Genomic DNA, 144,179 nt, shown 5'->3' with positions numbered 1-144,179 from the left:
AATTATACATGAATCCCTTTTATTTTCCTTCTTTTAATGTGGTCCGAGGACTCATCGCCACCATGCCTCCAGGGGAGAGCCTTGAAAGGAGGATCCAGCTTGTAATTATGTTGCCGCCCGTCTGCAGGAAGACTTGGGGACCGACTGCAGAGAGACCCAGACTGGGGAGAGATGGAGAAAGAAGTGGAAACAGAGAGAGAAAGTTGTATTTCCTAGAATCATAGACTTTACTTAGGTGATCCCTCGTAGTTTGAGGATGGTCTTCCAGATGTGGTGTCTTGGTGGTGGGTCCGTAGGTGGGTGTGGAGCCCTATTCTTGATCTTTATATTCTCCTGCAGTGAGGATATTGGTTTCCAGGCGGAAGGCGGTTGTGTCATCTCACTTGGGGGCTATTAACTCTTAGTGAAAGAGGCATGGACGTGACATATTTTCCCCAGGGGATTGCTTCTTGCCCCCTTTAGGAAAACTGGAATTCCCAAAGACCAAAACACTGAAGATAACTCAAAATAGGTTTAATTGTTCACAAAGAGTTATCCCTTTAAGGCAATAAGCCTGGAAGTTTCAAAGGGATAAAGGAAAATATACATTACAGTCTCTGGTTGTCTTGGGTCCAAGGAGTTTTGCAGCTGAGAAGCTTTTCCAGGTCCCTCTTTCGCAATGGCTGTGAATATCGGAATAATCACAACCCCAATTCCAATGGCCTATATTTTGAAGGCACAAAGCCTTCCTCTGGTGCCAAAGAACTGGTTTGAAGGTGCTTGAGACTTCTCAATGTCGTCCAGGTTGATCTGAACATGAAGAAAAGTCTCAATGGTAAGAACCTCAGAATTGGTGCTGAGAGGTAACTTAATCAGGGGCTTCAGAGCCAAGTCTCTCTCTCACGTCCATCTGATAGAACGTTTGATGGTGGAATGAAAAAGGAAACACTGTCCTGCTCTCTAGGAAGAGGTGGGGTCAAACAATTGTGCAGGAGGAGCAATTCAAGTGGTGCAAACAACATTCATTGACAGCTATAAATAACCAATCAATCTAACTATACTTTTAAAGGGTAAAAGACAAAATCAGGCATGATACAACAGTTCAAATCCTGCATCTTACATTTCTACATATAGGTGGCGCCTCTCGTGCCATCACAGCGGTCCTGGTCAGGGTTGGCTTGATGTGCCTTTTTCTTAGCACATTTCCCACTTTTGCCCTCCATTCGTGCCTCTTCGAATTCTGCAGCACCGTTGGTCACAGCTGACCTCCAGTTAGAGCATTCAAGGGTCAGGGCTTCCCAGTTCTCAGTGTCTATGCCACCGTTTTTGTGGTTGGCTTTAATCCCATCTTTAAATCTCTTTTCCTGCCAACCAACATTCAGTTTTCCCTTCTTGAGTTGGGAGTAGAGCAATTGCTTTGGGAGATGGTGGTCGGGCATTAGGACAACGTGGCTGGTCCTGCGGAGTTGATAGTGGAGGACCATCGCTTCAATGCTGGTGGTCTTTGCTTCTTCCAACATGCTGACATTTATCCGCCTGTCTTCCCAAAAGATTTGCAGGATTTTTTGGAGGCAGCGCTGATGGAATTGTTCCAGGAGTTGCGTATGATGTCTGTACACAGTCCACATTTTGCAGGCATATAGCAGGGTTGGGAGGACAATAGCTTTATAAACAAGCACTCTGGTATCCCTATAGATGTCCTGGTCCTCAAACATTCTGTGCTTCATTCAAAAGAATGCTGCGCTTGCAGAGCTCAGGTGGTGTTGTATTTTGGTGTCCATGTTGACTTTTTGTGGAGAGGTGGCTGCCAAGGGAGTGGAAATGGTCAACATTTTGTAATGCTACGCCTTTAAGCTGTATTTCTGGCATTGGAGAGAGATTGGCTGGCGACTGCTGGAAGAACACTTTGGTCTGCATCTATGGCAAGCTCAGAGGATGCTTGCCATAGATGCAGGCGAAACGTCAGGAGAAAATGCCTCTAGAACATGGCCATATAGCCCGAAAAAACCCACAAGAACCTAGAAAGAAATTACATTGTTCTGTCATGCGCTGGGCCTGTAACAGCTGTACTTTTCTATAGGACATATACTTTAAGCCCAGTGGGAAGTCGGGGGCGCCTCAAAGAGAGGTTCTCAGGGATTTTTCTGAAGTGATGGTCTTTAGAGTCTTTAATGATGCAACAAAGTCTTTATTATGGAACAAACAACAAATCTTCAATGGTTCAAACAACACTTCAAGGCTTTCTTAGTCTAGTCCTCAATGGACTGGCACTTGACTTTGATTAACTAAAGTTTCTCTGTAGGAAAAACCCTTTTTAACCTCTCCCAGGCTGCTTTCTATCTATGCCTCATCGGTGTGGGACCTACTACCGACTCCAAATGCATCTGGGTATCGAGTAGACCTACCAGCCAAGGCTTGAAGATATTTCACCTGGAGTTCCGTGGACCTGTAATGCTGTTCTCCCTTTGAGAATTCTTAGAAACTTCAGGGCTGTTCCCTCTGATGCTGTGAGGCTGAGAGGCTGTGAGCTCTCAGCCAGAGCTTTTGGAACCTTTCTCCTGGAATTTCCTTTTCCCTGGAAGCTCCTTTTTCCCTGGATGGTTATTGAGAAAGGAAGCTTTTCTACGGGACGAGCTGGTCTACGTCCTATAGCTTAGCTACCTTGTGTGAGACTGCCCAAAAAATGGCTCCTTTCCCTCCCAGAGCCCAGAACAAGGGGCGGAACCAAAGCTTAATTATGATGGACAGGAGGCCTGCCCTATGACTGCAAAACAAATAACAGAAAGAAAATAAAGTTGGAGCTCCTGGTACAGCCATACCAGCACATACATATATTAGAAACGAATACTTTCTCATTGTTTTCCAGATCACAGCAATGCGTGGCAGGGGACAGCTAGTCAATAAATAAATAGTGTCCCCGCATGGGGAGCTGGAGTTGACAGATGGGAGCTCAAAATGCTCTCCCTGGATCCGAACCACTGACCTGTCAGTCAGCAGTCCTGCCAGCATAAGGGTTTAACCCATTGCACCACCGGGGGTTCCTATTCAAACCATAATCTGTAGAGTTATAGTCCAATGCTCAAACCACATCATGTTGGTTCGAACACAGGCATTACTCCAAATAAGTATGATGGCAAGAAAGATGAGGCATTAAACACCAATAGGATACTCGTGGTGCATAATAACAGGCCATTTCAAAATCCACCTTTTGTCTCTAACGCTCTGAAAAGCAGCCAAACCCTTCCATCGCTGCAGCTCTGACATATTCATAGTTCCTGACTCAGGGGATTCCGCTTGATGTCCCAGACTCCCAATGGAAGGATCATGAGACCGAGAGAACAAAATCCCCTGTTACAAGGATGGCCCCGGTTGCGGACGTTATAAATAGAAAGGTAGTATTTCAGCGCCTGGCAGCACCTGAGCCCATCTGCCAGCAGCTCTCTGTTTTTGTTTGCCATGTTATAAACAAAATCCGGTGATGCTGATAGGCATCTAATATTCACCTTCCTTTTTCACTCCTTTTTCTTTTTGAGTCTGTGGGTGGTATTGCCACATCCCGCTGACACCCTTTCCATAGAAAACATTTCAGTCCAAAGTAAGAAGTGAGGTTTGCAGTGCAACTCAAAAGGATAAAATTCTTTGAGTTGCACCCCTTGCCATGGAGGAAGACACAATCAAAGCACCTCTAACAGATGGCCATCCAGTCTCTGCTTTAAACCCCCCAGAAAAGGAGACTGCATCCAGTGGCAGTTTCTATGCCATCAGCTTCCCATAGGCTCTCTGCTGGAAAAAGGCACTTTCGTTTCCAACCTCTGGGAAGTCTGTATAATTCAGGAAGGGGAAGAAATGCCTGTGGACATTTGGGAGAGTTCAAAAGTTGATGGGACTGTTTTGCTGCTGTGTTTCTTATTAATGTTTAAGCCTCAAATGGTGATAAGAAGCTTTCAGCATTTACAAACAGAAGCGGCGTTTGTGCAAGAAGGGTGGGAAAACCTCCCAAGGGAGGAAAGCTGTCCTGCATGCTGTGATGCTTTTTTCCCTCTCCCAAATCATAAATTCTTTATGAAAGCATGTTGGATGTCACTTTCTCTACATGTGACTTGTCTCATCTTGTTTGCAAATCGTTCCAAAGCAAGGATGGGTTTGCTTGCAAAACGGAAAACAACAATAATTAACCATTTCGCTCTCTGATGCCATGACAGCATTTAGTCACTAGGTGGCACTGGTTGCATCATGTCACATTGACAGGGCTTTGCCAATATTTAGGCAGAGATTAGCCAAACTCCCAGTTTGTGTTAAAAAAGTTAATTAATACAGCACTTACTTTCTGGCTATTTTTGTTGTTGTTGTTCATTCGTTCAGTCGTCTCCGACTCTTCGTGACCTCATGGACCAGCCTACGCCAGAGCTCCCTGTCGGCCGTTACCATCCCCAGCTCCCTCAAGGTCAGTCCAGTCACTTCAAGGATGCCATCCATCCATCTTGCCCTTGGTCGGCCCCTCTTCCTTTTGCCTTCCACTTTCCCCAGCATAAGTGTCTTCTCTAGGCTTTCTTGTCTTCTCATGATGTGGCCGAAATACTTCAGCTTTGTCTCTAGTATCCTTCCCTCCAATGAGCAGCCGGGCTTTATTTCCTGGAGGATGGACTGGTTGGATCTTCTCGCAGTCCAAGGCACTCTCAGCACTTTCCTCCAACACCACAGCTCAAAAGCATCGATCTTCCTTCGCTCAGCCTTCCCTAAGGTCCAGCTCTCACATCCGTAGGTGACTACAGGAATACCATGGCTTGGACTAGGCAATGGATCTTTGTTGCCAGTCTGACGTCTCTACTCTTCACTATTTTATCGAGATTGGGCATTGCTCTCCTCCCAAGAAGGAAGCGTCTCCTGATTTCCTGGCCACAGTCTGCATCTGCAGTCATCTTTGCGCCTAGAAATACAAAGTCTGTCACGGCCTCCACATTTTCTCCCTCTATTTTCCAGTTGTCAATCATTCTTGTTGCCATAATCTTGGTTTTTTTTGACGTTTAGCTGCAACCCGGCTTTTGCGCTTTCTTCTTTCGCCTTGATTAGAAGGCTCCTCAGCTCCTCCTCGCTTTCGGCCATCAGAGTGGTGTCATCTGCATATCTGAGGTTGTTAATGTTTCTTCCAGCAATTTTCACCCCAGCTTTGCATTCATCCAGCCCCGCACATCCTCACATGATGTGTTCTGCATACAAGTTAAAAAGGTTGGGTGAGAGGATGCAGCCTTGCCGGACGCCTTTCCCAATCTTGAACCAGTCTCCTGTTCCGTGGTCAGTTCTGACTGTGGCTCCTTGGTCCTTGTACAGATTCCTCAGGAGAGAGGGAAGGGGGCTTGGGATGCCCATCCCACCAAGAACTTGCCACAATTTATTATGATCCACACAGTCAAAGGCTTTAGAATAGTCAATGAAGCAGAAGTAGATGTTTTTCTGAAACTCCCTGCCTTTCTCCATTATCCAGCGGATATTGGCAATCTGGTCTCTCGTTCCTCTGCCTTTTCTAAACCCAGCTTGAACATCTGGCAATTCTCGCTCCATGTATTGCTGGAGTCTTCCTTGTAGGATCTTGAGCATTACCTTCCTGGCATGAGAAATAAGGGCCACTGTACGGAAGTTTGAGCAGTCTTTCGCATTTCCCTTTTTTGGTATGGGGATATAAGTTTATTTTTTCCAGTCTGATGGCCATTCTTGTGTTTTCCATATTTGCTGGCAAATGGCATGCATCACCTTGATAGCATCAGCTTTTAAGATTTTAAACAGTTCAGCTGGGATCCCATCATCTCCTGCTGCCTTGTTGTTAGCAATGCTTCTTAAGGCCCATTCAACCTCACTCCTCAGGATGTCTGGTTCTAATTCATTCACCACACCGTCAAAGCTATCCTCGATATTGTTATCCTTCCTATACAGATCTTCTGTATAGTCTCACCACCTTCTCTTGATCTCTTCAGCTTCCGCTAGCCTTCCTTTCGGCTTTGAGCTAGCTGCGTCATCACATCTGGGGCTAGTTGAACTTATCCTCTGCTCCTCCCCAGTAGCATTTTGGCCATCTTCCGACCTGGGAGTCCCATCTTCCAATGGCATACCGACATATCTCTGGTTGTACTGGTCCATTTAGTTTTCTTGGCAAGGATACTGGAATGGTTTGCCATTGCCTTCCCCAGGGATCACGCTTGGTCTGACCTCTCTGCCACAACCGTCCCGTCTTGGGTGGCCCTTCACGGTTTCGCTCATGACATCATTGAGGTGCTCAAGCTCCAGCGCCCCGATAAGGCGGTGATCCTTTGCTGGAGTCTGGCTATTTTAATAGTCCAAAATATAAAACATAAATATTGCAATCAACCACAGAATATAAAACAAAAACAGCAAACACTGTTGCAGGTTCAAGATAACTCTGTAGTCAAGAGGTCCAGTCCAGTGGTCAAATGCCAAGAGTCCAATAAACGAAGTCCAGGGATCAAGTGCCTATAACGTAGTCAAAAGTCAGTCCAAAGATTCAGGGTTCCAGGATTCCAAAGGTTCAGGAGACAGGTCAGGACACCAAAAATCCACAAACCTGGGGGAAAACCAGCAGCATCTACCACCAAGATAAAACAAATACTTTTCTCCCAAAGATCAGTCCCAAGGCTAGCTCCTTATATCCAGGAACACCTAGCTGCAACACATCTCTTGTATACCTCCACCCTCAATTGCTTTCATCCATGAACTCTTACTTACAGATTACTCAACCATTTAGAACTAAGACTCACATTAATAATAATAATAATAATAATAATAATAATAATAATCTTTATTTATACCCCGCTCCATCTCCCCCAGGCGACTCGGTGCGGCTTACATGAGGCCAAGCCCATCAGTGCAGTACATACATTGTAATACAAAAACATATCATTACCAGAACATATGCAAAAAATCCTTCCATCACCAACCACCATCAACTTCAGAAAATAATACATGACACACCACTGTGGAATTAATGCAGTTCGACAGCACTTTAATTGCCAGGGCTTAATGCTATAGAATCTTGGAAGTTGTAGTTTTAGAAGGTCTTTTATCATTCTCTGCCAAAGAGTGCTGGAGCCTCACCAAACTACAATTCCCATTATTCCACAGCATTGAGCCATGGCAGTTGAAGTGGGATCAAAATGCAAAGCAGATACACCCAAATAAAATTCTATGTAATCTATAGGTTTGCCAGAAGGCAACAAGTGACTTGAAGGCATGCAGCAGACATTCCCTTAAAATCTATTACTATGCAATATTTATTTCCTTCTCTTCTTCTTGGGAGTTGTAGTTTGGCAAGGCACTGACACTCTTTGGTGGAGAAGGCTCAAGACCATGTAAAACTAGAGCTCCCATGAATCCATAGCACTGAGCCATAACAATTGAAGTGCTGTCAAACTACATCAGTTCTTCAGTGCTGATGCACCCCAGGTTGAATCATTGTTTACAATCGAATTGGCGTTTTACAGAAGTGATTTGGTTGCATCCACACTACAGGATTATAACAAATTTGCACCATATTAACTTTCATGGCTCAGTGCTGTGGAATGCTAGGATATGTAGTTTTGAGAGGCATGTGCCCTTCTTTGTCAGAGAGATCAGGGTGACACAAAGTACAAACCCCAGGGTCTCATAGGATAGAGCCATGGCAGTCAAATTGGCTTGGCATCCAGACCTTTTACCATTTGGATTGCCTTTCCCAGGTCACCTTCCACTTGTCCATATCCTTCTTGACTTGCTTTTCCCAGAAGTGGACCCAGGGTCATTTCAGGTGAGAAGGTCTGGCCAAAGCAGAAGAAAGGGGGACCATGACTTCACTTGATTTAGACACCTATCCTAAGTGCTGAACTCAATTGGGGATTTTTGGATAGCACCTTTTAGTTTTGTCCTGAAACTCAGAGTGATTCACCATCCTACAGACATGAAAGACAGAATTCAACAACAACAACAAGAGGAATGACAATGGTGATGGTGATGGTGATGGTGATGATGGTGACGATGATGATGATGATGATGATGATGATGATGGAAGCCACCATGCATTCTATGCTCCCTGGGCTCCTTTTGGAGATGGATCCTGGGACTGACAAGATTGAAGATCATTGGCTATTTCTTCCATCACATTCTCCCTTCAAAAAATAAATCCCATTTTTAGTCCAAAAAAGAGCATGCCCATTGAATAATTGAGATTTGCCTCACCAATCAAACATTGATATTTATCATATCAGGTGCGAAAAGCTGACAAGATATGAGGATTTAAAGATTGAACTGCAAAGACTCTGGCACAAACCAGTAAAGGTGGCCCCAGTGGTGATTGGCACACTGGGTGTAGTGCCTAAAGACCTTGGCCTGCACTTAAACACAATCGGAACTGACAAAATTGCCATCTGCCAGCTGCAAAAGACCACCTTACTGGGATCTGCACGCATTATTCACCGATACATCACACAAAGTTTAGAAACATGGCATTTTATTAAGTGCCCTTTGACCAGTAGCTGGACATTTGGAGTGCCTGTGGTGTTGCTATAAGGAGGTCCTCCATTGTGCATGTGGCAGGAGCCCCCGATGGCGCAGTGGGTTAAACCTCTGTGCCGGCAGGATGAAGACTGACAGGTTGCAGGTTCGAATCCGGGGAGAGGCGGATGAGGTCCCTCTATCAGCTCCAGCTCCTCATGCGGGGACATGAGAGAAGCCTCCCACAAGGATGATAAAAACATTAAATCATCCAGGCATCCCCTGGGCAATGTACTTGCACACCAGAAGAAGGAGAAAAAGAGCTGAATTGTAGTAGGTGGTCTGTGGTTTGCTGTTCTCCACGCTGGTATGTTGTGGACTCCACTTTGTGGCCCCATTTCTTAAGGTTGGCTCTGCATCTCGTGGTGCCAGAGTGCAGTCTGTTAAGTGCCTTTCAAGTTGCCCAGTCTTCTGTGTGCTCAGGAGGGAGTCTCTCATTTGGTATCAGCCATTGATTGAGGTTCTGAGTTTTAGCCTGCTACTTTTGGACTCTCGCTTGCTGAGGTGTTCCTGCAAGTATTTCTGTAGATCTTAGATAACTATTTCTTGATTTAAGGCGTTGGCGTGCTGGCTGATATGCAAACAAGGGATGGGCTGGAGATGTCACTGTTTTGGTCCTTTCACTATTGGCTGCCAGTTCCCGGCGGATGTCAGGTGGTGCAATACCGGCTAAACAGTGTAATTTTTCCAGTGGTGTAGGGCGCAGACACCCCGTGATAATGCGGCATGTTTCATTAAGAGCCACATCCACTGTTTTAGTGTGGTGAGATGTGTTCCACACCGGGCATGCATACTCAGCAGCAGAGAAGCAAAGCGCAAGGGCAGATGTCTTCACTGTATCTGGTTGTGATCCCCAGGTTGTGCCAGTCAGCTTTCCTATGATATTGTTTCTAGCACCCACTTTTGGTTTGATGTTCACACAGTGCTTCTTGTAGGTCAGAGAATGGTCCAGAGTGACTCCCAGGTACTTGGGTGCGCTGCAATGCTCCCATGGGATTCCTTCCCAGGTAATCCTCAGAGCTCGGGATGCTTCTCTGTTCTTAAGGTGAAAGGCACATGTCTGTGTTTTAGATGGATTAGGGATCAGTTGGTTTTCCCTGTAATAGGCAGCAAGGGCACCTAGAGCTTCGGAGAGCTTTTGTTCAACCATCTCAAAGCTCCCTGCTTGGGTGGTGATGGCACAATCATCAGCATAGATGAAGCTCTCTGTCCCTTCTGGCAGTGACTGGTCATTTGTGTAGATGTTGAACATGGATGGAACGAGCACGCTTCCCTGAGGCAGGCCTTCCCAGGGCGCAGACACCCTGTGATAATGCGGCATCTGTCATTAAGAGCCACATCCACTGTTTTAGCGTGGTGAGATGTGTTCCACACTGGGCATGTGTATTCAGCAGCAGAGTAGCAGATATCATGACTCCTTTTTAGTTGGAAACAACAAATTGCACCTTCTTCATGTTGCACCTTTGTGTTTACTCCAACTCCCATCTTTCTGGCAAGATGTGATGGGCATTGCATTCCCCTAGATGTGGGGAGAGCTGGGTTGGGGGAAGACCACTCTGACCTGGCCACAGCAGCACCCCTTGACTTCCAACATGCATCGTCCTTGCCTTCTTTTCAAAGACACGGCAAAGAAAGACTAACCCTCTGAAGGTTGTACTCAGAGATATTCTGGCACATCGGCAGGAAACGATAAACTTTCTGACAATCTGGCCCCGGGCTGTTGTTTTGAGCTGCGCAGGATCTGTTCCATTGCCAAGGCCATGCTGGTTCCTCCTGCTGAGAGAGAAATGTGCTTAAAGAGACAAGGGAGATGCCATTTCCCGCTAAAAAGACTCACAAAAGTAATCGTTGCAAAAGGACTCATAGAATCATAGATCACCCTCAAGGGCCATCCAGTCCGACCACCTTCTGACATGCGGAAAAACACAATCAAAACATTAGATTCTTGTGGGTTTTTTCGGGCTATAGAGCCATGTTCTAGAGGCATTTCTCCTGACGTTTCGCCTGCATCTATGGCAAGCATCCTCAGAGGTATGGCAAGCATCCTCTCACCACACTAATCAAAACATTCCCAACAGATGGCCATCCATCTTCTGCTTAATAACCTCCAAGGAAGCAAACTCCACTGGAAGCATATTCTATTGTTGAAAAGTTCAAATGATTGTTTACATTTGACGTATTTCCTTTCTTGATTTTTGCTTTGTATGTATTGTGTTGATTATGTTGTAAGCTACCCCGACTCATTATTATTATTATTATTATTATTATTATTATTATTATTATTTGAAATACAGCAAGATGAGTCCACAGCAGACAAGATCACTCTGCTGGCTGTTGTATTGGATCACACAATTATTATTATTATTATTATTATTATTATTATTATTATTATTTGAAACACAACAAGATGAGTCCACAGCAAACAAGATCACTCTGCTGATTGTTGTATTCGATCACACATCGGACACTTCCCAAGTGTCTAGGACTGTGTGATGTATTGGCAAATAACGCGTGCAGATCCCAGTAAGGTGGCCTTCTGCAGCTGGCAGATGGTAATTTTGTCAGCGCCGATTGTGTTTAAGTGCAGGCCAAGGTCTTTAGGCACTGCACCCAGTGTGCCGATCACCACTGGGACCACCTTTACTGGTTTGTGCTAGAGTCTTTGCAGTTTGATCTTTAAATCTTTGTATCGTGTCAGCTTTTCCAATTTTCTTGTCAATCCTGCTGTCACCCGGGATTGCAACATTGACAATCCATACTTTGTTTTTCCCCATGATTGTGAGGTCAGGAGTATTATGCTCCAAAGCTCTGTGTGTCTGAATTCAGAAGTCCCAGAGTAGTTTTGCGAGTTCATTTTCTGTAACTTTTTCTGGCTTGTGATCCCACCAGTTCTTTGTAGCAGGCAGATGGTATCTGTGGCACAAGTTCCAATTAATCATCTGAGTAACGGTGTTGTGCCTCTGCTTGTAGTCTGTCTGCATGCTCAACCCATTACGCAAAGTAAACCTTTACAGTATAGTTGATTTTACCCAGGGGCGCTCTTGAGGCGCTCTTGGGGGAAAATAGACCTTGACATATGCGAGTTGTAGTTACTGGGATGTATAGTTCACCTACAATCAAAGAGCATTCTGAACTCCACCAATGATGGAATTGAACCAAATATGGCACACAGAACTCCCACAACGAACAGAAAATATATATCAGTGATTGGGTGGCCGGGGGGGGGGGGGGGGGGCAAAATACTGTTTGCTTACCATTGAAAATTACCTAGGGCCACCTCTGGATCTATTGTTTCAACAGCTTCCTTGCAGAGTCTACACTTGGGATCTGTTGTCAACTTTTCAATTCTGGCTTTGCTGGCATTGGTTCTAATGGCTTGTTCTTGGGCTGCAAGAATCAGGCCCTCTGTCTCCTTTTTCCAAGTTCCATTTGTGAGCCACATCCATGTTTATTATTATTATTATTATTATTATTATTATTACACCACCACCACCAGGAAGTTCTTTCTAATATTTATGGGGAATCTCTCTTGGAGTCCTCATGGACAAGTTAAATATGAGCCAACAATGTCATGCAGCAGCAAAAAAAGTCAATGGGATAATGCATAAATAGGAACCTAGTGACTAGATCCAAGGATGTCATGCTAACCCTCTCTTCTGCCTTGGTCAGACCACACCTGGAATCACACTGTGTCTAATTCCAGGTACCGTAAATGAAGAGAGATGTTGACTCTAAGCTGGAATGTGTCCAGTGGAGGGCGACACAAATGATCAAGGGTCTGGAGAACAAGCCCTATGAGGAGCAGCTTAAGGAGGTGGGCATGTTTAGCCTGAAGAAAAGAAGGCTGAGAGGAGACATGAGGGTCATGGATCCAGAGGGGAGGGGAAGTCAAGCTTGTTTTCTTCTGCTCTGGAGACTAGGATGCAATGGAGCAATGGCTTCAAACTACAAGAAAGGAGATTCCATCTGAATATGAGGAAGAACTTCCTGAATGTGAGAGCTGTTCTGCAGTGGAACTCTCTGCCCCAGAGTGTGGTGGACACTCCTTCTTTGGAGGTTTTGAAACAGAGGATGGATGGTCATCTATCAGGGGTGGTTTGAATGTGATTTTCCTGCTTCTTGGCAGAATGGGGTTGGACTGGATGGCCCACGAGGTCTCTTCCAACTCTAGGATTCTATGCTTCGATGATTCTATGCATTACACTGATTATTTATGTTTAGCTTGTGGTCTCTTAAGTCTCCCAGATCCCTTTCACTAAGCCCAGTGTCACCTATCCTAGATCTGTGCATACCATTTTTATTGCAACATATAATATTCATTCCATATGAAATCATATAGCAGCATAGGTATGTTTGGAGGCCAGTTTTCTATTTCAGGTACCTCCTGGAAGTTGCACAGAAGGACAAAATGCTACCAAACCCTCAACCAACCCCTCCAAAATGGAATATTGTGTCCAATTCTGGGCCCCACAATTGAAGAGAGATATTGACAAGCTGGAATGTGTCCAGAGGAGAGCGACTAAAATGATAAAAGGTCTGGAGAACAAGCCCTATGAGGAACGGCTTAAGGAGCTGGGCATGTTTAGCCTGAAGAAGAGAAGGCTGAGAGGTGATATCATATCCATGCATAAATATGTGAGAGGAAGCCACAGGGAGGAGGGAGCAAGCTTGTTTTCTGCTTCCCTGGAGACTACGACGCAATGGAACAATGGCTTCAAACTACAAGAGAGGAGATTCCATCTGAACATGAGGAAGAACTTCTTGACTGTGAGAGCCGTTCAGCAGTGGAACTCTCTGCCCCAGAGTGTGGTGGAGGCTCCTTCTTTGGAAGCTTTTAAACAGAGGCTGGATGACCATCTGTCGGGGGTTATTTGAATGCGATGTTCCTGCTTCTTGGCAGAATGGGGTTGGACTGGATGGCCCATGAGGTCTCTTCCAACTCTTAGATTCTATGATTCTAAAATGTAACCATATTCAAGCAACAGATTCAAACCACAAAAGAAGAGATTCCACCTAAACATTAAGAGGAAGTTTGTGGCAGTCATAGCTGTTCAATGGGGGAATGCTTACTTAGGCGATCTCTCGTAGTCTGAGGATGATGGTCCTCCAAGTGTAGTGTCCTGGCAGTGGTCCATAGGTGACTGTGGACCCCTGTTCTTGATCTGCATCTTCTCCCGCAGTGAGGGCATCGGTTTCCAGGTAGAAGGAGGTCTTGGTCGGGGTTGGCTTGACGCACCTTCCTCTTGGCACATTTCTCTCTTTTGTGCTCCATTCGTGCCTTTTCAAATTCTGCAGCACTGCCGGTCACAGCTGACCTCCAACTGGAGCGCTCAAGGGCCAGGGCTTCCCAGTTCTCTGTGTCTATGCCAGAGTTTTTAAGGTTGGCTTTGAGCCCATCTTTCAATCTCTTTTCCTGTTCTCCAACATTCTGTTTTTCATTCTTGAGCTCGGAGTAGAGCAACTGCTTTGGGAGACGGTGGCCGGTCCAGCGGAGTTGATGGCGGAGGACCATCGCTTCAATGCTGGTGGTCTTTGCTCCTTCCAGCATGCTGACATTCGTCCACTTGTCTTCCCAAGAGATTTGTAGGATTTTTCAGAGGCAATGCTGATGGAATCGTTCCAGGAGTTGCATGTAACATCTGTAGAGTGTCCACGTTTCGCAGGCATATAGCAGGATTGGGAGGACAATAGCTTTATAAACAAGCCCCTTGGTATCCCTACGGATGTCCCGGTCCTCAAACACTCTCTGCTTCATTCGGAAAAAAGCTACACTCGCAGAGCTCAGGCGGTGTTGTATTTTGGTGCCAATGTTGACTTTTGTGGAGAGGTGGCTGCCAAGGGAGCGGAAATGGTCAACATTTTCTAATGGGGGAATATGCTGCCTTGGGGGTGATGGTGTCTCCTTCTTTGGAGGTCTTTAAATAGAGCTGGATGTCCTTGGGAGTGATTTTATTGTGTCTTCCTACATGGCAGAATGGGGTTGGACTGGATAGTCTTTAGGGTCTCGTCCTTCTCCAGGATTCTATGACTCTGCGTCAAGGAGAGAAACTTAACTTTATGCTCACGGAGCACATTGTTAGGGAATTGTTACTCCAAATGTACATCTGTGCTTGTAAATGAAACCTTGCACCAGTGTGCACTGTGCATGGATGCAATCTTGCACATCACTGCAACATTTGCTTCTGAAGACAGGTTTACTACAATGGTTCCTCCTCCTCAAAATCATCATCATCAACATCATGGATGCAATCTTGTACATCACTGTAACATTTGCTTCTGAATACAGCTTTATTACAGTGGTTCCTCCTCCTCCTTCTCAACATCATCATCATCATCATTAACATCATTTACCCTGCTTTACGTAGTGCTTCCAGGAAGAAGAACCTATGTCTCTGTAAAACAGCAGCAGGAACCTGGTGATAATCCAGTGTCTCTGGAGCAGAGCGCACCGTTTGATGTTGAATAATTTCTTTCTTTGTAGAGGCTTAGTGATGAGGGGGGAAAAAAAAACACCTCGCAATATATTCCAGGAATGTCTTCAGCTTAGGATGATTTGATCCAGGGTTTATGAGTTATCAAAGCCTTTCTGTGGGATCCAGTTGAAAAGATATGTTCATTCTGAAGGAGACTTTGAAACAGGGTTATGCCAGAAGCTTGTAAATTGAACATGGGCCTGTAAAAAATTTACCGTTTGTTATCAGCCATTCTCGGTACTTGTTTATAGGTTTCCAGGACTTTGCTAGAAACTTATAAACAAATTAATAAACATGTCTTGCATTTTGCTGCATTTTCTCATCCTTCTCCAGTAAATTGTGGATTTTTAAGGGGCACCAATTTCAGTAGTTTATTTATTTATTTATTATTTATTACTGCGCTTGTATACCGCCGTTTCTCAGCCTAAATTGGCGACTCAACGCGGTTTACAACACTACAACAATCAACAATATTCAGTTTAAAAAGCATAAAAAACAACATACACAATACACAATATTGGGCCACCAATAATAATCCAATGCATCTCTTAACTAGAACCGCAATCCAATTTCGTCGTCCATGGTTACCAATCCTTAATCATCAAATACATTGCACCGGCTTAACCGAATGCTTGTTCGAACATCCATGTCTTCAATCTTTTTCAAAACATCATCAGCGAGGGGGCTGATCTTACCTCTATGGGGAGGGCGTTCCAAAGCCGAGGGGCCACCACAGAAAAGGCCCTGTCTCTCGTCCCCGCCAACCACACCTGTGAAGCAGGCGGGATAGAGAGCAGGGCCTCCCCAGAAGATCTTAGGGTCCTGGTGGGCTGATAGGCCGAGATACGTTCAGAAAGGTAAGTTGGGCCAGAACCGTTTACGGCTTTAAAGGCCAACGCCAGCCCTTTGAATTGAGCCCGGTAGCAAATCGGCAGCCAGTGGAGCTGGTACAGCAGAGGAGTTGTATGCTCCCTGTGCTCAGCTCCTGTTAGCATCATGGCTGCCGCCCATTGGACTAACTGGAGCTTCCGAGCCATCTTCAAAGGCAACCCCACGTAGAGAGCGTTGCAGTAGTCAAGACGGGATGTAACCAGAGCGTTACCGTTTTCAGTGGCATAAACATGCCCTAGCACAGTGCTTCTCAACCTGGGGGTCAGGACCCCTGGGAGGATCGCAAGGGGGTTTCAGAGGGGTTGCCAAAGGCCATCAGAAAGCATATCTTTTTGATGGTCTTAGGAATCCCTTTGGCAAGACCTATTCAATTTAGAGAGTGGGAGCAGATGTGGAACAAAAAGTTAAAATATGTCTATGCAACAGATCTAAAGGAAAACTGGATAAAAATGTTCCACAGATGGCACACTACTCATAAGAAATTGTCTCTTATAACCCTAAAAATTCTTCTGAAAAATGTTGAAAAGGTTGCCACCAGACAGGTACCTTTTATCATATGTGGTGGGCATGTAAAGAAATAGTGAAATATTGGTCGACGGTACATGAAGAAACACAAAAAATCCCGAAGAGAGTATTCAAGAAGAAACCAGAATATTATCTATTAGGTTTCACAGACTTAGAATTGCACTTAGATGAAAATGAAGACAAACTATTTACTTATATTACGACGGCAGCGAGAATATCTTTGGCAAAACTATGGAAACAGGATAGTATCCCTACCATTGAAGAATGGTTAGGGAAAATTAGAGAAATAAGAGAGATGGATGAACTAACTTTTTTTTGAAAATAAAATACCAGGAATCCGATAAAGAGGACAAATTGGATCCTCTATTACAATTATGAGAAAGAAAGAAGAAAATAAGAGGAACATTTTCACGTGGAAGTAACGGAAATATTGTTAATTTTTGGAGACATAACACTTGATGAGGAGATGGAAGTCAACTCTTTTTTAAATTTTAATTTTTACTTTTTAATTTTTTTCTTTTTTGTCTTGTTTTTTTTAAAAAAATCTTTATTTTGGATTTTTGATTTCTGGACTCTTGAGGGGTTTTCTTTTTTTCTTTTTTGAATCTTAGGAGGGGGGATGGTGCTCTCTATCTTTTCCTACTGTTCTATCTTCTTCTAAATATTCACCCTCTTTCGTTGTAATTTTTAAATATTTCAATAAAAACTATTATAAAAAAAGGAATCCCTTTGGCAGAGAAGGCTGAAGATCTCTCTGCTTGTCCTTCTCTTCCTTTTTGGAAACAGAGGGCAAATCCTCTCCCCCAAAAGCCCTCCTCCGCTGTGATTGGCCAGCCTCTCAGCCAAGCAGAGGGCTGTTTCTGAGACTCCAAGTGGGGAGGGGAGAGCAGGTATGCTTGGCGCATGGCAGCGTGGTGTGCATGTGCGGGTGAGGGAGAGCGTGCAAGGCTGGAGGGAGGATCTCACCACCGAGTCCCTTCAAGGCATGGTTGTTCTGTGTGGGAGGTTTGGCCCAATCCTATCATTGGTGGGTTTCAGAATGGTCTTTGATTGTAGGTGAATTATAAATCCCAGCAACTACAACTCCCAAATGTCAAGCTCTATTTTCCCCAAACTCCACCAGTGTTCACATTTGGGCATACCGAGTATGAGGCCTCAAAGCCAACCTTAAAAACTCTGGCATAGACACTGAGAACTGGGAAGCCCTGGCCCTTGAGCGCTCCAGCTGGAGGTCAGCTGTGACCAGCAGTGCTGCAGAATTCAAGGAGGCACGAGTGGAGGGTGAAAGAGAGAAACGTGCCAGGAGGAAGGCGCATCAAGCCAACCCCAACTGGGACCGCCTTCCACCTGGAAACCAATGCCCACACTTTGGGAGAAGATACAGAGCAAGAATAGGGCTCCACAGCCACATAGGGACCCACAAGGAAACCCATAATGGAAGACCATCTTACTCGTCCAACGAGGGATCGCCTAAGTGAAGTAAGTGAATACTGAGTATAGTCCAGACCTATCATTGTTTTAGTCCACAGGAATCTCTGGATTGCAGGTCCAAATCCGGGGAGCAACATGAGCTTCCGCTGTCAGCCCCAGCTTCTGCCAACCTAGCAGTTCAAAAACATGCAAATGTGAGTAGATCATTAGGTACCGTTTTGGCAGGAAGGTAAGGGCACTCCATGTAGTCATGCCAGCTGCATGACCTTGGAGGTGTCTACGGACAATGCCGGCTCTTTGGTTTAGAAATGGAGATTAGCACCACACCCTAGAGTTGGACACAACTGGACTTAATGTCAGGGGAAAACCTTTAATCTCTGGATGTAGGTGAACTATAACTCCAAAACTCAAGGTCAATGCCCACCAAACCCTTCCAGTATTTCCTGCTGCTCATAGGAGTTCTGAGTGCCAAATTTGATTCAATTCCACTGTTGTTGGAGTTCAGAATGCTCTTTAACTGTAGGTTAACTATAAATCCCATCAACTACAACTCCCAAATGACAAAATCAACCCCCTCTCCAACCCCACCAGTATTCAAATGTGGGCGTATCAGGTATTTGTGCCAAATTTAATCCAGTGAAAGAAAATACAGATATTTACATTAAGATTCATAACAATAGCAAAATCACTGTTATGAAGTAGCAATGAAAATAATTTTATGATTGGAGGTCTCCACATGAGGAACTGTATTTAGGGGTTTTGGCATTAGGAAGGTTGAGAAACACTGCCCTAGAAGTAACAGAGGCAAAGCAGGGTCCTGGTTACTATTTAGATGGGAGACCACAATGATTCCGCAGCTTTTAACCATGCTGTGGAATCACTGCAGTTAACATAGTGTCAAGCTGAATTAATTCTGCATTGTAGATGCATCCACAGTCGGTCTTTTCTGCTTGCCAGTTCTCCCCTACCATACTATCTGCACGTTGTTATTTTATTTTGAATATAACCAGACGTATTAAAGACCTTGCAAAAGGAGTATTTCCATGATTCCATAGCATTTAGCTACAGCAGAAAAAGTGGTGTCGAACTGTACCGTAGAAGCAGGCAAAGAAAATTCTGTGGAATTCATGCATTTGGCATAAGTCAACAGGTGACTTGAAGGCACGCATACACACCTTTTACTATCCATTGCTAGACAATACTTATTCCCCCCCTCCTAGGTAAAGGTAAAAGTAAAGGTTTTCCTCTGACATTAAGTCCAGTTGTGTCCGACTCTGGGGTGTGGTGCTCATTTCCATTTCTAAGCCAAAGAGCCAGCATTGTCAGTAGACACCTCCAAGGTTATGTGGCCAGCATGACTGCATGGAGGGCCGTTACCTTCCCACCAGAGCGGTACCTATTGATCTATTCCTGTTTCTATGTTTTCGAACTGCTAGGTTAGCAGAAACTGGGGCTGACAGCGGAAGCTCACCCTGCTCCCCGGATTCAAACCTGTAACCTTTCAGTTAGCAAGTTCAGCAACTCAGCGGTTTAACCCACTGCGCCACTCGGCTCCCCCCCCCTCCTATCCGTGCATTTTATATAGACATTGTGTGAATGAATTTGCAACTTGGGTGCTTTGGAGCCTTTTTTTGAGTCGTGATAAGGACTTTCTCGTCCCTTTCCTGCATAGTCCAGACTCAACAGACACATGTTTGAGGATGTGTGATGGAGAGCCTGACTCACCACTTGGCACTATAACACAGATGTGCCAACACTTGTGGCCTCAGAGGGATGCTCAGACACATTGAAGAGGGTTGGAGAGTTCCGGCTTCCTTATCAGAAGTTGACAGAACACTTCTTTTCTGATAAGCTGGGCAGTTGCTGCCTCAAGCACCTCAGCGCATGTGTCATTATGTGCCTGCAATTCTTCTTTTGAGGAGAGAAAGCCCTTGGTTAGGGCTGAAAGCTTGTCCTTCCATAAAGCATAAAATTCCATAGGTGAAACAATGATATTGTGCAACCCTGCTATAGAAAGTCAGAGTCAGGCAGCCAAATGCACAGCTGCATTTATAGTGGAACTATACTGTTATATACCGACACAGTGGCCGATGCCTAGCCGCTGTGTCGAGCTGGATCAGGGTTAACAAAGTGAAGTTGAATCCAGACAAGACATGTTTGCAAAACATGAAGGTGTTTCTTTGGCCTCTGGCCTTCCTCTTGTTAGCTATTCTCTCACTCCTGTGTACAGCAAGGCTGCATCCTCTCACCCAACCTTTTTAACGTGTATGCAGAACACATCATGCGAGGATGTGCGGGGCTGGATGAATGCAAAGCTGGGGTGAAAATTGCTGGAAGAAACATTAACAACCTCAGATATGCAGATGACACCACTCTGATGGCCGAAAGCGAGGAGGAGCTGAGGAGCCTTCTAATCAAGGCGAAAGAAGAAAGCGCAAAAGCCGGGTTGCAGCTAAACATCAAAAAAACCAAGATTGTGGCAACAAGAATGATTGACAACTGGAAAATAGAGGGAGAAAATGTGGAGGCCATGACAGACTTTGTATTTCTAGGTGCAAAGATGACTGCAGATGCAGACTGTGGCCAGGAAATCAGAAGACGCTTCCTTCTTGGGAGGAGAGCAATGTCCAGTCTCGATAGAATAGTAAAGAGTAGAGACATCAGACTGGCAACAAAGATCCATTGCCTAGTCAAAGCCATGGTCTTCCCTGTAGTCACCTACGGATGTGAGAGCTGGACCTTTGGGAAGGCTGAGCGAAGGAAGAGAGATGCTTTTGAGCTGTGGTGTTGGAGGAAAGTTCTGAGAGTGCCTTGGACTGCGAGAAGATCCAACCAGTCCATCCTCCAGGAAATAATGCCCGACTGCTCATTGGAGGGAAGGAGACTAGAGACAAAGTTGAAGTCCTTTGGCCACATCATGAGGAGACAGCAAAGCCTAGAGAAGGGAATGATGCTGGGGAAAGTGGAAGGAAAAAGGAAGAGGGGCCGACCAAGGGCAAGATGGATGGATGGCATCCTTGAAGTGACTGGACTGACCTTGAAGGAGCTGGGGGTGGTGACGGCTGACAGGGAGCTCTGGTGTGGGCTGGTCCATGAGGTTACGAAGAGTCGGAGACGACTGAACGAATGAACAACAACTCTCACTCCTTCGAAATCGGAATTCCAAACGGTCAGCCCGATCTAAGGTTCCCATTTCGTCAAGGTCAGTCTGTTTGTTAGTGTCAGCCTGTTTCCCTGCTTGCTCATTATCAGGCCGAGAACTCTCCTCCTTCTCTGTGTCAACCTGCACTTGCACCTGGCTGTTTTCAGAATCAACACTCTCATTCCTTGCTGTGGGAAACTGCACTTCTTCACTGTCTATAATGGGGACATTTTGAACCAGACTGTGAACCTGAGTCCCATCATCCTCATCAGAGACACTCTGTGATTCCAGCTGAGTCGAAACAAATGGAGACCCTTTCCCCCTGGTAATAACCCTTCCAGGAGCGGATTTCCCTTTTGAGGGGTAGATTTCTCTCACTTCCTGTTGTTTCATCTCCGTTCTTAACTATGGGTCGTATGTAAGGTTGATGTTTGTAACTCAAGGACTGTCTGTATTTATACCCCACTTTTTCTCTGCCAAAATAGACTCAAAGCAGCAGACATTTGGGAAACAGCACAAGGAAAGTAAATTGATATTTCTTGTATTGTCGAAGGCTTTCATGGCTGGAATCACTAGGTTCTTGTGGGTTTTTTCGGGCTCTAGGGCCATGTTCTAGAGGCATTTCTCCTGACGTTTCACCTGCATCTATGGCAAGCATCCTCAGAGGTAGTGAGGTCTGTTGGAATTAGGACAATAGGCTTATATATCTGTGGAATGGCTGGGGTGGGGCAACAGATCTTAACACCTCTCAACAAAAGATTTTCCCAGGCTCAGCCAGGCCTTCAAATGCTAATGAAGGTGGTCAGTTGAAACATTCACACCTAGCTCCAGCAGAGAAGAGCTCTTTGCCCCACCCCAGCCATTCCACAGATATATAAACCCATTGTCCTAATTCCAACAGACCTCACTACCTCTGAGGATGCTTGCCATAGATGCAGGCGAAACGTCAGGAGAAATGCCTCTAGAACATGGCCCTAGAGCCCGAAAAAACCCACAAGAACCTAGTGATCTTTCTTGCATTGCCTCAATTCTCTTTGCAAAGCAGGGAGCTCGAGAAAAATTAGTGTTATTGCAATAGTGCTATGACATATGTTTCAGAGCACGTTGCTCCATGGTATCAGCACATCGTACCTTTTTCTTTGGCCATTCATTTAATTGCTCAGAGAATCAATCTTCCATCACTCTTGAAAAACTATTAGTTCTCTATGGATCTTAAAGTGGCGCACCTGGCCTTGAATTACCCCAAACACTAGAAGGTTTGCTTTTTCAGACTCCTCAAGGAAGAATGCCATCAGCTCAAGACGCAGGAGGAGAGCTGTTTCCCAAATGTTTGCCTTGATGAATTGGCAGGGTAATGTGCTCAGGCATAGCGGGGAAAGGCTGTGCGCGGTCCCATTTGCCTCTGCCTTTATGGCCTGCGCATCCTCAGAGGATGGAGGCCAAGGTCGGGGAGGATCCGCACGTACGGCACAGCGCTGCGAGGGAGAGTACACTTTGCTCTTTTTTGAAAATCAATGGTCCCGCTGAGATTTCAGCCGCACCGCACAGAACGCTGTCACATCTGTGGAAAGATCAAGTCGTCTCCGGGATTCAGGATATGAGCGCTCTTCTGAGTGACACTACTGTGCACTGCTTCAGACTGAAGTTTTCTAAAGTAAATACTGGAAGAGAATGAAGCCAAAAAGAGATACCACTGAATCATAGAACCACCATGAGAATTTCGGGGGGGGGGGGGGGGCTGAAGCCCCTCAAACCCCCCCCCCCCCCCCCCCCGGCTACATGCCTGCTCCTGACAAAAACCCATCAAGCCATAGATATAGATACATATATATGATTCACACACAGAGAGATATAGTATCGTAGATTTGAAAGGGGACCCTAAAGAAGGACAATTATATGTTGCATGTTCCAGAGTGGGCAAACCAGACACTCTCCACATCAACACTGACAAAGAAACAACAAGAAATATTGTTTACCCACAAGCAGAAAGACATGACATATATTAGAAACCAACACTTTCTACTTTATTTTCCAGATCACCAGACTGGGCCACAGCAACACATGGCAAGGGACAACTAGTTAAATAATTAAATAAATAGACGTGGGTCAGTTTACTTTACTTTGCATCAGGAAAAACGAAATGCAAAGATACAGAATGGGGGACGATGAGGCCTGGCTCGAGAGCAGTACGTGTGAAAAAGATCTTGGAGTCTTCGTGGACAACAAGTTAAACATGAGCCAGGAATGTGATGTGGTGACAAAAAAAGCCAATGGGATTTTGGCCTGCATCAAGAGGAGCATAGTGTCTAGATCTAGGGAAGTAATGCCACCCCTCTATTCTGCTTTGATTAGACCACACCTGGGATATTGTGTCCAATTCTGGGCACCACAATTCAAGAGAGATATTGACAAGCTGGAATGTGTCCAGAGGAGGGCGACTCAAATGATCAAGGGCCTGGAGAACAAGCCCTATGAGGAGCGGCTTAAGGAGCTGGGCATGTTTAGCCTGAAGAAGAGAAGGCTGAGAGGAGATATGATAGCCATGTATAAAGGAGGAGGGAGCAAGCTTGTTTTCTGCTTCCTTGGAGACTAGGACGCAATGGAACAATGGCTTCAAACTACAAGAGAGGAGATTCCATCTGAACATGAGGAAGAACTTCCTGACTGTGAGAGCCATTCAGCAGTGGAACTCTCTGCCCCGGAGTGTGGTGGAGGCTCCTTCTTTGGAAGCTTTTTAGCATAGGCTGGATGACCATCTGTTGGGGGTGCTTTGAATGCAATTTTCCTGCTTCTTGGCAGAATGGGGTTGGACTGGATGGCCCACGAGGTCTCTTCCAGCTCTATGATTCTATGACTGATAACCTCTCAGTGCAAAACCATTCCTAGTTGTCCAGTCTCTAGCAACACACCTAAACTTCTCTTTGTTGGGATACTTTCACAAAAACAACCTCTCAACACGCTCTTTTGATCGCAGAGTGTTTTGCCCTCCGTAATCCAGCCTTTGTAAGGCCTGCTGTGTTGACAACAGCTGGCTTTCTCTGTTGTGTTGATAGTCTAGAAATGTGTCAAACAGCTCCAGGAGCAACTCATCCTTTGAGCTTGCCAAGTGACTGGGTCAAGGCCGACAGGTCTGGACAGCGGAAGAGCGCATGAGTCACTCTGTATCATGCCCTAGCTATGGCATGAATGCCTCTTTTGGAAGCTCACCAAAGCAAGAGAGAACTTGCTCGCCAGCATAAAAGGAGAGACATGGCAAGGAAGGGCTTCTTTGTCCCTGGAGTGACCTGGGTTATCTTAGAAGGTTCTCAGCTGGAACCCATCCCACAGAGTCACGTCGTAGCTGTTGCACCTTTCAGGAAACTTTTCTATGTATTTGTGTTATGGAGATAAGGAAACACTGGAGCAATGGATTCAAAAGGCAGGAAAAGAGATTCTACGTAAACATTAGGAAGAAGTTCCTGATGGTAAGAGTTATTGGATAGTGGGATGTGCTTCCTGGGAGTGGTGAAGTTTCCTTTTCTGGGAGATTTCATGCATAAGCTGGATGGCCATCTGTTGGGAGGGCTCAGATTGTGTTCTTGCCTGGAGGAAAAGGAATTGACTATTTATTTATTTATTTATTTATTTATTTATTTCGGGTACTTCTACCCCGCCCTTCTCAACCCCCTAAGGGGGACTCAGGGCGGCTTCCAACCGGCATACGTTTGATGCCTACAATTCACACAATAAAATGTATAGTAACAATAGTTATAACAATTAAAACATTACATTAATACAATAAAAAGCCAGCCTGGTGGCCATCGTTTTGCCAAGTCCATAATTAAAAAATTCATTCTGCTTATCATAGACCGTTTCCAAAGCTTTAGTCGTCATTGTCCATTGTCAGTCTGCCAGATTACCCAAAGGCTTGGTCCCATATCCATGTTTTTAATTTCCTTCTGAAAGAGAGGAGGGATGACGATGATCTGATTTCCCCAGGGAGTTAATTCCACAGGCGGGGGCCACCACCGAGAAGGCCCTGTCCCTCGTCCCCACCAATCTCGTTTGTGACAAGGGCGGGGCCGAGAGCAGGGCCCCTCCAGAAGATCTTAAATTCCTAGGTGGTACGTAGAAGGAGATACGTTTGGACAGGTACGCTGGGCCAGTGCCGTATAGGGGTTTATAGGTCAAGACCAGCACTTTGAAATGTGCTCGGAACTGAATCGGCAGTCAGTGGAGCTGACATAACAGAGGGGTGGTATGCTCTCTGTATGATGCTCCAGTGAGAAGTCTAGCTGCTGCCCGCTGGACTAGTTGAAGTTTCCGAACAGTCTTCAAAGGCAACCCCACATAGAGCGCATTGCAGTAATCTATTCGGGATGTAACAAGAGCGTGGACCACTGTGGCCAGATCAGACTTCCCAAAGTACGGGCACAGCTGGTGCACAAGTTTTATTGTGCAAAAGCTCTCCCGGCCACCGCTGAGACTAGATTTCCCTACACAAAGTTCTTTTAAAGACTTAGAAAGTTCAACAAAGTTTTTATTGTTGCTTAAATCTTCAATAAATCAAACAAATACTTCAAGGCTTTGAATCAACGGGTGGCTTGATTCAATCTTGTCCACAAGGGACAGGGAACCTTCTTCATAAACTGTTTCTTCCTTCTACAAGGAAAATCCTTGACCCCTCCCTGGGCAATCTGGCTTAAGCTCTGCTGGCGTGGGCCCCTACACCCGGTCCAAATTGTGTTATGGCTGCCACGAGTGGTCCTTACCAAACAGTGTCCTTTAGTAGATTTCCAAGAGGAAAGAAGGCTTTCAGTTCCCAGCGAAGGCTGGCTGTAAAACCGTGGAGCTGTATTTCTCCAGCAAAGAGCTGGCTGTAGAGTTGTGGAATAAATTCCCCAACAAAGGCGATGCTGTAGTTCTCTGTAGAGCTGTGGGACTGGATCCCCCCAGCAAAGCTGTAAAAGATGAAGCTTTCTACAGGTGGAACTGATTCACGTCCTGTACGAAAGGCTTCTCTGTGTGAACTAGAGGTCCCCCTTTTCCCTCCTTAACCCAGAAAAAAGGGCGGAACTAAAGAACATAATGACAATTGATGGGTCATTGGCCCTATGACTGCAAACCAAGGGAAGCCACCTCATTGAAAAATGCATGGAACTTTTGGAATACATGCAAACACTCGATAGAAAGGAAAAGAAGTTGGAGCTCCTGGTACAGCCGTACCACCACAAATTCTACATTGGAATCTCAGTCCTAAGACCCTAAAGTTCCCTAGATTGCCATGCTTTTGAGACATGGCAGTTAAAGTGTTAATTCTACAATGTGGATGCCTTTTTGGGATTGGAATCCTCAGTGGTGTTTTTGCCTTTGAAATAGAGCTTACAGCATTCATTGATGGTATCCCATCCCTATTCATTGATGGTATCCCATCCAAGTACTAACCAGAGCTGAGCCTGTTTTGATTCTAAGATCTGGTGCTTTTAAGGCATTGAGGTCATGGGAAGCTAAATAACAAAATGGTAACTTGTAAAACATTCCCCTAGAAATTCACAGTGAACTGGAGAAGGGTGAAGAAGACACAGAAAAATGTATGACAATTTTTTATTAATCTGTTTATGGATTCTTGGCAAAGTCCTGGATACAGAGATGGCTGATAACAAATAGTTAAAAGTTTTGCAAAGCTGTATTAAATTTACAAGCTTCTGGCATAACTGTGGATCAAAGTCTCCTTCAAAACGAACCTATCCTTTTAACTGGGTTCCCGCAAAAGACTTTGATAACTCATAAGTCCTGGATCAAATAATCGTGCGCTGGTGACATTCCTGGAATGCATGCTAGGTTTATTCCCCATCGCTAAGCCTCTCCACACACACAAATTATATCAGTTTGACATCATATACTCAGTCTTAGAACCATAGAATCAAAGAGTTGGAGGGGGATTTGGTCCAACTTCATTCTGATAGGCCAGAAGACACAATATACCGTATATACTCGAGTATAAGCAGACCCAAATATAAGCCGAGGCACCTAACTTTACACAAAAAACTGGGAAAACGTATTGACTCGAGTATAAGCCGAGAGTAGGAAATGCAGCAGCTATTAGTAATTTCAAAATAAAAATAGATACCAGTAAAATTACATTAATTGAGGAGGCATCGGGAGGTTAAATGGTTTTAAATCTATATAAATAAAAATGTAATGTTCGTTTGTGGGATTAACAGAACTCGAGAACCACTGTACGAATTGACACCAAATTTGGACACAAGACACCTAACAACCCAATCTATGTCCTTCACTCAAAAAACATTGATTTTGTCATTTGGGAGTTGTAGTTGCTGGAATTTATAGTTCACCTACAATCACAGAGCATTCTGAACCCAACCAATGATGGAATTGAATCAAACTTGACACACAGGACTCCCATGACCAAAAGAAAACACTAGAAGGGTTGGGTGGGCATTGACCTTGAGTTTGGGAGTTGTAGTTCACCTACATCCAAAGAACACCGTGGACAAAAACAAATTCTACACAAATACTCAACATGCCCCAATGTGAACACTGGCGGAATTTGGGGAAAATATATTCTTGACATTTGGGAGTTGCAGTTGCTGGGATTTATAGTACACCTACAATCACAGAGCATTCTGAACCCCACCAACGATAGAATTGGGTGAAACCTCTCACACAGTACCCCCATGACCACCAAACGTGTGGCAGGGGACGGCTAGTACATATATAAAATTGTAATAGAAGATAAGATTGTTCAACTCTGATTTAACCGTTATTTTAATCTTCTTCATAGAATCATAGAATCATAGAATCAAAGAGTTGGAAGAGACCTCCTGGGCCATCCAGTCCAACCCCATTCTGCCAAGAAGCAGGAATATTGCATTCAAATCACTCCTGACAGATGGCCATCCAGCCTCTGTTTAAAAGCTTCCAAAGAAGGAGCCTCCACCACACTCCGGGGCAGAGAGTTCCACTGCTGAACGGCTCTCACAGTCAGGAAGTTCTTCCTCATGTTCAGATGGAATCTCCTCTCTTGTAGTTTGAAGCCATTGTTCCGCATCCTAGTCTCCAAGGAAGCAGAAAACAAGCTTGCTCCCTCCTCCCTGTGGCTTCCTCTCACATATTTATACATGGCTATCATATCTCCTCTCAGCCTTCTCTTCTTCAGGCTAAACATGCCCAGCTCCTTAAGCCGCTCCTCATAGGGCTTGTTCTCCAGACCCTAGATCATTTGAGTCGCCCTCCTCTGGACACATTCCAGCTTGTCAATATCTCTCTTGAATTGTGGTGCCCAGAATTGGACACAAATTCTGGGCAATGTAAATGTGCTTATGTATCCTTCCAATAATAATAAATAGAGTAAAATAATAAATGTAATCAAAATAATAATAATAGAGTAAAATAATGGAAATGAAATAATAACAGTAATAATAGAGTCCTTGAAGGAGCTGGGGGTGGTGACAGCCGACAGGGAGCTCTGGCGTGGGCTGGTCCATGAGGTCACGAAGAGTCGGAGACGACTGAACGAATGAACAACAATAATAGAGTAAAATAATAAATGTAATAAGAACAATAATAAAGTAAAATAATAAATGTAATAACAATAGTAAATAGTGTAAAATAATAAATGTAATAAAACAATAATAGAGACCTCTGAGGATGCCTGCCATAGATGCAGGCGAAACGTCAGGAGAAATGCCTCTAGAACATGGCCATATAGCCCGAAAAAACCCACAAGAACTGAGTGATTCCGGCCATGAAAGCCTTCGACAATACAATAATAGAGTAAAATAATGGAAATGAAATAATAACAGTAATAATAGAATACAATAATAAATGTAATAATAACAATAATAAAGTAAAATAATAAATGTATTAATAGTAATAATAAAGAGTAAAACAATGTAAATGTAATAATAATAATAATAATAATAATAATAATAATAATAAATAGATAAAATAATAAATGTAATAAAATAATAATAGAGTAAAATAATGGAAATGAAATACTAGAGTAAAATAATAGAGTAAAATAATAATAGAGTAAAATAATAAATGTAATAACAATGATAAAGTAAAATAATAAATATAATAATAGTAATAATAATAAAATAAAATAATAAATGTAATAATAGTAATAATAAAGAGTAAAACAATGTAAATATAATAATAATAATAGAGTAAATGTAATAAAAATAATAGAGTACAATAATGTAAATGAAATAATAACAGTAATAATAGAATAAAATAATAAATGTAATAATGACAGTAATAAAGTAAAATAATAAATGTAATAATAGTAATAATAAAGAGTAAAACAATGTAAATGTAATAATAATAATAATAATAGATTAAAATAATAAATGTAATAAAAATAATAGAGTAAAATAATGTAAATGAAATAACAACAGTAATAAGAGAATAAAATAATAAATATAATAATAACAAAAATAAAGTAAAATAATAAATGTAATAATAAAGAGTAAAACAATGTAAATATAATAGTAATAATAGAGTAAAATAATAAATGTAATAACAATAATAAAGTAAAATAATAAATGTAATAATAGTAATAATAAAGAATAAAAGAATGTAAATGTAATAATACTAATAGAGTAAAATAATGTAAATGTAATAATACTAATAAATAGAGTAAAATAATAAATAACCTTAACTCAATTATAAGCCGATGGGAGCTTTTTCAGCCTAAAAAAGGGGTGGGAAACTAGGCTTATACTCAACTATATACGGCAAGCCCTCTCGGCAGATGGTCATCCTGCTTGGAGTGCTTTGGTTGCTGTTCCACTCTGGCAGAATGGGGTTGGACTGGATGGCCTTTTGAGTCCCTTTCCAATACTATGACATAATTTGGCAAGTGTAAAATTACACTCCGTGTCTCTGATGCAAGCTCTCAGCCAAAAAGTCCTTGGACTGAATTCTGGATCAACTGTGTAATTTCCTGAATGAGGAGTTATTGCACAGAATATCTATCATTGCGTCCTCAGCAAATGACCGCCTTTTTCTAAATTGGTGTCTGGGACAAAGCTCAGGAATGGCTTTGTTTATAGATTTCCATGACAATGGGGCCATGAATAGACCCAGACCCACTTAGCCATGGTTTGGGTGTTTACTTAAGGACATGAGCGCATCGGAACGGAAGGCTTCCTCCACGTTGACATTGTCTGCTCAGCTCAGCGTAATTCTGCCCTGAATGAGCAAGTATGGCTCACGACCAAGACATGGCTTCATTATCTTGCCAATCCGTTGCTTTCAGTGCCTTGTTCTCCATTCAAAACATTTCATAGAATCATAGAATCAAAGAGTTGGAAGAGACCTCATGGGCCATCCAGTCCAACCCCATTCTGCCAAGAAGCAGGAATATTGCATTCAAATCACCCCTGACAGATGGCCATCCAGCCTCTGTTTAAAAGCTTCCAAAGAAGGAGCCTCCACCACACTCCAGGGCAGAGAGTTCCACTGCTGAACGGCTCTCACAGTCAGGAAGTTCTTCCTCATGTTCAGGTGGAATCTCTTCTCTTGTAGTTTGAAGCCATTGTTCCATTGCGTCCTAGTCTCCAAGGAAGCAGAAAACAAGCTTGCTCCCTCCTCCCTATGACTTCCTCTCACATATTTATACATGGCTATCATATCCCCTCTCAGCCTTCTCTTCTTCAGGCTAAACATGCCCAGCTCCTTAAGCCGCTCCTCATAGGGCTTGTTCACCAGAGGCACTCCAAGAGGTCAGCTACTGTTCAAAGGACATTTAATCCACTACTAAGCTTGCAAACTTTGTGTTTTGTTTGTTTGTTTGTTTGTTTGTTAAAAAATGCAATACAACTGTTTGGTGTGCTCCTGACATGATAAATAAATAATCGAGTTTTTTCGGGCTATATGGCCATGTTCTAAAGGCATTTTCTCCTGACCTTTTGCCTGCATCTATGGCAAGCATCCTCAGAGGTAGTGAGGTCTGTTGGAAGTAGAAAAATGGGTTTATATATCTGTGGAAAGACAAGTGTGGGACAAAGGACTCTTGTCTGCTGGAGCTAGGTGTGAATGTTTCAACTGACCACCTTGATTAGCATTTAATGGCTTGGAAGTGCCTGGGGGAATCTTTCTTTGAGAGGTGATTTGATGTGCCTGATTGTTTACTCTCTGCACTTACAAGCCATTAAATGCTAATCAAGGTGGTCAGTTGAAACATTCACACCTAGCTCCAGCAGACAAGAGTCCTTTGTCCCACCCTGGTCATTCCACAGATGTATAAACCCTTTTCCTTAGTTCCAACAGACTTCAGTACCTCTGAGGATGCTTGCCATAGATGCAGGCGAAACGTCAGGAGAAAATGCCTCTAGAACATGACCATATAGCCCGAAAAAACCTACAACAACCCAGTGATTCCGGCCATGAAAGCCTTCGACAATACAATGCTATTTTCCATTCATAGGAAGTGTGCTAATGCCAATATACCCTTATGAATGTATCCACATGCATGGATGCATGTCCTACTGGTCAAAGGACATTTAATCAACTACCAAGCTTGCAAACTTTGTGTTTTGTTTGTTTGTTAAAAATGCAATACAACTGTTTGGTTTGCTCCAGACGCGATAAATAAATAATCTACTCTGAAGAAATAACGTAGTTTGACACCACTTTAACTGCAGTGGCTCGATGCCATTGAATCCTGGGATATGTAGTTTGATGAGGTGCCAGCACTCTTTGGCAGAGAAGAATAAATACCTTGGGAAACTACAGCTCCCAGGGTTCCATAGGAATGAGCTAGGGTAGTTAAAGTGTTGTCAAACTGCATTAATATTGCAGTGTAGCAGCACCCTAAGAGAGGCAGAGAGGAATAGTGCATTGTGACAGCTTCCTCCTCCCTCTCTGACGGTGTTTACCATGTTTTTCTTTGTTGCGTAACAGGTCTTCTTTATTCAATGATATCGATAATTTCAATAACAAAAAGTTACGTAAAGAACAATTGGCGGCATTGCTTCTCTAAGCTGATTTACTGGCGTGAGCCTATTCCTTCCTCCCGAAATGATGCTCCTATATCAGGGGGGAAACACACACATTCCGGCAAGCTGCTTACTCTTTCATTATGGAAGGAATGTAAGATGCGCTTCTTATGTAACACATTTTTATTGAGTGATTTTTGCTGTTTTGATGAAAAAATCTCACCGAAGAGATGCAAGCAGCATCTCCTAATGCGGCATCTTCTCTTGATTCCGCATATGTTTATCAAAACCAGTTTCTTCAGTTTTCTTCTCTTTTCTATTATAACAAACCAAAGAGCCAGTAAGATGCTAAACAGTATGTCATGTTATTATCAGCACTTGGGAAAAGTATATAGTTTGGACTACAAGAGAGGAGATTCCATCTGAACACGAGGAAGAACTTCCTGACTGTGAGAGCCGTTCAGCAGTGGAACTCTCTGCCCCGGAGTGTGGTGGAAGCTCCTTCTTTGGAAGCTTTTAAACAGAGGCTGGATGGCCATCTGTCAGGGGTGATTTGAATGCAATATTCCTGCTTCTCGGCAGAATGGGGTTGGACTGGATGGCCCATGAGGTCTCTTCCAACTCTGATTCTATGATTCTACATCTTCCAAAAATCCCCCGGGGAGCAACATCATATTTGTGCTGTCGCACGCTGGGCCTGTGCATAAGACTGTAGACAGGACAAAAATTCTGTGTGCCCAACGGGACGCCGGGGCTGCCTCAGATTAAAGGCCTTTGGATTTCCTTTAAACAGAGTCTTTAGATTGCTTAAAGGTTCAACAAAGTTCTTTATTAATGAAAACAAACAGGTACTTTAAGGCTTTCTTAACAGTCTATTCGCTCTCTCTCAATCTTGTCCACAGGGAACAGGCACTATCTTCATAAACTGCAATTTATCTAATAGGGAAATCCTTAACTTCTAATCTGGGCAGTCTGTCTTTGCTTCTGTTGGCGTGGAGCCCCTGGACCCGGTACCAACTGCTTCTGGCTTCCGCAAGTGACCCTTACCAAGCAGAGCTTTGTAGACTTCCAGGGGAAAAGAATTCAGGTTTCCATGACGGCTGACTGAAGTCCCTCCGCAAAGGAGATGTAGGGCTGTATAACCCCGGCCAAGCTGTAGACTGTATATCTCCACGGCCAAGCCGTAGAAGATGAAGCTTTCTACAGGAGCTCTTGGTATTATGTCCTGCATGAAAGGCTTCTCTATGTGGACTGAACACAAAATGGCTTCTATTCCCTCCAAAACCCAAAAAGGGGGTGGGACCAGGGAACCTAACGATAATTGACAGGTGGTTTGCCCTATGATTGCAGCCAAAAGAAGCCACCTAACTGCAGAGTCCCTGAAACTTAGGACTACAACAAACATTCAATGCAAAGCAAACAAAATTGGAGCTCATGGTACAGTTGTACCTGCACAATATTCTAAGCTGCATCAACAGATGCCTTGTACCCAAATCAAGGAGAGTAACCAATCAAATTAATGTTGGGTTGCTGTGAGTTTTTTAGGCTGTATGGCCATGTTCCAGCAGCATTCCCTCCTCACGTTTTGCCTGCATCTGTGGCTAATGGCATCTTCAGATATTATGTTGGAAGGGAAGCAAGTGGAGTGTATAAATACCTGAGGAATAATGTCCAGGGAGGGAGAAAGAACCCTTGTCTGTTCAAAGCAAGTGTGAATATTGTAATTATCAGGTTTGAATTAGCATTGGGTAGTCATGAAGCTTGCAAAGTCAATCAGTGAGGGTATCTGCATAGAGCAGTGGTTCTCAACCTGGGGTCCCCAGATGTTTTTGGCTTTCAACTCCCACAAATCCTAACAGCTGGTAAACTGGCTGGGATTTCTGGGAGTTGTAGGCCAAAACACCTGGGGACTCACAGGTTGAGAACCACCGGCATAGAGGTTCAGCAATGGAACTCTCTGCCCCGGAGTGTGGTAGAGGCTCCTTCTTTGGAAGCTTTTAAACAGAGGCTGGATGGCCATCTGTTCAGGGTGCTTTGAATGCAATTTTCCTGCTTCTTGGCAGAATGGGGTTGGACTGGATGGCCCATGAGGTCTCTTCCAACTCTTATGATTCTATGATTCTAAGGAGGTAGCCTGGCCTTTGTTGCCTGGAGGCATCCTGTTTGGGAAGGTATTAACTGGCCCTTGATTGTTTGCTGTCTGGAGTTCTCCTGTATCTGAGTGCTGTTTATTATTGACTGTCTTGATTCTGGTGTTTTTATATATACACTCCACTTGCTTCATTGTCAACAGAGCCTCTGAAGTGCCTCCCACAGATGCAGGTGAAACATTAGGAGAGAATGCTACTGGAACATGGCCATACAGGCTGAAAACCTCACAGCAACCCAGTGATTCTGTCCATGAAAGCCTTTGACAACACATTAAATTAATGCAGCTTGACACAACGAATTGCCATGCTTCAAAGCTATGAAAGTTATAGTTTTACGAGATCCTTTGTCTCTGGGTTTGGGGCCAATGTATACAGGCCCCATGTAATTCACCAATGTGTTATGAGATCCCTTTGTACATCGATGGAATTCAATAGGGAGAAATGTAGAGTACTACATTTAAGAAGACGGAATGAGGTGCAAAGAAAAGGGATGGTAGATACTTGGTTGGGAAACTGTCCCTGTCAAGGCATCTAGGAGTCTTAGTGGACCACAAGCTGGACATGAGTCCAGAGTGTAATGCGGCAGCTACAACGGCCAATGTGATGCTAGGCTGCATCAATTGGAATTATAGTGTCTAGATCAAGAAAAGTCATAGTCCTAATCTATTCTGCTTTGGTTAGACCTCACCTGGAATGACACTTTGTACAGTTTGGGGCAAAGTAATACATGATATGGATCCAGACAAGCTGGAATGTGTCCAGAGAAGGGTGACCAAAATGGCCAAAGGTCTGGAAGTCATGAATTGCTGTGATGGTTTAGGGATTTTGGATGTTTAGCTTGAGAAGGCTGAGAAGGGCATGATAGCCATGTTAAAATATTTGAACAGATGGCACATTGAGGAGAGTAAAGAATGTTTTCCTCTACTCTGTAAAGCACAATGGAGCAATGCATTCAGAATGCAAACAGATTCCACCTGAACATTATGAAGAACGTCCTGTTGTTAACAGCAGTTTTGGCAGTGGAAGATGCTGCTGCCTTGGAGTCTAGTGGAATCTCCTACTTTGGAGATTTTAAAGCAAAGGTTGGATGGCTATCTGTCAGGAGTTCTTTGATTGATACATTGGAGTTCGAATGGGTGTGGGTAGCCCTTGGGGTCTCTCCTGACTCCTATGAGTCTACGATAGTCCTACGAGAATGAGAGCTCTGCTGCCATCTTCTGGTCTTTGGTTCCCACGACACACCGACAGCAACCAGACCTCACTACCTCTGAGGATGCTTGCCATAGATGCAGACGAAACGTCAGGAGAAATGCCTCTAGAACATGGCTCTATAGCCCGAAAAAACCCACAAGAACCTAGTGATTCCAGCCATGAAAGCCTTCGACAATACAAACAACCAATTTGGTGGTTTGCACTGAAAATGTGTCTCTTGAATTTCAGAGTTTAACAAAAATACAGTTTGACGTGTTGTCAAAGGCTTTCATGGCCAGAATCACTGGGTTGCTGGGAGTTTCCCAGGCTGTATGGCCATGTTAATTCAATGCTAATTCAGAGGATTGCTATCCAAGGGTATGGTGTTATTGTATGACAATGCACATCCACACACCACTGCCCACACTGTTGTAACTTTCTAAAAACTTCATTTTGAAGTGTTAAAGTTTCAGCCTTATTGTTCTGACTTGGTTTGTTGAACTAACAAGCCTGACAAGGATGTAGATTCATGCCTGATGGGTGATGACAGTGGTATTTATTTATTTTTATTTATCGTGTCATCAGCAACCAGACCATTGTGTTACATTTCTAACAGAACAAAACAAACAAACAGATAAAACAACCACACATTTTGCAAGCTTGGTAGTTGATTAGATGTCCTTTGACCAGTGTCTGGCCACTTGGAGTGCCTCTGGTGTTGCTGCAAGAAGGTCCTCCATGGTGCATGTGGCCGGGCTCAGGTTGCATTGCAGCGAGTGGTCAGTGGTTTGCTCTTCTCCACACTCGCATGTCGTGGATTCCACTTTGTAGCCCAATTTCTTAAGTTTAGCTCTGCATCTCGTGGTGCCAGAGCGCAGTCTGTTCAGCGCCTTCCAAGTTACCCAGTCTTCTGTGTGCCCAGGGGGGAGTCTCTCATCTGGTATCACCCACTGATTGAGTGCTGGGTTTGAGCCTGCCACTTTTGAACTCTCGCTTGCTGAGGTGTTCCAGCGAGTGTCTCTGTAGATCTAAGAAAACTATTTCTTGATTTAAGTCGTTGATGTGCTGGCTGATACCCAAACAGGGGATGAGCTGGGGGACGTTGCCCCAGGGGGGGCAACGTCTTCGTAGACGGCTGATTCTCTCACCTCAGAAGCAACCTCAGAAGCAACCAGAAGCGACTTGCAGCATGATAGTGGTGAATTCATGTCTCACAGCTCAGCCTAAAACATGTCTTATACGGGAATACAAAAACTTGTTGACAGATGGACAAAGTGTATTGAAAAGCAGGGAGATTGTGTAGGAAAGTGATGTTGTTTATTCATTCAGTTGCTTTCCACTCTTTGTGACCTCATGGATCAGCCTAGGCCAGAGTTCCCTGTTGGCCATTGCCACCCTCAGCTCCTTCAAAATCAAACCAGTCACTTCAAGGATACCATCCATCTGCCTTGCCCTTGGTTGGCCCCTCTTCCTTTTTCCTTCCATTCTCCCCAGCATCATTGGGAGGCTCCTTCTTTGGAAGCTTTTAAACAGAGGCTGGATGGCCATCTGTCAGGGGTGATTTGAATGCAATATTCCTGCTTCCTGGCAGGGGGTTGGACTGGATGGCCAATGAGGTCTCTTCCAACTCAAGGATTCTATGATTCTATGATTGTGTTCTCCAAGCTTTCCTTTCTTCTCATGATGTGACCAAAGTACTTCATCTTTCCCTCTGAGATCCTTCCTCCAGTGATCCGTTGGGCTTTATTTCCTGGAGGATGGATTGGTTGGATCTTCTTGTGGTCCAAGGCACTCTCAGCATTTTCCTCCAGCACCACAGTTCAAAAGCATCTCCCTTCCTTTGCTCAGCCTTCCTTGTGGTCCAGCTCTCACATCCATAGGTTTCTACGGGGAATACCATTGCTTTAACTATGCAGATCTTAATTGCCAGTGTGATGTCTTTAATCTTCACTATTTTATCGAGATGGGTCCTTGCTCTCCTCCCAAGAAGGAAACATCTTCTGATTTCCTGACTGCAGTCTGCGTCTGCAGTCACCTTCCCACCTAGGAATACAAACCCTGTCACTGCCTCCACGTTTTCTCTCTCTCTCCATTTGCCAGTTATCAGTCAGTCTGTTGTATTGTCAAAGGCTTTCATGGCCGGAATCTCTGGGTTGTTGTAGGTTTTTTCGGGCTATATGGCCATGTTCTAGAGGCATTCTCTCCTGACGTTTCACCTGCATCGATGGCAAGCATCCTCAGAGGTAGTGAGGTCTGTTGGAACTTGGAAAATGGGTTTATATATCTGTGGAATTACCTGGTTGGGACAAAGGACTCTTGTCTGCTGGAGCTAGGTGTGAATGTTTCAACTGATCACTACCAGTATTAAAAAAACTCTATGCATCTATGGCAAGACTCCTCAGAGGTAGTGAGGTCTGTTGGAACTAGGAAAATGGGTTTATATATCTGTGGAATGAGCAGGGTGGGACAAAGTACTCTTGTATTGACAAAGGCTTTCATGGCCAGAATCACTGGGTTGTTGTAGGTTTTTTTGAGCTATATGGCCATGTTCTAGAGGCATTCTCTCCTGCATAGATGCAGGCAAAACATCAGGAGAGAATGCCTCTAGAACATGGCCATATAGCCCAAAAAAACCTACAACAATCCAAAGAACCCTTGTCTGTATCAGTCAGTCTGGTTGCCATCATCTTGGGGTTTTTTTTAACTGCAACCTAGCTTTTATACTTTCTTTCTTCACCTTGGTTAGAAGGCTCCTCAGCTCCTCCTCGCTTTCAGCCATCAAAGTGGTATCATCTGCATATTTAAGGTTGTCAATGTTTCTTCCAGCAGTTTTAACCCCAGCCTTGGATTTGTCAAGCCCTGCACATTGCACATGTTCTGCATGCAAGTTGAATAGGTTGAGAGTATACAAGCCCTGCCATACTCCTTTCCCAATCTTTTTTTTTCTACACCCAGAGTGAGGATAATTTTTGACTCAAACTATCAGCTGAGACTGCAGTCACTTGGTATGCAATTATTTTGACACACCTCCTTTACAACTGAGAACCTAAAAATATAATGCTTTTTTTTAAAAAGCACACAAATGGCAATGGGATATACAACAATGGAACTGTATTGAGCTGAGTTGTCCCTAAGTGTACAGATGGCAAGACTGTTTCTGCCATTTCTTCTGCTGGTATCAAGGTTGCTTCCTCCTCTTGTCATGGCAAAGGCAAGGCTCCAAGTGGCCTAGGATCAAAGGAGAAGAAAGACCAAAAGGAAAGGCTGAGCAGAGGCCAAAGATATCACTTGGATGACTTCAGACTCCAAAGAAACAAGCTAGGACATTTGACAGCTGTCTATCAATTTACTCACCCCCCAGATAGGATTCAAGAAATATCTACTACTCACTTTACAATCATTCTATGTAGAGATATGTTCCAAGACCCCTGTGGATACTTAAAGCCATGGATAATAACAAACCCTAGATTTTGACAATAATAAGGTCAGAAGGATGCCATAAAACCATAGTGGAGGATCTAGAGATGTTCACAAACACTTTCCATGGCTCAGTTGGGATGTGAACCTTGGTCTCCGGAGTCCTAACCCATGGCACAATACTAGTTATCCTTAAACAAAGCCTAACTACACTTTCAGAATGCTATGTTCAACTAGGTCAAAAGAGGATTTCAAGCGTGGCAATGATACTTACAAGAGGTTACTTATGCAGAGCTTGGGCCAATGAACCTTCCAAAGTGGAGTCAAGTTGTGTTACCCAATAAGGGGCAAGCTCTTGGCTGTTGTCACTGTCCCTGGAACGACTTTCTTTTCTTTCGGGGAGTTCCCCCCATTTCTTGTTGATATAGGTCACCAAATCTGCAGCCACCTCCTGAAGGTCTTGGTTGGAGCTCTTCTGAAATGACTCAAGAGCTGGGACGAAAAGTACGTGGGAATGAGTCATAGAATCATAGAATCAAAGAGTTGGAAGAGACCTCCTGGGCCATCCAGTCCAACCCCATTCTGCCAAGAAGCAGGAATATTGCATTCAAATCACCCCTGGCAGATGGCCATCCAGCCTCTGTTTAAAAGCTTCCAAAGAAAGAGCCTCCACCACACTCCGGGGCAGAGAGTTCCACTGCTGAACGGCTCTCACAGTCACAGTCAGTAGATCAGCAGAAGATGGCAGCTTCACAGTCAGCAAGGTGATGAACTAAATTGTAGTCTGAGTTTACAAAGGATATATTCACAGCAGTTGACCTTAATTCCCCCCTCCCCATCCACAAAGATTTTAGCACCTTGGATAGCTCCTCGGTGCTCCTTAGTCAGTGTTTCTCAACCTTCCTAATGCCGCGACCCCTTAATCCAGTTCCTCATGTTGTAGTGACCCCCAACCATAACATTATTTTCATTGCTACTTCAAAACTGTAATTTTGCAAATGTAAGTATCTGATATTCAGGATGGATTTTCATTCACTGGACAAAACTTGGGACAAATACCCAATACGCCCAAATTTGAATACTGGTGGGGTTGGGCGGGGTATTGATTTTGTCATTTGGAAGTTGTAGTTGCTGGGATTTATAGTTCACCTACAATCAAAGAGCATTCTGAACTCCACCAACAATGGAATCAAACCAAACTTGGCCACACAGAACTCCCATGACCAATAGAAAATACTGGAAGGGTTTGGTGGGCATTGACCTTAAGTTTTGGAGTTGTAGTTCTCCTGCACCCATTGGACTCAAACAATGATGGATCTAGACCAAACTTGGCATGAATCCTCAATGCATCCAAACACTGGTGGAGTTTGGGGAAAATAGACCTTGACACTTGGGAGTTGTAATTGCTGGGATTTAAAGTTCACCAACAATCAAAGAGCATTTTTGAATACAGTAATAGAAATTCAAAAATGTTAGCTAGATCAATGCAAAAAAAATTGAAAATATGATAAACACAATAAGAAATAAAAAAGGAGACCGATGTAGATCAATGAAAGAAAAAATAGAGGTTTTTGAAGAATTTTATAAAGAATTATATGATACAAAGACCTATTCCACAGAAGAAATTAGGAAATATGTAGAGGAAATTGGGAGGGTAAATTAGGAGAAGAGGATAAAGAATTATTAGAAAAGCCCATTGAGAGACATGAAATAGAAGAAACTATCAAAAAATTAAAGATTGGAAAGGCTCCAGGTTTGGATGGAGTTGTAGTTCACCTGCATTCATTGGACTCAAACAATGATGGATCTAGACTAAACTTGGAATGAATCCTCAATACATCCAAATGTAACACTGGTGGAGTTCGGGGAAAATAGACCTTGACACTTGGGAGTTGTAGTTGCTGGGATTTATAGTTCACCAACAATCAAAAAGCATTCTGAACTCCACGAACGATAGAATTTGGCCATACATCCCACACAGAATCCCCAAGACCAAAAGAAAGTATTGTGTTTTCTAATGGTCTTCGGTGACCCCTCAACATCCCCTCACGACCCCCCCCCCAGGGGTCCTGACTCCCAGGTTGAGAAACACTGGCCTTAGTGTTCAGATTAAAAACTGGTGCACTGGCTTCAAATCAGCTTTTCAGGCACTGTAAGCAAGTAATCCCATTTTTATATGATCTGGAATATACAGATATATAGACACACACACACAGATAGGTCCTCCAGAGTAAATCTTCAGTATGCTTAAGCTTTGTGATCAAGCCAGTGGAGTTTGTATGTGTTTCCTTACTGTCTGCAGTTCTTTGGTTTATTTTTGCAAAAGTTCCAGTTCATGCTCATGCAGCCCTAAGCAACATTTGCCATTCAAGAGTAAACGCCCGTTGCAAAACACATAAAAAAGGAAAAGGCTTGTAATTGCTAAATGCATCTTTATAGGTTCTTGTAGGTTTTTTCGGGCTATAGGGCCATGTTCTAGAGCCATTTTCTCCTGACGTTTCGCCTGCATCTATGGCAAGCATCCTCAGAGGTAGTGAGGTGGTTTATTCTCTGTTTAACTTTCTGCTCTACCTCTGAGGATGCTTGCCATAGATGCAGGTGAAACGTCAGGAGAAAATGCCTCTAGACCATGGCCATATAGCCCGAAAAAACCTACAACAACCCAGTGATTCTGGCCATGAAAGCCTTCGACAATGCATCTTTATAGCTTTATTAACATTCTATATTTCTGTAAGGACAGTCCTAGTGAACTTTGAAAAAGTGGAAGTAATTAACTGCCTCAGGCGCCTTATACACTGCCCTATAAAATCCAGATTATCAGCTTTGAACTGGATTATATGGCAGTGTAGACTCATATAATCCAGTTCAAAGCAGATAATGTGGATTATCTGCTTGATACTCTGGCAGTATAGAATGGGGCCTCAAAGTGGCAATACATGGATCGGGAGGAGTTAAGTTGTTAAGATCTTCTGGAGGGGCCCTGCTCTCGGTCCCACCACCATCGCAAGTGCATTTGGTGGGGACGAGGGACAGGGCCTTTTTGGTGGTGGCCCCTCGGCTTTGGAACTCCCTCCCGATGGAGATTAGGTCTACCTCTTCCCTCCTGATGTTTAGAAAGCTGGTAAAAACATGGTTTTGGGATACTGCATTTGCAGAATGATGACTGAGTCAATTACTGCTGACCTTTCTGGCGGATGGCGATGATTTTGTGATTCTTTTTGACGAACTGATTTTTGCTGTAACTTGTATGAATTGTATGAGTTGTATTTTAATGTATTTTATATTGATGATTTATAATGTTTCTCCTATTGTATTGAATCTTATGTTGTTAGCCGGCCTGAGTCCCTCCTCGGAGGTCAAGAAGACCAGGTTATAAAAACTCTAAATAAATAAATAATCTCCTAGCAGTTGCAATAAGCTAAAGGTGCTTTCATGTCTCTAAGAGCACTTATAGAAATGTTTCCTGCTTCAACCTACTAGTCTCCGAATTGCCCAGAATTTTGTTTATAGATAACAACATGTTCCAGTTCTATGCAGAGCCATCTTTAACAATTACTTGCCTTTCAGCAGAAACTCCCACGTTGCTTGGTCTAGATCTGTGACTTGTATGCTTTCCAGCATGACTCCTTAGGAAAGAGAAGTTGAGTAAAGAAAAGGTTAGGTCATCAGTTCCTTAGGGAACTGTTTCAAGAAGACTCAGAATCATAGAATCCTAGAGTTGGAAGAGACCCCGTGGGCCATTCAGTCCAACCCCATTCTGCCAAGAAGCAGGAATATTGCATTCAGAGCCCCCCACCCCCCACCCCCAACATATGGCCATCCGGCCTCTGTTTCAAAGCTTCCAGAGATGGAGCCTCCACCACACTCTGGGGCAGAGAGTTCCACTGCTGAACAGTTCTCACAGTCTGGGGGGAAAGTCTGGGGGAAAAGGAAGAGGGGCCAACCAAGGGCAAGGTGGGTGGATGGCATCCTTGAAGTGACTGGATTGACCTTGAAGGAGCTGGGGGTGGTGACGTCCGACAGGGAGCTCTGGCGTAGGCTGTTCCATGAGGTCATGAAGAGTCAGAAATGACTGAACGAATGAACAACAACAACAAACAATAATACTTTATTTATATTCTGTCCTTCTCACCCTGAAGGGGACCCAGGGCAGGTAAAGTATACATACACGGCAAACATTCAATGCTGGTTTGTACAGACAGTACACAAACAGACATAACAGAAAGGAGGTGTGTTGTTTTGATGCCATGGAAGGTTGGGCTCGAGTCCAGCCACAGGGGGTGCTGTCACTCCATTCTCTATGATGAAGAGCTGTCAGAACTTCCTCCTTCCTTCTGGTCACCTGGCATTTTCTGATCTTCTTTCTTTATGATGTTGTAAAACACCTCCCCCTGCTCTTAGCAGTACCTAATTTCTCTAATTACAGCTAAAGCTGTTTTCAAACTGCTTAGGTAAACAGTGTGCAGGGCTCACAGTCGGCCACTCACACCAACCCAGGGCTTCAAACTTGCAACCTTTCGGTTGATAGACCTTATAGTTGCTGGTGATTTACCAGCTGTGCTAAACCTCTCTCTAGTTGATGTAAGTAAATCAACTATGTTACTTTTCACAAAGATTGCCTATTTTTTTGGTTTCTTGAGATCGTGATTTAAAAGCAATATCTTTTTGGGGAGAGTAGATGTTTTTGGGCCTCTGAAATAACACTTCTGAAGATCTGCTATATATTTTGGGCATTGGCATATCTTTGTTTCTAACAGTTCAGAGAGATAACCAGGTATATCAGTCTAACAACTGAGAAGCCTAATTTGCCTTGTATGAATACTAGATATTGAACACCAAGGAGAAGATTCACTCAAACGAGTATTTAACTATGTTGTCAAAGGCTTTCATGGCTGGAATCACTGGGTTGCTGTGTGTTTTCCGGGCTGTATGGCCATGCTCCAGAAGCATTCTCTCCTGACATTTCCCCTGCATTTATGACAGGCATCCTCAGAGGTTGTGAGGTCTGAATATTTAACTCTTCTCAGAAAGATCATACAGTACGGAAGGGTTATGATTATTCCAAGCTGTGGATGCCAATTAATCTCCAAAAGGGTCACGTTTCCAAAAGGCTTTGGAGATGTCTGGTTTCCCAAAAGGTTATGGTCTCTAAAAGGTTGTGCTTTTCCAAAAACTGTAGCTGAGCACCAATGGAAATTTAGCAATGTTCTTTGATCATTGCTATTGGGTTGTTGTAGGTTTTTTCGGGCTATATGGCCATGTTCTAGAGAGGCATTCTCTCCTGACGTTTCACCTGCATCTATGGCAAGCATCCTCAGAGGTAGTGAGACCTCACTGCCATAGATGCAGGCGAAACGTCAGGAGAGAATGCCTCTAGACCATGGCCATATAGCCCGGAAAAACCTACAACAACCCAGTGATTCCGGCCATGAAAGCCTTTGACAATACATCACTGCTATCGTTTTCATGGTACTTATTTTATTCGATGCCCTTCTTCCACTCCCATCTGTGTCTGGGTCTGGGAGGTTTCCATAAACAACCTTCTGGGATGCTTTCAGCGTGCCTTTCCTCCTTTCCTACCTGTCAGCTCCAGGGCTCTTGTTTGCAGCTCTTCCCAACTGCTTTGGAAATACCCAGCCGTCTTTCTCAGCATCTCCCCTCTCAGCTCTGGGTGGGCATTGATCTGCAAAGATAGCACTCAGCTGAGATCTGCTAGGGAGACAACATGGACATCAAAAAACATGGCACAATAATAGAATTTAATGTCTTTTTGTATGCTTTTATGGCCGGAATCACTGGGTGTTACAGTAGAGTCTCGCTTATCCAACATAAACGGGCCGACAGGACGTTGGATAAGCAAAAATGTTGGATAATCAGGAGATATTAAGGAAAAGCCTATTAAACATCAAATTTTATTATAATTTTACAAATTAAGCATCAAAACATCATGTGTTTACAACAAATCAACAGAAAAAGCAGTTCAATACATGGTGATATTATGTAGTAATTAACTGTATTTACAAATTTAGCACCAAAACATCACAATGTATTGAAACAGCTGTGGATTTGAGGCAGACTGCATTGGATAATACAGAACGTTGGATGAGCAAAGGTTGGATAAGTGAGACTCTATTGCATATGGTTTCCAGGCTGTACAACCAATGTGTTCTAGCAGCATTTTCTCCTGATGTTTCACCTGCATTTGTGGCTGGCACAGATGCCAATACATTGAAAATCTCTACAGGGAGAAATTGTTCCAAGACAAATGAAGATTGCAAAAAACTACTGATTCAATCTTCTGAAGATGTCAGCCATGGATGCAGGCGAAATGTCAGGAGACAATGCTGCTAAACATAACCATCTACCCCAGAAACCACACAACACCCCAATAATAAGAGTTGTTATTTCTTCTCCTTCAGTCACTGCTTCAAAACCTTCAGCGAAGGAGACTCCACTGGACTCCTATATATTTGGGATCATTTTATTCTAATTCAAACTTTAATTGCAAAGTCTCCATCCTAGGAGTTGCAGTTTGAGAAGAAGCTTCTCTGCCAAAGAAGGCTGGTGCCTCACCAAACTACATCTCCCAGGATTCCATAGCATTGAGCCATAGCAGTTAAAGCAGGGCTGACTGTATTTGTTCTGCAGTGTAGATGCACCCTCTCTGTCTCATTCTTTTGGTCTCACCACTTGCACACAGATATGGCCCTGGAGATTTGGGAGGTTCAAGTTGGTGACGCGGTAGAGTTCTTCAATATAGCGCCGGAGCTTCTTTTTGGCCAAAAACTGCACACACTTCAGAAAACTAGCTCTGCAGGCCTGGAAAAAAAAGGAACACAACTGTTTCAGAAGAACCTCTTGCAAAAAGGAAATGAGAAGAAGGCATACAAAATAGTAACTGATTTATCTTCTTTTACAGTATTTGGAATCTCTCTCTCACACACAAACAGACATAATAGACAGACAGACATACAGAGATATTTGCATAGATAACAGACTTTGTAGTTACAATTAGCAACGTAAGAATTGTATGCCTGATACCTGTTGTTAATTCTATCTATCTATCTTTCATCTGCTACCTACCTAGCTAGCTGAATAGCTATATATCTGTATCTATTTATCTATTTATCTATTTATTTATTTATTTCGAGGTTTTATATACTGACCCTCTCACCTTCAAAGAGGGATTCGGACCAGTTCACAACATGTGTTAACATGCAAAGAATATACAATAACAACACAATGCCACTTCATAACACGATTAAAATATCAGCACTATACACATTAAAACATTATCATCACAGTTAAAAGAGCCAACTCGTCCGACACCATCACAATCCCATTCATCATCCTCCTTTCATGTGGGCAAAGAATTAAATCAGTTTTCAAATGCCGTGTTCCACAACCAGGTCTTTGTTAGTTTCCTGAACGTCATGAGGGAGGGGGCAGTTCTGATCTCTAATGGCAGGGAGTTCCAAGGTCGAGGGGCCACCATCGAGAAGGCCCTGTCCCTCGTTCCCACCAGCCGTGCCTGTGAAGGTGGAGGGACCGAGAGCAGGGCCCCTCCAGACGATCTTAGTGGTCTTGATGGTTCGTAGGGGAGAATACGTTCGGAGAGGTAAACAGGGCCGGAGTCGTTTAGGGCTTTATAGGTAACACCAGCACTTTGAATTGTGCTCGGAAGCTAATCGGCAGCCAGTGGAGTTCGAGTAACAGCGGAGTGGTGTGTTCCCTGTACCCAGCACCCATTAGTAATCTGGCTGCCACGCGTTGTACTTGCTGCAGCTTCCGGGCAGTCTTCAGAGGCAACCCCACGTAGAGAGCGTTGCAGTAATCTAAGCGGGATGTAACCAAAGCGTGTAATACCGTGGCCAAGTCAGCCTTCCCAAGGTACGGACGCAGCTGGCGCACAAGTTTTAATTGTGCGAAAGCTCCCCTGACCACCGCTGAGACCTGGGGTTCCAGGCTCAGCGATGAATCCAGGAGAACTCTCAGACTGCGTACCTGTGCTTTTAGGGGGAGTGTGACCCCGTCCAGCACAGGCTGTAACCCCGTACCCTGTTCGGTCTTACGACTGGAGTACCTCTGTCTTGTCTGGATTTAGTTTCAATCTGTTGTCCCTCATCCAGTCCGAGACAGCGGCCAAGCACCGGTTCAGGACCTGGACAGCCTCCTTAGTGGTAGGTGGAAAAGAGTGATAGAGTTGGACATCATCCGCGTACAGATGACATCGCACCCCAAAACTCCGGATGATCTCTCCCAACGGCTTCATGTATATGTTAAACAGCATAGGGGACAAAACTGAACCCTGCGAGACTCCACGGTACAATGGCCGCGGAGTCGAGCAGGTGCCCCCTAAAGACACCTTCTGAGATCGACCCTCGAGGAACGACTGGAGCCACTGCAATGCAGTACCCCCAAGGCCCATCCCCGCGAGGCGTCCCAGAAGGATACCGTGGTCGACGGTATCGAAGGCCGAAGAGAGGTCCAGCAGAACCAGCAGGGACACACTCCCCTGTCCAGTTCCCGGCGAAGATCATCCACTAAGGCGACCAAGGCTGTCTCAGTACCATGTCCCGGCCTAAAGCCAGACTGTGACGGATCTAGATAGTCCGTGACCATCATGAAATCCTGGAGCTGCGAGGTCACCACACATTCCAGGACTTTGCCCAAGTAGGGGAGATTGGAAACTGGCCGAAAGGTAATGAATTGAGTGGGGTCTAGTGATGGTTTTTTCAACAGCGGTTTGATGACAGCTTGTTTTAAGCTGGCTGGAATCTTGCCTTCCCGAAGGGAGGCATTAACCACCACCTTTACCCACTCTGCCAAACCCCCTCTGGCTTCTTTTACCAGCCAGGAAGGGCAGGGGTCTAGGATGCATGTGGTGGGCCTCGCCTCCCCCAGAACCCTGATGACCTCGTCAAGTTGAACAGATTGAAACGAATCCAAGAAAACTGGACAAGCAGATGCTTGAGTTACATCCTCAGAGACTGCAGTTAATGTGGTGTCAAAGCCCGCGCGGATCAAAGCGACTTTGTCCGCAAAGTACTGAGCAAATGCTTCACAGCGCACTGCCGAGTCGTCAGGGGACCCACTCAAGGTGGGATTCAACAACCCTCTGACTACTCGGAACAGCTCTGCCGACGGTTCCTTGCGGATGCAATATTGGCCGAGCAGAAAGCATTTTGCGCGGCCTCTATTGCCGCGCCATACGCCCTTAGATAAAAGCGTAGATGTGTTCGGTTTGGCTCGCTGGGCTCTTTCCTCCACACGCTCTCTAGCCACCTTTTTGTTCACTTTAGCTCCACCAGCTCCTCGTTGAACCAAGAGGCCGGTTTTGCTCGGTGACTTAAGAGGAGGCGCTCCGGAGCAATCGTGTCTATTGCCCTAGTCAACTCCCTATTCCAGTGAGCGACCAGGGCATTGACAGAATCACCATCTATAATCTGTAGCCTGTCTAGCTAGCTGCTAGCTATCTTGACCTATCTATTAGGCATGGTTAGGTCCAGTCGGAATCTTTGTAATTCAGAATAAATTAAGAAAAATTACCTTCTTGAACCGATTTTGAACTTTTTTAGGAAACCAGAAGTCCTTTGCCCTTCCAAAGCCAGTTTTAAACCAGGGAAGGCTGAATTTTCTCCCTTTACTTTCCCCACTTCTGCCTCAAGACAGAGAAGTCAGTTTTAAACTGGAGAAGGAAGGAATTTCCTCCACTTGCTTTTCCCCGCTCCTGGAGTAAAACAACTACTTTCAAAGTAAAGACCTCCCAATGGAACAGGAAATAACACTTTCAAACCATTAATGAAAAGATTCAAAAGTCTCGGAAGTTTCAAAAAGTTTTGAACTTTTTTTCTGTGAAAATTGGAATTGACTTTAGAATCGAACCACCAGCGGCCCCTACATCCGAAATGAGTTTTGACCCTTTTTTAATCCAACAAGCCTACTATCTATTTATCATCTATTTGTTGTAGCACAGCAAACATCAGGGGATCTGTCAGAAGATGAGGGGATGATGGGTTTCAAAATGAGAAGTCTCTGTGTGATCAGAGAGGCCAATGAGGCTGATGTTTTGGATTCCTGTGCTTGGCCCCAAGCAACATGGGAAAGTCCTTGGGTAGATGGGGAGTTTTCCCGGGAAACTAGATTAGGCCTGAGAACTGAGGGAGTAAAAAAACAGACAAACTCGATATTCTCACAGAATCCGTGGGAAGACCTTGAAGTCCAGGTGTGTTCAGCATGATTTCATGAGTGCCTCGACGAGCTTAAATTAAGTAATTTGGCTTCAAGCCTCTCAGAGGAGACAACATTGCCATAGGAGATGGCTCTCCTCTCTCATGGCATGAAATGGTTTCAGTGAAGTACATTCCTCCTGGCCACGTATGGAGCAAGGACAAACTGCCTTTTGGTTGTCACTCTTTTTGCATTTTGCTGTATACGAGCATAGTTACTCCAGAATATGCATATCTTCCAGAAGCAACAAGGGTGTCAATTATATCTGAGGGGTGCTTTGAATGCAATATTCCTACTTCTTGGCAGGGGGTTGGACTGGATGGCCCATGAGGTCTCTTCCAACTCTAGGATTCTATGATTCTATGATTCTGCTCTCAAGTTCATGATGTCTCTGTTCTTCAGTTCATGTTCCAAGTACTCTTAGATTCCTGCTCTGATTCATGTATTTGTTTCCTTGAAGAGTTTACCTTGCAAAAGTTCCTGTTTTCATGTTTGAAGTATTGCTGTGGATTTTGGTTTGCTTAAGCGGCTGAGGGGGAAAAGGAAGGGGCCCGAGGCTGTTAGAAATTGTGGGACTTGGAGTCCAAAACACCTGGAGGGACCAAGTTTGCCCACTCCTGCTTTAGTGGAAGATGGAAACCACTTTTGTGCCTGGCAGCATGGTTGGACACTTTCTCAACTTCCAACACAACTTACCTCGGAGACCTTGGGGTTGGGGTCGCGCTGGTGGATGAGGAGCGGTACCAAATTCTTCCGGACCTGCTCAGTAAAAAATCTTTTGTACCTGAGCTTTGTCCATTCTGCCAGGACTCCAAAAAGGTGCAATGCGGCCTTGCGGAGATCAGTGTTGTCCTACACACAAGGAAACAAACAAATTCCTCCCTAATGGGCAAGACATGCATCAGAATAACAGAAAGCGAGGCCATAAAATGACTCAGTGCTTAGACTTCTTCTATGTACAGTAAACTGCCCATGTTCACTGGGCTTTGCCACTATATTTAGAAAAGGAGATGGTTCATTTTGGATAAGAATTAATACTATACCTTAATTTCCACCCCAAAGGAACCATCTACTTCTCTGAGTGGGTGGCAAAAGCCTTTTTGAATGCTAGGATGGGAAATTGCAATATTTAATCATTATTTATTATTAACAACAACAACAACAACAACAAAGGGAAGTAATGCTACCCCTCTATTCCGCTTTGGTTAGACCACACCTGGAATATTGTGTCCAATTCTGGGCACCACAATTCAAGAGAGATATTGACAAACTGGAATGTGTCCAGAGGAGGGAGACTAAAATGATCAAGGGTCTGGAGAACAAGCCCTATGAGGAGCGGCTTAAGGAGCTGGGCATGTTTAGCCTGAAGAAGAGAAGGATGAGAGGAGATATGATAGCCATGTATAAATATGTGAGAGGAAGCCACAGGAAGGAGGGAGCAAGCTTGTTTTCTGCTTCCTTGGAGACTAGGACGCAGAACAATGGCTTCAAACTACAAGAGAGGAGATTCCATCTGAACATGAGGAAGAACTTCCTGACTGTGAGAGACGTTCAGCAGTGGAACTCTCTGCCCCGGAGTGTGGTGGAGGCTCCTTCTTTGGAAGCTTTTAAACAGAGGCTGGATGGCCATCTGTCAGGGGTGATTTGAATGCAATATTCCTGCTTCTTGGCAGAATGGGGTTGGACTGGATGGCCCAGGAGGGATCTTCCAACTCTATGATTCTATGATTCTAGTCAATTTCCAACCAAAGTGCTAATTATGTCTGCTGTCCAAAAGCCTGGTCCCAAAACCACGATTTCAATTTCTTCCTGAAAGCCAGGAGGGATGAAGTCACTTATCTCATTTGGAAGAGCATCCCACAGGCTGGGGGCCACAGCCAAGAAGGCCTGTCTCTCGTCCCTGCCAGACGCATTTGCAAAGATACAGAATGGGGAAGAACTTCCTTACTGTGAGAGCCGTTCAGCAGTGGAACTCTCTGCCCGAGAGTGTGATGGAGGCTCCTTCTTTGGAAGCTTTTAAACAGAGGCTGGATGGCCATCTGTCAGGGGTGATTTGAATGCAATATTCCTGCTTCTTGGCAGAATGGGGTTGGACTGGATGGCCCATGAGGTCTCTTCCAACTCTTTGATTCTATGATTCTATGATTCTATTTGCGATGTTGGCGGGAGCGAGAGCAGGGACTATCCAGTAGCCAAGGATAGTGGTTTCCCTTCTTTTCAGATTGACCCTCAACTTATCCACAGGTTATATCAAAATCCATAGTTTTGGTTTCAAGACCTGCCCTCAATGTATGCATGAACTCAGCATATACATGAATAGGTACCATACAACTAAACAGAAAACAGCAACAAAAAGGGAGAAGATGGACGGTATGGGTAAATCTTGAGTAGAGAAATGGAACAAGAGGTCTACTCTGTAAGAAAAGACTGCTAAATAGAGCTCAGTGAATAGGAGTTCTGTTCATATCTTACATCAGACAGGTAGGTGGTGGTCTTCAGCGTGATGTCTTTGAAGAGGAAGCTCACTTCCTTCCATTTCAGCCGAGGAAGGACTAGGGCAAGCATCTCCAGACTCTCCAGGACCACCTTGGCATCATACAAAGCACCAAGGAGGATCGCCACAATGGTCTTCTTCTGTTTTTTAACCTGAGGGGAAACATTGGAAGGCACCTGAGACGCTGGGGGCGGACAACGGCCTCTTTAAGGTGAAGCAAACAAAGTGCTATTGTTGAAGGCTTTCTTGGCCGGAATCACTGGGTTGTTGTAGGTTTTTTCGGGCTATATGGCCATGGTCTAGAGGCATTCTCTCCTGACGTTTCGCCTGCATCTATGGCAAGCATCCTCAGAGGTAGTGAGGACTGTTGGAAGTAGGACAAAGGGTTTATATATCTGTGGAATGACCAGGGTGAGACAAAGGACTCTTGTCTGCTGGAGCTAGGTGTGAATGTTTCAACTGATCACCTTGATTAGCATATAATGATGATGTTGGTAATTATGTACTGTGGATTGTTTTATTGTATGTTGTATTCTGCACCTTTTTTCTATGTTGTACACCGCAATGAGTCGCCAGAAGGCTGAGAATTGCGGTATATAAGCGTAGTAAATAAATAAATAAATAAATAAATAAATAAATAAATAATGGCCTGACAGTGCCTGGAGCAAACATTTGTTGAGAGGTGATTAGATGTCTCTGTTTGTTTCTGTTGTTGTGCTGTTGCAATTTTAGAGTTTTTTTTAATACTGGTAGTGATCAGTTGAAACATTTAAACCTAGCTCCAGCAGACAAGAGTCCTTTGTCCCACCCTGGTCTTTCCACAGATATATAAACCCCTTTTTCCTAGTTCAAACAGACCTCACTACCTCTGAGGATGGTTGCCATAGATGCAGGCGAAACGTCAGGAGAGAATGCCTCTAGACCATGGCCATATAGCCCGAAAAAACCTACAACAACCCAATGTCTTTTATGCTTGAAATTTCTGAGTGATACGATGATCGTCCTGAACTAATCTGTCAACCTTTTGCTTGTGAAACTCAGTGGTTGCTGTCACAGGACGATGTACAACACTTTGTTTGTCACACAAGTCAGATGTTCCCACCTCAACATCTAGACCAGGCATGGGGAACCTTCGGCCCTCCAGGTGTGGTGGACTTCAACTCCCACAATTCCTTGAGGCCAAGGTAAGCCTTTGGGGCGAATGCCGAGCCTCAAGGAATTGTGGGAGTTGAAGTCCACCACACCTGGAGGGCCGAAGGTTCCTGACCCCTGATCTAGACCATGGCCATATAGCCCAAAAAAACCTACAACAACCGAAACAAAGAGCTGCCCACAGGTGAACCCTTGGAATGGCAAAATCCAGCTTCCGAAGCCCATCAAAGACTCCAGGAAGATTCTAGGAACTGGGCAAATCCACCCAAGATCAGTTGCAAATGTTGCAGTTTACTTAAAATAGCAAGATTTACCTTATCAGGTGCCACAAGGACAATGTTGCCAAGGCCTTTGAGGGCCATTCGTCGGATGCCTGGATGCTGGTCCCCTGCTCTCTGTAGCAGGGTGGGAAGGGTAGATCTCAGTTGCTCCTTCTCTCTTAGAATGGGGTCCTGAATCACCTGCAGGAAGGAAAGTGATCATGTTGCACATTAGAGACATGATCTAACAGCCAGGACAGGGGATATGATGTTACTTTATGTCATGTGTGCTGGTACGTCTGTACCAGGAGCTCCAACTTTATTTTCTTTCTATTAATGCATGAATCAAGGAACATGAAAGGCACTGCAGACTTCTTCAACCAGAGAAGTCGGCCATAGCAGAGCACCTGATGAACCAACCTGGACACAGCATTTTATTTGAGAAATGGTGGACCACTCTCGGTTGTCAGACTACACAGAGAAGCCATTGGAATCCACAAGCATATGGACAATTTCAACAGAAAGGAGGAAACCATGAAGATGAACCAAATCTGGCTACCAGTATTAAAAAACTCTAAAATTACCACAGCACAACAACAGAGAGGAAACAAACAGGGGCATCTAATCACCTCTCAACAAAAGATTGCCCCAGGCACCAACAAGCCACACCAAACAACTGCCAGGCCATCAAATGCTAATCAAGGTGGTCAGTTGAAACATTCACACTTAGCTCCAGCAGACAAGGGTTCTTTGTCCCACCCTGGTCATTCCACATTTTCTTAGTTCCAACAGACCTCACAACCTCTGAGGACGCTTGCCATAGATGCAGGCGAAACATCAGAAGAGAATGCCTCTAGAATATGGCCATGTAGCCCGAAAAAACCTACAACAACCTTTTTCAAGCTCCTTTGTTCATTTTGCCAAAGTTTTAGCTGATACATATTTGTGCAACCCTAAACAAGCTTTGCCAATCAAATATACACCTACCTGCTGCAGAACTCATGAAACAGGAAAAACAGCAGAGAGGAAACAAACAAGGACATCTCATCACCTCTCAACAAAAGATTGCTCCAGGCACTGCGAGGCAATCAAATGCTAATCAAGGTGGTCAGTTGAAACATTCACACCTAGCTCCAGCAGACAAGAGTCCTTTGTCCCACCCTGGTCATTCCACAGATATATAAACCCTTTTTCCTAGTTCCAACAGACCTCACTACCTCTGAGGATGCTTGCCATAGATGCAGGTGAAATGTCAGAAGAAAATGCCTCTAGAACATGGCCATATAGCCCGAAAAAAGCCTACAACAACCCAGTGATTCCGGCCATGAAAGCCTTCGAGAATACACAGGAAAAAGTTTGAGCTTGTAAGGCATATCTTTATTTGTTATTAATATTTGAAGTGTATGTAGGGAGGGTGTTTGTGAATTTGGGAAATGCTGAAGTCATGAACTGCAAAGACCCAATCGCTCAAGAATTTGAACACTTGGAATTGTGCAATTCTTCTGGAAAAAATAAATAAAAGTGGGAACATTTCTGAAGAGGGGCAATGCACAGATTGGGAGGCGTTAAGTCCCAGCAGCTGTGGTAAGCTTAAAGTGCTTTCGGGTTTCTGAAAGTCTTTCATAGAAATGATTGGCATGACAACAACAGTTGCTATTGTGGTGTTCATCTGCACAAAGGAAGATGGGTTTTTTTTTTTTTAGAGTTTAGAGTTTTAAGCCTAGAGAAGACAATTATGCTGGGGAAAGTGGAAGGCAAATTGAAGAGAGGCCGACCAAGGGCAAGATGGATGGATGGCATCCTTGAAGTGACTGGAATGACCTTGAGGGAGCTGGGGGTGGTGACGGCAGACAGGGAGCTCTGGCGTGGGCTGGTCCATGAGGTCATGAAGAGTCGGAGACGACTGAACGAATGAACAACATGCATGTGTAACATACTGGCACAATTCCCAGCCACAACTGGATTTTACACAAGGACTGCTCGACAGATAGGAAATAAAAGCTCTCCTCTAGAACATGGCCATATAGCCCAAAAAAACCCACAAGAACCCTGAGAAATGTTTTAGTGCAAAACACCAAGGCACATAGAAGTTTGAGATAAAAACACCCCAAAATTCCAAGCTCAGAGACTTGAACACAGGTATGTATGCAAGCATAAAGGGCATTGTTCTCCTTCACTTTTGGAGAACACTTCTTTCTCATCATGCTCTTGTCTTCTTACCTCTGTAAAGAAGGCAATTCCTGTCAGCCTAAGCTTTTCAGATCCGGAATTCATCCAAGGGAGGACATTTTGGATGACTTTGGGGGTCAGCAATCCATTCTGAAACAGTCGACTGGAAGAGAAAAGAACAGTAGGGTGACCATAGACAACATCAACATCTATATGATTGTGGTGAAGTATGGCCTGTAGAAACATGAAATATGGATGCCCCCAAAGAAATGGTACACTAAAACCTTGATTTTGGCCATTCCATATCATCATAGAATCATAGAGTCATTGAATCCTTGAGTTGGAAGAGACCTCATGGGCCATCCAGTCCAACCCTCTGCCAAGAAGCAGGAATATTGCATTCAAATCACCCCTGACAGATGGCCATCCAGCCCCTGTTTAAAAGCTTCCAAAGAAGGAGCCTCCACCACACTCCGGGTCATAGCAGCCATTGCAATGTTGTTTACCTGGTCAGTGCACAAACCCCTTCCTGATGGGTTTCTGGATCTCTGAGTAAGGCCCAGACATTCACCTCGCCAATTTCTGCAAGCGATGGATCACAGGTAACCTTCAAAATCAGAGCCTTCAGGCTCGCCACGGAAAGTCTGAACCAGGAAAGAGCACAGAAAGGATTTCAGAAGACGCACAAGAGAAATGACAAGCAAGAGGGAAGGCTACAGGTGATAGAAAATAAAAGTCAGCCAGTTGTTTAACAAGCATGAGTGCGTGTCTTCAAGTCGTCTTTCAACTTATGGTGACTCCATAGATGCAGGCGAAACGTCTGGAGAAAATGCCTCTAGAACATGGCCATATAGCCCGAAAAAACCCACAAGAACCCTGAGAAATGTTTTAGTGCAAAACACCAAGGCACATAGAAATCACAGCTGGAAGAAACTTCGTCCAGTCCAACCCCCTTCTATCATGCAGGAAGACACAATCCAAGCACTCCCAAAAGATGGCCATCCAGCCTCTACTAGAAAACCACCAGAGGAGAAGACTCCACTGGACTCAAAATCAGTTGCATAACTCTTACTATAAAGAAGTTCACCTAAATGTTTCAATCACCCCATATCCTACTCAAGAGCAGCAGAAAACAAGCTTGACTCACATGAAATTTGACATCACTTTAACTTCGAATGCTCAATGATATGGAATTGTGGGAGTTGTTGTTTGGTGAGGGACCAGCACACTTGGGCAGAGAAGGCTAAAGACTTTACTAAACTCTAGCTCCCATGATTCCATAGCAGTTAAAGTGGGATTGACCTGAACTAAATCTAGTTATCTATTTAAAAAAACCTCCAGAGAAGGAATGTCTTCCTAAAACGATGATTCCTGAAACTTCTTTGAATCGATCACTCTGTGTCCTATCCAGAGGCGGCCCTAGGTAATTTTCAACAGTAAGCAAACAGTATTTTGGTGCCCCCTCCCCCCAACCAATCACTGATATATATTTTCTGTTCATCGTGAGAGTTCTGTGTGCCATATTTGGTTCAATTCCATCATTGGTTCAGAATTCTCTTTGATTGTAGGTGAACTATACATCCCACAACTCACATATGTCAAGGTCTATTTTCCCCCAAGAGCGCCTCAAGAGCGCCCCTGAGCAAAATCAACTATACTGCAAATGCTTACTTTGCGTAATGGGTTGAGCTGCCCCTGGTCCTATCTCTGGAGCAGTGGAAAACAAGCTAGCTCCACTTTGAATATGACTTTGGCTTGGCAATGTGAGGCTGGAGAAATGGGCACGGAAAGGAGGGTGCCTTACCGGCAAGGGTTGCCCTCTGAGACCTGCTGTTCCCTTCGGAAGAGCCTCCGGCGGCCCTCGCAGAAAGGCATCCTCTGCCCCAGGGTTTTGCTGACTTGCCACAAGAGAGCATAAAGCAGGTCTGGGAAGAGTTCTTGGAGGACGTCTTCATCTTCCAGAACAGAGAGGACTTCGTAGATGGCACATGTGGCCTCAATGGGAAAAAGAACATAAAGATCAATGTTGAGAGCATTTTTTTCAGACCCCCCCCCCCCCTTCCCGTGAGATTCAAGAAAACCATGGCTGGATCCAGACAGGCCTTTATCCCAGGGCACCTGGCCCAGCTGCAGAAATTAATGAGCAAATACATAGACGGGATGTTATTAGCAGGGCATGTAAGACATATCTGTTTCAACAGGCCTTTGATCTTTGATATTGGTGTTTTAAATTGTTTTAAATTGTTTTTAAATTGTGTTAGATTTTAGTCTGTTCTTGTAAGCCGCTCCGAGCCTCAGGGGAGTGGCGGCATAGAAGTTTGAATAATAAATAAATAAATAAAACAGAAAAGCAGATCAGTGGCTCCGGCGTTCTGCCAGGCTCTGAGAAATAAAGATAAGGGATTCAAGGTTAAAGCAAAACCAATTTTTGGCTGCTTGGAACATAGCTTAACAAGGAGATAAAAGTTCCAATTTATTTATTTATTTATTTATTTACAGTTTTTATATTCCGCCCTTCTCACCCCGCAGGAGACTCAGGGCAGATTACAGAATACACATATATGGCAAACATTCAATGCCAGTTTGACAGACAACAAATACAGACAATACACAGAGGCTATTTAACTTTTTTTCTGGCCGCCAGGGGAGCTGCTGCTTTCATCGTCCATCAGCGACACCGATGAAGTTCTTCCGCATTCCCGGAGTTTTCTTTATGGCTTCATAAATTAGTTAATTTAGCCTCCCACACAAGATGGTACCTTATTTTCCTACTTGACAGATGCAACTGTCTTTCGGGTTGCAAAGGTTAACAACAGGCTACACAATGGCCGGACACCCACTCCAGCCCGGGCTGGCTTCGAACTCATGACCTTTTGGTCAGAGTGATCTTAATGCAGCTGACACTCAGCCAGCTGTGCCATAATCCCGGTATAGGATCTGTAGTCAGATCATAGTTCTTTTGCTGAAACAATTGTATTGGCTACCAGACTGTTTCCTAATGAAGATCTATAGGTTCACACCATATTTACCTATCCAAGCCTGCCTGAGTTTTAAGACCTTCATGAGAGGGCTTTGATAGGTATAGCAGTGATACCAATGAGGTATTCTGGGAGCCATAGTTCCAAAAAAGTAACACCTCCAAGGACAAAGCTTACTTTGAGAGGTTCTTCCTCCGCAAATTCTTCACTCTCCTCACTGCCTGAGTGTGAAGCAGCTTGGAAGTTTGAAGTCTGTGTTATGCAGACTGCTAGCTTATGCAGGATCAACAAGGCCAGGACAGGATCTTGGCCTAGGGATCTCCAGAGTTCTCCAGTCTCACTAGAATTCAAGAAGACAGGCATTACAAGCATCATCTGATGGGTTATAAGTCAGCATGATGCTGGATCCAATGCAGCTTAGAGCTGAGACTTGAAGGGAGCTATCCAAGGTGCTGAACTCACCAAATGAGGTTCAGCACCCTGGATAGCTCATTGAAAGATCGCAAAAACTAGTAGCAGATTTACCTCTTGAGTCACAGAAGACACTACAGACAGCATTGCCCAGATTTAAAAAACACCAAGCTGCAAATAAGTTGGAACCTCCAGCCCTCCATATTCACTGGGGTTAGGGACATGGAATGCCCTCCCCATGAAAAGGAAAAACTACAAATAACAAAATTGCTATTTTTTCTGACCTGAGAAAACACACCACTAGGAATCTCTAGGTCAGTGGTTTTCAACCTTCCTAATGCCGTGACCCCTTAATACTGTCCCTCATGTTGTGGTGACCCCCAACCATAACATTGTTTTTGTTGCTACTTCATAACAGACATTTTACTACTGTTATAAATCATAATGTAAATATCAAGATATGCAAGATGTATTTTCATTTACTGGACCAAACTGGGCACAAATACCCAATGCACCCACATGTAAATGCTAATAGGGTTGGGGGAGGATTGATTTTGTAATTTGGGAGTTATAGTTGATGGGATTTATAGTTCACCTATAATCAAAGAGCATTCTGAACTCCACCAGCGATGGATTTGAACCTAATTTGCCACACAACACTCCCATGGCCAATGAAAAACACTGGAAATGTTTGGTGGGTATTGACCTTGAGTTCGGGAATTGTATTTCACCCATATCTAGAGAGCACTGTGGACTCATGCAATGGTGGATCTGGACCAAACTTGGCACAAATACTCAATATGCTCAAATGTGAACACTGGTGGAGCCTGGGGAAAACAGACCTTGACTTTTGGGAGTTGTAGTTGCTGGGATTTATAGTTCATTATAATCAAAGAACGTTCTGAACTCCACTAACGATAGAATTGGCTCAAACTTCCCACATGGAATCCCCATGACCATCAGAAAATGCTGTGTTTTCTGATGGTCTTTGGCGACCCCTCTGACACCCCTTTGCGACCCACTCAGGGGTCCCGACCCCCAGGTTGAGAAACACTGCTCTAGGTTTTCTAGTATGGTTCTATAGAATTAAGGGGCCTATAGTTTGACAAGGCTTTGAGCCTCTCTGCCCAAATTTAATTTATTGTTTTGGATAGCTCATTCAAAGTCTGGACTATAGATACTTTCTGCAAGAGATTGAGCATAACGTTGGACTGAAGGATCCTGGGATCCCAAAAAAGGTATTTTCTCTATATCCTCCTGCATGACTGGAGGAAGCCAACCCTGGAGTCACACTGGAAGACTTGCAGATTGGATGGGAAGGGGAAAAAAGAGAAAAAGTCCTAAGGAAGTGTGCTGCCCAAACAATTAAAGCAGTATCTTATCTCTAGGATGCACCTGTCCATCGGAAGTCGGCGGCACAGGAGGCTGTTGAACACAGTGTCCAGATGAAAGTGAGCGACAATGGACACGGCATCCACAAGCACACCTCGCAAATCATCCTGCTTGATGGTTGGCAGGCGGCTGTAGAAGACATCGAGGATCGCTGATATCTGGGAGGGAAAACATAGGTATATATCGCTATCGGCAGAACTTTGCAAAAGCCTCCTAACAGCAGAGCAATCTCCTCCTCACTTTGAAGAAGGACATTTTGTCATTTTAAGTCTGAGTTCATAGAACTATAGAATCCTAGAGTTGGAAGAGACCTGATGGGCCATCTAGTCCAACCCCATTCTGCCAAGAAGCAGGAATATTGCATTCAAAGAACTCCCGACAGATGGCCATCCAACCTCTGCTTAAAAGCCTCCAAAGGAGGAGCCTCTACCACACTCCGGGGCAGAGAGTTCCACTGCTGAACAGCTCTCTCTCAGAGTCAGGAAGTTCTTCCTAATGTTCAGATGGAATCTCCTTTCTTGTAGTTTGAAGCTATTGTTCTGTGTGGTAGTCTCCAGGGCAGCAGAAAACAAGCTTGCTCCCTCCTCCCTATGAGTTCCTTTCACATATTTAAACCTGGCTATCACGTCTCCTCTCAGACTTCTCTTCTTCAGGCTAAACATGCCCAGCTCTTTAAGCTGCTCCTCATAGGGCTTGTCCTCCAAGTGTTTGTGTTTAAATTTGTTCAACATGGCAGACAATTAAAGTGAAAGCTGTTTGACAGTGGAATATGCTGGCTTGGATGTGTGATGGTGTCTCCTTCTCAGGAGGTTTTCAAGCAGAGGCTGAATGGCCATCTGTCGAGGGTGCTTGGATTATGCTTTTCCTGCATGGCAGGAGGTTGGGACTGGATACCCCCTGTATGATCCTTAATGTTGTAAACCAATAGAGAGTATTGTACTATGGTGTCCACACCTGGAATACTGTGTCCAATTCTGGGCACCACAATTGAAGAGAGATATTGACAAGTTGGAACGTGTCCAGAGGAGGGCGACTCAAATGATCAAGGGCCTAGAGAACAAGCCCAATGAGGAGCGGTTTATAGAGCTGGGCATGTTTAGCCTGAAGAAGAGAAGGCTGAGAGGAGACAAGATAGCCATGTATAAATATGTGAGAGGAAGCCACAGGGAGGAGGGAGCAAGCTTGTTTTCTGCTTCCCTGGAGACTAGGACGCAATGGAACAATGGCTTCAAACTACAAGAGAGGAGATTCCATCTGAACATGAGGAAGAACTTTGTGACTGTGAGAGCCGTTCAGTAGTGGAACTCTCTGCCCCGGAGTGTGGTGGAGGCTCCTTCTTTGGAGGCTTTTAAACAGAGGCTGGATGGCCATTTGTTGAGTGCTTTGAATGCAATTTTCCTGCCTCTTGGCAGAATGGAGTTGGACTGGATGGCCCACCAGCAGGCTTATAGCTGTGGGGGAGGGGGGGTTAAGGGGTTTAACCCCCCCCCCAAATTTTTCAGGTTAAAAAAAACCTGGTTTACTCATGAATTTTAACTGGTTAACCAAATCCCCGTGCTAAGTCTATGAAACACAAAACATTAAGACTCCCTCCAGAATTGCAAGCACTATCTCAAGCAAATATTGACAATTTATTCACGCTGTCATTACTTGCAGCAATAGCCGATGTAGAGAAGCAACCAAGTTGAGGAGTGTTGAATGCTCTCATTAAGGAGGCCAGACTTGGTGGAGGTGGTTGAAAGGGGCGGAGCTGCAGGCTATTGAATGCTGCGCTGCCCCCTGCTGTGCTCTTGGATTTGGCATGAGCTAGGAGGCAGGTTTCACCCCCCCCCCCCCCCGAATTTTTTTCTGGCTATGGCCCTGCTCACCAGGTTTCTTCCAACTCTAGGATTCTATGATTCTTTGATTCATAGTAAATAGCAAATACACATACAGTACAGATCCAGGGAAGGCTGAGCGAAGGAAGATAGATGCTTTCAAACTGTGGTGTTGGAGGACAGTTCTGAGAGTGCCTTGGACTGCGAAAAGATCCAACCAGTCCGTCCTCCAGGAAATAAAGCCCGACTGCTCATTGGAGGGAAGGAGACTAGAGACAAAGCTGAAGTACTTTGGCCATATCATGAGGAGACAGCAAAGCCTAGAGAAGGGAATGATGCTGAGGAAAGTGGAAGGTAAAAGGAAGAGGGGCCGACCAAGGGCAAGATGGATGGATGGCATCCTTGAAGTAACTGGACTGACCTTGAAGGAGCTGGGGGTGGTGACGGCCGACAGGGAGCTCTGGCGTGGGCTGGTCCATGAGGTCACAAAGAGTCAGAAACGACTGAACGAATGAACAACAACAACAACAGATCCAGGACAATCCAGTGTGTCCACATGTCAAAAAGACCCACCACTGTATCAGAAACCACTCCCAGTCAGAGACTTTCTGGTTATTACATGGCTGGGCATCCTATAGTAAGCTTACTAGAAGTAGTGGTACCAACAAGGCTCTGCCAGGGAGATCCTCTTGACTGGCAAGGTGGCAGTGACAGCTCTCAGAAGGAGAAGGCATTGGTGCCTATATACTGACCACCTGGCTGACCATATGGATAGCAGAAGGGCTTTGGGCAGAACTTCCTGACTGTGAGAGCCGTTCAGCAATGGAACTCTCTGTCCCAGTCAGGAAGGACGTGGAACAATGGCTTCAAACTACAAGAGAGGAGATTCCATCTGAACATGAGGAAGAACTTCCTGACTGTGAGAACCGTTCAGCAGTGGAACTCTCTGCCCCGGAGTGTGGTGGAGGCTCCTTCTTTGGAAGCTTTTAAACAGAGGCTGGATGGCCATCTGTCAGGGGTGATTTGAATGCAATATTCCTGCTTCTTGGCAGGGGGTTGGACTGAATGGCCCATGAGGTCTCTTCCAACTCTTTGATTCTATGATTCTATGGGCATATCCATGATATATCTGAGGCCCCAGCTACACTAAGCACTTAAATCAGTTCCAAACTGGTATTGAAGAAAATGTTTTCTTCATGCAGATGACTACACAGAATATCCTGGACTCAGTTTGACACAAAGCACAGAGCATTAGTGCACATTAAGGTCTTCCTTTGGCACAATATCAGCACTCAAGAAACCACCTTTTATAATCCAATATTCTTTCCATCCCTAGTCCTAAGCGCATCTTATAGACAGACAGCTTGAAAACTCCATAACTGTAGCCAATGGTCACCTGGGCTTCCATCCCATCGCCACAGTCCTGGAGGATGGTCAGTAACCAGTGGCCGGCAGCCATGGCACACATTTGGTTTCCGGATACAAGGTCTTCCAGGATGGCCTCTATGAAGTCCAGAGCTTGATCAGATGGGAAGTAGGCACTGACAACCTGCAAACACATCAGGAATTAAGGGCTGTATACCTATAGATAAGTGGCACCGTGCATTTTCTTTCCTGTAATTAAATAGTAGAGAACATAATTGCCTCTTTATGTAGGTAGGGTAGGTAGGTATAAAAATACACATAGTCGGGAAGAATTATTTTTATGACACCTCATAGAATATCCAGCCAGCATTCTGGGAGTTGTAGTCCAAACAAAAAAAACACATCCAAACTCTACTATGAGGGTTGAATGAAAAGTAATGCCTCCACCTTCGTTACTTGGGATTGGATGGGAATATTTTAATAAATCAAACGCAGAAATAATCCTTAGAATGTGCTCTTTAACTACCACTATTCACTTTTCCACATAATCACCTGACAATTGGATACATTTCTGCCAACGATCAACAAGTTTTCTGAAGCTGTCACGGAAGAAGTCGACACTCTGTTTCCGTAACTAGTATCTCACAGTTCTCTCATCCTTGGGTTCCCAGTGTGCACAGATCTTCCAATAGCCAAGCAATGCAATAATGTGACCCACACATTCTTGTGAAATACCGCTTATGCTTGAAATTTCTCTCTGAGTGATACAACAATTGTCCTGAATCAATCTGTCGACCTTTTGCTTGTGAAACTCGGTGGTTGTTGTCACAGGACGTCCAACTCTTGATTTGTCACATAAGTCAGATGTACCCACCTCAACATCTTTAAATTTACTCACTCAACGATGCACAGTACTCACATCAACACAATCTCCATAAACAGCTTAGCATTGAATGGTTGTGTTCTTAAAGTGTGACACTTTCTGCTGTCAAGAATTCTATGACTGCACGTTGCTTAATTCGCATTGACCAACCGTCTGTGCAGGATTCCATACTTCGCATTTTAACAACACAACTATTCAATGCTAAGGGTTCTTACCAAAATGGAACTGTAGAGGAGAGTCTACTGAACAAGCTAGTACCTGCCACATACCAGTACTGCCATCTATTGAGGAGTTACGAAGGTGGAGGCATTACTTTTCATTCAACCCTCGTATTATGTGCTCAAGCAAGCAGCCCTCTGTATCCACAAATTCTGCTGCCATGGATTCAACTGAGTTTAAAAATATGTAATTACTTCTGCAGATAAATTAATTCATAAGCAAGGCTTCCAATGGATAAAGGGTGCTGTACGCTCAGTTTCAAAGATGGAACTGGAATGGCCACCTCTTTACACACCTTGCCTAAGAAAACCCTGTGAAATCATGAGGTCAGCAGAATTCAATAGGCAGATAGAATATGCCCACATACATCTCTGCGTTACACATATAGGTAGACCATAAAGGCTACTGCACCTTCCACTCCATCCAAAAATGTTGGACACTCACCTTGGCCATTCTAGTGGAGGCATTGAAGAGATCGCTGGAGACGTCACCCTGTAGTTCGGCACAGGCAGAGAACATCTCTTTTTCTTCTGCATATGTGACTTTGGACTTAGCTGGGGGGGGGGGGGGGGAAGGACGAGAAGCAGAGGAGAAGAACAGATAAAAAAAACTGTGGGACCTATATTTGTGGCTTTGCTTATTTGCATCTAGGGAAATATTTTTTCTCAAGTGGTTCTATGGTCTGGTGTACCAAGCTCAAATTAGAAGCGTAATTAAACTATGCACAAAATTAGCACCAGTTCAAAACACAAAATATGGTTCAACATAAACATAAGGTCCCCATATAACACAAATAATTCAGTGTCACATTAAAATGATTTTTTGTACAATTTCAGCAGAAATGTATTATCTATATAAATAAAATGTAATGTTAGTTTGTGGGATTAGCATAACTCAAAAACCACTGGACGAATTGACACCAATTTTGGACACAAGACATCTATCAGGCCAGTGACTGACCACTCATCAAAACACACACAAAAATCCATCAGAACAGACTTTAACCCCTCCCCCCAAATAAACCATATATACATATATACATACATTCATATACAAATACACATGCACATACATACAGACACACACACACAAGCACACACAAATATACACATATACACACCTACATATACACCTACACACATATATACACACATATATGCATATACACAAGCACACACATATACACGATATACATATACACATATAAACACAGAAATATGCATATACACATACACACGTACATACAGAAACACACACATATATATGCAAGCACACACAAATATACACACACAGTATACACACACACACATATACACATACATACACACATGTATGCACACGTATATGAATATATACACACAAGCACACACATATACTCAATATAGATATACACGTATACACACAGAAATATGCATGTACACATGCACACATACATACAGAAACACACATATATATACGCAAGCACACACAAATATATACATACAGTATACACACATACATATACACCTACACACATATACATATACACATACATACACACATATATACACACGTATATGCATGTATACACACAAGCACACACATGTACTCAATATAGATATACACATCTACACACAGAAATATGCATATACACATGCACACATACATACAGAAAGACACACATATATACGCAAGCACACACAAATATACACATACAGTATACACACACATACATATACACCTACACACATATACATATACACATACATACACACATATATATATACACATATATGCATATACACAAGCACACACATATAAACAATACACATATACACAATATACATATACACATATAAACACAAATACACAAATATATACACATGTATGCACACATAAATATACACTCACACTTATAGATATACACACAAACACACATATATACACATACACACAAATATATACACAGACATAAACACACATATATATACACACACAAAACACATATACGCAAACTGGGCCACAGCAACGTATGGCTAATCTATATAAATAAAAATGTAATGTTCGTTTGTGGGATTAACTTAACTCAAACGAATTGACACCAAATTTGGACACAATACACCTATAAGGCCAGGTGTTTTGGATTTCAATTCCCACAATTCCTAACAGCCGGTCCAAAACACCTGGAGAGCCCAAGTTGGTCCATGCCTGGTTTAGATACACCTTTAGAGGGAATCTATATAAATAAAAATGTAATGTTCATTTGTGGGACTAACAGAACTCAAAAACCACTGGACGAATTGACACCAAATTTGGACACAAGACACCTAACAACCCAATGTGTGTCCTTCACTCAAAAAATGAATTTTGTCATTTGGGAGTTGTAGTTGCTGAGATTTATAGTTCACCCACAATCAAAGAGCATTCTGAACTCCACCAATGATGGAATTGAACTAAACTTGGCACACAGTTCTCCCACGACCAACAGAAAACACTAGAAGGGTTTGGAGGGCAGTGTCCTTTGGTTTTGGAGTTGTAGTTCACCTGCATCCAGAGATCACTGTGCACTCAAACAATGATGGATCTGGACCAAACTCTACACAAATACTCCATATGCCCAAATGTGAACACTGGTGGAGTTTAGGGAAAATAGAATCTTGACATTTGGGAGTTGTAGTTGCTGGGATTTATAGTTCACCTACAATAACAGAGCATTCTGAACCCTACCGATAGAATTGGGCCAAACCTCCCACACAGAACCCCCATGTGGGCCACAGCAACACGTGGCAGGGGACAGATAGTTAAATATAAATCCAAACACAACTGCCCAGCTGCCCTAGAATCTTTCTCTTATGTCGACTTCAGAGAGAAGAAACAATTCAGCCACAGTGTCTTTGCCTCCAGGTTGCCTGGTCTTGGACTTGGGGCAGGTAGGCAGAGGTTGGTGATATTCATGCTGTCTCTGTTGATACTTTCCTCACCTTGTATGTACATCAGACAGGTGATGCATTGGGCAGCCCATTGGCGGCACTGGATTGAATTGTCGCAGGTGTATGGGGCAAGGAAGGCAACCAGGGACCCAAACTGTGGGAAGTTTTCTCCCTCCTATTAAAGGAAAGGGAAAAGGTTACAATAGCAAAGGGTGTCTCATCTCTTACGACAAAGTATCCCTTCTCTTACAGTTTAAATGAGTGGGGGTGCTGTTGGCGTAAAACAAGAATTAAAGATTCAGCTGTATGTTGACGTGTTTGTTGAGTCACTCCAAACAACTCCATTTTTACTATTTCTCTAAGATCTATGTTATCTGTTGAGGTCTATTAATGCAATGTTATATGTCTAGAGCCACAACCCGATGTTATGGCTCCATACAGTACCACAACCTGGGGATCACAACCAGACACAGTGAAGACATCTGCCCTTGCGCTATGCTACTCTGCTGCTGAGTATGCATGCCCAGTGTGGAACACATCTCACCACACTAAAACAGTAGATGTGGCTCTTAATGAGACATGCCGCATTATCACAGGGTGTCTGCGCCCTACACCACTGGAGAAATTACACTGCTTAGCCGGTATTGCACCACCTGACATCCGCCGGGAAGTAGCAGCCAATAGTGAAAGGACCAAGGTAGAGACATCTCCAGCTCATCCCCTGTTTGGGTATCAGCCAGCACGCCAACGACTTAAATCTAGAAATAGTTTTCTAAGATCTACAGAGACACTCGCTGGAACACCCCAGCAAGCGAGAGTCCAAAAGTGGCAGGCTCAAACCCAGCACCTCAACCAATGGCTGATACCAAATGAGAGACTCCCTCCTGGGCACACAGAAGACTGGGCGACTTGGAAGGCATTGAACAGACTGCGCTCTGGCACCACGAGATGCAGAGCCAACCTTCAGAAATGGGGCTACAAAGTAGAATCCTCGACATGCGAGTGCGGAGAAGAGCAAACCACTGACCACCTGCTGCAATGCAACCTGAGCCCTGCCACATGCACAATGGAGGACCTTCTTGCAGCAACACCGGAAGCACTCCAAGTGGCCAGATACTGGTCAAAGGACATTTAACCAGCTACCAAACTCACAAGTTGTGTATTTTTCTGTTTGTTTGCTTTGTTCTGTTAGACTGGTTGTTCTGACACGACAAATAAATAAATAAATAAACAGAGGCTGGGTGGCCATCTGTCAGGGGTGATTTGAATGCAATATTCCTGCTTCTTGGCAGAAAGGGGATGGATTGGATGGCCCATGAGTTCTCTTCCAACCCTTTGATTCTATGATTCTATGTATGTTGACGTATTTAGTGAGTCACTCTAAACAACTCCATTTTTACCATTTCTCTGTGACCTATGTTGTCTGCTGAGGTCTATGAAAGCAATATTATATGTCTCGGGCCACAGACCTGATGTTATGGCTACATACAGTACCGAACCCTGAGAACACCTTCTTAAACAACAAACAAGCTCTAGATACATTATGTGCTGTGGTTGCGTAGTGTTGCACTCCAGGACAGGAAAAGCCTTCTGACTTTAAAACACCACACATTATTATTATTATTATAACTTTATTTGTACCCCGCTAGCATCTCCCGAAGGACTCGATGTGGCTTACAAAGACCAAGGCCTCAACAAAACAGTAGCATAACAAATACAACTCAAAGCAAATCAAAAACATTAAAGCAATAACAGTAAAAACAAAAAAAACGTTGAATAGAAAAACAATCCTTTTATTGGAGATAATTAAAAAGCAGCAAAGTAGAAAGCACTTTGAAGAAAAAGGTAAATCCAATTAGGTAAGAAGATAAGCAGGAACAAAATAGTCCAGGGTTAAGTTCAGTTAAGTCCATAAAAACAAAGTCCAGACTTTTCTAATATAATCCAGAAAACCAGAAAAATTAATCCAAGGCATGAGTTTGCAATCATAAAACCCAAGAGTCAAAACCATGAAACAAGAAATATGTAAACATGAATCTTCCAAGCAAGGCTTCCTTAAAACAAGGACGAGAACTTAACTTGATTCCAAATGATGCTTCATCTGGCTACATTTCCCGTACTTGGGACTTTTATCCCCTCGTTAAGCTATCCCAAGCACTCAGAAATTGGTTTTGCTTTAATTGAGATTCCCTTATCTTTTTCTGTTGGAGCCTGGCAGAACGCCGAAGCCACTGTTTGGCTTGTCTGTTTTGACTAATCTCCTGCCATCTATCTATTTGCTTGTTCTATCCCTTTCTTCTCAATCCCACGCGGGGGAATCAGGGTGGCTTACAACAGGCAGCCATTAGATGCCAACAACAACAAACAGCCACAATACAAAACAAATTAACATTAAATAGACAAATAATTATAAATATACATTAAAATATTAGAGCATTAAAATATTCAGTCAGTCAGTAAGTAGCCTTTATTTCGGTCAACAAACCATCGGCTAAGTCAAGTGAAAGTAGAATGATGAAATACAACAATTAACAATTAATAACATCACATTTGGCTTATAATTAATAAAAACAAGTATCACCATTCGCTATCGGATGAATGACTGTCTATATAATCTAAAACAGGAACTGATTGCAAATTAATAATAAGTCTCCCAAGTACTCTTTGTTACACTCACCCTTTACAGGCTATTCATGAAGCACTTGCGGCTTTTTGCCACTGCAAACAGAAATTTGGCCACCTGTTCCGTTACCCTTTTATCAAGATCAGACAGTAAATAAGTGCAGTACCAACTTAGGGATCTTCCTGGCCACTTGGTGAGTAGAGGGGATATTAACCTTAGTCTATCATCCTTGTAAATTGTGCAAATAAAAAGTACATGTATTACAGTTTCAATTTTACCCTCCCCGCATGGGCAAACTCTGTGTTCGTAATCAGTCCCTTTGTATCTACCCTCTAGTATGGCTGATTTGAGGGCATTGAATCTGGCCCAACTGAAAGCAAGGCGAAATTTTGGGATGTTTAAATTTTCTAAGTATTTGGCACCTCCCAAAGAATTAAATGTTAGGCCTAAACTCAATGGAGAGCATGTGGAGCACGCCAGAGTCATTGAGTCCTGTTGGTCTATGTCACTGATTCATTCCGCTAAGATCTGCATTAACTTTTTATGCTCAAAACCGCTCAATATATTCTCTGAGAGGCCCATCTGCCCGAGTTTCTGATTTAGCGCTTTGATTCGGTGGGATTTAAAGAGGTCTTTTTGAATCAAATATGTATATCTGCTACTAAGGAGGCTGTCGAGGTCCTGAACCGGTGCCTGGCCGCTGTAATGGTCTGGATGAGGGCGAACAAACTGAAATTAAATCCAGACAAGACAGAGGTACTCCTGGTCAGTCGCAAGGCCGAGCAGGGTATAGGGTTACAGCCTGTGCTGGACGGGGTCGCACTCCCCTTGAAGGCGCAGGTTCGCAGCTTGGGTGTGACCCTGGACTCATTGTTGAGCCTGGATCCCCAGGTTTCAGCGGTGACCAGGGGAGCATTTGCACAGCTTAGGCTCGTGCGCCAGCTGCGCCCGTACCTTGGGAAGTCTGACTTGGCCACGGTGGTACATGCTCTGGTCACATCCCGCCTTGACTACTGCAACGCTCTCTACGTGGGGCTGCCCTTGAAGACGGCCCAGAAGCTTCAGCTAGTCCAGCGCGCGGCAGCCATGTTACTAACTGGAGCAGGACGCAGGGAGCATACAACGCCCTTGTTGTTCCAGCTCCACTGGCTGCCGATCTGCTACCGGGCCCAATTTAAGGTGCTGGTGTTATCCTACAAAGCCCTAAACGGTTCCGGCCCAAAATACCTTTCGGACCGCATCTCGGCCTATGAGCCCACGAGGGCCTTGAGATCGTCTGGGGAGGCCCTTCTCTCGATCCCACCTGCCTCACAGGCACGTCTGGCGGGGACGAGAGAGAGGGCCTTCTCGGTGGTGGCCCCCCGGCTGTGGAACGCCCTCCCTGTTGACATCAGACAGGCGCCCTCCCTTATGTCCTTCCGTAAGAGCCTGAAGACATGGCTATTCGAGAAGGCATTCAATTAAGTGCTACAGTAACTGGAAATGACAAGTGGAACGGAATATGACTACGAGACTGATTATGATTCTACTATAAGACGAAGCGGATTATTTTAGTGTAATTAGATGTTTGTGTAGTAGTGATATATTGTTTTCTGTCATGTTGGCTCATTGTAAATTGTCTTTTATATGTTGTACACCGCCGCGAGTCGCCCCAGGGCTGAGAGCGGCGATTAATAAATGCAGCAAATAAATAAATAAATAAATAAATAAATATCCCGCTTCAGGCCCTTTGTGCACCCTCTCCATCCAGTATCCTAGGGCCCTTCTCCAAGCCAGTGATTCGAGTGAGGCTGTTCCTGATTCCAGTCTTAAAACAGCAGATGGAACACAACTGGGGACAGCAAACAGTTTTCTAAGAAACCCTGATTGAACTTGTTCTACTTTAGATGTGAAGCCTGTGATCCATACCGGAATTGCGTATAATAATTGGGCTGTTACCTTTGCTTGGAAGACCTTTGTTGCTGCTGGTATATACTGGCCTCCTTTGGTGTAAAAAAGCAAATTATTGCTTTACTACTGGATAGGGCATTTTGAACTGCCATTTTAGGTGGCATCTCCAGGAACCTGAGGCTTGAAAGGTAACCCCTAGATATTTAAAACTGGAAACTTGTTCAATTAAGTTCTTTCCTATGTACCAGTTATGCCTGGCTCACTTCTTTGAGAAGACCATGATTTTGGTTTTACTATAGTTTATCTTTAGCTGGTTTTTCTCACAGTATTGGTAGAATGCATTCAGCACTCGCTTGAGTCCTACCTTGGTGTAAGATATGAGGGCATTAAAATATTAAAACATAGCCAAGGCCGCAGGGAAGCAATGGTTGCCCTCTTTCTCATTTCTTTAGAAGAACTTTATAGGTCCTGCAGCCTTAAGAAAGCTCAGAGCATTCTTAAGGACCCATCTCATATGGCATACACTTTTTTTAATTATTACCATCTGGCAGATGGTACAGGGTGTCAAAGACAAGGACAACCAGACTGAGAGAGGGTTCTTATTCTAGAGCTATAACTGTACTGAACTCCATAGCTTTGAAATTGAGGTGACTTTGGGGGCTGTGCGGTGGTAGTTGGAGTGCGGAAGGATGGGTGTGTTGTTTTGTGATGTGTGCTGGAGAAGGCATTTGATTCCAATGACAATAAAGTTATGCTATTCTGTTCTGTTCTACTCTGTTCCGTTCTATGAAAGGAGTAGGCAACTTACAGGAAGGTGGACATTCTCCTGGAAGGCAGCCAGGGCTTGGAAGCTGGCCTGCAATGCCCTCTCTCTGCTGCATTCTCTTTCCGTAAACCAGGGATCTATCAACTGTTGGATCAAGAGGAACAGAATCAGAACTCTCAGGATTCCATAGCACTGAGCCACAGCAGTGGAAGTGGTTTCAAGCTCCACTAATTCTATGGTGTAGGTGCACTCGAATGGCCTAAAAACGCAATTTAAAATGCGTTGTCAAAGGCTTTCATGGCCGGAATCAACCAGAGAACTGCAAGGCCATTAAATGCTAATCAAACAGAGGCTGGATGGCCACCTGTCGGGGGTGATTTGAGTGCGGTGTTCCTGCTTCTTGGCAGAGTGGAGTTGGACTGGATGGCCCACGAGGTCTCTTCCAACTCTTTGATTCTATTATTCATAGTAAATAGCAAATACACATATAGTACAGATACAGGACAATCCAATGTGTCCACATGTCAAAAAGACCCACCACTGTATCAGAAACCACTCGTAGTCAGAGACTCTCTGGTTATTACATGGCTGGGCATCCATAGTAAGCTTACTAGAAGTAGTGGTGCCAACAAGGCTCTGCCAGGGAGATCCTCTTGACTGGCAAGGTGGCAGTGACAGCTCTCAGAAGGAGAAGGCACTGGTGCCTATATACTGACCGCCTGGCTGACCATATGGATAGCAGAAGGGCTTTGGGCAGAACTTCCTGACTGTGAGAGCCGTTCAGCAATGGAACTCTCTGTCCCAGTCAGGAAGGACGCGGAACAATGGCTTCAAACTACAAGAGAGGAGATTCCATCTGAACATGAGGAAGAACTTCCTGACTGTGAGAGCCATTCAGCAGTGGAACTCTCTGCCCTGGAGTGTGGTGGAGACTCCTTCTTTGGAAGCTTTTAAACAGAGGCTGGATGGCCATCTGTCAGGGGTGATTTGAATGCAATATTCCTGCTTCTTGGCAGGGGGTTGGACTGGATGGCCAATGAGGTCTCTTCCAACTCTTTGATTCTATGATTCTATAATTGCAACATTCACACTTGCCTCCAACAGACAAGAGTTCTTTCTCCCACCCTGGACATTATTCCACAGATATATAAACTCCACGTGCTTAGTTTTCGATGCCTGCCATAGATGTAGGCAAAACATCGGGAGATAATACTTCTGGAACATGGTCATACAGCCTGGGAAACTCACAGCAACCCAATTTCAAAGTTGCAGACACAGAATTGTGCATAATGGTGCATTATGATGTGATGTACACGCTTTGCAGATAGTTACATACAGATACTTATTGTGCATTGCACATGCTGGTGCTTGGAACATGCTGTGCAGTGTCACAATCTGCTAACAAGGCAGCACTGCAAATGTAAACTACTCCCTGCCTCTCCAATAAAGTACATCAACTGAATATCTAAGTCACGAACAGTGGACATCTTTCCAAATCTCCTGAATACTAAACCAGAGGTTTTCATGCAGGTAGATGTCTGGCTGCAACAAATGCTCACCTGGAACATTTCATCCATCAGTTCTGAAGTTGGGTTTTCCTCAATGATGCTCCTCAAAAGGTCTCCAAAGGCATCCATGGAGGAAGTGTACAAGTCCTGCAATCACAAGGAAAACTGTGGGACCTAAAGGCTAATTATACCAAATATTAGGAGATTGGAGCCGCGGTGGTGCAATGGGTTAAACCCTTGTGCCAACTGAACTGCTGACCTAAAGGCAAGATGGGGTGAGCTCCTATCTGTCAGCTCCAGCTTCTCATGCAGGGACATGAGAGAAGGCTCAAGTATTAGGAGATTGGAGCCGCGGTGGTACGGTGGGTTAAACCTTTGTGTAGACTGAACTGTTGACCTAAAGGCAAGATGGGGTAAGCTCCCATCTGCCAGCTCCAGCTTCTCATGAGGGGACATGAAAAAAGCCTCCCAGAGGATAGTAACACATCCAGACATCTCCTGGGTAACATCTCTGCAGACGGCTAATTCTCACACCAGAAGCGACTTGCAGTTTCTCAAGTCACTTCTGACACAATAAATAAAGAAAAATAAAATAGAATATTTGTGTCTTCTTCCCCTTTGCACTGAAGTTGTCTCCACTCACCAAAGGTCTGCCTCAGAGGGCTCTCTCTCCTATAAAGCCCTATACCAGTGGTTCTCAACCTGGGATCCCCAGATGTTTTTGGCCTACAACTCCCAGAAATCCTAGCCAGTTTGCCAGCTGTTAGGATTTCTGGGAGTTGTAGGCCAAAAACATCTAGGGACCCCAGGTTGAGAACCACTTAGATCACCCACTGGGTGATCTAAGAGTTTTCTTGACAGAATATGTTCCGAGGAAGGTTGGCTTTGCTGTCCTTTGAAGCTGAGAGAGTGTGACTTTTCCAAGGTCACTGAAAAGTTCCACCCCATCTTACTTGTCCAAATGTACATCTCCCTCTATGATCCACCTCAGAGCTTACGATCATCAGGGGAGGGCCTGCTCTTGATCCCGCCACCCTCACAAGCACGACTGGTGGGGATGAGGGACGGGGTCTCCTCAGTGGTGGCTCTGCGTCTATGGAACACACTCCCCAGTGAAATCAGGGCGATTCCCTCTCTCCTCTCCTTTAGGAAAAAGCTCAAATGATGGCTTTGGGACCAAGCATTCAGGCAGCTGACTGAGTAGTAACTGCAACTGACCTATGAGAACTAACAATGGATAGACTCCAGACTGGAACTCTGATTTTGATTTGGGATTTGGGCTTGGTGCTTTGTAGTACATTAATTTCTATTTATTTATTTATTTGGGGTTCTTTTACCCCGCGCTTCTCACCCCGAAGGGGACTCAGGGTGGCTTACAGAAGCAAGGCACGATTTCTAATGTATCTCTGTACTCTTATGTTTATTTAATGTCAATTTGCTTTGTAAGGTTGATTGTTGTGTGTTGTTGGCATCGAATGGCTGCAATATGTAAGCTGTCCTGAGTGCCTCCCCCCCTCCCCGGGGGGGGGGGTTGTTGAGAAGGACGGGATATAAACATTTGAAATAATAATACTAATCTCTTCTAGTGTAGTTTTTTTAAAGCCGTTATTGTAAATAGTCTTCTGTGACTGCAGGTTATTGAGTTTAATTGGCCTTAAGATGTGCTATGGCCCAGACCAAAAGACCTTGACAGGAATGAAAGTAGATGAAAAGCACAGATTACCACTGCCCTGGACTCAGAGAGAAAGAAAAAGAGGCAAGAAAGAAATGGTCTGCACGTACCTCAATATCGAGCACATCCTTTTCTGCCTCTGCTTTCTCCTTCAGCTGTTCCAGGGGAGGGAGGGGGAACAAACTTTTGATGCTTCCATCCACGAGAGTGCGGATGTCCTCCGTGCTAAGAAGAGGCTTCACTTTGCTGTCAGGAGAAAGAAGAAAGGAGAAGAAGCCACAAGGCACAGGGCAATGGTCAAGACTGTTGTTATGTGTCTTAATATTTTTTGAGCTCTGGGTGATCTAAGAGTTTTCTTGACAATATAAGTTTATTTATTTATTTATTTATTTATTTAGAACTTTTGTCTTCTCACCTCCATGGAGCAACTCAGGCCGGTTTCCAACAATAATATCACAAGCAATCATTTAAAAACATCACATTCCATAATAAACTTAACACATTAAAATACCAAAAATACAATCATATAATTACAATGGCCAAGTCGTCACAATAAAATAGTTGTTCATCGCCATCCATCCATATAGCCATGTGTTATTGACTCACTCGTCAAATGCTAGTTTCCAGAGCCAGGTTTTCACCTGTTTTCTAAAAGTCAGGAGAGAAGGGGCAGTTCTAATCTCCAGTGGGAGGGAGTTCCAGAGCCGAGGGGCCACCACCGAGAAGGCCCTGTCCCTCGTCCCCACTAGGTGCGCTTGCGAGGCTGGTGGGACCGAGAGCAGGGCCCCTCCAGACGATCTTAACAATCTTAATGGTTCATAGGGGAGAATCCGTTCGGACAGGTAAACTGGGCTGGAGTCGTTTAGGGATTTATAGGTCAGCACCAGCACTTTGAATTGTACTTGGAAGCTAATTGGCAGCCAGTGGAGCTGGCGCAACAAAGGAGTAGTATGCTTCCTGTACCCCGGTCCTGTTAGTAATCTGAGTTCAGAGGGGGGTTGACTTTGCTGTGTTTTTAAGCTGAGAGTGTGACTTTTCCAAGGTCACTGAGTGGTTTTTCATAGCTGAGCAGGGATATTTGAACCTGTTTTGCAAGTAGAGTGTTCAATAATTTTGAACATGCTTGGAGGAACAGCAACCAAGATGATTAAAAGTCTGGCAACCAAACTAGGCGGGGATGTTTCATTTGGAGAAGATGAAGGATAACATACAATCATAGATTTGGAAGCCCAACCCCATTCTGCCATACACAAACACACAATCCAAGCCCTCCTGATGATGGCCTTCAAGCCTTTACTTTGAAAAGCTCCAGAGAAGGAGACTCCAATGAACTCCCAAGAAGTGTTCCACTGTTGAATGCTCTCACTATCAGAAAGCTCTTCCTAATGTTTATGTAGAATCTATCAATGCAATTTGCTGGCCAGCTTGCTTCTTATCATCCAATTACTGGACTACAGACAGTTGTTTCTGCTTCAGTAGCGGCTCCTATCTTTATTTGCTTTTCATTCATTCCGGATCCTCTGTCAGTGATCCGGAAGCTCAAGTTGGCACAAAATGCAGCTGCTCAGCTTCTTGCAGGAATTCTGATGAGACGCCACATAACACCAATCTTACTACAACTGCATTGGTTACCAATTGAACACCGGATCACTTTCAAAGTGATGGTACTCACCTTTAAGGCCTTACATGGTCTGGGGCCAATGTACCTGAGGGACCGCCTCACCCCCTCCCAACCCCAGAGATCCCTCCGTTCTGAGGACCAAGATCTATGGAAAATTCCCAGTGTCAAGACCTTGTGTCTGGCAGCAACCAGACGCAGAGCCTTTACAGCAATGGCACCATCACTCTGTAATACTCTGCCACCTGAAGTCTGTGCCTTGTGGGACTTATCAACTTTCCACAGGGCATGTAAGAGATACCTATTTCGACAGGCCTTTGATTGTTGATATTGCTGTTTTTAAATTGTTTTAAATTGTTTTTAATTTTTGTTAGATTTTAGCTATTCTTGTAAGCCGCTTCGAGCCCCAGGGGAGTGGTGGCATGTAAGTTCAAATAATAAATAAATAAATAAATTGCAATAACACATACTCATTAACACAGTCAAATGCAAGGGAGAAATGCAAGGGAGAAGAACCTAGAGAAAGAACAAATGGCATCTGCTATATTTATACCCCACTGTTATCAGCTCATTAATGCAGTGTCCAGTCTCCTAGTCTATTGCAACATCTTCCTTGTCTATTCCATGCAAGCATCATAATGTTCCACAACTCAACTCTTTCATAGCTAACAGCACTGAGATTTTAAACTCGTACAATATATATTTATATTACACTGAGAGAATCTCTTTTCCTGGAGTTTGAATGTACTGCTTCATTTCTAAATCTCTGGAGCAACAGAAAATTGTCTGCTTCATTTTCAATATGACACAATTTCAAATATTTAAACATGGCCATCGTGTCCTAACTTCACCTTCTCTTCTCTAGACTAAATATACCAGAAAAAGGCTTCCCCTGAAGATCTCAAAATATAGACAGATTCATACTGGGGAAGAGCATTAGCTTTCCACGTCAACAAATTCTGGAGCCATGGAACCATGGAACCATGGCTTGAAAATGTTTTTAAAAATTCCAAAAAAGTAAATGGTTTTGCCATTTTATATAAAATACATCATTTTACTGTGGCATAATATATAATGGCTTGGGAATAGGCAGAGAGTCCTGGAACCAATCCCCAATGGATGGTGCTGGTGTTAACCTATAAAGCCCTAAACGACTCCGGCCCTGTTTACCTCTCTGAATGTATTCTCCCCTATGAACCATCAAGATTACTAAGATCGTCTGGAGGGGCCCTGCTCTCGGTCCCGCCGGCCTCACAAGCGCGGCTGGTGGGGACGAGGGACAGGGCCTTCTCGGTAGTGGCCCCGCGACTCTGGAACTCTCTCCCGCCAGAGGTTAGAACTGCCCCAACAATCCTGACATTCAGGAAACAGGTGAAGTCGTGGTTATGGAGATAGGCTGTCGAAGAATGAGACAATTATCTGGATGGAAGATGGTGTATATTCGATTTTAGTATGACCACTGTAGTTTTAAATATATGTGCTTTTTTAATGTATTATTGTAATGTGTATTTTGATATTTTACCGATTGTATGTGTTTTTATGGTTAGAAACCGGGCTGAGTCCCTCTTATGAGGTGAGAAGCTCGATATATAAAACTTTGAAATAAATAAATAAATAAATAAAATGCCAAGGACCCACTGTATAGTCCTTCAGATATCTGATCCTGAGCAACATAGTGCTTTTCCATTTACAGCCATCAATGTTAAATAGCCTACCTCAGGATTGCAATGGCAGTGATGGCTTTCTGACGAAGTGGAGTCTCCAGCAAATCTAGTGGTTCATCTTTCATGAAATCCTGGACTTACAAAAAGGGGGGCAAAGTGAGGAAAGAATGACAAAGATATGCTGAAGAACAATGAATCTGTTCCAGGTGTGGCCTAACTGTTTAAGGAGCTGTCCGAGGTGCTGAAGTACCTCCAGGATCATCTGCATAAATGAAAATACATGGACATCCCAGCAGGACAGATGCAGCCATACTGTCTAGACAGCAATGTGGCACTGCAGTGGCTTTTGCTGAATGTGGATGACCACCATTGTGGTCACTCCAAAGCCAGTTCAAAGCATAATACTTCAGTTTGTCCTTGGATTAAGTGGCACATGCAGACATGCCCTTAGAGAGCTCCTTTGTAGTTCATACCAAAATCCAGAGCAGATTCAGCAGCCCAGTGGCAGAGTTGTCACTAGCTGCAACAGTCAGTAATTGAGAAAAATGCTTGCATCTATATCACTCACCAACAAAATATCGAGCAGTTCCTTTTTGCAGGTTAATTTGACGTTCTGGAAATCCTTGGTCCGATGGATGGCCTGGCAGATATCTATCGTGCTTTGAACAAAGGCCAGCTTGAGGTTCATGTCCTGAAATCCCAAAATAACTATGCAGTATCCTGTCTGGAGGTAAGATCCGCTCCCTCCCTCCTGGCTTTTAGAAAAAAAATTAAAATCATGGTTTTGGGACCAGACCTTTGGACAGTAGAAGTAAATGTATGCAGCATTTTGGAAAGACAATGACTGGAATGGCAATTTGACGGACGAGACTGTTTTATTGTTTTAATGATTGTTTTATTGTTCATAGATGTATTTTTAAATTTAATTTATGTAGTGTATAATTATAATTGTGTCTACTGGCATTGAATTTTTGGCGTTACTTAGGTGTAAACCGCTTTGAATCCCCCTCGGGGTGAGAAAAGCAGTATACAAATACTGTAAATAAATAAATAAAATAAATAAAATCAGGAGGTAAAAAGGATGCTTGGGAGGTGAGCATGGCACAAGTGGTACTGACCCACTCCCACTCACCTTTTCTGGACAGGGCTGCCATGTACCCCATTTCTCCCTCAGAGACATTACTTTTGTGTGAGGCTGTACCCCTAATCCTCCTGAACCTGGAGGGAATGGCTGTACACAAACAGAGATCCTCATATGGCTACAATAGAGATAGATCTCTCACAACTTACCTTGTTTTCAATGCTAACACCCAGCACCTGAAAAAAAGGAAATATAAAATCTAAGGTATCTTCCATTTATTGTGAAATAACAAATGAAACCCTACAAGAATCCCATTATGCTATAGATTCCTGGGAGTCAGAGTTTGGAGAGGTCTGAACGCTCTTTTGGAGAGAAGGCTAAAGACACCGCAAAATTGTAACTCTCATGATCCCATAGCATTGAGCTATGGCACTACCAAACTACATTAACTATGCAATGTAGATCAATCACCAGCTGGATGGTCATAATGATTTATCTGAAAATTCCCTGAAATTTGACAAGGGAGTTATGTGTAACCAACACTAGTCAATAATGTAACCGCTGGGTGAGATCATCATCCGGAGTTTCGGGGTGCGGTGTCATCTGTACGCAGATGATGTCCAACTCTGTCACTCCTTTCCACCTGCTACTAAGGAGGCTGTCCAGGTCCTGAACCGGTGCCTGGCTGCTGTAACGGTCTGGATGAGGGTGAACAAATTGAAATTGAATCCAGACAAGACAGAGGTACTCCTGGTCAGTCGCAAGGCCGAACAGGGTATAGGGTTACAGCCTGTGCTGGATGGGGTTGCACTCCCCTTGAAGGCGCAGGCTCGCAGCTTGGGTGTGATCCTGGATTCATCGCTGAGCCTGGAGCCCCAGGTCTCGGCGGTGACCAGGGGAGCATTTGCAGAGCTTAGGCTCGTGAGCCAGCTGCGCCCATACCTTGGGAAGTCTGACTTGGCCACGGTAGTCCACGCTCTGGTTACATCCCGTTTAGACTACTGCAACGCTCTCTACGTGGGGTTGCCTTTGAAGACGGCCCGGAAGCTCCAACTGGTCCAACGTGCGGCAGCCATGATACTAACAGGAGCGGGACGCAGGGAGCATACAACCCCCCTGCTGTACCAGCTCCACTGGCTGCCGATCTGCTACCGGGCTCAATTCAAGGTGCTGGCGTTGGCCTATAAAGCCCTAAACGGTTCCGGCCCAAGATACCTAACTGACTGCCTCTCGGCCTATGAGCCCATGAGGACTTTGAGATCTTCCGGGGAGGCCCTGCTCTCGATCCCGCCTGCGTCACAGGCATGGCTGGTGGGGACGAGAGATAGGGCCTTCTCAGTGGTGGCTCCTCGGCTGTGGAACCCCCTTCCCGTGGACATCAGGCTAGCTCCCTCCCTGTTGATATTCCGCAGGATGTTAAAGACCTGGCTGTTTAAGAAGGCATTTGAACAAGAAGTGCAATGACTGGTAATTTGACCATAGAAATGGAACAACGGAAATGATATCGGATTGTGGGTTTGACGATGAGACGACTCGGAATGGCTTATGTAGTAATGTTGATGTTTGATGAGATGTTTTTTGATAATGATGAATTGTGGATTTTTTACACTATGTCTTGTATTTTGCACCTGTTTTCTATGTTGTACACCGCAATGAGTCGCCCTTGGGCTGAGAAGTGCGGTATATAAGTGAAGTAAATAAATAAATAATAAACCACAGCCTTCCGGACTCATTTAAGTATCTGAACAGATTCCAGAGTTAACTCTACCTATAACCTTTTACAGTAATCCAACCTGGATACAGTATGTGTCTTCACAGCTAGCATATGTTGTTGTTGTTCATTCGTTCAGTCGTCTCCGACTCTTCGTGACCTCATGGACCAGCCCACGCCAGAGCTCCCTGTCGGCCGTTACCACCCCCAGCTCCCTCAAGGTCAGTCCAGTCACTTCAAGGATGCCATCCATCCATCTTGCCCTTGGTCGGCCCCTCTTCCTTTTGCCTTCCACTTTCCCCAGCATAATTGTCTTCTCTAGGATAGGCTAGCATATCCAATGGTGATTTTAAGCCTCATTTATACTTCAATATAACGCAGTTTGAAACTGCATTATATGGTGAGTCTAGAGTCATATAATGCAGTTCAATATAGTTAAAATGCATAATACGGCAGAGTACATAAGGCCTGAAGTTACTTGAGTGCAAAAGCCTAGATGAGAAAGGAGAAGATCTCCATCTGAATCTAGAGTTTTTGAAAGCTCCTACCTGGCAGCTCATCTGGTAATGGAAGAGGACTCGCTTCAAGAAGCCATTCTCCACCCTGGAGAGCAGGAGCTCCTTGGGGCCTTGGGCAGCCACTTTGCCATAAGTGAGTATCAGCGTTTGGTGAATGTGGCTCCGTCGGCCTCGTTGGTAGTCCTGAGCAATGGAAAGTATTATTTCATATGGGTGATACTTCTCTCTTTCTAGCGTTAACAGTCCTAAGATTGCATTAACAGAAGCAGAAGCCTGGATCCTTTTTGATAGCCCCTAGTTTGAGACCAGAAGAATGCACAGCTAAAAGGGAAGTCAACTTCTATGCACAACCTTTTGTTGATTTAGTGGGTCTACCCCATCCAGGACTTATCAATGGAGCCGGAAAAGAATAATAGAATCCTAGAGTTGGAAGAGACGTTGTGAGCCATCCAGTCCAACCCCATTCTGCCAAGAAGCAGAAAAATCATCCCCAACAGATGGCTCTCCAGCCTCTGTTTAAAAGCCTCAAAAGGAGGAACCTCCACTACACTCCGGGGCAGAGAGTTCCACTGCTGAACAGCTCTCACAGTCAGGAAGTTCTTCCGAATGTTCAGGTGGAATCTCCTTTCCTGTAGTTTGAAGCCATTGTTCCATTGCATTCTAGTCTCCAGAGCATCAGAAAACAAGCTTGCTCCCTCCTCCCTATGACTTCCCCTCACATCTTTATAGATAATGATAATGATGATAATAATAATAATACTTTATTTATACCCCGCTACCATCTCCAAAGGAACTCGGTGCGGCTTACATGAGGCTGAGCCCACAATATATCAATAATAAAAGCAATAACAACAAATAATACAAAACAATAAAATAAAACTTATAACAAAAATAAAATAAAACTCATAACATGGCTATCATGTTCCCTCTCAGCCTTCTCCTTCGCAGGCTAAGAGAAGGCTGAGAGGGGACATGATAGCCATGTATAAATATGTGAAGGGAAGTCATAGGGAGGAGGAAGCAGTCTCATGGCCATTTAGTCCAACCCCATTCTACCATGCAGGAAGACACAGTCAAAGCACTCCCAGCAGATGCCCATCCACCCTCGATTTAAAAACCTTCAGAGAAGGAGACTCCAATGGATTCCCAGGCAGCAGCACATTCCACTGCCAACCAGCTCTCACCGTCAGGAAGTTCTTCCTATTTTTTAGGTGGAATCTATTCTGTAGTTCATTTATTTATTTATTTAGCAGTTTTGTATACCAGTCTTCTCACCTCATCGAGGGACTCAGGCCAGTTTCCAACAATAATATCACAAACAGTCATTAAAAACATTATATTACATATAAGACTAAAAACATTAAAATAGCAAAAATGCAGTCATATAATTACAATGGTCAGTCGTCACACTAAAATCGTTGTTCATCCCACCAGTTAACTCTTCTATAATTGAAATGAATGTGTTGTGAAGCAGCGTCTGTCTCATGTACCTACTAGTAGTAGTAGAAGGAAGCGACGTTTGGAAGCAGAAGACGCCCAGCAGCAGCTGAAGCGTATTAGAGACTTGTTCTTAGAGCCTACAGATGAGGAGGATTTCGAGGGGTTTACTCGCGAGGAAATGGAGGTGGAGGATTACCGCGGTGTAAAGCGAGTAGCAAGCAGCTCGGATAGTGATGTGGGATCTGTTTCTAAACGCCTTAGAGATGTAGCTGATTGTGAGGAGTTTGACAGCGAAGAGGAAGAGCTGGACTGGACCAAGGTTCAGGAAGTGCTAGATGTGGTTAATGCTCCCACCTCTAGCGATGAGTTTCTGGGTTTTACTGACACTTGGGTTTCAGATACTACTTTGCAGGATGCAGTCCCAAGTACAGAATGGCAGCAATGGAGAAGTCGGGATTCACCTGTGGAGATGGACGCACCTGAAAGTAACTCCAGCGACTCGGATGAGATTTAAGGAGCAGTTTGGGAGTAGACTAGTTGCAGAGTTCAAAGTGTTGTGATACCGTGTGCCTTGTGTTTAACTCTTGCCCTGAGTTCCTGCTTTCAGCTTCGTGGATTCCTGTTTGTGTGGACGACCCTGCCTGGAACTGGATTCGTGAGTCTCATCTCCTGCCCTGACCCTCGGACTGCCTGACCACTCTACGCTTCTGCTTATCCCTTGGTGACTTCGTTGGACCGCTCCTCATGCGGATTCCTGTTTGCTGTTTTGTTTGGACTTGGAATGGACTGAGTTTCTGCTGCTGAAATCAAGCGTTTCTGCCTGTGATTGTTGCTTTCCTTTTCCCAGCGAGGACTGACTGGGACTTGGTTTGTTTACATTCTTGCAAGCCGCAAGCCCTTTTGTGTTTACAGCTCTGATTTAAGAGCCCCTTTTCTTATGTTAATGGACATTAAAGACCTTTGTTTAACTCCTTAACTGCCGTCTTGCCTTGCTGGTCCGCCTGGGTCTTGACAGAATGCAGGCCTCACAATTTTTATAGACCTTAGTGACTATCAGTGAAAATTGTCCATCTGCCCTCAAAAATAGACATTAGTGGGTATGAAAGCAGACTCCTGAAGGTGGCTGAAGGACAAGAAGAAGAAGAGAAACCTTCAGTCTGGATATTATTATTATTATGCTTATGCTTATGTTTATGTTTGTAATGATATTATATGGAACGTAAAAAATGAGACCATAGCTGCAGTAGATGTGGACTAAGAGTGCATCTACCTTGTGGAATGAATGCAGTTTGGCATCACTTTAACTCCCATGACTCAAGGCTATGGAATCATGGTAGTTGTAGTTCTGCAAGGTCTATAGCCTTCTCTGCTATAGAAGAATACTTTTGCCTCATCAAGCTACAAGAAGCACCGCCTGAATATCAAGAAAAAACCTCACTTTCACTTCCTACTTTCCTATCTTCTTCACAATTATTCCCTCACTTGCGATGTACACAATATAATTCAATAAATTTTTTTTTTTTTAAAAAAAGTGGGTGCTAGGAACAATATCATACGCAAGCTGACTGGCACAACCTGGGGATCACAACCAGACACAGTGAAGACATCTGCCTTTGTGCTTTGCTACTCTACTTCTGAGTATGCATGAAACATGCTGCATTATCGCGAGGTGTCTGTACCCTATACCACTGGAGAAATTACACTGTTTAGCCGGTATTGCACCACCTGACATCCATCGGAAAGTAGCAACCAATAGTGAAAGGAACAAGGCAGTGACATCTCCAGCTCATCCCCTGTTTGGGTAGCAGCCAGTACGTCAATGACTTAAATCAAGAAATAGTTTTCTAAGATCTAAAGAGACACTTGCTGGAACAACTCAGCAAGCAAGAGTCCAAAAGTGGCAGGCTCAAACTCAGAACCTCAATCAATGGCTGATACCAAATGAGAGACTCCCCCCCCCCCCCCCGGGCACACAGAAAACTGGGTGACTTGGAAGGCGCTGAACTGCGCTCTGGCACCACGAAATGTAGAGCCAACCTCAAGAAATGGGGCCACAAAGTGGAATCCACTACATGCGAGTGCGGAGAAGAGCAAACCACAGACCACCTGCTGCAATGCAATCTGAGCCCTGCCACATGCACCATGGAGGACCTTCTTACCAGAGGCACTCCAAGGGGCCAGATACTGGTCAAAGGACATTTAATCAACTACCAAGCCTGCAACTTTGTGTTTTGTTTGTTTGTTTGTTAAAAAATGCAATACAACTGTTTGGTTTGCTCCTGACACGATAAATGAATAAAAAAGATCAAGCTACAAATTTGAGGAGTCCACAGGATTGAGTCATTGCTCCTCAAACTGCATTCATTCTAAAATGTGGTTACACCCTAAATCGCTATTTGGATATAATGCTATTTAGTAGGGCTGGGCGGTTTCGTTTCGTTAATTCGTAATTCGTTAATAATTCGTTAATTTTTTTAATTACAAAACGATAACAAACCATTCTGGAGCAATTTTTTAAAAAACGAATTTTTAAATAGTTTTGTAAATGCTTCGGATTTCGTTATTGTATTCGTTTTGTTATCGTTTTGAGGTCGTTTCATTATTATTTCCGCATGTCTGGGGCAAGTTTTATGGTTGTTTTTTGTTTAATTAGTGAAAAACAGAGGGAGAGGGAAGCTTCAGACGTTTTTGGAGGTTTTTTAGCGTATTTCGCGGTCGTGTCTGCCATTAATGAATCGATTCGTTATTGTTTCGGAAATCGATTCGTTAATGTTTTGTAATTTTTTTCACATTTACGAAATTTCGTAAATATCGAACTTTTTAAAAGGAAAATTTTGTAATTATTTTAAATAACGAAACGCAACCCCCCCCAAAAAACGAATTGATTTTAGAAACAAATTTTTCCGTTGTTACCCAGGCCTACTATTTAGTGTTGAGATGTATAAGCTTCATCCTCATTTACCTTATAGCGATTGATGATATCGAAAAACTGAATTTTCAGACACATTTCGGCTCCAAACTGATGCAGCGTGGCCAGAGTGAGGTCAAAGTGACCCACGGCAGAAAAGGAAAGGACCTGGATGACTTTCTAGAATGGGAAGAGAAAAATTAAATACCAGTCTGTATGTTTCATCAACCCTCCTTAGTAGTGGATATCAAATGTACCTGGCCTTATAATGCCAAACATTTGATTTCACATTTGTCTCTGTTGGCTTGGACAGAGTCTATGCTTGGACTGTGTATGGCCACCCAAGCCTTCTCTGGTGGTTCTCAATTCCATCAAATTCCGAACACCAGCCTTTCTATGCTCCTCCCAAAGAAAGGAATGGAGTTCTTGGAAACCCTTTGCAGTGAAAATCTACCTGCTAAATTGGGGATGGAAATAGTGTTTCTTGCAAGTCTTATGTGATGGCCCCTGGGAATCCTCCTTAATCTCAAAATTGGAATAGTCAGCAAAGGCCATCTAGTTCAATCCCATTCTGCCATAAAGTAAAACACAATCTGAGCCCTCCTGACTGATGACCAACCAGAATATTTATTTATTTATTTACAGCATTTATATTCTGCCCTTCTCACCCTGCAGGGGACTCAGGGCGGATCACAATGCACATATACATGGTAAAAATTCAATTCTATAGATGCACACAACATATATAGACAGAGACACAGAGGCTAGTTAACTTTCCAGCTTCATGAGGGTATGCTTTGTTTTTGTTGTTGTTGTTGCTGTTTTGGAATTCCAGTCACTGGCAGACACTTGTGACACCGATGGAGTACTTCCTCATTCTTTTGCACACTGGAGAGTTATTATGGTATATAATAGATATATAAACCCATTGTCCTAATTCCAACAGACCTCACTACCTCTGAGGATGCTTGCCATAGATGCAGGCGAAACGTCAGGAAAAAATGCCTCTAGAACATGGCCCTATAGCCCAAAAAAACCCACAAGAACCTAGTGATTCCAGCCATGAAAGCCTTTGACAATGCAGTTATTATGGTGTCGTAAATTAGTTAAATTAACCTCCCCGCATAAGCGGTACCTAAATTTCCTACTTGACAGATGCAACTGTCTTTCGGGCTGCAAAGGTCGACAGCAAGCTAGACAAATGGCTGGAAGCTTACTCCGCCCTGGTCAGTAGTGATGTTAATGCAGCTGACTCCCAACCAGCTGCACCACAACCTGGTCCAATACAATGCTGTCCAACACGTCTTACTATTAGGGCAGCTTGTTGGGCTAACAGGTGTCTCACCTCTCTCTCTGATGCTTCCATATAATTGGCAGTTTTGATCAAGCGCTGCATCTGCTCTTGAACAAAGTTCAGATCCTCACAACTTGCCAGCGAAACTCCCAAAGCTTTGTAAAGGAAGCTCTGGAAGAAGAAGGAAGAGGCGGAGAAGGGCAGTCAGCAAGGTGGTAGATTTCAGCTCCGTGGCAAGATAAACATCAGAACAATTTGGCAAGAGAACTGAGTATCTCAAGTGTATCTACAGCCAGCACTCCACATTCACTGGAGCATAGAACTCCCGTGAAAGTGAAACACCTATTCTGTCATGGTCCCCATGTATGGATTCTGGGATTTGTAGTGTTGAGTGGCAATTTAATCTCTGTACCAAGGATCTCTGCAGTCGGGGGAAAGCAGCAAGGCTTTCTAAAAGTAGCTTCCAAACAAATTATTCCATTCTGGACAATGGAGCTGTGATGATTAAAGTTGTCTCAACCTATTACAAAGCTCAACAAAATAATTTATTGGTTACTTAGCTTTCAGACCTGTTCCTGGGTTTTTTTGGGATGCAGATTCAGGACATTGTTTTGGGTAGACTAAATCAGCTCTGATTTCTTAGATATGGTTAATGTGGTTTTCTGTGGGTGAGCAGATAGAACTGGAGATGATGTATGTTCTGCATCTCAAAAATTAGAGCAGAGGGGAAAAAGCTGGTACCTTTTTTGGAATCTACAAGTCAATTATATCCATAAATAGGACTAACATTTGAGGCACTGAAATGTGTGTTGGCCAGTGTTATAATAATAAAACGATGTATGAGCAATCCCTTGATGGAGGTCATCAAGTTAATCTGAGCATTGGTCTGTTGAGTTTGCATTCACTTCTACCAGTCTGCTGTACCATACAATCCTACAGGCATCTACATCAAAGTAAATGTGTTCAATGGGGCAAACTCTGTTTGATCAAGGGTCTGGAGAACAAGCCCTATGAGGAGCGGCTTAAGGAGCTGGGCATGTTTAGCCTGAAGAAGAGAAGGCTGAGAGAAGATATGATAGCCATGTATAAATATGTGAGAAGAAGTCACAGGGAGGAGGGAGCAAGCTTGTTTTCTGCTTCCCTGGAGACTAGGACGACAATGGAACAATGGCTTCAAACTCCAAGAAAGGAGATTTCATCTGAACTTCCTGACTGTGAGAGCCGTTCAGCAGTGGAACTCTCTGCCCCAGAGTGTGGTGGCTTCTTTGGTGGCTTTTAAACAGAGGCTGGATGGCCATCTGTCAGGGGTGATTTGAATGCAATATTCCTGCTTCTTTGCAGAATGGGGTTGGACTGGATGGCCCAGGAGGTCTCTTCAAACTCTTTGATTCTATAAGATAGGAATGGGACAGCATTTCTAATCACATAAAAATACTCTTTGATTAACATGTGGACAATGAGTGTGAAAGTCATGATGCAATACCTAAGGGAAAATGGTAAAGGGAAAGTTTATTGCAAAGTGGTTGCATCAGCCAGTATCCTTTACTGATCATCTATCAGCAGGTGGCTGTACAAGAAGGATGAAAGAATCCATTTTTCTGTCTCCTGTGTGACTTAGTGTGAGTATCTGCCTATGTTGTATATGACTATTTGATTACTCTGATTGTTTGCAAGTACAAGGAAAGTGAATCTACATATCCTGTTTGTACATTTGTATATATTGCAAGATTAAAGCCTGGATATTTTGGATGAAAACTTGAATACGTGAGTTTACTAATACAGTGTGTAGATAAGGGTGTGCCAGCTGCGCACCTTGGGAAGTCTGACTTGGCAACGGTAGTCCACACTCTGGTTACATCCCGTATAGACTACTGCAATGCTTTCTACGTGGGGTTGCCTTTGAAGACTGCTCGAAAGCTTCAAATGGTCCAACGCTCGGTGGCCAGGATACTAACAGGAGCAGCACTCAGGGAGCATACAATTCCTCTGTTGCGCCAGCTCCACTGGCTACCAGTCTGCTACCAGGCACAATTCAAAGTGCTGGCATTAGCCTATAAAGCCCTAAATGGTTCTGGCCCAACTTACCTGTCCGAATGGATCTCCTCCTATGAACCAGCTAGGACATTAAGATCATCTGGGGAGGCCCTGCTCTCGGTCCCACCTGCAACACAGGCACATCTGGCAGGGACGAGAGACAGGGCCTTCTCAGTGGTGGCCCCTCGGCTGTGGAACGCCCTTCCTACAGATATTAGAACGACCCCCTCCCTATTGGCATTTCGGAGGAAAGTGAAGACCTGGTTGTTTGAGCAGGCATTTGAATAGGCAGTGTAATGAATATAGGAATACGGAACAATGGATGATGAGATTGGATCTTGATTCTACTTATGAGACGCTAATGAGATGTTATATTGATGTTTAATTGTTTATTATGTTATTGTTTTAATTGTTTTTAACTGTTTTTATGATGTTGAGCATTGAATTTTGCTATTGTTAACCGCTTTGAGTCGCCTGAGGGCTGAGAAAAGCGGTATATAAACGAAGTAAATAAATAAATAAATAAGGTCTGCTGATAGACGGGTCGAAGCATGTTTTTTGCTGTGAAAGGATTCTGCTTTGTACTTTTGCTTGATTCTGGGACACTTGCTATCCAGCTTGCAGTCCTTCAGGGAGGCCGTGGTTTGGAAACCATAAATCACCATAAGCAGTGATTTGGAAACCATAAATCACTTCTTATTCCATGACAAACTCCCAGGCACACTAGCTATAGGATGGCAGCTTTAGCCAGAAGACCATGGAACAAACCTTTTCTGTTGATTGATCGGAGTAGCTGGTCATCTGATTTTCCAATTCTCTGCTCAAGTTCTGGCTCCAAGTATTATCATCAATGGTTTCCAGGGACCTTCTGAGAAACTAGATGACAGAAAACAAAGACCCAGATCCTGTTAAGGTAACATCCTGGTGTAAACCTGTGCTCCACTGTTTATGAGATCTGTGCACAAAGAAATATCCAGTACCTTTTTTAGTGATCAGTTTCTTGTTTTCTCTAAATGCAGAGAAATGAAACTATGTAACACGATTTTTGTTCCTGGGTTATAAGTGTCATTTCCTAACTGGTTTTATCATAAAAACATGCTGGTTGCATCCGCCGGGAAGTAGCAGCCAATAGCGAAAGGACCAAGGCAGAGACATCTCCAGCTCATCCCCTGTTTAGGTATCAGCCAGCACGTCAACGACTTAAATCTAGAAATAGTTTTCTAAGATCTACAGAGACACTCGCTGGAACACCTCAGCAAGCGAGAGTCCAAAAGTGGCAGGCTCAAACCCAGAATCTCAACCAATGGTTGATACCAAATGAGAGACTCCCTCCTGGGCACACAGAGGACTGGGCAACTTGGAAGGCGCTGAACAGACTGCGCTCTGGCACGACGAGATGCAGAGCCAACCTTCAGAAATGGGGCCACAAAGTGGAATTTACGACATGCGAGTGTGGAGAAGAGCAAACTACAGACCTCCTGCTGCAATGCACCCTGAGCCCTGCCACATGCACAATGGAGGACCTTCTTGCGGCAACACCAGAAGCACTCCAAGTGGCCAGATACTGGTCAAAGGACATTTAATCAACTACCAAACTCACAAATTTTGTATTCTGTATTTTGTATTTTTGTATTTTGTCTGTTTGTTTGTTTGCTTTGTTCTGTTAGAAATGTAATATAACTGACTGGTTGCTGATGACTCGATAAATAAATAAATCATAAAAACATGGAAGAAGTTTATTAAACTGCCCAAACTTTGTTTTTGTGGGACATCTTGCAACATATTTTGCTATAGTTTTTCAATTAATATGTTGTAGAGTCTCAATCAATTCAACATAGTGTGTAGTAGCAACAAAAACAAAGTTTCTGAAGGATAACAAAGTAAGTATTACACAATTAAACATGAAATAACACTTTCAAACCAGGGAAAAAAATTCAAATTTTGTTACATAATGTTATTTACAATCCAATCCACCCCACTCCACAACTGGGAATAGGCAGTGGGATCATTTGAAATGGCAACTGGAATATTTCTGCTGCACCGAACCTTTGGCTGGTTTGGTAACAACAGGCTGTTAATTCTTTGCTTTGCCAGTTTCTCGGGTGTTTTTTTCCCCTCTTCTCCTTCTCCTACTTTCCTCCTTTGTGTTTCTCATACTCCAGTTTCTGGAAACTAAGTTTCTGCAAACTGTAGAATTAACCTGAACTCAGTTAACTAGACAGGAAAGGAAAGAGAGAAGGTGGTGAGGTCTGTCTCTTTCTAAACTCAGTACAATTTTCACAGGGGTCAAGGGTACAAGGCCATTGCAAAAGTTGTGCAAATAAAAACATTAAACCTGAGAGAATACATCTCAAGAAATTTTGGTCCTCCTGAACAAAATCTTGGCCAAAATATTTGGCTAACGTGAACTTTGCCTTTTGCTTCACCTCCATGCTATTTCCCCCTGGAAAAAAGCAGGTAGGAAACCAGAGGAAATATCACCCTTCATGTGAAACTGCAAGATGCAGGCACACCAAACCTTAGAATCATAGAATCAAAGAGTTGGAAGAGACCTCCTGGGCCATCCAGTCCAACCCCATTCTGCCAAGAAGCAGGAATATTGCATTCAAATCACCCCTGACAGATGGCCATCCAGCCTCTGCTTAAAAGCTTCCAAAGAAGGAGCCTCCACCACACTCCGGGGCAGAGAGTTCCACTGCTGAACGGCTCTCACAGTCAGGAAGTTCTTCCTCATGTTCAGATGGAATCTGCTCTCTTGTAGTTTGAAGCCATTGTTCCATTGCGTCCTAGTCTCCAGGGAAGCAGAAAACAAGCTTGCTCCCTCCTCCTCCCTGTGGCTTCCTCTCACATATTTATACATGGCTATCATATCTCCTCTCAGCCTTCTCTTCTTCAGGCTAAACATGCCCAGCTCCTTAAGCCGCTCCTCACAGGGCTTGTTCTCCAGACCCTTGATCATTTGTTTAAGGTTCTCCAGACCTTGCAAAACATTCAAGGCTCATCCCAGCACATCTTTTCCATCCCTTTGGTCTAGGCTTTTGCCTGCTTCCAGACTGGATGGCTAAAACCCCTCCATTCATTATTATTATTTATTATTTACAGTATTTATATTCTGCCCTTCTCACCCCACAGGGGACTCAGAGCGGATTACAATGTACATATACATGGCAAACAGTCAATGCCATAGATGCACAACATATATAGACAGACACTCAGGGGCTATTTAACATTCCAGCTTTTCCATGAGGGTATTCTGGCCACCAGGGGAGCTATCGCTTCACTGTCCATTTGTGACACTGATGAAGTACTTCTCATGTACTACTCCACTTTGGCAGGAAAAACGAAATGCAAAGATACAAAATGGGGGACGCCTCGCTCGAGAGCAGTATGTGTGAAAAAGATCTTGGAGTCCTCGTGGACAACAAGTTAAACATGAGCCAACAATGTCATGTGGCAGCAAAAAAAGCCAAGAGGAGCACAGTGTCTAGATCTAGGGAAGTCATGCTCCACATGCTCTATTCTGCTTTGGTTAGACCACACCTGGAATATTGTGTCCAATTCTGGGCACCACAATTCAAGAGAGATATTGACAAGCTGGAATGTGTCTAGAGGAGGGCGACTAAAATGATCAAGGATCTGGAGAACAAGCCCTATGAGGAGCGGCTTAAGGAGCTGGGCATGTTTAGCCTGAAGAAGAGAAGGCTGAGAGGAGATATGATAGCCATGTATAAATAAGTGAGAGGAAGCCACAGGGAGGAGGAGGGAGCAAGCTTGTTTTCTGCTTCCTTGGAGACTAGGACGCAAGGGAACAATGGCTTCAAACTACAAGAGAGGAGATTCTATCTGAACACAAGGAACAACTTCCTGACTGTGAGAGCCATTCAGCAGTGGAACTCTCTGCCCTGGAGTGTGGTGGAGACTCCTTCTTTGGAAGCTTTTAAACAGAGGCTGGATGGCCATCTGTCAGGGGTGATTTGAATGCAACATTCCTGCTTCTTGACAGAATGGGGTTGGACTGGATGGCCCATGAGGTCTCTTCCAACTCTTTGATTCTATGATTCTATGAATCTATGATTCTTTCTTCTTATGCTTGCTGAAGATTTTTATGGTGTCGTAAATTAGCCTCCCCGCATATGCGGTACCTAAATTTCCTACTTGACAGATGCAACTGTCTTTCGGGCTGCAAAGCTCGACAGCAAGCTACACAAATTGGTTGGAAGCTCACTTCCACCCGGGCTGGCTTCAAACTCATGACCTTTCGGTCAGTAGTGATCTTAATGCAGCTGACTCCCAGCCAGAAGCACCAAAGTCCTGGTGCAGCTCTCTCACACATCCAGGGAAAAAGGGAACCCTCTCCTACCTGCAACAGCTTCTGCTGCCATTCAGGACTGCTGATGCCAGGGCTTTCTGCAAGGAAAACACAAAATAGCCATGTCACCCAAATTAGGACACCAAACAGATTCTGTGTGCTCTGTAGAGGGACATTAGCAACCTTGCTAATGCTGTGACCCCTTCACGCAGTTCCCTATGTTGTGGTGACCCCCAACCATAACATTATTTTCATTGCTACTTCACAACTATAATTTTGCTCCTGTTATGAATCATCTTGTAAATATCCGATATGCAGGATGTATTTTCATTCATTTGGCACAAATACTCAATACGCCCAAATTTGAATACTGGTGGGATTGATTTTGTCATTTGGGAGTTGTAGTTGCTGGGATTTATAGTTCACCTACAATATCAAAGAGCATTCCGAACTCCACTGATGATGGAATTGAACCAAACTTGGGACACAGAGCTCTCATGGCCAAAAGAAAATCTAGATGGATTTGGTGGGCATTGACCTTGGGTTTTGGAGTTGTAGTTTACCCACATCCGAAGAACGCCGATGCATCTGGACCAAGCTTGGCATGAATACTCAATATGCCCAAATGTGGACACTGGTGCAGTTTGGGGAAGATAGACCTTGACATTTGGGAGTTGTAGTGGCTGGGATTTATAGTTCACCTACAATCAAAGAGCATTCTGAACTCCACCAACGATATAATTGGCCCAAACTTCCCACACAGAACCCCCATGACCAACAGAAAATATTTAAACCGAACTTGGCACACAGAACTCCCATGACCAATAGAAAACACTGGAAGGGTTTGGTGGACATTGACCTTGATTTTGGGAGTTGTAGTTCACCTATATCCAGAGGAATGCTGTGGATTCATGCAATGATGGATCTGGACCAAACTTGGCACGAATACTCAGTATGCCCAAATGTGAACACTGGTGGAGTCTGGAGAAAATAGACCTTGACATTTGGGAGTTGTAGTGGCTGGGATTTATAGTTCACCTGCAATCAAAGAGCATTCTGAACTCCACCAGCGATGGATTTAAACCGAACTTGGCACACAGAACTCCCATGACCAACAGAAAACACTGGAAGGGTTTGGTGGACATTGACCTTGATTTTGGGAGTTGTAGTTCACCTATATCCAGAGGAGTGCTGTGGATTCATGCAATGATGGATCTGGACCGAACTTGGCACGAATACTCAGTATGCCCAAATGTGAACACTGGTGGAGTCTGGAGAAAATAGACCTTGACATTTGGGAGTTGTAGTGGCTGGGATTTATAGTTCACCTTCAATCAAAGAGCATTCTGAAGCCTACCAAGTATAGAATTGGGCAAAACTTCCCACACGGAACCCCCACAACCAACAGAAAATACTATGTTTTCTAATTGTCTTTGGCGACCCCTCTGACACCCCCTCACGACCCCCCCAGGGGTCCCGACCCCCAGGTTGAGAAACACTGTTCTAACTCTTTCTATATAAAAGTTGAAGTATAAATATATGCCTGCTCAGGGAGGCTTACCTACCCACTTGGAAGGACTCCCAAAGGGATGGGATTTGTTTCGCCCACAACTTTCGGATGGCTCCATGGATGTTGCTGTGGAGGACATGCAAAAGCTGCAAAGCCCAGCTGCCTCTCTGGGTCGGATTGGAGGCCAAGACCTGTGGAAAGGGGAGGAAACACATGGAGCACTTCTAAGGAACCACCTTCTGGTGCTCCTCTTCCATCTTGGATTTCTGGGAGGTGAAATTCAGGAATGCAACCACCCTGAACATCTACAAACATAACTGGTTGGTAGAGCCGTTGCCTTGTGTGAAGGTGGTCTCAGGTTCATTTCCCAGCATATCTAGTTTAGGGATAGAGAACATTGTTGCACATCCTATTTTTTTCAAGGAAATTGTTCTGCACCAAAACATGTCTAGGTTCTTTTGATGACACTCATAATGTATTGTCGAATGCTTTCATGGCCGGAATCACTAGGTTGTTGTAGGTTTTTTCGGGCTATATGGCCATGTTCTAGAGGCATTTCTCCTGACGTTTCACCTGCATCTATGGCAAGCATCCTCAGAGATAGTGAGGTCTGTTGGAACTAGGCAAAAGGGTTTATATATCTGTGGAATGACCAGGGTGAGACAAAGGACTCTTGTCTGCTGGAGCTAAGTGTGAATGTTTCAACTGACGACCTTGATTAGCATTTGATTGCCTCGTAGTGCCTAGAGCAATATTTTTGTTAAGAGGTGATTAGATGTCCTTGTTTGTTTCCTGTCCGTTGTTGTGCTGTTGTAATTTTAGAGTTTTTTAATATTGGTAGCCAGATTTTGTTCATTTTCATGAAATTGTCCACAAGGTGGTCAGTTGAAACATTCACACCTAGCTCCAGCAGACAAGAGTTCTTTGTCCCATCCTGGTCATTCCACAGATATATAAACCCAATTTTCCTAGTTCCACCAGACCTCACTACCTCTGAGGATGCTTGCCATAGATGCAGGCAAAACGTCAGGAGAGAATGCCTCTAGACCATGGCCATATAGCCCGAAAAAACCTACAACAACCCAATGCCTATTATGCTTGAAATTTCTCTCTGAGTGATACGATGATCGTCCTGAACTAATCTGTCAACCTTTTGCTTGTGAAACTCAGTGGTTGCTGTCACAGGACGATGTACAACACTTTGTTTGTCACACAAGTCAGATGTTCCCACCTCAACATCTAGACCATGGCCATATAGCCCGAAAAAACCTACAACAACCGAAACAAAGAGCTGCCCACAGGTGAACCCTTGGAATGGCAAAATCCAGCTTCCGAAGCCCATCAAAGACCCCAGGAAGATTCTAGGAATTGGCCAAATCCACCCAAGACCAGTTGCAAATGTCGCAGTTTACTTAAAAGGGCAAGGTTTACCTTATCGGGAGCCACAAGGACAATGTTGCCAAGGCCTTTGAGGGCCATTCGTCGGATGCCTGGATGTGGTCCCCCGTCAGGAGAGAATGCCTCTAGAACATGGCCATATAGACCGAAAAAACCTACAACAAACCTACAACAACCCAAACATTACATTTTTATTTATATAGATGTTGTTGGGTTGCTATGAGTTTTTTGGGCTGTATGGCCATGTTCCAGAAGCTCCTGACATTTTGCAGGCATCTTCAGAGGTTGTGAGATATATAAACATAAATATAAACCCAATTTTCCTAGTTTCCAGGAGACCTCACAATCTCTGAGGATGCCTGCCATAGATGCAGGTGAAACCTCAGGAGAGAATGCTTCTGGAACATACAGCCCAAAAACCTACAGTAATCCAATTATTCTGGCCATGGAAGCCTTAGATCCGTGATGGTGAACCTATGACACGCGTGTCAGCACTGACACGCATGGCTATTTTTGATGACACGTGGCCACATACAGCGAAGTACACCTTATAAGATCTAATCTAATTCCATCCTTAAATTTGTAAAAGGCTCTACAAATTTAAAATCTGTATGTTTGAGCATTGTTCACTCCATAACTCAGCATGGAATATACATTTTTTCTTATTTAAACTATAAATATTGCAAAATTATGGGTTTTTTTTCTCGAAGTTGACACCCCACCCAAGTTATGCTCAGGTTTTTGGCAAATTTTGACACACCAAGCTCAAAAGGTTGCCCATCACTGCTTTAGATGATATTGTTATTTCCAAGTGGGAGATAAGAAAATGTTTTTTTTTCCCCCTAACTTCTTCTTACCAGGAGCCTTGCCAGTATTCCTTGGGCGCTTGGAAGGTTCACTAAGAAAAAAGAAGAACCACAAGTGTAAGTAAACACATCACAACAAGCTTAAAATAATGGGGTCAGGGAGAGGTGTGCATCTACACTATATAAGCTGGAATGTGTCCAGAGGAGGGTGACTAAAATGATCAAGGGTCTGGAGAACAAGCCCTATGAGGAACGGCTTAAGGAGCTGGGCATGTTTAGCCTGAAGAAGAGAAGGCTGAGAGGAGATATGATAGCCATGTATAAATATGTGAGAGGAAGCCACAGGGAGGAGGGAACAAGCTTGTTTTCTGCTTCCTTGCAGACTAGGACGCAATGGAACAATGGCTTCAAACTACAAGAAAGGAGATTCCATCTGAACATGAGGAAGAACTTCCTGACTGTGAGAGCCGTTCAGCAGTGGAACTCTCTGTCCCGGAGTGTGGTGGAGGCTCCTTCTTTGGAAGCTTTTAAACAGAGGCTGGATGGCCATCTGTCAGGGGTGATTTGAATGCAATATTCCTGCTTCTTGGCAGAATGGGGTTGGACTGGATGGCCCATGAGGTCTCTTCCAACTCTTTGATTCTATGATTCTATGATAATGAATGCAGTCTGATGCCACTTTAACTGCCATGGCCCCATGCTATGGAACCCTGGGAGACACCAGCTCTTTTTTATAGGGAAGTGAAAGACCTTGTAAAACTATGAATCCCTATGAAGAATGGCTTAGGGAGCTGGGGACATTGAGCCTGGAGAAGAGAAGATAAGGTTGAGAGAAGGGGACTTGAGAGCCATGTCTAAATGATTGAAAGGATGCTCCATTGAGGAAGGAACAGACGAGTTTTCTGCTGCTCTGGAGACTAGGACACAATTGAGCAATGGAAAGGAGATTCCACTTGAATAGTAGGAAGAACTGCCTGACCATAAAAGTGAAATAGGCCATCTCAGAATGTAATGGAGTCTCCTTTTCTGGAAGCTTACTGATGGCAGAAGGGGGCTGAAATTGATGGCGCTTGGGGTCCTATTCTGGTATGGCTGTACCAGAAGCTCCAACTTCCTTTTTATTCTTTGAGTATTCCAAGGTTCCATGCATTTTGCAATAAGGTGGCTTCCCTTGGTTTGCAATTATAGGGCCAATCAATCATGATTAGGTTCTTTAGTTCCGCCCCTTTTTCTGGGTTTAGGAGGGAAAAGGGGGACCTCTAGTTCAGTTCTCACAGAGAAGCCTTTCGTACAGGACGTGAATCAGTTCCACCTGTAGAAAGCTTCATCTTTTACAGCTTTTGCTGGGGGGAATTCAGTCCCACAGCTCTACAGAGAAGCATAGCTTTTGCTGGGGGGATCCAGTCCCACAGCTTTACAGCCAGCCTTCGCTGGGAATTGAAGACCTTCTTTCCTCTTGGAAATCTACAAAAGGACTCTGTTTGGTAAGGACCACTCGCGGCAGCCATAATGCAATTTGGACCGGGTGTAGGGGCCCACGCCAGCAGAGCCTAAGACAGATTGCCCAGGGAGAGGTCAAGGATTTCCCTGATAGAGGGTAAACAGTTCATGACGATAGTTGCCTGTCCCTTGTGGGCAAGATTAAGAAAGCCACCAGTTGATTCAAAGCCTTGAAGGATTTGTTTGATTTATTGAAGACCTAAGCAACAGTAAAGAACTTTGTTAAACTTTCCAAGATTCTAAAGACTTTGTTTAGGGAAATCTGGGGTGAAAATTGCTGGAAGAAACATTAACAACCTCAGATATGCAGATGACACCACTCTGATGGCCGAAAGCGAGGAGGAGCTGAGGAGCCTTCTAATCAAGGTGAAAGAAGAAAGCGCAAAAGCCGGGTTGCAGTTAAACATCAAAAAAACCAAGATTATGGCAACAAGAATGATTGACAACTGAGAAATAGAGGGAGAAAACGTGGAGGTCGTGACAGACTTTGTATTTCTAGGTGCAAAGATGACTGCAGATGCAGACTGTGGCCAGGAAATCAGGAGACGCTTCCTTCTTGGGAGGAGAGCAATGTCCAGTCTCAATAAAATAGTGAAGAGTAGAGACATCAGACTGGCAACAAAGATCCATTGCCTAGTCAAAGCCATGGTCTTCCCTGTAGTCACCTACGGATGTGAGAGCTGGACCTTAGGGAAGGCTGAGCGAAGGAAGATCGATGCTTTTGAGCTGTGGTGTTGGAGGAAAGTGCTGAGAGTGTCTTGGACTGCAAGAAGATCCAACCAGTCCATCCTCCAGGAAATAAAGCCCGGCTGCTCACTGGAGGGAAGGAGACTAGAGACAAAGTTGAAGTCCTTTGGCCACATCATGAGGAGACAGCAAAGCCTGGAGAAGTCAATGATGCTGGGGAAAGTGGAAGGCAAAAGGAAGAGGGGCCGACCAAGGGCAAGATGGATGGATGGCATCCTTGAAGTGACTGGACTGACCTTGAAGGAGCTGGGGGTGGTGACGGCTGACAGGGAGCTCTGGCGTGGGCTGGTCCATGAGGTCACGAAGAGTCGGAGACGACTGAACGAATGAACAACAACATAGGGCTTCTAATCTGAGGCATCCCCAGCGTCCCGTTGGGCATACAGAGAACGTCCTGTCTACAAACCTTTTCACAGGCCCAGCGCGGACAGCACAGGTCCTATCCTATCCTATGATTCCATTACTTAAGTACAATGGCACTACATGTTCCCTTCTCTTTCTCCTCTTCAATCCTCTTTGGGAGGTCTCTAAACAGAGGCTGGATGGCCATCTGTTGGGAGGGCTTGGATTGTGTCGTCCTGCATGGCAGAAGGGGTCAGACTAAATGGCTTTTGTGGTCTCTCCCAGCCCTAGGATTGGATGATTCTATGAGACAAAAGTTTCCAGCTGATAGTTGTAGGCATTACATCTTCTATAACACCACTGAAATGAACTTCTATAAATAATTTATCCCATTACCATTCTTCAAATCATACTATTGACAGGGAGTTTCCAAAGACAGTGAATTACAGGAATCCAAATGGGATGCAAGTAAATCCTGTGTCCCCTTCTTACACAAATGACTTTTGGGTAAGTACATGGGGAATGGACAGACCTCCTTTGCATGAGCCAAGGAAAAGCATGGATTCATCCTGCCGGATAGCAGCCAGTTCCTTCAAACATCTACAAAGGGGGACCAAAGTCGGCGTATATGGTGTTGGCACCACAAAGAGAAGCAGCTTTGGCCAGAGAGCCTGCAAAGAGGAGGGAAGCATCAACACTTAGTACAATGTCATTGTACATTAGGCGAGTAGGATAATATTTATGATAGGCACTGTGACGGTGCGAGTGGAGCCACCTGTGTGCAGAACTTTAAAGTGCAAAGGTTTAAACTGTATAACATGCCCAAACTTGCCTAGTTTGTAAATGTATAGTTGGATTGATTGGTTATTTATAGCTGTAAATCAATGTTGTTTGCACCAGTTGAATTGCTTCCTCAGCTCAATTGCTTGGCTCCACCTCTTCCTGGAGGAGGGCAGAGTCTTTCCTTTTCCATTCTACCATCAAACTTTCTATCAGATGGACGTGAGAAAGAGACTTGGCTCTAAAGCCCTTAATTAAGTTACCTCTCATCACCAATTCTAAGCTTTTTACCCTTGGGAGTCATACTTCATGTCCAGATTGCCCTGGACAATGTTGAGGAGACCCAAGCGCCTTCAAACCGGTCCTTTGGCATCATAAGGAAGGCTCTGTGCCTTCAACATAGGCCATTGGACTGGGGGTTGTGTTTGTTCCGACCTTCACAGCCATGGAGAAAAGAGGGAACAGGAAAAGCTTCTCCGCTGCGAAATCTACTTGGACCAAGACAACCAGAGACTGTAATGTATATTTCCTTTACCTGCTTTGAAACTTCCAGCTTATTGCCTTAAAAGGGATAACTCTTTGTGAACAATAAAACCTTTTTTGAGTTATCCACAGTGTTTTGGTCCTTGGGAGTTCCAGTTCTTTAAAGGAAGGCAAGAAGCAATCCCCTGGGGGAATGATGTCACGTCTATGTCCCTTTCACTAAGAGTTATAGCCCCCAGGTGCGACGGCATAGGCACAGTAAGGTAAGGTAAAAGTAGTCCCCTGACATTAAGTCCAGTCATGTCTGACTCTGGGGTGTGGTGCTCATCTCCATTTCTAAGCCGAAGAGCCAGCGTTGTCCGTAGACACCTCCAAGGTCATGTGGCTGGCATGACTGCATGGAGCGCCGTTACAGTAGGCACAGTAGACGCCCAAAATGACAAATCACTGGGTCCCGAGACATATCAAGCCAGAACTCTCTCTAGAAGCCAAGATGACCACATTGAAGATTACTGTACTTTGGACAACCACTTCTGAGCATTTCTTGCCTAAGAAAATGCTGTGAAATGCATGGGTCCATCATAAGTCAATGGCAAACTTGAAGGCATGCCTTTCTCGTTACTGTTGAGGTTGTGTGCCTTCCAGTTATTTCTGACTTAAGGTGATCCTAAGACAAAGCTATCCTGGAATTTTCTTGGAAGATTTTGATCAAAGGGGGGGGGGGGGCAGGGTTTGCGATTGCCTTCTTCTGAGGCTGAGAGAGTGTGCCTTGCCATGGTCACCCAATAAAGGGATTTGAACCCCAGTCTTCAAATTTCTAGTCTTAGGCTCAAACTCCGACAAAATCCTGACATGCCACTCACTTTACTCATCCCTTCTGCAGACGTGTTGAGCTCCTCCAAGGCATCAATGCAAAGCTCTTGAATGTGCTCTTCTTTCTCTCTTTCTTTCTGATTGGCAAGAAGGTCTTTCCCCTGCATTAGCAGGACAAACCAGGGAATATCTTGGTTAAGAAAAAATCCAGCACTCAGGGTTTATCTAAACTAGCTATGGACAAACTAAGGCCCTCCAGGTGCTTTGGACTTCAGCTCCCACAATTCTTAACAGATGGCCCAAGTTTGCCCACTGTTGAATGAATGTAGAATTTTTGATGAAGCACCAGCACTTGATGGAAGATAAGACTAAAGACCTAGTAAAACTACAGCACTTGGTCCCTGACTTACCAGTTGGTTGAAAGGTATAGTGAATTGCTGGAAGATGTAGGCTACCATGTCCCATACGGCACAACCCTCCACGCTTTGAGATCGAAGGAGCTCCTTAATAAAGGACAGGATTGCTTTTCTCACCTATTAGGAGGGAAAGTGGGGAGGAAAGGAGGAGACAGGCCGGGAGGGAAGGGACAGCAAATTTCACCAATGCTATCTCTTTAGGTATCTCCAGATCTTATCTTCTATGGGCATATTGTGCCATAGATTTTCCAGAAATTGAAAGACTCAGCCATCCCAATGCAAGAGGGCGTTGCAGTAATCTAACCTAGATGTGATGAGAGCATGGATCACCGTAGCCAAGTCTGACTTCCCAAGGTATGGGTGCAACTGGTGCACAAGTTTTAATTGTGCAAAAGCCCCCCTAGCCACCGCTGCAACCTGAGATTCCAGGCTCAGCAATGAATCCAGGAGGACTCCCAAGCTGCGAACCTGTGCCTTCAAGGGGAGTGTAACCCCATCCAGCACAGGCTGTAACCCTAGACCCTGTTCGGCCTTGCGACAGAGAGTTTCATCTATGCTGATGATCGTGCCATTACCGCTCAAGCAGGGAGCTTTGAGATGGTACATCAGAAGCTCTCCGAAGCTCTAGGTGCTCTTACTGCCTACTACAGGAAAACCAACTGATCCCTAATCCATGTAAAACACAGACATGTGCCTTTCACCTTAAGAACAGACAAGCATCCCGAGCTCTGAGGATTATTACCTGGGAAGGAATCCCACTGGAGCATTGCAGCGCACCCAAATACCTGGGAGTCACTCTGGATCGTTCTCTGACCTACAAGAAGCACTGCCTGAACATCAAACAAAAAGTGGGAGCTAGAAACAATATCATACGAAAGCTGACTGGCACAACCTGGGGATCACAACTAGATACAGTGAAGACATCTGCCCTTGCGCTGTGCTACTCTGCTGCTGAGTATGCATGCCCAGTGTGGAACACATCTCACCACACTAAAACAGTGGATGTGGCTCTTAATGAGACATGCCGCATTATCACAGGGTGTCTGCGCCCTATACCACTGGAGAAATTACACTGCTTAGCCGGTATTGCACCACCTGACATCCGCCGGGAAGTTGCAGCCAATGGTGAAAGGACCATGGCAGAGACATCACCAGCTCATCCCTTGTTTGGGTATCAGCCAGCACGTCAACGACTTAAATCAAGACATAGTTTTCTTAGATCTACAGAGACACTCGCTGGAACACCTCAGCAAGCGAGAGTCCAAAAGAGTCCACCACGAGATGCAGAGCCAACCTTCAGAAATGGGGCCACCAAGTGGAGTCCACGACATGCGAGTGTGGAGAAGAGCAAACCACTGACCACCTGCTGCAATGCAACCTGAGCCCTGCCACATGCACAATGGAAGACCTTCTTGCGGCAACACCAGAGGCACTCCAAGTGGCCAGATACTGGTCAAAGGACATTTAATCAGCTACCAAGTTTGCAAAATTTGTGTTTTTTTCTTCTTCTTATCTGTTTGTTTGTTTTGTTCTGTTAGAAATGTAATACAATGTTCTGGTTGCGGATGACACGATAAATAAATAAATAAATATAGCCATATCCCACTTACAAAAATAAAACCATAAACAAGCAATCTAAAACAATCATCCTAAACACTACCACTTCATACGAAATACATACGTAGAACAATAAAAATGAATCTATAAGCCCCACACTTTCTGCGTGTTGGTTTTAATTTCTCAATTTATTGTTCCCTTGAAATATTACTGTTGTTGATAACTAACCACCTTTCTGCTATTAATAACACTCCCTAATGCTTTAGGTGCTCTTACTGTCTATTACAGGGAAAAATCTCTACTTCCTCCAACACAACTTTATACTTAACTGGCACAGTGAATTGACCATAGGGTTGCACTAGACTCAGGATCTAGAAATTGCTAGAGGACCTCTCTGAAGTAAACAAAAATGCTGTGGAGGGCGGGCTGTACTAGCAAACCACCCCTTCTTGTCTTACTGTTTGACGGTGGTCATCCATAAGGCATTTCACAGCTTCCACAACTGGCTTCTTGCGATTTTTGGTTGAACTTTCTGGAGGTAAAGAAGAGATGCGTTACATTTTGATGGTCCTGGTCCCGTTCAACATCTTTATTAATGACTTAGATGAAGGGTTAGAAGGCAGGATCATCAAGTTTGCAGACGACACCAAATTGGGAGGGAGAGCCAAGACTCCAGAGGACAGGAGCAGGATTCAAAATTATCTTGACAGATTAGAGAGATGATGGGCCAAAACTAACAAAATGAAGTTCAATAGGGACAAATGCAAGAGACTCCACTTAGGCAGAAAAAAATGAAATGCAAAGATACAGAATGGGGGATGCCTGGCTCGAGAGCAGTACGTATGAAAAAGATCTTGGAGTCCTCGTGGACAACAAGTTAAACATGAGCCAACAATGTGATGTGGCGGCAAAAAAAGCCAATGGGATTTTGGCCTGCATCAAGAGGAGCCTAGTGTCTAGATCCAGGGAAGTCATGCTCCCCATGCTCTATTCTGCTTTGGTTAGACCACACCTGGAATATTGTGTCCAATTCTAGGCACCACAATTGAAGGGAGATATTGACAAGCTGGAATATGTCCAGAGGATGGCAACTAAAATGATCAAGAGTCTGGAGAACAAGCCCTATGAGGAGTGGCTTAAGGAGCTGGGCATGTTTAGCCTGAAGAAGAGAAGGCTGAGAGGAGACATGATAACCATGTATAAATATGTGAGAGGAAGCCACAGGGAGGAGGAGGGAGCAAGCTTGTTTTCTGCTTCCTTGGAGACTAGGACGCAATGGAACAATGGCTTCGAACTACAAGAGAGGAGATTCCATCTGAACATGAGGAAGAACTTCCTGACTGTGAGAGCTGTTCAGCAGTGGAACTCTCTGCCCTGGAGTGTGGTGGAGGCTCCTTCTTTGGAAGCTTTTAAACAGAGGCTGGATGGCCATCTGTCAGGGGTGATTTGAATGCAATATTCCTGCTTCTTGGCAGAATGGGGTTGGACTGGATGGTCCATGAGGTCTCTTCCAACTCTAGGATTCTAAGCATCTATTTCCACATAATTTTATATATTTTTAAGTACAAAATGTGATCTCTGCAATATCTAAGCCAACAAAGAAAGCGAATTCTACATGTTTCTAAGGGTACATCTATACCAGTCATGGGCAAATTTTGGCTCTCCAGGTGTTTTGGACTTCAACTCCTACAATCCCTAACAGACTACCAGCTGTTGGGAATTGTGGGAGTTGAAGTCCAAAACTTGAAGTCCAAGTTGCCCATACCTACTCTACACTGTAGGATGTGTTATCAAACACCTCTACCCACTTCCGCAATAACAATGATCTATAGCTAGGGACCTATAGTTTGCCAAGAACATCAGCTGCTTTGGTGAGTTAATTTCAATCTGGAACTTTGGCTATTAATTGTTAGCAATTCCTGCCAGGCAGAACCTTTAAAGTATTGCGGTCCAGATTCTATATCAGATGAATGCAAGTTGTCACCACTTTAAAACTACAACTCTCAGGATTCCATAGTATTGAGCTATGCACACAAAAGGCATATTTGGTGAATGCCATTTGCAACTTACGCTCGTCCCTGCCGACAATGATTTTCAGGTTCCTTAAGAATTCCACTCGAATTTCTTCGGAATCTTCCTTCATCTGGGTCTGCAAGAAATCCAGTGCTTCCGCAGGGCAACAGGAGACTGGGTGAGGAGAGAAGTCCCAACTTCAGAAAACACAAGTATTTCACCTTTGATGCCACTGGATATATTTATGTATTGTTGTTGTGTGCCTTCAATTCATTTCCAACTTATGGCTACCCTAAGGCAAATCTATCACTGGTTTTAATGGGTCCAAGAGTGTGTGACTTCTCCAAGGTTACCCAGTGGGTTTCCATAGCTAAGTGGGGATCTGAACCCTTGTATCGAGAGTCTTAGGTGCCATCTACATTGATCGTTCAATGCATCCGGGACATCCGTAGGGAGACCAAGGTGCTTGTCTATAAAGCTATTGTCCCCCCAACCCTGCTATATGCCTGTGAAACGTGGACTATCTACAGGCGTCACATGCAATTCTTGGAACAATTCCATCAGCGCTGCCTCCAGAAAATCCTGCAAATCTCTTGGGAAGACAGGGGAACAAACATCAGTGTGCTGGAAGAAGCAAAGACCACCAGCATCGAAGTGATGGTCCTCCGCCATCAGCTCCACTGGACCGGCCATGTTGTCCAGATGCCCAACCACCGTCTCCCAAAGCAGTTGCTCTACTCTGAACTCAAGAATGGAAAAGGGAATGTTGATGGGCAGGAAAAGAGATTTAAAGATGGGCTCAAAGCCAACCTTAAAAACTCTGGCATAGACACTGAGAACTGGGAAGCCCTGGCCCTTGAACGCTCCAGCTGGAGGTCAGCTGTGACCAGCAGTGCTGCAGAATTTGAAGAGGCACGAATGGAGGGTGAAAGAGAGAAATGTGCCAAGAGGAAGGCATGTCAAGCAAACCCCGATCGAGACCGCCTCTCACCTTGAAACCAATGCCCTCACTGCGGGAGAAGAAGCAGAGCAAGAATAGGGTTCCACAGCCACCTAGGAACCCACCCCCCAGGACACCGAACTTGGAGGACCATCTGCTGGAGCGAGGTGTGAATGTTTCAACTGACCACCTTGATTAGCATTTGATTGCCTAGCAGTGCCTGGAGCAATCTTTTGTTGAGAGGTGATTCGATGTCCTTGTTTGTTTCCTCTCTGTTGTTGTGCTGTTGTAATTTTAGAGTTTTTTAAATACTAGTAGCCAGATTTTGTTCATTTTCATGGTTTCCTCCTTTCTGTTGAAATTGTCCACAAGGTGGTCAGTTGAAACATTCACACCTAGCTCCAGGAGACAAGAGTCCTTTGTCCCACCCTGGTCATTCCAGAAATATATAAACCCTTTTTCCTAGTTCCAACAGACCTCACTACCTCTGAGGATGCTTGCCATAGATGCAGGCGAAACATCAGGAGAGAATGCCTCTAGACCATGGCCATATAGCCCGAAAAAACTTACAACAACCCAGTGATTCCGGCCATGAAAGCCTTCGACAATAAATCCAAAATAAGTCACAGCGGAAGAGAGAGACCTCTATAGGGCCGGCTTTCAGTTCTCCAGTTCTTACCTAAATGGCCAAAAGAATCCATAAGGATGTTGCAATGATCTCTGCAGAGTTGTTGTTCCCCATAACCGGACTGCAAGAAAGAGAAGGAAGGAAATTTCAGCTCTCAGGATACCTGAAAACTGTGCCAGGGCAGCTCAAGTGGTAGCAAACAGCTTTTCATTCTACAACAGGCATGGGCTGGCTTCAACCCCCCAGGTGTTTTGGACTTTTAACTCCCACAATTCCTAACAGCCTACCGGGTGTTAGGAATTGTGGGAGTTGAAGTCCAAAACACCAGGACAGGCAAAGTTTGCTCATGCCTGTTCTAAAATGTAGATGCACCCCGAGTTGAGTCTAGCAATAAAAATTATTTATTTGTTTGTTTATTTACTAGCTGTCACCTGCCACGCGTTGTTGTGACCCAGTCTGGTGATCTGGAAAGTAATGAGGTGTTGATTTGTAATATATGTAATGTCTTTATGCATGTGGGTAAACAGTATTTCTTGCTGTTGATTACGTTTTCTTGCCCTGGTGAAGGGAGTTGGACTGGATGGTCTTAAGTATTATCTGTTGGTCATGGGGATTCTGTGTGAGAAGTTTGCTCCAGTTCTGTCACTGGTGGGGTTCAGAGTGCTGTTTGACTGTAGGTGAACTATAAATCCCAGCAACTACAACTCCCAAATGTCAAGGTCTGTTTTCCCCAAACTCCCATCTGTGTTCACATTTAGGCATATGGAATATTTGTGCCAAGTTTGATCCAGATCCATCATTGTTTGAGTCCACAGTGCTCTCTGGATGTAGGTGAACTACAACTCCCAAACTCAAGGTCAATGCCCACCAAACAATTCCAGTATTTTCTGTTTGTCATCGGAGTCCTATGTGCCATATTTGGTTCAATTCCATCATTGGTGGAGTTCAGAATGCTCTTTGATTGTAGGTGAACTATAAATCCCAGCAACTACAACTCCCAAATGACAAAATCCATTTTTTGGAGTGATGGTCACTCCTTGGGTTGTTAGGTGTCTTGTGTCCAAATTTGGTGTCAATTCCCCCAGTGGTTTTTGAGTTCCCACAAACGAACATTACATTTTTATTTATACAGATTTCCAACATTTGCACCTCGTCCTTCTCAACCCCCGAAGGGGGATTGAAGACGGCAGATCACGGCAACAATTTGATGCCAACACATACAGAATACAGACACAATATATCACAACATTACACATTAAATAAAACCATTAAGTTTAAATCTATTTAATAGCATTATTAAGAACCATGTAGCCAAATCCAATCCAATTCAGCATCCCAAGACTTTGTCAGAGCTTGTCCATTGTCAGTTCATGTAAACATTGCAATCGCTATCAAGACTGCTCCCCAAATGCCTGGCCCCAGAACCATGATTTAAGCTTCTTCCTGAAGGAGAGGAGGGATGGAGCTGACCTAAGCTTGCTGGGGAGGGTGTTCCAGAGGCAGGGGGCACCACCAATAAGGCCCTGTCTCTCGTCCACACCAAACATGTTTGCAAAGAAGGTAGGACCGAGAGCAGGGCCTCTCCGGATGATTTTAAAGTCCGAGGGAAGATGTAGAGGGAGATACGTTCAGACAAGTAAGTTTAACCCCACACAAACTGAATGAGACATACAGTAGTACAATACCAGGTCATATGTAGTTGAGTCTTCTTTCTCAGCCTTTTTTTCAAATGTCGTTGTTTGGATTTCAGGTTTCCTGTTGTGATGGAAGAACCGATCCACAATCTTTGGAGACTTGTTGGACTGTTGGACTGGAGTGCCAACTGGGAGGATCTGGAACAGGTCAAACAATTCAAGTAGGTAATGGTAGCACTTGGGCCTAAATGCCCTAAAAGGACCAGATTCTGTACAATCTTGGAAGCTAAGCAGCAGCACTTCACTTACACAGTTTGGTATAAACCCAGTGAAGTCCACGACATGCGAATGTGGAGAAGAGCAAACCACAGACCATCTATTACAATGCAGTCTGAGCCCTGCTATAAGTCTGAGACCTTCTATAGCAGTGTTTCTCAACTTGGGGGTTGGGACCCCTGAGGGGGTCGTGAGAGGGTGTCAAAGGGGTCGCCAAAGACTATCAGAAAACATAGTATTTTCTGTTGGTCGTTGGGATTCTGTGTTTGACCCAATTCTATTGTTGGTGGGATTCAGAATGCTCTTTGATTGTAGGTGAACTATAAATCCCAACAACTACAACTCCCAGATGTCAAGGTCCATTTTCCCCCAAACTCCACCAGTGTTACATTTGGATGTATTGAGGATTCATGCCAAGTTTGGTCTAGATCCATCATTGTTTGAATACAATGGATGCAGGTGAACTACAACTCCATCCAAACCTGGAGCCTTTCCAATCTTTAATTTTTTGATAGCTTCTTCTACTTCATATCTCTCAATGGGCTTTTCTAATAATTCTTTATCCGCTTCTCCTAATTTGCCCTCCCAATTTTCCTCTACATATTTCCTAATTTCTTCTGTGGAACAGGTCTTTGTTTGATATAATTCTTTATAGAATTCTCCAAAAATCTCTATTTTTTTTTCATTGATCTACATAGGTCTCCTTTTTTATTTCTTATTGTGTTTATCATATTTTCCATTTTCTTTTTCTTTTTTTGTATTGATCTAGCTAACATTTTTGAATTTCTATTACTGTATTCAAAATGCTCTTTGGTTGTTGGTGAACTATAAATCCCAGTAACTACAGCTCCCAAGTGTCAAGGTCTATTTCCCCCAAACTCCACCAGTTACATTTGGATGTATTGAGGATTCATTCCAAGTTTGGTCCATATCCATCATTGTTTGAGTCCACAGTGCTCTCTAGAAGTAGGTGAACTACAACTCCCAAAACTCAAGGTCAATGCCCACCAAACCCTTCCAGTATTTTCTGTTGCTCATGGGAGTTCTGTGTGCCATGTTTGATTCAATTCCATCATTGGTGGAGTTCAGAATGCTCTGTGATTTTAGAACTATAAATCCCAGCAACTACAATTCCCAAATGTCAAGGTCTATTTTGCCCAAACTCCACCAGTCTTCACATTTGGGCATATTGAGTATTTGTGCCAAATTTGGTCCTGATTCATTATTGTTTGAGTCCACAGATTTAGGTGAACTACAACTCCCAAACTCAAGGTCAATGCCCACCAAACCCTTCCAGTATTTTCTGTTGCTCATGGGAGTTCTGTGTGCCATGTTTGGTTCCATTCCATCATTGGTGGCTTTCAGAATACTCTTTGATTGTAGGTGAACTATAAATCCCAGCAATTACAACTCCTACAGGACAAAACCAATACCCTCCCCCAATCCCAGCAGTATTCAAATTTGGGTGTATTGGGTATTTGTGCCAAATTTGGTCAAGTGTATGAAAATACATCCTGCATATCAGATATTTACATTACTATTCATAACAGTAGCAAAATGACAGTTATGAAGTAGCAACGAAAATAATGTTATGGTTGGGGGTCACCACAACATGAGGAACTGTATTAAGGGGTCGTGGCATTAGGAAGTTTGAGAACCACTGTTCTATAGCTGTCCTTTGACCAGTAACTGTCCAAGTGGCCAGCTACTGGTCAAAGGACATAATGCCAAGCTTTAAAACTCTGCTTGTGTTTTTAAATACATTACAATTGTACCCTTGGTTCGCTTCTGACACGATAAATAAATAGCCCTAAATCAGCTTTTTCAAGCTCTCAGTGTTGCAACAACTTGAAAAGATCAAAATAAACCATGCAGTTGCTTCATATCACCTGTTTGAACACAAAGTCACAAAGCGTTTGGAATATCTTCTTGGGAATGTGGGGTTTACACTCCTCGCAGACGTCAAGGAAAAGGCTGAGCATCTAAAAGGAGGAACCAGGAGTTGTTAGACATCCCAATGCACAGCTGGCTCATGAACAATGGCTTCAAACTACAAGAGAGGAGATTCCATCTGAACATGAGGAAGAACTTCCTGACTGTGAGAGCCGTTCAGCAGTGGAACTCTCTGCCCCGGAGTGTGGTGGAGGCTCCTTCTTTGGAAGCTTTTAAACAGAGGCTGGATGGCCATCTGTCAGGGGTGATTTGAATGCAATATTCCTGCTTCTTGGCAGAATGGGGTTGGACTGGATGGCCCAGGAGGTCTCTTCCAACTCTTTGATTCTATGATTCTATGACACAAACAGAACATTTGCAAATTTTAAAAATCTGGGCTGAGGAGGGACAATGGATTTACACAACTGAGCAAAAGTTACCTCTTGATATTCTCCATCCTATTTTTTGTGGAGGGAAACTATACAATAATCCCTCCACTTCCATGGGTTTCACACTCACGGTTTTGGTTATTTGCAAGTTTGAAACAATTCCCATGTTTTGCCCTTCCTACTACTGCTCCATCATTCCTTACACATGTGTGAAAACCTCACCTAGATCACAGAATCATAGAATCAGAGAGTTGGAAGAGACCTCGTGGGCCATCCAGTCCAACCTCCTGCCAAGAAGCAGGAATATTGCATTCACATCACCCCTGTCAGATGGCCACCCAGCCTCTGTTTAAAAGCCTCCAAAGAAGGAGTCTCCACCACACTCCGGGGCAGAGTTCCACTGCTGAACGGCTCTCACAGTCAGGAAGTTTTCTCATGTTCCTCATTGAATGTTTGCCATGTATATGTACATTGTAATCAGCCCTGAGTCCCCTGCAGGGTGAGAAGGGCGGACTATAAATACTGTAAATAAATAAATAAATAAATAATAAAATTATACTTAAAAAGACAGAGGAAAACAGGATTTTTTTTCTCTCTACCGTGGTTTTGCAATTTTCTGAAATCCCGCCCCCCCTTTTTTTCCTTTTTTTTTTTTTTTTTTTTTTTGCTCTTGAGATTTTTTTTTACTTTAGCTACGAAGAAAGAGTCAAGGATCTTGCTGTCAAGGAGGACTTTTGGAATATTCCGGATGATTTCCTCTTGTTGCTCTTGACGACGAACCAGGACACCTAACATTGGCCATTGAGCTTTCACAGATGCCTCCTTGACCTGCCAAAGAGACCAATGAGAAGAGTTTCCATTCAACATGGTGCAATTACTGCCCCTTATCTGGCGTATTTGTCCCCATAGAATCTGAGAGCGGAGCCCCAAAGGCCATCTAGTCCAACCCCTTGTTCAGTGCAGGATCCCCAGCTAAAGCATTCCAAACATGTATCTTTCCAGACTCTTTCATGACTCTTTCCAGGCAATTGGGTCCATTGCTTAACCATTCTTACTCAAGACATTCCTGCATTAACACAATATTTATTTATTTATGACATTTAGAGCCAGCCTTTCTCAACCATGTGGCAACTCAAGGTGGGTTACAGATTGGCACGATCCGATGCCATGCATTCATAAAAGTGTGATTAAAAACAGTCAACATAACAATATAAAAACATATATAAAAACCATGAAAACATGTAGTCACCGAGGTCATCTGATATCCTGTATTTCCCAGAAGCTGTCCTACCATATTCCTGCTTTCCTTGTCAGCGGGATGCTTGTGCATGACTTATAGTTTTCCAAGTACACGTTCCCTTAAAGTACAAGCACACTGGACTAACAAACAGCACAGTAGCAAGCAAAAATAGAGTCCATTAATAGCAGAGTATAGCTTATAAGTTTTTTCAGCAGAGTACAATTTAAGTTTTGACCTTCTTCCTGCACACTGATACAGAAGAATCCCACTGGAGCATTGCACCCATCTAAAACACCTACATGCGCCTTTCACCTTAAGAACAGACAAGCATCCCGAGCTCTGAGGATTACCTGGGAAGGAATCCCACTGGAGCATTGCAACACACCCAAATACCTGGGAGTCACTCTGGACCGTGCTCTGACCTACAAGAAGCACTGCCTGAATATCAAGACAAAAGTGGGTGCTAGAAACAATATCATAAGAAAGCTGACTGGCACAACCTGGGGATCACAACCAGACACAGTGAAGACATCTGCCCTTGCGCTATGCTACTCTGCTGCTGAGTATGCATGCCCAGTGTGGAACACATGTCACCACGCTAAAACAGTGGATGTGCCTCTTAATGAGACATGCCACATTATCATGGGGTGTCTGTGCCCTACACCACTGGAGAAATTACACTGTTTAGCCGGTATTGCACCACCTGACATCCGCCGGGAAGTAGCAACCAATAGTGAAAGGACCAAGGCAGTGACTTCTCTAGCCCATCCCTTGTTTGGGTATCAGCCAGCACGTCAACGACTTTTCTAAGATCTACAGAGACACTCGCTGGAATACCCCAGCAAGCGAGAGTCCAAAAGTGGCAGGCTCAAACCCAGAACCTCAACCAATGGCTGATACCAAATGAGAGAATCCCTCCTGGGCACACAGAAGACTGGGCGACTTGGAAGGCGCTGAACAGACTGCGCTCTGGCACCACAAGATGCAGAGCCAGCCTTAAGAAATGGGGCCACAAAGTGGAATCCACGACATGTGAGTGTGGAGAAGAGCAAACCACTGACCACCTGCTGCAATGCACCTGAGCCCTGCCACATGCACAATGGAGGACCTCCTTGCAGCAACACCAGAGGCACTCCAAGTGGCCAGCTACTGGTCAAAGGACCTTTAATCAACTACCAAACTCACAAATTCTGTGTTTTGTCTGTTTGTTTGTTTGTTTTTTGTTAAAAATGTAATACAAGTGTCTGGTTGCTGATGACACAATAAATAAATAAATAAATAAAAATAAATAAACTGATACAGAATTCGTAGTTGTCATCCAAAACAACAGGAGGCTTTAATCTTCAGTAGTTCCACTATTAACAGCTGTACAATTCAAGATACATCTGATCCACAAACAGACTTGCACTTACAAGACAAGATTCACTCACAAAGAGATACTCAACAATATAGTCACAAAGATAGCACACCATGAAGAGAACGTACAGGGAAAGAGAAAAAGTGTGAATTCCACTCTCCTTTTATAGTCATCTGGTGGCTTGTCATCATGTGGAAATCATCTATCGGACAGATGGCAAGCTATTTAACCTCAGCAGACTGAAAGCCAAAACCAAGGTTACCACATCTGTTATAGAACTCCAATATGCTGATGACAATGTTGTCTGTGCGCATTCAGAAGAAGACCTACAAGCCACTCTAAACACCTTTGCAGAAGCATATGAGAAGCTTGGCCTGTCATTGAACCCAAAACAAGGCTGTTTGGATGCTCACTTTTGTTTCCTCATCCCGGAGCCAGTCGCCAATCAGGCGGTGATAGATGGGAAGGACCGGACTACAGAGCTGGGTTTCGGCTTCTCTTGGGAAAGAACAGACTCTCCAGTTTTTGTAGTAATAATTGATTGCAGTGCAGAAATTTTCCATAACTGAGAGATGTGGAAAGAAGCCAAAATTTAACAAGTGGACAAGGTTAGCATGAAACTTAGCATTATGGAAATATAGATCTTGACAAACATGGCTGATGCTGACCATATTTCGCAATGCTTATAGAATCATAGAATCAAAGAGTTGGAAGAGACCTCATGGGCCATCCAATCCAACCCCATTCTGCCAAGAAGCAGGAATATTGCATTCAAATCACCCCTGACAGATGGCCATCCAGCCTCTGTTTAAAAGCTTTCATAGAAGGAGCTTCCACCACACTCTGGAGCAGAGAGTTCCACTGCTGAATGGCTCTCACAGTCAGGAAGTTCTTCCTCGTGTTCAGATGGAATCTCCTCTCTTGTAGTTTGAAGCCATTGATCACTTGAGTTGCCCTCCTCTGGACACATTCCAGCTTGTCAATGTCTCTCTTGAATTGTGGTGCCTAGAATTGGACACAGCATTCCAGATGTGGTCTAACCAAGGCAGAATAGAGCACGGGGAGCATGACTTCCCTAGACCTAGACACTATGCTCCTATTGATGCAGGCCAAAATCCCAATAGGAGCATAGTGTCTAGATCTAGGGAAGTCATGCTACCTCTCTATTCCACCTCTATTCCAGTAACCCTTAGGTCAGCTATGGGCAAACTTGGGCCTCCAGGTGTTTTGGACTTCAACTCCCACAATTCTGAACAGCCTACCAGCTGTCAGCAGTAATGTCCTATCTATCAGGGGACCAGATTCTCCTTCTTTCCCCCTTTTCCCTCTTCTCTCTTGCTTTTCCTAAACTGGAAGGGTTTTTTTATTTCTTTTATAATTGCTTTATAAAACATGGAGTTGCACATTTGTGCTAAAAAAGGGAACAAAAACAGTAAATAACCGCAGTATTGTGGGATCACAAAGTGACAAAGGAGTTATAGGTACTTCCATCACAGGACCATGAATAGGCCAAACAACACAACTGCGCCATTGAAGAGAGGTGCAATATCGAGGGTACTCCGTCTGGTATGCATCTGCTATCAATGATAGCATGATTGAAGCGGAATAGAGAATTTATAAAGGTTTATTTCTAATAATCATTGGATGCATAAGCCTGAGAGGGAAGGGGAAGAGAAGAAGTAAAGGTAAAGGTTTCCCATAACATTAAGTCCAGTTGTGTCCAACTCTGGGGAGTGGTGCTCATCTCCATTTCTAGGTTGAAGAGCAGGCATTGTCCATAGACACCTCCAAGGTCATGTGGCCGGCATGACTGCACGAAGCACTGCTACCTTTCTGCCGAAGCGGTACTTATTGATCTACTCACATTTGCATGTTTCCAAACTACTAGGTTGGCAGAAGCTGGGGCTAACAGCGGGAACTCACCCCACCCCTCAGATTCAAACTGTCAACCTTTTGGTCAGCAAGTTCAGCAGCTCAGCAGTTTTAATATATGTGTGTTATGGCGACAATTTGTATGCTTATATTGTTTTGTTAATCTTATGGTTATGTTGTTTTACTTTGCATGGATGGAATAATGTTGGAGCCCCCGGTAGGACAGTTAAACTTTTGTGCCAGCAAGACTGAAGACTGACAGGGCAGAGGCTCGAGTCCAGGAAGAGCGCGGATGAGCTCCCTCTGTCAGCTCCAGCTCCCTATGTAGGGAAATATAAATAAAGTTTTTATTGTCTAATGGTGTTATTGTCTAATGTTTACTGCTAGTCTTTTAATGTTTATTGTTTTGTTTTATGAGTTTATGGGTTTATTTATTGTTGTATTTGTTATGCTGTTGTTTTACTGATGTGCTGGGCCTCGGCCTCTTGTAAGCCGCACAAAGTCCTTCGGGAGATGTTAGTGGGGTATAAATAAAGGATTATTATTATTATTATTATTATTATTATTTAGAAGAGAAGCCTCTCACAAGGATGGTAAAACATCAAAACATCTGGGCGTCCCCTGTGCAACGTCCTTGCAGACGGCCAATTCTCTCACACCAGGAGCGACTTGCAGTTTCTCAAGTCACTCCTGACACGAAAAAAATATGTAAAAGCCTATCATAGAATCATAGAATCAAAGAGTTGGAAGAGACTTCATGGGCCATCCAGTCCAACCCCATTCTGCCAAGAAGCAGGAATATTGCATTCAAATCACCCTTGACAGATGGCCATCCAGCCTCTGTTTAAAAGCTTCCAAAGAAGGAGCCTCCACCACACTCCGGGGCAGAGAGTTCCACTGCTGAACGGCTCTCACAGTCAGGAAGTTCTTCCTCATGTTCAGATGGAATCTCCTCTCTTGTAGTTTGAAGCCATTGTTCCATTGCGTCCTAGTCTCCAAGGAAGCAGAAAACAAGCTTGCTCCCTCCTCCCTGTGGCTTCTTCTCACATATTTATACATGGCTATCATATCTCCTCTCAGCCTTCTCTTCTTCAGGCTAAACATGCCCAGGTCCTTAAGCCGCTCCTCATAGGGCTTGTTCTCCAGACCTTTTATCATTTTAGTCGCCCTCCTCTGGACACATTCCAGCTTGTCAATATCTCTCTTGAATTGTGGTGCCCAGAATTGGACACAATATTCCAGATGTGGTCTAACCAAAGCAGAATAGAGGGGTAGCATGACTTCCCTAGATCTAGACACTATGCTCCTATTGATGCAGGCCAAAATCCCATTGGCTTTTTTTGCCGCCACATCACATTGTTGGCTCATGTTTAACTTGTTGTCCATGAGGACTCCAAGATCTTTTTCACACGTACTGCTCTCGAGCCAGGCATCTCCCATTTTGTATCTTTGCATTTCGTTTTTCCTGCCAAAGTGGAGTATCTTGCATTTGTCACTGTTGAACTTCATTTTGTTAGTTTTGGCCCATCTCTCTAATCTGTCAAGATCGTTTTGAATCATCAAAGGACATCTAATTGCAAAGGATAAAGTGAGAAGAAAGGAAGAGACACATCACACACACACACACTTTCTTCCTGACTCACCATAACATATTTCTTCCTTCATGTGGCTGATCATAGGCAGCTTTAGCATCATTCTTATATACAGAAACGTCAGAGACAAGAATGGGATGCATTTGAGAGCTGTGGAAGAAAAGAAGGAAGAGGTATAAACATAGGTGAAATGGGTACTAAACAAACCCAATGGGCAATTTCGGAGGCAAAGCCCACACCTATCCTAAGGTAGAGGGAGGCAAGCACTTCGGGGAGTTAGTTTTGGATACAGTAAAAGAACAGGAAATTGTTATAACCTTTGTATTGGCGAAGGCTTTCGTGGCTGGAATCACGGGGTTGTTGTAGGTTTTTTCAGGCTATATGGCCATGTTCTAGAGGCATTCTCACCTGACGTTTTGCCTGCATCTATGGCAAGCATCCTCAGAGGTAGTGAGTGGAATTTTATTTATTTATTTATTTATTTATGTAAATCATTTTATTTATATTATATCCTACCTTTCTCTCAGAGTCGACTTTCCAAGAACAATAAGCTGAAACAATTTTTACATACAATCTAAAAACAATTCAAATCCTACAAATAGAGTTTAAAATCAATTGAAAACATACAGAAGGATTGCAACTTCTCCAAAGTCACAGAGGGTACATATAGGACCGGGCTGGGGCGCAGCTAGTTAGTAGCCAGCTGCATTAAATCACTCATGACCGAGAGGTCATGAGTTCAACACCAGTCCGGGTCGGAGTGAGCTCCTGACCATTAATAGTCTAGTTTGCTGTTGACCTATGCAGCCCAAAAGACAGTTGCATTTGTCAAGTAGGAAATTTAGGTACTGTTTTATGTGGGGAGGCTAATTTAACTAATTTATGACAGCATAAAAAAATTCCAGCAGCGTGCAGAAGAATGAGGAAGTACTCCATCAAGGACTTGGTATCACAAGTGGACAGTGATGTGGTAGCTCCCCCTGTGGCCAGAATCGAGTATACCCTCATGAAGCCGGAAAACTGGAATGTTAAATTGCCTCTGTGTCTATCTATATATATTGTATGTTTAATGGCATTGAATGTTTGCCATGGATATGTGCATTGTAATCCACCTTGAGTCTCCTGCGGGGTAGGAAGGGTGGAATATAAATACTATAAGTAAATAAATAAATCTATACCAGGCATGGATAAACTTGGGCCCTCCAGGTGTTTTGGACCACAACTCCCACAATTCTGCTTGGGAAGTGTTCGACTTGTGATTTTGTGATAAAATGCAGCATATATATATATTGTTTGCTGTGACATACTGCATTTTTGTGTCAATAATAATAATAATAATAATTTGTATCCTGCTTCTCTCCCTGTTGCGGCTCACAACAATATAAAACAAACAAAATATATGATGTTGTCGAAGGCTTTCATGGCCAGAATCACTGGGTTGCTGTGAGTTTTCCTGTCTGTATGGCCATGTTTCAGAAGCATTCTGGAGCATGGCCATACAGCCTGGAAAACTCACAGCAAAATACATGATAATGAGCATATAAACCAGGGGTCCTCAAACTAAGGCCCGGGGGCCAGATACGGCCCTCCAAGGTCATTTACCTGGCCCTTGCTCAGGGTCAACCTAAGTCTGAAACGACTTGATCGCACACAACAACAACAACAATCCTATCTCATCACCCAAAAGCAGGCCCACACTTCCCACTGAAATATTAATAAGTTTATATTTGTTACAATTGTTTTTTATTTCATAGAATCCAAGAGTTGGAAGAGACCTCCTGGGCCATCCAGTCCAACCCCATTCTGCCAAGAAGCAGAAATATTGCATTCAAATCACCCCTGACAGATGGCCATCCAGCCTCTGTTTAAAAGCTTCCAAAGAAGGAGCCTCCACCACACTCCAGGGCAGAGAGTTCCACTGCTGAACAGCTCTCTCTCACAGTCAGGAAGTTCTTCCTCATGTTCAGATGGAATCTCCTGTCTTGTAGTTTGAAGCCATTGTTCCATTGCGTCCTAGTCTCCAAGGAAGCAAAAAACAAGCTTGCTCCCTCCTCCCTGTGACTTCCTCTCACATATTTATACATGGCTATCATATCTCCTCTCCGCCTTCTCTTCCTTGGGCTAAACATGCCCAGCCCCTTAAGCCGCTCCTCATAGGGCTTGTTCTCCAGACCCTTGATCATTTTAGTCGCCCTCCTCTGGACACATTCCAGCTTGTCAATATCTCCCTTCAATTGTGGTGCTCAGAATTGGACACAATATTCCAGTTTTGGTCTAACCAAAACAGAATAGAGGGGTAGCATGACTTCCCTAGATCTAGACACTGTGCTCCTATTGATGCAGGCCAAAATCCCATTGGCTTTTTTTGCCGCCACATCACATTGTTGGCTCATATTTAACTTGTTGTCCACGAGGACTCCAAGGTATTTTTCACACGTACTGCTCTCAAGCCAGGCATCGTCCCCCATTCTGTATCTTTGCATTTCGTTTTTTAACACAGTATTATAATTACTATATTGTTTTTAAGTATTTTTGCACTACAAATAAGATATGCACAGTGTGCATAGGAATTCATTCGTGTTGCTTTCAAATTATAATCCGGCCCTCCAACAGTTTGTGACCTGGCCCTCCGTTCAAAAAGTTTGAGGACCCCTGATATAAACAATGGATCTACATTGTCATATAACCCAAATTATAACATCAGATAATCCATATCAACTGGATTATTTGAGTCTACACTGCCATGTAATTCAGTTCAAAGCAGATAATCTGTATTTAATACGGCAGTGCAGACAGAGCCATAGACTTCTTCGTCCTGATTGTCCAATGGTTAGGAATCTGGGAGCTGAAGTCCAAAATGCCTGGAGGAGCAATGTTTTGAGGCCACCGATCTAGACATGAAGGACTGGAGGTGCCAGACCGTAGCGAGAAGCCAGATTGCCCAGCGTCCTGAAGACCATGTGGTGAGGAAGTATCCCAGTCTTGACGTTCTTTTGAAGCTCGTACATCACGTCGTTGAAGTGAGATCCAGCCAGAGAGAGAAGGACCATACTGGCTTGTGTGCTGGTTTTCTCAGGAGCCCCCTAAGACAAAGAAATATATATATATTCTGGACCATTTTAGTCACCAGTAAGATTTCAATGATGCTGACTGAGCAGAGTGCAGGAATGCCTAGGACAGTGTTTCTCAACCTTCGCAATGCCGCGTCCCCTTAATACAAGTTCTTCATGTTGTGGTGACCCCCAACCATAAAATTATTTTCGTTGGTACTTCACAACTGTAATTTGGCTACTGTTATGAATCATCATATAAATATCTGATATGCAGGATGTATTTGAATACTGGTGGGGTTGGGGGGGGGGGGATAACTGATTTTGTCATTTGGGAGTTGTAGTTCCTGGGATCTATAGTTAACCTACAATCAAAGAGCATTCTGACCTCCACCAATGAGGGAATTGAACCAAACTTGGCACACAGAACTCCCAAGATCAAAAGAAAATACTGGAAAGGTTTGGTGGACATTGACCTTGAGTTTTGAAGTTGTAGTTCACCTACATCCAGAGAGCACTGTGGACTCAAGCAATGATGGATCTGGACCAAACTTGGCACGGATACTCAATATGCCATACAAGAATTCCCAACAATGCAAAAAATACACCTACAACAAAGACTTTGAAGAAAGACTTTCTGTATGTGCAATCATCTCCTACCTCTTTTTGCATTTCTTCTGCCAAAATATTGATGGCCAGCTTGATGTTAATCTTTCCAACTGTCTTGGCAATATCTTGAGCAGCTTGGTCAGCATTTTGCATACATTCCAGGTGGAAGCTGAGATAACCATAAATCTCTGAAAAGCAATGAAATGGCATTGAAGGTTGTTACCAAGGAGGGCGTGATGATTTCCCTCTTGCAAAGATCCATACACTTTAATGCTTTATCTCTCCATTCAGGGTGGGGTTGTTCCATGAATCTGGGGGTCTTTCCTCATCTTCTACAACTTTTGTGGATGAGAAGGTCTTCCAAATTGTACTAGTGTTTTGGTAGCTCAGAGGGTCCAGTCTAGTGTGCCACAATTTTTTTGACTCAATAAGGTCTCATCTGCTCTAATGAAAATGCCATGGCTCAGGTCTCATCTGTTCTTATCATAGAATCATAGACTCAAAGAGTTGGAAGAGACCTCATGGGCACTCCAGTCCAACCCCCTGCCAAGAAGCAGGAATATTGCATTCAAATCACCCCTGACAGATGGCCATCCAGCCTCTGTTTAAAAGCTTCCAAAGAAGAAGCCTCCACCACACTCTGGGGCAGAGAGTTCCACTGCTGAACGGCTCTCACAGTCAGGAAGTTCTTCCTATGACTAAGAAAGCACCAGGTAGGGTCCATACCTACCCAAACAGGAAAAAGTGGACCTCAAATCCAGCACTGTGTTATATAATCCATCTTCTGACTTCAGATTATCTGCTTTGAACTGAATTATATGGCAGTGTAGATCTAGCCTCACCACCTCTGGTGAGTAGCCCAGGTTTTCTTGTTTTAACCCAACTTTGTTCCCTCTCTAGCCAAAGTTATGGGACACACTAGAATTTGCAGTAAACTGCAGAGTGTCTCAAGACTTTGGGGCGGTCTGGACAGCTGGATCAAATCTTGTTCATCCAGACACATACCATGCCATCACCCTTTCACTGCACGATGCTGATTCTTCGGCTTAGAAATGGAGATGAGCACCAACACCCAGAGTCGGACGCAACTGGGCTTAATGTCAAGGGAAGACCTTTACATTACCCTTAATCCACTCAATGAAAGCAGGAGCCTTTCACAAGTCACTCATCCATAGAGAGATGACCCAAGATATATTGTCGAAGGCCTTCATGGTTGGAATCACTGGGTTGTTATAGGTTTTTTCGGGCTATATGGCCATATTCTAAAAGCATTCTCTCCTGAAGTTTCACCTGCATCTATGGCAAGCATCCTCAGAGGTAGTGAGGTCTGTTGGAACTAGGAAAATTGGGTTTATATATATGTGGAATGACTAGGGTGGGACAAAGAACCTAGTGAGTGGCTCATCCCTAGGTCACTGTAGGAATATTTGGTATCCACAGAAGTGCTGAGTGCAGTGTAGCCAGTACTATACATGAGCTCATGGTAGGAAAGAGGAGAGAATATACACAGGATGCTCTGGTTTCAAAAAAGATATTACATCTCGTATGAAAGAGCAGAGAGACAAAATATTAACTTTGGTACAGGAGTCCCAATGCTAGCTCTCATGTCTTTGTGTTGACCATTTTGAGGTGGTGTTCCGTCTTCCAGGAGCATAGTTTGCCTTACCTTTTATTTGCATGGGATAGTGTTCTTTTGCATTTCCCCAGGGCTGCTACAGACCCAGCAGCACCCTGGAAGTTAAACAGTACCAGAGTCTGCAAAGCCAGGCTGCAGGCCCTTTCTTTGGTTTAGAAAGGTATCTCTTTGGATCTAGGGACTGCCTTTTTTCCTGGGCTTGAGATCTCCATTTTGGAATTTCCCCTGCCTCCTTCAGTAGAGAAAGAAAGCTTCAGATGTGCTGTTGGTTAGGTAGGTAGCTCTGAGAAAACCATTATAAGAGCAATTGAGTTCATTAGACTGAGATAGAATAGTGATTAAGATATAAAGAAGCTGATTGAGATACTATAGATTGAGATTGAGTTATAGCTAATTGAGATAGATAGACTGAGTGATTGAGGAATAGATAGAAAGATAGATATTGAGCATTAATTCATCTCCAAAGCTAACCTTGAGCTTTAGATATTGAAAAAAACTGCTTTTTTCTAACCATAACAGATCAGGGTTAAGGTGAAAGATTCCAGAATCTTTTCTACCTTTTGGGTGGAAAAGGTTATCTCAGTATCTGAAGGAAAGGAAGAACAGATCTGGCCACGGTGGTCCACGCTCTTGTCACATCCCGGTTGGATTACTGCAACGCGCTCTACGTGGGGTTGCCTTTGAAGACTGCTCGGAAACTCCAACTAGTCCAGCGAGAAGCAGCCAGGTTGCTCACCGGAGCGACTTACAGGGAGCATACCACCCCCTTGTTGAGTCAGCTCCACTGGCTGCCGATCCAATTCCGAGCACAATTCAAAGTGCTGGTTTTGACCTACAAAACCCTATACGGTTCCGGCCCAGTGTATTTGTCCGAACGGATCTCCCTCTACATACCACCTCAAAGTTTAAGATCCTCTGGGGAGGCCCTGCTCTCGACCCCGCCACTGTCACAAGTGAGGCTGGCGGGGACGAGGAGCAGGGCCTTCTCAGTGGTGGCCCCCCACCTGTGGAACTCACTTCCCGGGGAGATTAGATCGGCGACTTCCCTTCTGGCGTTTAGGAAAAAACTGAAGACCTGGGTGTGGGGCCAAGCCTTTGGTCATTCTGACAGCTAATTTAAGGATCTGACGATAGATAAGGACAATGGAATGGAATGGATATATGGACTCTGAACCCTGAACATGAGATTGTCTTATTATTTTATTATGTATTGATGTTTTAATTTAACTGTTGATTGTTTTGGTATTTTATATTGTTTGTCAATTGATTTGGGCATCTAATTGTGCCTTTTCCTGTAAGCCGCCCTGAGTCCCCCCCGGGGTGAGAAGGACGGGGTATAAGTAAGTGAAATAAATAAATAATAAATAAGAACATCTCTATGGTTTCACCAATTGACTGTTTTGTTTGTAACTTTGACAAACTGTGCCAAGTCTGCAAAGAATTTGAGAAATAAATATTCTGTTTTGAAGTTCAAAGTCTGTAATAGCCTCAATTGCGGAGTATCTCAAGCTTCTAAAGAAAGACCCCCGTGGTCCGCCCAGACTCAGAAGCACATCTTCGTTTATTTTTATAGGGTCTGGGTGTGATGACACAGGCAGAGAAGCCTCATGTTGCTCCCTTCTCAAACAAAGAATCATAAAACACACTACTGGTCATGCAAGCACCCTGTTATGACATCCTAGACACAACAGGCAGTGGCCAGTGGATGTGGAAAAATGGCTTCAAACTACAAAAAAGGAGATTCCGTCTGAACATTAGGAAGAACTTCCTGAGTGTGAGAGCTGTTCAGCAGTGGAACTCTCTGTGAGAGCTGTTCAGCAGTGGAACTCTGCCCCGGAGTGTGGTAGAGGCTCCTTCTTTGGAGGTTTTAAAACAGAGGCTGGATTGCCATCTGTCAGGGGTGCTTTGAATGCAATTTTCCTGCTTCTTGGCAGGGAGGTTGGACTGGATGTCCCATGAAGTCTCTTCCAACTCTATGATTCTATGTGGTCTTCCATGCACGAAGGAGTGGTGATGGCAACATGGATATCACAATGCCTCAGAGCGAACATGGGCTCCGCCTGACAGGGCTGTGAAAATGCCAGTGTGGTGCCATAGCAAGTTCAGGCAGATCTGTTTGCCTGCCATCATAGTCTTGCAGGGGCCACTCCAGAGCATCGGCAGCCAATGTAGACTCTCCTGTAATCCACTACAACTTAATTAGCTCAAAGGGTCATAATCTACCACATTTTCCATGGCTAAAAGGCACTTATTTAGACTGATGGTGGCCATCCTGGTGGGTAGATTTTGGCAGCTGCCTTCCAGAAACTCAAATTTCCTAACCTTCCCAGCACCTGCATGTGTTAAGTTATGCCTGACTGTTCCGTCTTCCAGGAGCATGGTTTACGTTGCCTTTTAGCTGCATGGGATAGCATTCCTTTGCATTTCCCCAGGGTTGCTATAGACCCAGCAGCACCCTGGAAGTTAAACAGTATGTATGTATGTATTTATTTATTTATTTATTTATTTAGAAGTTTTCTATACCGGCCTTCTCACCTCAACGAGGGACTCAGGTCGGTTTACAGCATATAAGAAAGTACAGTAATATATAAGTACAACAAAGTGCAAAGTCATTACATATTAAAATAGTACACTAAAATACAATAAAACATCATCATCTCAATTACCTAAGCCAAGTCGTCAATCCAGTCATAGTCATAGTCATACTCGTAGTCACAGTTAATCACAGTTCAGCACAAGGAAGGAGGTTATAGGTTCAGTCCTCAAATGCCACATTCCAGAGCCAGGTCTTTAGTAGTTTCCTGAACGTCAGGAGGGAGGGGGCAGATCTGATCTCTAGTGGGAGGGAGTTCCAAAGCCGGGGAGCCACCACCAAGAAGGCCCTGTCCCTCGTCCCCACCAACCGTGATTGCAAGGGTGGTGGGACCGAGAGCAGGGCCTCCCCGGAAGATCTTAATAGCCTTGATGGTTCATAGGGGAGAATCCGTTCGGACAGGTAAAGTGGGCCGGAGTCGTTTAGGGCTTTATAGGTCAAAACCAGCACTTTGAATTGTGCTCGGAAGCTAATCGGCAGCCAGTGGAGCTGGCAAAACAGAGGGGTCGTATGGTCTCTGTACCCTGCTTCTGTTAGCAATCTGGCTGCCGCACGTTGGACTGATTGAAGCTTCCGGGCAGTCTTCAGAGGCAGCCCCACGTAGAGAGCGTTGCAGTAGTCTAGATGGAATCAGAGTCTGGAAAACCAGGCTGCAGGCCCTCTGCAGTTATTGGTTTAGAAAGTATCTCTTTGGGTTAGGAGTCCGCCCTTTTTCCTGGGGTTGAGATCTCCATTTTGGAATCTCCCCTGCCTCCTTCAGTAGAGAAAAAAAGCCTCAGATGTGCTGCTGGTCAGACAGTTAGCTCTGAAAAGCCATTGTGAGTACAACTGAGAAATTGAGATAGATAGATAGAATAGCAATTGAGTTATTGAGTTATTGGGTTATATAGACAGAGAAACTGATTGAGTTATAGATAGATATAGAGATAAAGAGAAGCTTATTGAGAAATAGAGAGAAATAGTTACTGAGTACTATTGAGCATTACTTCATCTCCAAAGGTAACCTTGTGCTTAGATAGGGGAAGACTTGTTCTTTCTAACCATAGCAGCTCAGGGTTAGAGTGAAAGATCTCAAGATTTTTTCTACCTTTTGGAGAAAAGTTACCTCAGTAATTGAAGGAAAAGGAAAGAACATCTCTATGGTTTCCCAAATTGACTGTTTGTGCTGTAACTTTATCAAGCTGTGCCAAGTCTGCCAAGGACTTTGGAAATAAATCATAGAATCAAAGAGTTGGAAGAGACCTCCTGGGCCATCCAGTCCAACCACCTGCCAAGAAGCAGGAATTTTGCATTCAAATCACCCCTGACAGATGGCCATCTAGCCTCTGTTTAAAAGCTTCCAAAGAAGGAGCCTCCACCACACTCCAGGGCAGAGAGTTCCACTGCTGAACGGCTCTCACAGTCAGGAAGTTCTTCCTCATGTTCAGATGGAATCTCCTTTCTTGTAGTTTGAAGCCATTGTTTTGCGTCCTGGTCTCCAGGGAAGCAGAAAATATTTTGTTGATGTTCATATCTTGACTGGCATTAGTTGCTGAAAGTATTGAGTTATTGCTTCAAAGGAAGACCCCAGCGGTTCACCCAGATAAAGAGAAAAGCACATCTTAGTTTTAACTTTATAGTGTCTGGGTGTGACGGCACACTGACCTTTCTTTAACTTCAGATCAAGGGAGAGGTCCATCCCGAAGAATGATGATCATTCCCTTTGGAGTTCATGTACCAAGTCCTTGCCACCACCTGAGTAACAACTTAAATGAATGAAGGGTCCAATCCTATGCATATTTACTTTGAACTGAGCCCCACTTCAAAGGGGGCTTCCTCTCAAATCCATTTGCTTGTCTGAGGGCAAGTAAAATACAAGACCAACTTATATCTTCTATTTTGTGATGACTGATGGCATCATTCCTATCTATTGTGATACAGCTGGTGATGTCGTTCTCCCTTAGCACAATGTCTTTTGCTGAAATAGTGACAATCACCAATCTATATATGTGTAATGAGTACCTTAAAAACAAAAGAACCAATGAACGAAATCACACCAAATTTGGCAACAAAACGTCTCATAACACAAGGAGTGACCATCACTCAAAACATTATGTTTTTGTCATTTGGGAGTTGTAGATGCTGGGATTTATTATAGTTCACCTATTATCAAAGAGCATTCTGAATTCTACCAACGATGGGATTAACCAAACTTAGCACACAGGACTCCCCTGACCAACAGAAAACACTAGAAGAGTTTGGTGGGTATTGATCTTGAGTTTTGGAGTTGTAGTTCACCTACATCCAGAGAGCACTGTGGACTCAAACAATGATGGATCTGGACCAAACTTGGCACAAGCACTCAATACGCCCAAATATGAACACAGATGGAGTTTGGGGGAAATAGACCTTGACATTTGGGAGTTGTAGTCACTGGGATTCACAGTTCACTTACAATCAAAGACCATTCTGAACCCCACAAACAACAGAATTGGAGCAAACCTCCCACACAGAACCCCCATGACCAACAGAAAATACTTAAGGCCATCCAGTCCAACTCCCTTCAACAGGGGAAGAAAACGTAATCAAAGTTTTTCTGACGAATAGCCATCCAGCCATAGATATATATATATATAGATAGATATAGATATAGATATAGATATAGATATAGATATAGATATAGATATAGATAGATAGATAGATAGATAGATAGGGAGTTGTAGTTGCTGGGATTTGTAGTTCACCTATAATCAAATAGCATGATAGAACTGGACCAACCGGGGCATACAGGACTTCCATGACCAACAGAAAACACTAGAAGGGTTTGGTGAACATTGACCTTGAGTTTGGGAGTTGTAGTTCACCTACATCCAGAGAGCACTGTGGACTCAAACAATGATGGATCTGGTCCAAACTTGGCATGAATATTCCACATGCCCAAATATGAACATAGATGGAGTTTGGGAGAAACAGACCTTGACATTTGGGAGTTATAGTTCACCTATAATCAAAGAGTGTTCTGAACCTCACCAACGACAGAATGGGGCCAAACTTCCCACACAGAACCCCCATGACCAACGGAAAATAGTCAAGGCCATCCAGTCCAACTCCTTTCACCAAGGCAAGAAAACATAATCAAAGTCCTCTTGACAAAGAGCCATACAGCCATAGATATAGACAGACAGATAGATATGATACACACACGCACACAGATATAGTAGTATAGATTTGAAAGGGACCCCTAAAGAAGGACAGTGATATCTTGCATGTTCTAGGGTGGGCAAACCAGACACTCTCCACAACAACACTGACAAAGAAACAGCAAGAAATCCTGTTTACCTACAAACATCAATAAATTACATATATTAGAAACCAACACTTTCTCATTACTGTGTGGGAAAGATGGGCCCAAACTGACAAAATGAAGTTCAACAGTGACAAATGCAAGATACTCCACTTTGGCAGAAAAATTGAAAGGCAAAGATACAGAATGGGTGACGCCTGGCTCGAGAGCAGTATGTGTGAAAAAGATCTTGGAGTCCTCGTGGACAACAAGTTAAACATGAGCCAACAATGTGATGTGGCGGCAAAAAAAGCCAATGGGATTTTGGCCTGCATCAAGAGGAGCATAGTGTCTAGATGTAGGGAAGTCATGCTCCCCATGCTCTATTCCACTTTGGTTAGACCATACCTGGAATATTGTGTCCAATTCTGGGCACCACAATTCAAGAGAGATATTGACAAGCTGGAATGTGTCCAGAGGAGGGCGACTAAAATGATCAAGGGTCTGGAGAACAAGCCCTATGAGGAGCGGCTTAGGGAACTGGGCATGTTTAGCCTGAAGAAGAGAAGGCTGAGAGGAGATATGATAGCCATGTATAAAAATGTGAGAGGAAACCACAGGGAGGAGGAGGGAGCAAGCTTGTTTTCTGCTTCCTTGGAGTCTAGGACACGGAACAATGGCTTCAAACTACAAGAGAGGAGATTCCATCTGAACATTAGGAAGAACTTCCTGACTGTGAGAGCCGTTCAGCAGTGGAACTCTCTGCCCCGGAGTGTGGTGTAGGCTCCTTCTTTGGAAGCTTTTAAGCAGAGGCTGGATGGCCATTTGTCAGGGGTGATTTGAATGCAATATTCCTGCTTCTTGGCAGAATGGGGTTGGACTGGATGGCCCAGGAGGTCTCTTCCAACTCTTTGATTCTATGATTCTATGATTCTACTACATTTTCCAGATCACCAGACTGGGTCACAGCAACGCGTGGCAGGGGACGGCTAGTCAATTTATAAAATCATCCCCTGTTTTGGGCTTTGTGAATCTGCGGCCTAGTTGTTTTGGCACCTTGGAATCCTGGGATTCGTAGCTTTAAAAGCTCTTTAGCCTTGCCAAATAGTGCTGGTGTCACACCTCGCTGCACAATTCTGCACTTCTGCGTGTTCAGCTTACTGAAGCACCTTCCTTCCAGACACTTAAAATGTTAATTAAAAACAAAGACGCATTCTGCAATTAAAAGCATTTCCCTATTTTGTGTATTCTGTAAGGAATATGTATGGTTTTGACTTGGATGGAAACCTTGTTTAGCAATGCACAACCATGCATGAAGGGGAAGCTTTGCAAAAAGGAAACATTTAATTAAGAGAGCAAATCTATATTAGTGCATTGATTCAGAGCTGCACAGTTAATTAATTTTTTTAAAGAACTAAAGCGGCAAAAGGGAGAAGTTATGGCATTACAGTCAGGAGACTTCTTTGTGGTTTTTAACTTCAAATGTGCATTAATGGATTTTAACTGGAAATTTTAAATACTGTTTATAGAATCATAGAATCAAAGAGTTGGAAGAGACCTCATGGGTCATCCAGTCCAACCCCCTACCAAGAAGCAGGAATATTGCATTCAAATCACCCCTGACAGATGGCCATCCAGCCTCTGTTTAAAAGCTTCCAAAGAAGGAGCCTCCACCACACTCTGGGGAAGAGAGTTCCACTGCTGAACGGCTCTCACAGTCAGGAAGTTCTTCCTCATGTTCAGATGGAATCTCCTCTCTTGTAGTTTGAAGCCATTGTTCCATTGCGTCCTAGTCTCCAAGGAAGCAGAAAACAAGTTCACTCCCTCCTCCCTGTGGCTTCCTCTCACATATTTATACATGGCTATCATACCTCCTCTCAGCCTTCTCTTCTTCAGGCTAAACATGCCCAGCTCCTTAAGTCGCTCCTCATAGGGCTTGTTCGCGATACCCTTGATCATTTTAGTCGTCCTCCTCTGGACACATTCCAGCTTGTCAACATCTCTCTTGAATTGTGGTGCCCAGAATTGGACACAATATTCCAGGTGTGGTCTAACCAGAGCAGAATAGAGCATGGGGAGCATGACTTCCCTAGATCTAGACACTAGGCTCCTATTGATGCAAGCCAAAATCCCATTATATTTAATTCTGTTTTAAGGTAAGCATATTTGTACATTTTAAATTGTATGCTAATGCTTTTATGTTAAACCACTTTGAGTCTCCTTTAGGTGAGATAAAGTGAGATATAGATAGAATAATAACAACAACAATCATAATTATATCTGCCTACCAGAAGCTTAAACAGCAGCAGACTGAAAACAGGGGATTGCAGAGGACAGAAGGAGCATCTATAGCAGTAATAGGCAAAGTTATATAACAACAACAACAAAAAGCCATTAGAACAAATGCCATCAAAGCCAAAATTGAAAAGTCGATGACAGATCCCAAGTGCACACTCTTCAAGGAAGCAGACGAAACAATAGATCACATCCTCAGCTGCTCCAAGAAGATCGTGCAGACAGACTACAAGCAGAGGCATAACATCATTGCTCAGATGATTCATTAGAACTTGTGCCACAAATGCCATCTTCCTGCGACAAAGAACTGGTGGGATCACAAGCCTGAAAAAGTTACGGAAAATGAACACGTCAAACTACTCTGGGACTTCCGAATTCAGACTCACAGAGTTTTGGAGCACAAGACTCCTGACCTCGCGATCATGTTTAAAAGCCAAGTATGGATCATTGATGTTGCAATCCCAGGCAACATCAGGATTGAAGAGAAACAACTGGAAAAGCTGACACGATATGACGATTTAAAGATCGAACTGCAAAGACTCTGGCACAAGCCAGTCAAGATGGTCCCAGTGATGATTGGCACACAATTCCTAAGCCAGTTGGCAAGTGGCTTATTCCTTAATTCCCATCGTAGAAACGTGTAAAACGCCCAATATAACATGTGATGGGACTCCTCCCTCACCGTTTGTAAACATAACAATGATGTCACTATGGAGGAAAGAGCCGAGGTGCACTTCTTCTACTATCTCTGTAACCTTAGCAAGCTCCCTCTTTCACATTTTCAATTGCTTCTCTGAAACTCCTGTTGTGCTGTCAGGCCTTTGTTTTGCCTATCAAAAGGCTAGCAGAGAGAGACATATAACACAGCTAGAGCTTCATTTCCCCCCTTCATCCTGTTCTCAATTCTGCAAAATAAAAATAACTCCACTATATACGTTGTGGGTTTTTTGGGCTGTAAGTTGAACACCCAAGATTGCAAAGAGAGAGGTTTTAAAAAAGAAAGAAAATGGGGGAACAACAGTGGGGAAGACAAGTTTTTACACTGTAATGGCAAATCAAAAAGATAAATCTTAAAGAAAGTGAAGAGAAGAATGAGTGTGATGGGAGTAGGAAAATCTTCCATTTAATTTCAAAATGGGGTGTGATGAAGCTTTGGGGAAAACTAACTCTCCCAAATGCTTGACTTATCTTAGGCTACTAGGAGATAGAGCAATGGAATCAAACTTCAGCAAAAGAGACTCCACGTGAATATTAGGAAGAACTTCCTGAGCATAATTGTGCCATTACGCCTGGGGGCTATAACTCTTAGTGAAAGAGGCATGGACGTGATATCTTTCCCCCAGGGGATTGTTTCTTGCCCTCCTTTAGGAAAACTGGAACTCCCAAAGACCAAAACACTGTAGATAACTCAAAATAGGTTTAATTGTTCACAAAGAGTTATCCTTTTAAGGCAAGAAGCTGGGAGTTTCAAAGGGGTAAAGGAAAATATACATTGCAGTCTCTTGTTGTCTTGGGTCCAAGGAGTTTTGCAGCTGAGAAGCTTTTCCAGGTCCTTCTTTCTCAATGGCTGTGAATACCGGAATAATCACAACCCCAATTCTAATGGCCTATATTTTGAAGGCACAAAGCCTTCCTCTGGTACGAAAGAACTGGTTTGAAGGCGCTTGAGACTTCTCAACGTCGTCCAGGTTGATCTGAACATGAAGCATAAGTCTCAAGGGTAAGAATTGGTGCTGAGAGGAAACTTAATCAAGGGCTTCAGAGCCAAGTCTCCCTCTCACGTCCATCTGATAGAAAGTTTGATGGTGGAATGGAAAAGGAAACACTGTCCTGCTCTCTAGGAAGAGGTGGGGTCAAACAATTGAGCAGGAGGAGCAATTCAACTGGTGCAAACAACATTGATTGACAGCTATAAATAACCAATCAATCCAACTATACATTTACAGGGTAAAAAGGCAAAATCAGGCATGATACAACAGTTCAAATCCTGCAACTTACAGTTCTACATATAGGTGGAAAAATTTGAATTGTGTCTTCCTGCATGGCAAAATGGGGTTGGACTGTATGGCCCTCAAGTTCCCTTGTAACTCTTTGATTCTATGCTTCTATGACGTAGATCTTTGGAATCTACTCTGAGGTTAAGCATCCACCAACATTGGTGAGTAGAAAAGAATCCAGATGGGTTTTTTTTGTTGGCTTAAGCAAACACTCAAATTAATTGCATTTTTTTTGAAAGACTTCAGATCTGGCAACACAAATATTACCACTAGAAATGTAACTCCTGTTAGATCTAGGACATTCTTGCAATGTCTGCAGTGCCCAGAGATAGTTCATTGTGCAGATGAGTGATTTAAAGATTCATGGATTGGGGCTGAAACCCTTCACAAAGGTCTTTGCATTGGCCTTCCTGTATCAATGCAGGAATTAAATCATTACAGTAAAACACTGAGAAGTTGTTTTGCTTGGCAAAGGCCACCATGATCTCATCCGAATGTCATGAAAAGTGAGTCATTTCTGGTCATCTCCTCCCCCTGTCCTGAATCAATAAATAATAAGACCTCTTCCAGCCAACGACAGTAAATTTAATAAACCTCTGCGATGGGATGTTCTGTGAATCCTAATAAAGAAGCAAAACGAGGTTTTGATAGTTTCCTCCATAAGCCACCCATTCCGGATACAACTGTTGGGATGGTTCTGAGCCAAAGTTGCCCCAAGAGCAAGACGAGACCTTATTGGTCACATATTATTTATTTATTTATTTATTTCATTCACTTATACCCCGCCCTTCTCACCCCGGAGGGGACTCAGGGCGGCTTACAGGGAGGGCACAATTAGATGCCCAAATACACAACAATAATCCAAACAATATCACAATTCACAATCAGATTAAAACATCAATACATCATAAAAACATAATACCTAAAACCATCTCATGTCAGAGTCCATATATCAGAGCCGTACATCCGTTCTATTTCACTTATCTTTGTCTATCGCCAGGTCCTTGAGTTAATTATCAGAGTGACCAAAAGCTTGGTCCCACATCCAGGTCTTTAGTTTTTTCCTAAATGCTAGGAGGGAGGAAGCCGATCTAATCTCCCCGGGGAGTGAATTCCACAGGCGGGGGGCCGCCACTGAGAAGGCCCTGCTCCTCGTCCCCGCCAGCCTCACTTGTGAGACTGGCGGGGTCGAGAGCAGGGCCTCCCCAGAAGATCTTAAACTTCGAGGTGGGATGTAGAGGGAGATCCGTTCGGACAAATACACTGGGCCGGAACCGTATAGGGTTTTATAGGTCAAAACCAGCACTTTAAATTCTGCTCGGAATTGGATCGGCAGCCAGTGGAGCTGACGTAACAGGGGGGTGGTATGCTCCCTGTACGTCGCTCCGGTGAGCAATCTGGCTGCTTCTCGTTGGACTAATTGTAGTTTCCGAGCAGTCTTCAATGGCAACCCCACGTAGAGTGCGTTGCAGTAATCCAGCCGGGATGTGACAAGAGCGTGGACCACCGTGGCCAGATCCGACTTCCCAAGGTACGGGCGCAGCTGGCGCACAAGTTTTAATTGTGCGAAAGCTCTCCCGGCCACCGCTGAGACCTGGGGCTCCAGGCTCAGCGGTGAGTCCAGGATCACTCCCAAGCTGCGAACCTGCGTCTTCAGGGGGAGTGTAACCCCGTCTAACACAGGCTGTAACCCTATACCCTGTTCGGCCTTCCGACTGACCAGTAGGACCTCTGTCTTGTCTGGATTCAGCTTCAATTTGTTAGCTCTCATCCAGTCCGACACAGCGGCTAAACACCGGTTCAAGGTCTGGACAGCCTCCTTGGTGACAGGTGTGAAGGAGTGACAGATTTGGACGTCATCTGCATAGAGATAGCATCTTAGTCCGAAACTCCGAATGATCTCTCCCAGCGGCTTCATGTAGATGTTAAATAACATCGGGGACAAGATTGAACCCTGTGGGACTCCACACAACAACGGTTGTGGGGCCGAACAGGTGTCACCCAGTAACACCTTCTGGGTCCGTCCCTCAAGGAAGGATCGGAGCCACCGCAAAGCAGTGCCTCCGAGCCCCATGTCCATGAGGCGGCCCAGAAGGATACCGTGATCGACGGTATCGAAGGCCGCCGAGAGGTCCAGCAGAACCAACAGGGACACACTCCCCCTGTCTAGTTCCCTGCGCAGATCATCTACCAAGGCGACCAAGGCTGTCTCAGTTCCATGTCCCGGCCTAAAGCCAGACTGTGCCGGATCAAGATAATCAGTGTCTACCAGAAACCCCTGGAGTTGTGTTGCCACCACACGTTCCATGACTTTGCCCAAATAGGGGAGATTGGAAACTGGCCGATAGTTGTCGGATTGGGTGGGATCTAGTGATGGTTTCTTCAACAGCGGTTTTATAATAGTTTCTTCAACAGCGGTTTTATAACAATGCCACAGGTTTCTGATGCATGCCTTGCCACTCGCTCGCAGGTGGTCTGAATTTGTGTTCCTGACAAGGGAGATTTAATATTTCTCAAGGACTGCACTTCGTCCCGTGGCTCTCTTATTGACTCCACATGGGAGTCAGGAAATTAGGCCTTTCTGGGAATGGTTTGGAGAAGTATGCGCCCTGGCAACCCTTCTTCGGGGGTACATTAAGGAGAGGGGCTCGCAGTTTCCAGCACATGAACCTTCTCCAGATGTCTGCAGCCACAGCTCTGCTCCAACTTTCTCTTTCTCTTTCCGCCTTGATAAGGTGGATCATGATGGAGGCAAAGAGATAAATATTGCAAACATTCCAAGAATAACAACAAACGCAGGGTAGAAAAACCCACACTGCACCCCAAAAGGCAGTGATGTTAAGATACGGGTGGCTGATCCACTTGGTCTTCTCTCCATTCCTCCCCGCTTGTCAATTCCCAGTCTTTGCTGAATTACCATCTCCGCCCCAGCATTCGCAGCTACACTCAACCCCAGGCGGATTTAATTCTACCTCTTTGAGATACTGTTTATGTTACACACATTAAAGTTAGGAAACGTCTTTAATAAGATGGAAATTGGAAGTGAGATGCAAAAAAGGTTAAAAAAATAGAGGGAGAGAAGGGGAATGAAGAAAGTTATTGGCTTCAGGCCACATTTGGAGAGCACATTTGAGGGACAGCGACCACACGTGCACCCAGACACAAAGGAAACAGATGAGACGCAACAAGTCAAATACTGCTGAGACCCTATTTGTGCGCTCTCACTTGCCTTTTGGAAGAGAAGGAGGGTTCACCTCAAACAGATAATAATAATAATAATGATAATAATAATAATAATAATAATAATAATAATAATGTATTGTTGAAGGCTTTCATGGCTGGAATCACTAGGTTGTTGTAGGTTTTTTCGGGCTATATGGCCATGTTCTAGAGGCATTCTCTCCTGACGTTTTGCCTGCATCTATGGCAAGCATCCTCAGAGGTAGTGATATATATATTATAATAAACATTATAATATATATTATTTTATATTGTGGAAACAATAAACATTGCAAAATCACGATCTGTCAACTGCAAAAAGCCACCTTACTTGGATCTGGGCGCATCATTCGAAAATGCATCACGCAGTCCTAGACGCTTGGGAATCATAGAATCAAAGAGTTGGAAGAGACCTCATGGGCCATCCAGTCCAACCCCATTCTGCCAAGAAGCAGAAATATTGCATTTAAATCACCCCTGACAGATGGCCATCCAGCCTGTGTTTGTGTTCGACTTGTGATTTTGTGATATGAAATCCAGCATAAAGATCTCGTTTGCTGTGACATACTGTGTTTTTGTGTCAGTAAAATAATAAAACATTAATATTAATAATAATATACTTTGTTGAAGGCTTTCATGGCTGGAATCACTGGATTGTTGTAGGTTTTTCAGGCTACATGGCCATGTTCTAGAAGCATTCTCTCCTAACATTTTGCCTGCATCTATGGCAGGCGTCCTCAGAGGTTGAGAGGTCTGTTGGAAACTAGGAAAATTGGGATTTATATATCTGTAGAAGGTGGAAGAAGAAAGCGCAAAAGCTGGGTTGCAGCTAAACATCAAAAAAACCAAGATTCTGGCAACAAGAATGATTGACAACTGGAAAATAGAGGGAGAAAATGTGGAGGCCGTGACAGACTTTGTATTTCTAGGCGCAAAGATGACTGCAGACGCAGACTCTGGCCAGGAAATCAGAAGACGCTTCCTTCTTGGGAGGAGAGCAATGTCCAGTCTCGATAAAATAGTAAAGAGTAGAGACGTCACACTGGCAACAAAGATCCATTGCCTAGTCAAAGCCATGGTATTCCCTGTAGTCACCTACGGATGTGAGAGCTGGACCTTAGGGAAGGCTGAGCGAAGGAAGATCGATGCTTTTGAGCTGTGGTGTTGGAGGAAAGTCCTGAGAGTGCCTTGGACTGCGAGAAGATCCATCCAGTCCATCCTCCAGGAAATAAAGCCCTACTGCTCACTGGAGGGAAGGAGACTAGAGACAAAGTTGAAGTCCTTTGGCCACATCATGAGGAGACAGCAAAGCCTAGAGAAGACACTTATGCTGGGGAAAGTGGAAGGGGAAAGGAAGAGGGGCCGACCAAGGGCAAGATGGATGGATGGCATCCTTGAAGTGACTGGACTGACCTTGAAGGAGCTGGGGGTGGTGACGGCTGACAGGGAGCTCTGGTGTGGGCTGGTCCATGAGGTCACGAAGAGTCGGAGACGACTGAATGAATGAACAACACCATATATTATATTATATTATTATATTATATGTTATAATTGTATATTATTATATTATATTAATATAATTGTATATTAAAGCACCCCTGACAGATGGCCATCCATTCTTAATAATAATGGGTAAACATGCTTTGTTGAGAAGCTATCAATATATATGTTTCCATATTATTTGAAAGTGCTACTGTTGAAAAGGAACGGCGCTCGGAAAGTAAGTGGGTAGAATATATTTTCCATCAATTTGACTCCATGGCCCCACTGGAAGAGCAGAGAACAAGCTTTCTCCTTCATCAATGTGCCCCCCTCTTATGTCCCCTTCTCATGTGCCCTTCTTTTCCCCAAGCTAAACAGACCCAGCTCTTTAAGGTATTTCTCATAGGGTTTGGTTTCCAAATCTTTGATCATTTTGGTCAACTTTCTCTGGACGCATGCTAACGTATCAATATCCTTCTCATAGCAGAAGAGAAAAGATTATGATCACTGGGAGATCCCAGCCGGAGAAGGAGTCCACGCTTGATCTTCCCCAGCCTCTGCCTAGCTTTTCCTGTGGTATATATCCCCAGCATTTGATGCATGGCCCCACTTGGATTGTAACTTCTCCCACTGACATCTCCTCGGCCTCACACGTTCGCTGGGACGCATCCTTCACTTTGCATTTGACTCTGAGTGTTAATGCTGTGCTAATATTCCCCAAAGGCCTCCATGTCAGCCTCATGGATGGATGGAGGCTGTGTGATCTTCTTAAATCACGAGTCTCCCAACCCACAGATCAGAAGGCCAAGGTCCCCATTGGGACATGTTGTCATGTTATCCGAGGCTCTTTGAAGTGGATCTTGTCTTAATGGACAGCCTGCCCGTGCTCTCCAGATGTTAGTGTTTAACATCCCCAGCTTAAATCTTGGGATTTCCTCCGTCTTTTGGAGAAAAGCAGCAGTCCCATGCCTCATGTTGCTTCCATGTGCTTCCCTTTCCCAATTAGACTGAAGGAAAACCTTGGCTCAGTGGTGGGGTCCTGAAAATTTGGCAACAGTATAAGGTATCTGAACGTCACCTACTGGCTGTTTTGGACTTTCACATGATTCTGTTGTGCAGTGTTTACAGCAAACCTTGCAGAAGATACTTCAGATGTACAGGCAGTCTCCAAGTTATGAATACACACACACACAAGCTTTGGATAGCATAGAGAATGGTTAACAACCCTGTGGTGTTTCCTTTGCTGTCTGTGTCCCTGTTCAGAAGATTAAACTTCATTTTCTGTCCCTGCAATAATTGGATTTTGACAAAATTGGCTTGCTGTGGGAACAAGGATTGGTGAGAAAGCTTCAGTGGAGACCTCTTTTCCCCAGGATAATAACTCTGCGAGTGCAGCATTTTTCCAAATGAAGGAGAGAGTGTTGTCAAAGGCTTTCATGGCCAGAATCACTGGGTTGTTGTAGCTTTTTTTTCGGGCTATATGGCCATGTTCTAGAGGCATTCTCTCCTGTCGTTTCGCCTGCACCTATGGCAAACATCCTCAGAGGTAGTGGGGATGCTTGCCATAGATGCAGGTGAAACGTCAGGAGAGAATGCGTCTAGAAAAATGGCCATATAGCCCGAAAAAACCTACAACAACCCGAAGCAGAGAGTGTTTGAGGACCGGGACATCCGTAGGGATACCAAGGTGCTTGTTTATAAAGCCATTGTCCTCCCGAATCTGCTATACACCTGCAAAACATGGACTATCTACAGATGTCACACTTAACGCATAGAATGATTCCATCAGGGTTGCCTCTGAAAAATCTTGCAAATCTCTTGGGAAGACAGGCAGACAAATGTCAGCATGCTGGAAGAAGCAAAGACCACCAGCACTGAAGCGATGCTCCTCCTCCATAATCTCCGCTGGACTGGCCATGTTGTCCGAATGCCCGATCACCATCTCCCAAAGCAGTTACTCTACTCCCAACTCAAGAACGGGAAACAGAATGTTGGAGGACAGGAAAAGAGATTTAAAGATGGTGTGCCATCACACCCAGACACTATGAAGTTAAAACTAAGATAAAACTTATCTGGGCGAACCACGGGTGCCTTTCTTAGAAGCTCCAGATTCTCAACAACTGAGGCCAGTCCAGAATTGAACATTAACAGAACATTTATTTTACAAAGTCCTTGACAGACTTGGCACAGCTTGGTGAAGTTACAAACACAAACAGTCAATTTAGGAAACCGTATAGATGTTCTTTCTTTACTTTTTCCTTCAGTTACTGAGTTAACTTATCCCCAACGGTAGAAAATTTATTTCTCAAAGTCTTTGACAGACTTGGCACAATTTAATGAAGTTACACAGTCAACTCGTGAAAGCATATAGATGTTCTTTCCTTCCCTTTTTCTTCAGCTGCTGAGTTAACTTTCCCCAACGGTAGAAAAATCCTGGGATCCTTTACCCTAACCCTGAGCTGTTATCTTTCAGAAAGAGCAGGTCTTCCCCTATCTAAGCTCAAGATTAGTTTTGGAGATGAAGTAATGGAGCCTTTCTCAATGACAGAGAAATCCGGAGATATTCCCTGCCCCAGCACTGAGCTACTGTCCTTTAGAAAGAGCAGGTCTTTCTCTATCTGAACTCAGCCCCAGTTTCTAAGACGAGAGGGTGACTTTAACTTTAACCTCAACCCTCAATCTCAATCGTACTCACAATGGCTTGTCCGAGCTGCCTAGCTGGCCACCAGCACATCTGAGGTTTTTTCTATACTAAAGAAAGCAGGAGGGGTTTTCCAAAATAGAGATCTCATCCCCAGGAAAAAGGGTGGTCTCTAAACCAAAAGGATACCTTTTAAACCAATAGCTGCAAAAGGCTTGCAAGCTGGCTTCCAGCCTCTGTTAATAATTAACTTTCAGGGTGCTTCTAAGACTGCAGCAACCCTGGGGGAAAAGCAAAGGGGTGCTATCTCAAGCAACTAAAGGGCAATGCAAACCAAGCTCCTGGAAGATGGAACAGATGGGCTCCAAGCCAACTTCAAAAACTGTGGCATAGACACCGAGAACTTGAGCCCTGGCCCTTAAGTGCTCTAACTAGAGGTCAGTGCAGGAGAACATACAGATCAAGAATAGGGCTCCACAGTCACCTACAGACCCACCGCCAAGACACCATGTCTGGACAACCATCATCCTCGAGCTACAAGGGATCACCTAATGTTCATCTGCTTTGCATGGGCAGACTTGTGCCAAACAGGGCAAGCATACTCAGCAGTTGAGTCAGACAAGGCTAGGGTTGGTGTTCTTATTAATTTTGGGTCTACACCCCATGTGGTGCCAGTAAGTTTCTGCAGGATGTTATTGCATGCAGCCACTTTGTGCTTGGTGTTCAAGCACCAAGCACCGGCTGTGAAAGCCTTCGAGAATACATTAAACTGTATTGTTGAAGGCTTTCATAGCCGGAATCACTGGGTTGTTGTAGTTTTTTTCGGTTTATATGGCCATGTTCTAGAGGCATTCTCTCCTGATGTTTCACCCAATACATTAAACTATGTTGAATCGGTTAAAACTCTGTGAGATATTGACTGAAAATCTACAGCAAAATGTGCTGCAGGATGTCCCTCAAAAGCAAAGTTTTTGCAGTTTAATAAACTTTCCCCATGTTTTAATTATAGAACCAATTAGGAAATGGTAATTCTACAGTATAGATAAGAGAGAGTGCGACTGTCTGAGTGACATGGAGGCAGCAGAGGGAGCTCTTGGCTTTTCCTTCTTCTTTTGTGTTTCTTTTGGGATGGCTTTGGGAATGTGTGCGAGCGACTTTCTGGCACATTTGATCAAAAGCACTGTATGATGCAAAAACATGTGGCAGGGCTGCACCAGGCAAAAGGAAAAGGATCACCCGCTCTCAAACATAACAGTTCGAGGTCTGAATAAGGATTCCACTGTATATAGTAACCATGGATAGAGCCGCATCAGATTACTCATTACTCGTAATAATTTTGTTAAAGTTACCCTTTTGAAGTGATTTCGAAGCATTTTAAAAACCCGGAAGTCCCTTTGCCCTTTCGAAGCTTTTTCCGCCATTTTTGTTACGACTCAGGAAGTGAATCGGAAATGATTCCGCGTATTTTCAATGCTCTAGCCTGCTGGGAGGCTGGGGAGACAATCAGGGGAGACGTTTTGGGGAGGAGAAGGGTTTTGGTACTGGCAGCCAATACTGTAAATAAAGGGGAGTACATGGCTTAGAGCTGTGGTTCTCAACCTGGGGGTCGTGACCCCTGGGGGGGGTCGCAAGTTGGTGTCAGAGACCATCAGAAAACACAGTATTTTCTGTTCGTCATGGGGGTTCTGTGTGGAATGTTTGGGCCAATTCTATCATTGGTGAGGTTCTTTGATTGTAGGTGAACTATAAATCCCAGAAACTACAAATGTCAAGGTCTATTTCCCCCAATCTCCACCAGTGTTCACATTTGGGTATATTGAGCATTCATGCCAAGTTTGGTCCAGATCCATCATTGTTTGAGTCCACAGTGCTCTTTGGATGTAGGTGAACTACAACTCCCAAGTTCAAGATCATTGCCCACCAAACTCTTATAGTATTTTGTTGGTCATGGGAGTTCTGTGTGCCAAGATCAGTTCAATTCCATCGTTGATAGGGTTCAGAATGCTCTTTGATTGTAGGTGAACTATAAATCCCAGCAACTACAACTCTCAAATGACAAAATCAATCCCCCCCAACCCCACCAGTATTCAAATTTGGGCGTATTGGGTATTTGTGCCAAATTTGGTCCATTGAATGAAAATACATCCTGCATATCAGATATTTACATTACGAATAGTAGCAAAAGTACGGTTGTGAAGTAGCAATGAAAATAATTTGATGGTTGGGGGTCACCACAACACGAGGAACTGTATTAAGGGGTCGCAGCATTAGGAAGGTTGAGAACCACTGTTCTAGAGGCATTCTCTCCTGACATTTCGCCTACATCTATGGCAAGCATCCTCAGAGGTAGTGAGGATTTAGAAACTTAAAGGAAACAGCTAAAATTAATTTGGAACAGATCCTGGGATATAGGGCAGTGGAGATCCAGCCTCTGCCAACTTACAGAGCTTTGCCAGCCATATGCATGTGGACAATGAAGTGGGCCGAAATGGACCCAATCCAGTCATCCAGATGGCCACAAAGCTCACTGATACTCTGGATTTTCCTGCATATTTTCTCACATATTTGGGTTAAGAGCAAAAGAATAATCCAGGTACTTACTCAAAGTTGCTGTGCATCGTGAATACCATCGGCACTGGATCTGAAATAACTATGTGTATTTATTTGCATGTATATATGGAATTCATCTCTATATATGAATTAAGCCAGTCTGACATCACTTTAATTACCAGGGCTCAATGCTAAGGAATTCTGGGATTTGTGGTTTGGTGAGGTACCAGCACTTTGGCTGAGAAGGCTGAAGTAAAACTACAACTTTCACACCTGCATAACATTGAGCTAAGGCAGTTCAAGGGGAATCAATCTACATTAATTGTACAGTGGAGATGTACCCTACATTATCTACATTAATTGTACAGTGGAGTCTAAGGCCCCATCTACACAGCTATATAATGCAGTTTGAAATTGCATCATATGGTCAGTGTGGATCCCTACAATGCAGTTTAACTACATTGAGCTGCATTATATGTATCAATACCAGGCAGGGGCAAACTTGGGCCCTCCAGATGTTTTGGACTTCCAACTCCCACCATATCTAACAGCCTTAGATCCCAGCTTGAAGCTGTCAGGAATTCTGGGAGTTGAAGTCCAAAACACCTGGAGGACCCAAGTTTGT

General features: G+C 44.0%; 1 protein-coding gene across 1 annotated transcript; it reads right to left on the bottom strand.

Annotated features, from left to right (window-relative positions):
• Nucleotides 1-38,959: 38,959 nt before the first annotated feature.
• On the bottom strand, nucleotides 38,960-127,821 carry LOC132761792 (maestro heat-like repeat-containing protein family member 2B). Its single transcript, XM_067463106.1, is given in 43 exon segments — nucleotides 38,960-39,172; nucleotides 42,241-42,306; nucleotides 44,261-44,363; nucleotides 45,368-45,499; nucleotides 49,607-49,762; nucleotides 51,383-51,556; nucleotides 52,871-53,017; nucleotides 55,037-55,148; nucleotides 55,492-55,629; nucleotides 56,790-56,980; nucleotides 58,141-58,303; nucleotides 59,770-59,924; nucleotides 62,980-63,132; nucleotides 64,495-64,604; nucleotides 67,011-67,134; nucleotides 72,281-72,382; nucleotides 73,798-73,893; nucleotides 75,529-75,664; nucleotides 78,752-78,831; nucleotides 79,269-79,391; nucleotides 79,991-80,017; nucleotides 82,041-82,193; nucleotides 86,413-86,538; nucleotides 87,704-87,823; nucleotides 90,455-90,562; nucleotides 94,047-94,093; nucleotides 95,561-95,696; nucleotides 97,761-97,801; nucleotides 100,831-100,969; nucleotides 102,425-102,535; nucleotides 102,785-102,907; nucleotides 104,806-104,879; nucleotides 106,418-106,534; nucleotides 107,980-108,049; nucleotides 109,614-109,760; nucleotides 111,728-111,820; nucleotides 112,847-112,987; nucleotides 115,170-115,321; nucleotides 118,272-118,370; nucleotides 121,141-121,303; nucleotides 121,931-122,067; nucleotides 127,753-127,800; nucleotides 127,803-127,821. Coding segments are annotated over 43 exon segments (5,064 nt in total). The 3' UTR covers nucleotide 38,960.
• Between the last annotated feature and the right edge of the window lie 16,358 nt (nucleotides 127,822-144,179).

The sequence above is a fragment of the Anolis sagrei genome, chromosome 1, assembly GCF_037176765.1.
Source record: "Anolis sagrei isolate rAnoSag1 chromosome 1, rAnoSag1.mat, whole genome shotgun sequence".
Taxonomy (NCBI): Eukaryota; Metazoa; Chordata; class Lepidosauria; order Squamata; family Dactyloidae; genus Anolis; species Anolis sagrei.
Note: the sequence above shows the minus strand (reverse complement) of the source record. Positions and strands in the feature narration are given on the sequence as shown.